Here is a 103,599-nt window from a genome sequence, read left to right on the forward strand (position 1 = left end):
GCAGGTTGAGATGTCTGTGAATGTCCTTAACTGATTCGGGGATACTTCTTATGCAACAATTGTATTGCCTGCTTCTATTCTCCAAATCATCTAATTTAGAGAGTGAGATTTCAAGTTGGTCTTGCAGCGTTTGGATGCATGTTGTGTTCTGGTTAGTGCGTGCGGCCGTATTATCCATTGCCTGTTCTATGACATGCATACAGGCCCCAAGGCTCTGCGGGTCTGCCTTAATAGATGATGTGATCTGTATGGCATTTTAAGCTAGTCCTGCAGCCAGCATTTCTGAAAAGCTATTCAATAGCTGGGCCATGTCAAGGAGATGACCTTGAGGCAGGGAAGATGCATGCTGGGAGCCTGCATGGCTGGGGGGAGTGCACAACAGAGGGGTATGGAGGAGATCTGCCATTGTCCTGCTTAGGAGCAACTCGTCGGAGGCCTGGGAGACACTGTGGTTAAATGTCTTACTCACAGGAGTTGCCATCGTGTTACCGACTGGCTGGTGTGCCGATGGTGGGTCCGTAATCAATTCCTGGTCTCCTGTGCCTTAACACGGAGGAGCCGCGGCCGCCATTTTGAGGAATTCAGGGGTGGATAGGCCGAAATCAAGTTGATGACTGACCTCCTTCTTGGGGTAATCTTCCGACATGCGGGCAGATGCTCTGCCTCTTCCAGAGTTTGGGGAGGTCAGTCTCGGGGGGGCTTGGGGGCTCTAGTGAGGCCGGAGCGGGTTGGAGCTCCGGGCTAGTACGTTTTCCTGGAAGTCCCACGCATGCACACTCTCAGGACTGCATTTCTTTTCCATTTTGGTGGACTGGATCAGAGGTAGCCTGATGTATACGAACAAAAGAATCTGTTTACACATGGCCACCCATAGAGTTCAGCAGGCTTTGCCCATGTCCACTCTGAGCAGGCACAAATGTGACATTCATCCTGAACTGCTCAAAAGGGATTCTGCTCACAGTTTTCCTGCTCAACAAAGCATATTCTGACTTATGTGGAAGAGGCCTTACAAAGAAAGATTGTTGGATTTGCAAGATTGTATGTCATTTGTAAGACATATTCATGTTTTACTTTTTGTGTTTTACTATTCATTTAATTGACTGAAAGCTATCACGCTATGGGTATTTTTGATTTAGTAAAAAACATAGTCTAAATTATTGCATTTCTTTCTACACAAAAATGGAGAGGCCAACCAAATGTGGATAGAAACTTGGGTTATGTAGTGGAGAATCAGGATAATAACTAATGGGATATTATCAGACTGGAGAAATATGTCACCCAAGGGTTACTACTATACTATTAAGGTGGGTGGTTACCCCTACTGATGGGCTCACAGATGCAGAATTTGGTAGGATAGATTTTTAACTTTTATTTATTAAAAGGAAAATAAAGAAGCACAGTCATCTGGAGAAAGATATAGAGAGTTCAAGAGAAAAAAAAACTCAAACAAATAAAGAAATAGAGCAATATCAAATAGGTTCCAAAACAGCACTAGACAGTATTAATAGGGTACAAAGAAAACTTTCGGGGAAGACTCTAATATTTGTAAAATGAAACAGAAATACAAATGGCAGGACCCCAACAATGAAGAAGTTTTAAACCCAGCAAGCACAGACAATGGTAATAAGCCTAGAAGACAAGATGTGGAGTACAACATTGCACAGCCTAGACAAAGCACACAACCTACAAGGCGGTAGATGCAATAAATTGCCTGCCTCTAATCTAAATTCAAACATACAACCCTCATTTATTAATTCAAAACGATATTTTGATCCCCCTAGAAATAGTTTCCCAGTACCATATTCACCTCTAAATAAGATTTTCCCAAGTATATATTCACCTCTAAGTAGGGGTTTCCCTAGTACCATATTTACCTCTAAATAAGAGTTTCCTAGAATTATATTCACCTATATATTGGTACCATCGTAACCTCTAAAAAGCCATTTCCCAGTACTATATTATCTTTTATATAGGCATTTCCCAATATCATATCCACCTCTAAAGAAGACTTTCCCATAATCACCTCTAAATAAACATTTCCCAGTGCCATATTCACCTCCAAATAAATGTTTCCCAGTACTATATTCATCTCTAAGTAGTAGTTTCCCAGTACCATATTCACCTCTAAATAGGAGTTATTCAGTGCCATATTCACTTCTAAGTAGGGGTTTACCAGTACTATATTCACCTCTAAATAATAATTTCCCAGTACCATATTCACTTCTTTATAGGGGTTTCCCAGTACAATATTCACCTCTAAATAAGGGTTTCCCAATGCCAATTAACCTCTAAATAGACATTTTCCAGTACCATATTAACCGTTAAAAAGGAATTTCCCAACACCATATTCACCTTTAACCACTTCAATACCAGGCACTTATACCACTTCCCGCCCAGACCAATTTTCAGCTTTCAGTGGTCTCACACTTTGAATGACAATCACTCAGTCATGCTACATTGTACCCAAACAACATTTTTATCATTTTTTTTTTCACACAAATAGAGCTTTCTTTTGGTGGTATTTAATCACTGCTAGGCTTATTAATAATTTTTGCAATATAAGCGAAAAAAGAGCGACAATTTTGGGGAAAAAAAAACACTTTTTTTTAGTCTTTATTGTAAAATTTTGCAAACAAGTAATTTTTCTTCATAAACTTGGTCCAGCATTTATACTGCTACATATCTTTGGTAAAATAGCCCAAATTAGTGTATATATATTTTAGTCTATATGAAAGTTATAGAGTCTACAAGCTATGGTGCAAATCAATGAAAATTGATCACATCTGATCACACCTGATGTACTGACAGCTAATCTAATTTCTTGAGACACTAACAAGCCAGGAAAGTACAAATACCCCCCAAATGACCTCTTTTAAGAAATTAGACATTCCAAGGTATTTAGTAAGAGGCATGGTGAGTTTTTTGAAGTTGTAAATTTTTACAAATTTTTACCACAATTCTTGGGAAAATTATTATTATTTTTTTTTTTTGTTTTACACAAACTTGTCATATTAACACGTTATTTCTCACATACAGCATATGCAAACTTGCAATTACACCTCAAAATACATTCTGCTACTCCTCCTGAGTATGGTGACTTTTACACAGCCTGGCCACATACAGAAGCCTAACATCCAAGTAGCACCTCCAGGCGTTCTAGAAGCATAAATTACACATATAATTTCACAATGACTTATCACACCTTTGAAGGCCCTGGAGCACCAGGACAATGAAAACGCCAACAAAATGACCCCATTTTGGAAAGCTAACATCGTAGTGTATATTCTATGAGGCATTATGAGTCTTTTGAATGGTTCATTTTTTTCCACAAGTTTTCGGAAAACGTGGAAAGAAAATGAAAACGTATTTTTTTTTACACAAAGTTGTCAATTTATATGATATTTCTAACAAATAGCATGTACATAGCAAAAATGACACCCCAAAATACATTCTGCTACTCCTCCTGAGTATAGCGATACCACATGTGTGAGACTGTTACACAGCCTGGCTATATACAGAGGCCCAACATCCAAATAGCACCTCCATATTGCACATATCATTTTCTGACTACCGATCACAGTTTTAAAGACGCTTCATATTTCTAACACATAGCATGTACATACCAAATAACAAAAGATTGCCTGTGGTTTTAGTAGTGCAGTGGTCCACAGAGGAGAGTTTCAGTCCAGGCAACAGGCAGGGATGTGATCAGTGACAGCAAAAGCAATCGCCCAGGCAGTAGGTAGGAATACTGTCCATAGTTAGTACAGGCAGAGATACCATCAGCACAGCAAAAGCCTTGGTCCAGGTAGCAGGCAGAGATGTCCAGGCAGAAATGCTGTCCATAGACAGTAGAGGCAGCAGGCAGAGATATGGTCAACACAGCCAAAGTATTGGTCCAGGCAGCAGGAAGAAACATGGTCCATAAAGTCCTGAGTCATTACAGGCAGCTATATGGTCAGCACAGCCAAAGTATTGGTCCAGGCAGCAGGAAGGACCATCAAGCTTAGGACAAGGAGGACAGGGGTAGAGGCTTCTCCCACCCAAATTTCTTTGAAGCCTCCAGACTCCAGACCCTGTTCTGGGAACACAGAAAACCAAAAACGTGGTAGATAGAAACATGGTAGCAGGCAAATATTCTGCACAGGTATTTGAAACAGGAAAATTGATGTCTGTTAAAGATAAGAGGGAACTAATATCTGATGGATATGTGATAATTTCTGAAGCAATCTCTGATCCATAGGCCAGATTGGGAGGGACATTGGGGACAATAATAACTGGTATCTCTTGTAACTCCTCTGCTGCATACACAACATTTCTTTTGGCATCTACTTCCGGATTCTGTGGGGGTAATGTTACATAGTTACATAGTTACATAGTAGGTGAGGTTGAAAAAAGACACAAGTCCATCAAGTCCAACCTATAGAGTACTAAATTGGGGTGATTGGCGCTGTTCGACTGGGTCCACTATGATGTGCACAACAATATATAAGTGTGAAATAAAAATAATAAATAATAAATAATAAATTGTATGTGTATAAGAATGATAAAAGTTCCAGACGTGTAGACAAAATATATGTGCATGTATAAAAAACTGACCGCAATCTATAAAGTGCAATGTGTAATATCACATAGAATGCAAACACTGAACAAATTGAGTGATAAAGATAAGTGATAAATTAAATCATCCCAAAAAGTGAGTATACAAATATGAAGAAAATAATATAAAATTATTTGAAAAACACTTATTAGTAAAAGTCCTTTGCTGATAAGTACACACAATAGTGCTAAAACATATTGGTAAAACTCCTTTGTTCATATGTACATACAATATTGCTTAAAACTTAAGAAGAGTGATCAGTTCATAAAAACAAGTGTCCCCAAAAAAGAAGAAATTCCATAAAAAGTTCTTCTTAAAGTGCAGTGATGTGTCTCTTCATTCACATAACAGTATTCCTGGTGTGGAAAGTGCTCCCAGCCTTCCAAAGGACCCCCACTTGTGCCTTCACTCACCGGAAAAATTCCCCCCTGCAGGGGTATCAAGCCTGTAAACTGAATCCAGCAGCAATGGTCCATGGTGACAATCCTCCGTTCTCCTCTCCTTATCTGGTGTCCCGATCACCTCCAATCGCTCCCCGGTTTAAACATCAATAATAAATGTTGCTGCAAAGCCCAATGGAGCATGAACACAGGCAAGTCCAACCTATGTGTGTGATTATGTGTCAGTATTACATTGTATATCCCTGTATGCTGCGGTCATTCGGGTGATTATCTAATAGTTTCTTGAAGCTATCAATGCTCCCCGCTGAGACCACCGCCTGTGGAAGGGAATTCCACATCCTTGCTGCTCTTACAGTAAAGAACCCTCTACGTAGTTTAAGGTTAAACCTCTTTTCTTCTAATTGTAATGAGTGGCCACGAGTCTTATTAAACTTTTTTTTTTATCCCTATTGTGGGGTCACCAGTACAGTATTTGTAAATTGAAATCATATCCCCTCTCAAGCGTCTCTTCTCCAGAGAGAATAAGTTCAGTGCTTGCAACCTTTCCTCATAACTAAGATCCTCCAGACCCTTTATTAGCTTTGTTGCCCTTATTTGTACTCGCTCCATTTCCAGTACGTCCCTCCTGAGGACTGGTGCCCAGAACTGAACAGCATATTCCAGGTGTGGCCGGACCAGAGCCTTGTAGAGCAAGAGAATTATCGTTTTATCTCTGGAGTTGATCCCCCTTTTAATGCATGCCAATATTCTGTTTGCTTTGTTAGCAGCAGCTTGGCATTGCATGCCATTGCTGAGCCTATCATCTACTAGGACCCCCAGGTCCTTTTCCATCCTAGATTCCCCCAGAGGTTCTCCCCCCAGTGTATAGACTGCATTCATATTTTTGCCACCCAAATGCATTATTTTACATTTTTCTACATTGAACCTCATTTGCCATGTAGTCGCCCACCCCATTAATTTGTTCAGGTCTTTTTGCAAGGTTTCTACATCCTGCGGATAAGTTATTGCCCTGCTTAGCTTAGTATCGTCTGCAAATACAGAGATTGTACTGTCTATCCCATCCTCCAGGTCGTTTATGAACAAATTAAATAGGATTGGTCCCAGCACAGAACCCTGGGGAACCCCTCTACCCACCCCTGACCATTCTGAGTACTCCCCATTTATCACCACCCTCTGAACTCGCCCTTGTAGCCAGTTTTCAATCCATGTACTCACCCTATGGTCCATGCCAACTGACCTTATTTTGTACAGTAAACGTTTATGGGGAACTGTGTCAAACGCTTTTGCAAAATCCAGATACACCACGTCTACGGGCCTTCCTTTATCTAGATGGCAACTCACCTCCTCATAGAAGGTTAATAGATTGGTTTGGCAAGAATGATTCTTCATGAATCCATGCTGATTACTGCTAATGATATCGTTCTTATTACTAAAATCTTGTATATAGTCCCTTATCATCCCCTCCAAGAGTTTACATACTATTAATGTTAGGCTAACTGGTCTGTAATTCCCAGGGATGTATTTTGGGTCCTTTTTAAATATTGGTGCTACATTGGCTTTTCTCCAATCAGCTGGTACCATTCCAGTCAGTAGACTATCTGTAAAAATTAGGAACAACGGTCTGGCAATCACTTGACTGAGTTACCTAAGTACCCTTGGATGCAAGCCATCTGGTCCCGGTGATTAATTAATGTTAAGTTTCTCAAGTCTAATTTTAATTCTAGAAAAAATTATTTGCGCTGCGCTTGATATCAAAAAATTAAATAAAGTGGTATCAAAGATCCCTAGTGTATAAATATCAAATACGACTTACAAATTTCTATATGTGGTGTGTATCTTAACCTCTATATTATGCTTACATATCAAACACTAAGAGTGCAATGTGCATGTACACTCACGCCAAAGCAAACATAATCAAGTGATATATCAGATAACATGCAATATCTCACATCTAGTGTAGCATGCACAAAATCAAATCACATGAACATGAAATAACATAAAAGTGCTTGGTGCTTTTTAAACGCAATCAAAATAATTTGAGCTTGGTGATCTCTTTATAATAAAGTGTCCATAAAATGTCCAAATTAAAAGTGCATCTGTGTTCAGCGAAATCCAACACATCAGGTGCAAATAAATCCAAGTGCTGCAATCAACTGTGATGAATCCTGGAAACCCCCCAAAGTGATTGCGCTCACCTCAAAGCGTGTGACACAGTGGCTAACTATGTCAAATCACGCTTGGTAGCCCCTCTATGGGCTCTGCAAGGTCATATAGATCCGATCTCCACTCACTTTAGGTTGACAAGGCTCCATAGACATACATATATAGAATGAAGAGAGACTACATAGTGTAATACTATCAACCACTATTTTATTAAAATATAAAAAAATCGCTTCCCCCAAAAGGGGTACTCACATTCTCCTGGTGCTGCTGTGCACCAGACAATAAAGCGCCGTGTAAAATCGCTAGTTAATGTGCCGCAGGGAATGTTTTTCCTCCTAGCTCAGCTGTATGCTTCTCGTCCGTCCTGGCCCCTCCCCTACGCGTGTTCGACACAGGGGGGTCACGTGTCTTCATCAGGGGGATGTGATTGGACGGATGCTCTATCACCTAAATACTCTCCCGGTGGCCATTTTGCCTGAGATCGCAGACTAGATCCTAATGGGCTACATTACTCTATCTCCTGTATTGCGAATCAATACAAAGACGCTGCATAGTTATAAGCTGTCACTATGTACCCAATTTTAAACCTATACTAATCCAGGACGGAGCATTTAGGAGGAAAAAACAAGATGCCCCGCTGCACCAAACATAGCTATACTTATTACAATGCATATTTATTAACATAAAACCGATCATTAAAATATATGGTATAAGCGATACAAAGGACAATCAAAATGATAAAAGTGAATAAAATAAGATAAAACAATATTAAACAACCTTACATATCACAAATTTTCTTCCTCAGAATATCTCTAATATATTGCGAACGCTACCCCATATACAATATGCTAGGGGTTGCCATATGCCATAACTGTCATGGGACCTGTATATCTGAGTGAAAACATACAAGTGCCAAATTTGAGTGAAAACGCACAAGTGCCAAATTTAAAAAACAGCAGTCACCATACCCCATTAACCCTTACATCATTAAATCTTTTTATTAATCATCTGCAATTTCCAAATGAGGAGGAAGGAGGTGGGAGGTATGGGGGGGGGGGGGTGAGGGATGGTTGGTTCGATTGCATCTCCGAAACAATAACAATATGAAGGGGGGTTAATATCTTGCTTGTGTGTAAAATCTTGTAAAGTAAATAAAATAGATCTATACCTTAAAGTGGCATACATAAATTATTCAACTTACTTCAACCCACATATATCTTGAGAGTAAATAAAAACTTTAAATTCAATTAAAAATTACTTAAAAAACATGTGAGATCAAACTCTTTGTTCAAGCCGCCAGGCGACAAGGAGCCAAGCTGGTAAATCCACCAGGATTCACGTTTGCTAATGTCCCTGGTGTAATTGGAGCCTCTCCAGTTACGTTTAGGTGCTTCAATTCCCCAAAATTTCATATCTTGCGTACTCTGATTATGAACCCTTTTAAAATGTATGGAGAGGTGATGTTTATCGTGTCCCTTTCTTATATTTCTTACATGCTCCTCCATACGATCTTTCAAAGCTCTAGTAGTACGGCCCACATAAATAAGATTACAGGGACATTTGATCGCGTATACCACCCCTATCGTGTCGCAAGATATAAAATCCTCTATGGTATGCAACTTACCCCTATGGGGATTAGAGAACTCCTTCACTCTCTTGTTATTAGAAGGTACCCTGACACAACTATAACATCTTCCACAGCCGAAAAAACCTTTCAGATTCCAAAACATTTTGGGCTTTGGTGGAGGTGGTTCTACTATATTGTGTACTAGCCTATCACGTAACGAGGGCGCCTTCTTGTAAACAATCTTAGGTTTATCGGACAATAGGTCTTTTAGGTGAGTATCTTGTTTAAGTACGCTCCAATATTTCTTTAAAATCCTCTCTACATCCTTACTTTGTAAACTGTAATCTAAAACAATACAAGTACCATCAAATTCTTTATTTCCCACAGCTGCGTTTTTGTCTCTCAGTAAATCATCCCTACTCAGGTTCCTGACCATATTTCTTTCTCTTTTCAGAAATTCTTTTCGGTATCCTTTATCTAAAAACATTCCTTCTAACCTATCTGATTGAGTTTCAAAGTCATCTTCAAGCGTGCAGTTTCTCCTCATCCTCATAAATTGGCCCCTGGGAATGTTATCAAGCCATGGTTTATGGTGACAGCTCGTAGTGGAAATATAGGAGTTACGATCTGTAGCTTTGAAAAAGGACCTCGTAATCATACCTTCTGATGTGTTGAGTATCTCCAAATCCAGGAAGTGTATACGGTCCTTATTTATATCCCAAGTCAAAGAGATATTACGATCATTATCATTCATGGTTTCTAATAGCGTCATTAATGATTCTTTACTCCCCTTCCACATGATTATAAGATCGTCAATAAACCTTTTATATAACACCATATCTGTATACTGTTCAACCATTACTGAATCCTCCTCCCACTTGGCCATATATAGGTTTGCTACGCTCGGGGCGAATTTAGCGCCCATAGCAACGCCCTTTATTTGCAGGAAGAATTTATTATTATACCAAAAGAAATTATGATGTAAACAAAAATCCAGACATTTCAAAATAAATCCACATAGGCCTTTATCAATCCCTTCCTCTTTATCAAGGGCCCATTTCACTGCTTCCAAGGCGCCCTCATGGTCAATGTTGGTATATAACGATGACACGTCTCCCGTAGCCATAATTATATCATTTTCCATGTTCAGTTCCAGTCCTTTCTTGAGACCTCTATGCTCATATGCCTTCTTGATGGGTAATTGTTCCAGCTCAGTAATGACCAATTTCTTAAAGAGATCCACATATCTATTGTTGGCTATGTGTGGGTTGAAAACGGAGTTATTGCGCAGATTCGTAAATTTATTACTTACAGCGGTTCTTTCTACTGGATTTTGTTCAGTTCTTTTATCAATTGAAGGGTGTGCTTAGTGTCTTTAAGATAAGCACGTGTCTTTTTTACCAGAGGTTGTAAATGTAGATCTATATATTCCCCGAGCCTTGAGGTTAAGGACTCGATCCCACTCACAATGGGTCTTCCCGGGGGATTAGAACTATCCTTATGAATTTTCGGTAAGTAGTATATTACAGGAGTCCTGCTAACCGTGGGAATTAGATATTTGGCTTCTTGTTTATTTAAAAAGTTGCTGTCCACACCGTGTTTGATAATGAAATCTAGTTCTTTCCTAAAAACCTTCGAAGGATCAGTGCTCAGCATCTGATACGTACTGTTATCACTCAGTATTCTGTTCATTTCATCTTTATATTGCTGCAGTGAAAGTACTACGATGCCCCCCCCTTTATCCGCTGGTCGTATTATTATGTCAGTTCTCCTCTCTAATGAATCCAGTCCTTGAGACCTCTATGCTCATATGCCTTCTTGATGGGTAATTGTTCCAGCTCAGTAATGACCAATTTCTTAAAGAGATCCACATATCTATTGTTGGCTATGTGTGGGTTGAAAACGGAGTTATTGCGCAGATTCGTAAATTTATTACTTACAGCGGTTCTTTCTACTGGATTTAGGGCGTAATATTTTTTAATATTAAGCTTCCTAATGAGTTTTTGCACCCCTATATAAGTCTCAAACTTGTTTAACCCCTTCTTAGGTGCAAATTTAATACCCCTATCAAGAGTTAAAATTTCTTCTCTTGATAGGTAGGAAGAAATTTTAACTCTTGATAGGGGTATTAAATTTGCACCTAAGAAGGGGTTAAACAAGTTTGAGACTTATATAGGGGTGCAAAAACTCATTAGGAAGCTTAATATTAAAAAATATTACGCCCTAAATCCAGTAGAAAGAACCGCTGTAAGTAATAAATTTACGAATCTGCGCAATAACTCCGTTTTCAACCCACACATAGCCAACAATAGATATGTGGATCTCTTTAAGAAATTGGTCATTACTGAGCTGGAACAATTACCCATCAAGAAGGCATATGAGCATAGAGGTCTCAAGGACTGGATTCATTAGAGAGGAGAACTGACATAATAATACGACCAGCGGATAAAGGGGGGGGGCATCGTAGTACTTTCACTGCAGCAATATAAAGATGAAATGAACAGAATACTGAGTGATAACAGTACGTATCAGATGCTGAGCACTGATCCTTCGAAGGTTTTTAGGAAAGAACTAGATTTCATTATCAAACACGGTGTGGACAGCAACTTTTTAAATAAACAAGAAGCCAAATATCTAATTCCCACGGTTAGCAGGACTCCTGTAATATACTACTTACCGAAAATTCATAAGGATAGTTCTAATCCCCCGGGAAGACCCATTGTGAGTGGGATCGAGTCCTTAACCTCAAGGCTCGGGGAATATATAGATCTACATTTACAACCTCTGGTAAAAAAGACACGTGCTTATCTTAAAGACACTAAGCACACCCTTCAATTGATAAAAGAACTGAACATGGAAAATGATATAATTATGGCTACGGGAGACGTGTCATCGTTATATACCAACATTGACCATGAGGGCGCCTTGGAAGCAGTGAAATGGGCCCTTGATAAAGAGGAAGGGATTGATAAAGGCCTATGTGGATTTATTTTGAAATGTCTGGATTTTTGTTTACATCATAATTTCTTTTGGTATAATAATAAATTCTTCCTGCAAATAAAGGGCGTTGCTATGGGCGCTAAATTCGCCCCGAGCGTAGCAAACCTATATATGGCCAAGTGGGAGGAGGATTCAGTAATGGTTGAACAGTATACAGATATGGTGTTATATAAAAGGTTTATTGACGATCTTATAATCATGTGGAAGGGGAGTAAAGAATCATTAATGACGCTATTAGAAACCATGAATGATAATGATCGTAATATCTCTTTGACTTGGGATATAAATAAGGACCGTATACACTTCCTGGATTTGGAGATACTCAACACATCAGAAGGTATGATTACGAGGTCCTTTTTCAAAGCTACAGATCGTAACTCCTATATTTCCACTACGAGCTGTCACCATAAACCATGGCTTGATAACATTCCCAGGGGCCAATTTATGAGGATGAGGAGAAACTGCACGCTTGAAGATGACTTTGAAACTCAATCAGATAGGTTAGAAGGAATGTTTTTAGATAAAGGATACCGAAAAGAATTTCTGAAAAGAGAAAGAAATATGGTCAGGAACCTGAGTAGGGATGATTTACTGAGAGACAAAAACGCAGCTGTGGGAAATAAAGAATTTGATGGTACTTGTATTGTTTTAGATTACAGTTTACAAAGTAAGGATGTAGAGATGATTTTAAAGAAATATTGGAGCGTACTCAAACAAGATACTCACCTAAAAGACCTATTGTCCGATAAACCTAAGATTGTTTACAAGAAGGCGCCCTCGTTACGTGATAGGCTAGTACACAATATAGTAGAACCACCTCCACCAAAGCCCAAAATGTTTTGGAATCTGAAAGGTTTTTTCGGCTGTGGAAGATGTTATAGTTGTGTCAGGGTACCTTCTAATAACAAGAGAGTGAAGGAGTTCTCTAATCCCCATAGGGGTAAGTTGCATACCATAGAGGATTTTATATCTTGCGACACGATAGGGGTGGTATACGCGATCAAATGTCCCTGTAATCTTATTTATGTGGGCCGTACTACTAGAGCTTTGAAAGATCGTATGGAGGAGCATGTAAGAAATATAAGAAAGGGACACGATAAACATCACCTCTCCATACATTTTAAAAGGGTTCATAATCAGAGTACGCAAGATATGAAATTTTGGGGAATTGAAGCACCTAAACGTAACTGGAGAGGCTCCAATTACACCAGGGACATTAGCAAATGTGAATCCTGGTGGATTTACCAGCTTGGCTCCTTGTCGCCTGGCGGCTTGAACAAAGAGTTTGATCTCACATGTTTTTTAAGTAATTTTTAATTGAATTTAAAGTTTTTATTTACTCTCAAGATATATGTGGGTTGAAGTAAGTTGAATAATTTATGTATGCCACTTTAAGGTATAGATCTATTTTATTTACTTTACAAGATTTTACACACAAGCAAGATATTAACCCCCCTTCATATTGTTATTGTTTCGGAGATGCAATCGAACCAACCATCCCTCACCCCCCCCCCCCCCATACCTCCCACCTCCTTCCTCCTCATTTGGAAATTGCAGATGATTAATAAAAAGATTTAATGATGTAAGGGTTAATGGGGTATGGTGACTGCTGTTTTTTAAATTTGGCACTTGTGCGTTTTCACTCAAATTTGGCACTTGTATGTTTTCACTCAGATATACAGGTCCCATGACAGTTATGGCATATGGCAACCCCTAGCATATTGTATATGGGGTAGCATTCGCAATATATTAGAGATATTCTGAGGAAGAAAATTTGTGATATGTAAGGTTGTTTAATATTGTTTTATCTTATTTTATTCACTTTTATCGTTTTGATTGTCCTTTGTATCGCTTATACCATATATTTTAATGATCGGTTTTATGTTAATAAATATGCATTGTAATAAGTATAGCTATGTTTGGTGCAGCGGGGCATCTTGTTTTTTCCTCCTAAATGCTCCGTCCTGGATTAGTATAGGTTTAAAATTGGGTACATAGTGACAGCTTATAACTATGCAGCGTCTTTGTATTGATTCGCAATACAGGAGATAGAGTAATGTAGCCCATTAGGATCTAGTCTGCGATCTCAGGCAAAATGGCCACCGGGAGAGTATTTAGGTGATAGAGCATCCGTCCAATCACATCCCCCTGATGAAGACACGTGACCCCCCTGTGTCGAACACGCGTAGGGGAGGGGCCAGGACGGACGAGAAGCATACAGCTGAGCTAGGAGGAAAAACATTCCCTGCGGCACATTAACTAGCGATTTTACACTGCGCTTTATTGTCTGGTGCACAGCAGCACCAGGAGAATGTGAGTACCCCTTTTGGGGGAAGCGATTTTTTTATATTTTAATAAAATAGTGGTTGATAGTATTACACTATGTAGTCTCTCTTCATTCTATATATGGATGTCTATGGAGCCTTGTCAACCTAAAGTGAGTGGAGATCGGATCTATATGACCTTGCAGAGCCCATAGAGGGGCTACCAAGCGTGATTTGACATAGTTAGCCACTGTGTCACACGCTTTGAGGTGAGCGCAATCACTTTGGGGGGTTTCCAGGATTCATCACAGTTGATTGCAGCACTTGGATTTATTTGCACCTGATGTGTTGGATTTCGCTGAACACAGATGCACTTTTAATTTGGACATTTTATGGACACTTTATTATAAAGAGATCACCAAGATCAAATTATTTTGATTGCGTTTAAAAAGCACCAAGCACTTTTATGTTATTTCATGTTCATGTGATTTGATTTTGTGCATGCTACACTAGATGTGAGATATTGCATGTTATCTGATATATCACTTGATTATGTTTGCTTTGGCGTGAGTGTACATGCACATTGCACTCTTAGTGTTTGATATGTAAGCATAATATAGAGGTTAAGATACACACCACATATAGAAATTTGTAAGTCGTATTTGATATTTATACACTAGGGATCTTTGATACCACTTTATTTAATTTTTTGATATCAAGCGCAGCGCAAATAATTTTTTCTATACTTGTGCACGGATATGAATACGTGAACTGCGTGTGCGGCTAGATATTCACAGTTATCTACATATATTTTGTTTGTTTAGGAGTTTCACATTTATGCACATTGAGCACTGGATCATTGTGGCTCGCAAGATTTCCCTCTTTTTGTTCTAATTTTAATTCTGTCCTCTGTTAACCATGGAGGTGCTTCCTGTGTTGTGTCATGAGGATAAACACTGCAGTTTTGGTTACTGAAGCCCCCCGATTCACTCGTGAAGACTGAGGAGAAGAATAAATTCAATACCTTCGCCATCTCCCCATCCTTTGTAACCAGATGTGCTTCCTCATTCTTTATGGGGCCAATATGGTCTGTCCTCCCTTTTTTACTGTTTACATACTTAAAGAATTTCTTGGGATTTTTTTTGCTCTCCTCCGATATGTGTCTTTCATGTTCTACCTTAGCCGTCCTAATTGCACCCTTACATTTCTTGTTGCATTCTTTATAAAGTCTGAATGCTGAGGATGATCCCTCAACCTTGTATTTTTTGAAGGCCTTCTCCTTTGCTTTTATATGCATTTTTACATTGGAGTTAAGCCATCCAGGATTTTTGTTCGCTCTTTTAAATTTATCACCCAATGGGATACATTGGCTAATGCCCTTATTTAATATGCTCTTAAAGCAAACCCATCTCTCCTCCGTATTCTTTGTTCCTAATATTTTATCCCAATTTAAGCCTTTTAACAAGGTTTGTAGTTTAGGGAAGTTGGCTCTTTTGAAATTCAGTGTCTTTGTATTCCCTTTATGTTTCCTATTTATGTGATTTATACTGAAACTAATTGACCTGTGATCGCTGTTATCTAAATTGCCCCGTATTTCCACATCCGTGATCAGGTCTGTATTGTTGGTAATCAGTAGATCCAGTAATGTTTTATTTCTAGTTGGTGCGTCTACCATCTGACCCATAAAATTGTCCTGCAAGACATTAAGGAACTGGTGAGCCTTAAATGAATGCACGGTTCCCTCCGCCCAGTCTATGTTTGGATAATTAAAATCCCCCATTATGATAACACTTCCCATCCTTGCTGCTAATCCAATTTGTGATAGGAAATCCGTCTCCACTTCCTCCCTCAGGTTAGGGGGCCTATAGCATACTCCCAGTATTATTTTCCCCTTAGCTTAATCCCTTTGGAGCTCTACCCATAAGGATTCCACCTCCTCTCTAGCTCCCTCAGTGATGTCATCTCTCACATTCACTTGTACATTATTCTTGATATCTAGGCATACCCCTCCCCCTTTTTTACCCTCTCTATCCTTGCGGTATAGGGTATACCCTTGAATGTTTGCCAGCCAATCATGATAGCTGTTGAACCAGGTCTCTGAAATTCCCACAAAATCCAAATCCTCCTCGTACAACAGTATCTCTAGTTCACCCATCTTGTCCGCCATGCTCCTGGCATTGGTGAACATGCCACATAGTTTAGACCGGTCGCATATTGTCCTCGTATTGGGTGTTTCGAGATTGCAACTAGGACTTGCTACTATACTCACCTTGTGTTTTTGTGCATTGGTTAACCTACCACTAATGCCCCCAATACTACCCTCTGTAATATCTTCCACGCTGGCTATCTCTGTCTCTGAACCCTCCCCCCCATCGCCTAGTTTAAAAACCCCTCTAACTTTTTGGCCATCTTCATTCCCAGCAGATCTGCACCCTCCTCATTTAGGTGCAGTCCGTCCCTTCTATAGTACCGGTTACCGACTAAGAAGTCGTCACAGTCCTCCAGGAACCCAAACCCCTCCTTACTACACCAGCTCTTCAGCCACTTGTTTACTTCCCTAATCTCCCTCTGCCTTTCTGGTGTGGCTCGATGTACCGGTAGTATTCCTGAGAATACTACCTTGGAGGTCCTCTTCCTCAATTTAGCTCCTAAGTCCCTAAAATCATTCTTTAGGACACTCCATCTGCCTCTGACTTTGTCATTGGTGCCAATGTGCACCATGACAGCCGGGTCTTCCCCAGCCCCTCCCAGTAATCTGTCCACAAGATCCGTGATGTGCCGAACCCGAGCGCCCGGTAGACAACATACTGTTCGGTGCTTCAGGTCTTGGTTACAGATTGCCCTCTCTGTCCTTCTAAGAATTGAGTCCCCTACCAACAGAATCTGTCTTTCCTTTCCCTTTGCTGCCCCCTCACTCTCAGTGGAGGAGTTCTTCCCCCGGCAGCTAGGAGAGTCCCTCAGATCCAGCAGTGCTGGTCCCAGACTGGTTTCACCAATGTCATTCAATGGAGCGTACTTATGTTATAGGGGAAATGTTGCTCATGAAGTCGACTCACACTATCAGAGCCAATGCTTCCTGGGGTGGGACCTTGCTGGTAAATCAGGGCAGTGAGAATGTCTTTAATATATTTGAGGTAGGTGATGGCTTGGTTTTTGGTTGATTTTTGGTAGCAGACATACAAATTACACATGGCCATATGAAAAAGATGAAATGCAACTTTTTTATACCAGTAACAGGACTTTCGGGTCGACAAATATGGTTGTAGCATCTAGTCATTTAAATCCACTCCCCATAAAGAGATTATAGTTGTGGACACATTCAGGCTTTACAACAGGGCCGCGTCTTCTCTGAATCTCCACCAAGGTTTCATTGTGGATAGTAGAGAAGATGTGTCCCTCCACTTCATGGCCAACACTTACTCATTTCTCATAAATGCAGATTCCCTGTTTTGTAGCCTTTTGTTACGGTGCAGGTGATGAAAAACGGGCAAGCTGGTATAATAATTGTCCACATATAAATGATACCGTTGTTTGAACAGGGGGTATGCCAGCTCCCAGACAATTTTACCACTGGTTCCAATATATGTGGGGCACTCAGGGGGCTGGAGCTAGGAGTCTGTGCCTTCATACACGCGGAAGGTGTACACGTATCTATCACACAATTTATTACATTTTAACCCATTTTGGCCCTTTTGCTGGGAACATATTGTTTGAACTGCAGCTGGCCAGTAAAGCGGATAAGGGATTTGTCCACATAAATATTTTGGTCAGGGACAAACACTTCAGCAAATCGCTTTGAAATAGAATTTATTAGGGGGTGTATTTTGTACAATTTGTTGTGGTTTGGATGATCTCAGGGAGGGCACTGCGAATTGTCGTTAAAATGTAGGAAAAGCATAATCATGTCATAGCGTGTCCTGGACATGACAGCAGAATATATCGGCATGTGGTGGATGGGGTTGGTGGACCAGTAAGCATGCAGTTCATTCTTCTTTGTAAGCCCCATATTGAATGTAAGTCCCAAAAACTATTTTAACTCATCCAGTGTGAGGCGTCGCAAATGGAACATACGGGCATAGGATGAATTGGGGTTGGTGGCAATAAATTGCTCTGCATAGAGATTTATTTGGTCCACCATATACTGCAGCAAATCTTCTGGGAAAAATCAATACAAATAATCTAATTGGGAAACATTTGTAGTGTTGGGCTGCACACCTGGCTGTGCGGTGAAATGGGGGATTATAGTGGACCCTGAGTTGGCAGGCAACCATAAGGGTTTTGCCAGGGCATTGGGAAGGTAGGACTGGGCCTGGATTCTTCGGGTTGGGTGTGCAATTCCAGTATTGGTACTGGGATCCTCTTCATGGGGTCTAGCGCTGCTGGTGGAAGGCAGGTCTTCTGATCTTGGTCCTGATCTCCTTATTCTTTTAGGAGGGATGGTTTCCTTCGCTGACTCAGTCTCCAATCCACTACCATCTACTGGCTCGTATTCCGAACCAGAATTGGATGATGAGATCTCCCCGCTGCTCTCATCATCCGACATAGTAAGGATGTTATATCCCTGCCCTGTGTAAACTCTTTGAGATATTATGGTGGTACTGATGGCGGGCCTGTGTGACGGTACTGATGGCAGTACTGAAAGAGGGCCTGTGTGATGTTACTCCTGGTGATACTGACAAGTCACTGATGGCAAGCCTGTGTGACGGTACTGATGGTGGTACTGATGTCTGGCCTGTGTGACGGTACTGCTGGTGGTACTGACAAGCCATTGATGACGGGCCTGTGTGATGTTACTGATGGCAGTACTGATGGCGGGCCTGTGTGACGGTACTGATGGCGGTACCAATGGTGGTACTAATGGCAGGCCTGTGTGACGGATCCAGATGGACTGTGTGACAGATGGGCTGTGTGACAGATCTAGATTGACTGTGACAGATCCAGATGGACTGTGTGACAGCACTCTGGTAACAGGTTCTCCTTATTGGGGGCGGGGGCTGTGTGGTGTACAGTAAATGCAGACAAACACTAGATTACTCACTGATCCCTGCTCTCTCCTCACATGATCAGTGTGTGAGGAGAGGAAGCAGGGATCTGCTAATAACTGCTCTTTGTTTACACTTGAGACCGGCTGTCATTAGACATAGCCAATCATGTGGTAAACAGCCAATTTCATTGGCTGTTTCCCTTGATTGGGGATGGGCTATGTCTGAGGGACACACGCCATTCCTGATCACAGAGGTGCGTGCCCCCTGTAATGTTGACAAATGTGACCGGCTGTGATTGGACACAGCTGATCACGTGGTAAATAGCCAATTTCATTTACTGTTTACCCTGTTTGGGGATGGCCTGTGTCCAGGGGACACGTGCCATACCCAATCGCTGCGCTGAACGCCCCCGTGGGCGCATGCTAGCTTGTTATCCTTCTGGATGTCATATGACGCCCAGTCAGGATAACTGAATCACTTTCTGGCTATCATTCTACTATATGGCGGGCGGGAAGTGGTTCAAAAAGAATTTCCCAGTACCATTTTCACCAATAAAAAGCAGTTATTCTTTCCCTTTAATTTTGATTCTTCTCATTCTCTATTTTAATAATGGCTCTGGATCGATTCCATAATGGATGATTGAGTATATATGGTTCATTCTGTACGGACTTTGCCGTTATTTCTGACATTACCTGCAAAGTTCTTGCTCTCTGTTCATGTGTCATTCATTTTCTATTTATTTATTATATATTGGGTCTCCATGTAGGAAGCCACCATAAATGGTTCAAGCTTGGGGCTCTGAATAAGCCAAAATAAAGCCCGTCTGTTTTTTAGAACATACACTTAGTAGGCGTGTGACACAAACTGATAAACACTTAAGACATATAGAGATAGAAAAGCCAATGTTATGAGAATAGTAGATCCTGTAAAATTCTACAGATCCACCTTCTTATTCCTTATAACCAAATAGTAGGACTGATACAGTTTTGTCCAAGAAAGCCATTCAATTCATGGATTTTTAGTCAGTCTCTCTCTCTCTCTCTCTCCCAGTTTTAGTTGTCACTTTTCCAACATGATTTACAATAACATTTTATTTTTTATATTATATAATATGGAGTTGTAACAAGCAATTCTAACCACAGCACATATTCCCCCTTGTCTACTTCTAAAATAACTTAAGATGAATGAATATGGCTTCAGAACATTGTTTTTAGTGGAGAAATGGCATTGATAATTACAACAAATGCACACATATTTTTCCATGAACAACAAATTATTCTTGAAAAAAAATATATAATCTTCAAGATTGTGCCCTAAAGTCTTTATGTCATTATCCTGTTGTTTGTGCGTTTTTTTCATAAAATGTCCCTGAAGGTGTCACTCTTTGCATTAAGGATTCTTATTGCTTAAAGGGTAACTCCACTTTTGTGTAATAAAATAGCAAATAAAACATTTCATAAAGCCTATAAAATTGCTACCCAAACCATATTGTATTCTTAATGTTATTAAAATGACTATTCAATGTCAAACTTCAGCGCAGTCATTTTCTGTAAAATCCAACACAATCTGGCAACTTGGAGGCCTTCTATACAGCGTTGGGGCGAAGAACACCTTCAAAAACGTAATTTTCGAAGGCCAGTGGCTGTAGCAGTTGAGAGATTCACAAGTAGTCAGCTGGATTGATGCACAAAAAGAACTGCTTAGCAGATGACATAGGCTCACCCAAGGTATGGGGTCTAAGCACTAGCCGTTCTTCACCAGAGCTCCTGATGGTGGAGGTGTGTTTTGCTGCAAGCTAATGCCAGGTTGTGGCCCTCAGGATTGCCCCAGCAGGAGGAGAGCAAGCAGAAGTGTAGTTGATTAATGCCAAAAGAACAGTAATGAGTAGTAGCTGGACTGGATCAGATGGAAGCAAAGTCAATGAACAAGCCAAGGGTCAATATATAAAGGTGGAGAAGATAAAGACAGCTGAAGGTATGAAAAGGAGCCAGATATCAGCAAGAGAGAGCCCAATAATCTGGCAGGAAGTACAAGGACATGGCTTAAATCAGAAAATTCATGGGAGGAGCAATGACTTCAATGTTCACCAGAAGCAAGATACCAGACAAAGTTTTCCAAATGTCAGATAGGGAGCTGTCCAGCATCTCAGGTGGCACAAACAGAAGAGCTTCAGGCAGACACTGCATGGGTTCCTGGTTCAGATCTGGACCCTGACACATCTTCTACAACATATATGTTATTTTTGGTGAGATGTTTACCCAAGGCAACCTTTAATTAGCTCACACTTTATAGTGTCAGACATTGGGGTCTTATACATTATATAACATTGTATAATGATGTTGTGCAAATACCAGGGGAGAGAAAAAATATTCCATGTGATTCACTCATTTCTCCACCTCGTGGGGCAATTATAACAGACAAGGTAAACAAAATCTGAATTTCAGATGAAGTAAATGATAAGAAGATAGATCAAATTAAGCATAGCTTAAAAAACTCACATGTATTTGATTCTAAAATGGAAGATTATTGTGTTAGTAAGTCTTCAAAATCAAGCCAAAAAAAGAAAAAGAAATCCAATAACCTTATTTTTGTTTCAGCAATAGTGCAACCAGCCTTGTACTATGTACTCTGTTTTAGCTATACTATGTAAATTCTAAATACTTGTTAGTTGTTGTACTGATGAGTCTGTTTGTACACCTATGGTTAAAAGAGTTGTAAAGGCAGAAGGTTTTTCTATGTTTCTAATTCTATGCATTTAGATAAAAAGTCTTCTGTGTGTAGCAGCCTCCCCAGCACCCCTCTAATACTTACCTGAGCCCCATCTCTGTCCAATGATGTCCTCAAGTCCCTTCGCCTGTCCGGGACTCTCTTTCTTGATTGGCTGAGACACATCAGGGGTGCCATTGGCTCCCACGGCTGTCAATCAAAGTCGGCTAGCCAATCAGGAAAGATAGGGGGTGGGGCCGAATGGCAGCTCTGTGTCTGAATGGACACAGCTTGGGTGTCCCCATAACAAGCTGCTTGCCAGGAGAAGCAAAGAGGGACCCAAGAAGAGGAGGATCTGGGCTTCTCTGTGCAAAAACAAAAGCACAGAGGAGGTAAGTATAACATGTTTGTTTTTTGTTTTTTTTTTTAAATGAGACTTTACAATTACTTTAAGCTACAAGGCATTCTGACCACAGGTTCTGGGCATATAGCTAATTACTCTGTAAATATTTTTATCTCTCTTTTGTTTTAACGTAAGTTACAATAAAAGGTCTTTGGGAAAAATATTCTATCCCTTCAAATGTAGGTAGGGGTTGCCTCCATCCCTAATAAATCTGGATAAGAATTGTTTAAAGCCTTTCATGGAACTTTCTCAGCAATCAAACATAGAACAAATAAAAACATGTATTAAAAAAATACAAAAATATTTTCCCTTATTGATAACACATCATATTATTCACCACTATGACTGAGACTCCTAATGCAACAGAGCCAGATATAGACATGAATCCAATCTAGAAAGAAAAATTCATCTTTTGCGGGTCCCTCCAATGAAACATGTTAGGGTGGAGCAAGGCTTTGTATGTGTATTGACTGATGGAATTCAGTGGTGCATCAGGCAGTGTCTCTTCTCACAGTGCAGCCGGCGGTGTGTGATAAACAGGTGGTAGTGGTCTCTACTCACTTCTGTGGTCCACTGTGGATATACTGGATGCTTTGCTGCCCATTTGAAATTTAAGTGTAATGGCTATTTAATAATAAAACATTTTTAACCCTACAGTTTCATGCTATGTATAGCTTTATTCCCTGTATGCTCATTACTGGAGAGATCACATGCACACATCTAAAGACAGCTCACTGATTGAAGAGGTGGATTTATCTTTTGGGATCTCATGAGCCAAATGCCATATCTGTGAAAGCGTGGCAATACCCTTTGGGGAGTGCAGATCCATGTGTGGGGTGGAAGACAGCACGTGGTGTTTTGGTATGGATTTTTAAGGGTGGATATTTCGATCGCTATCACACAGAAATGAAAAAAGAAATTATGCTACAATTATTTCAATTTTCGAACACTTTATTACTTTGTGATCAGTTTTAGCTCATCTTTGGACACTGTTGAGTTTATTGGTGTTTATGTCCACTTTTATAATTATTTATTATTATTTTTGAAGCCACATTATTACACAATTTTGGATCATACACTATTTTTTTCTATGGCACATTAATAAGGGGACAGTTATGCACTTAGTGCCATATTGAACTAGCATTTGTTTTTTTGTGTGTGTTTTAAGGCAAATCTTTAGTCTAAAGGTAAACATGTAGGGTCATAATGAATGACCCTCTAGCATTGCTAAAAATGCAATAGACAAAATCTTAAAACCATATCATACTATGTATTAATTAATAATTGTTCAATTTATTGTAAAACTCTTTTCTCCATTACATATGTTTTAGTGTTACGTTCTGGTCTCCATAAGATTATGTAACATTTGGGGAGAAATATACAACCTAAAACCCCGGCACTGGAGCTCAGTATGGCGAATATCTCTACAGCCACCATGTACTTTCCTCTGGTGCTCAGATAGGCTGGGATCATGGCAATCCACACACTGCAGAACACCAGCATGCTGAAGGTGATATATTTGGCCTCATTAAAACTGTCTGGTAAAGTCCTCACCGTGAAAGCCAGAACAAAACTTACAGCTGCTAGAAACCCCATGTAACCAAGAACAGAATAAAACCCAATAACTGACCCTTCATTACACTGAACGATGATCTTGTCCTGATAAAAAGAGGTGTCCAGTTCTTTGAAGGGAGGAGAGACTGACAGCCAGATGATACAAATTATAACTTGAATAGATGAACATGAGATGACTATGGCTTTAGAAAGTTTGGTTCCTAGCCAGTGTTGCCACAAACTGCCAGGTTTGGTGACTTTAAATGCTACACAAACTATAATGGTTTTTGCAAGAACACAAGAGATGGAAATCGTGAAGAGGATTCCAAATGAAACTTGGCGTAACAAGCAGGTTATATCATTAGGGCATCCAAGGAATAAGTAAACACAGAGGAAACTCAACATGATGGAGATCAGAAGGGTGAAGCTCAGGTTCCTGTTGTTGGCTTTTACAATGGATGTGTCTTGGTGTGAAATAAAGACCAGTAATATCAGTCCAGTCATAGCACAAAGAATGGAGGAGAACAAGGCAAAGACCATTCCAAGAGGGTCATTAGAGTAAGACAGGAAATTCAGCAGTTTCGGGACACAGCGATCCTTCTTCTCATTGGGCCATTCATCATATCTGCATTGTTGGCAATTTTCACTGTCTGGAAGATAAAAAAAGGGCACATAAATAATGTTCCATTTCATTCAATAATGTATAGTTGATGTTATTCATTTGACTAGAAGGTTGGTTTCTATAACAGTTTTGTATGGCTTAGAAATTTTCTAAATAAATAAATATCAATCAAAAAAAAAAAAAAATCAATCTTCAGTCCAAATGTGTTCATGCGTATTAAATGTTTGTAAGAACAAGTGTCTGGGGAAAAGTATTTGTCTTGTTGTAGGCTATTCTCTGGGTACCAGGCTTGTGGAAAGGGACAATCAATAAAAATTGTAAGTACAAAAAATTAGTCCATAAAAAGTCCATAGAAAGTCCATAAAAATCCATATAGAGCCCACAAAGATGGTAGCTTTGTGTAGGAGCAAGAAGACAGCTCTGGAGGAGGACACTGAAAGAGAACACAAGCGCCTACTAAGTATAGGTTTCGAAAAATTTTAATAGGTTAAAAAAGGGTGTTACTCACAAAAGTGATAAAATCACAGGCACATAGGTAGTGACAATGCGCATCTGACCCTGTGTGTCATCTTGAACTTGGGGAACATACATCAGATGGTACAGGTTGACTGAACAAGGGGGTGTCTGCGGTCTGGTGAGCCAGTGGTTTCCGGGGCTTCAGGCCGTCGGCTTGAAGAAGGAGTGCATGATCCGCAAATGCGTTGTCGGCCTCCTCGGGTCAGATTCGGAAGTGACATCACACCAGCCACGCTGTGCGTTCCATGAGATCCGGAACCACCGGAAACCACCGACTCACCAGACCACACACCCCAAGCCTGGTTCGGTCAACCTGTACCATCGAACGTATGTTCCCCCAGTCCAAGATGACGCAGATGTGCAGTATCACTACCTATGTGCCTGTGATTTTATCACTTTTGTGAGTAACAGTCCTTTTCAACCTATTAAAGTTTTCCAAAGATATACTTAGTAGGTGCTTGTGTTCTCTTCCATTGTTCTCCAGGGTCTCTGCCTCCTGCTACTGTCAATCACAGCCAGTGAGCCAATGAGGAGAGAGTGGGCTGAGCCGTGCTCTGTGTCTGAGTGGGCAGAAAGAGCATCGGCTCGAGAGTGAGCCTGCTTGATTGCCCCAATAGCAAGCTGCATGCTATGGAGGGACTTGGCAAGAGGAAAGGGCCAGGAGCGCTAGTGGAGGATCCGATAAGAGGAGGCTACTTAATGCAAAACCTTTTCACACAGCAGGTAAGTATAACATGTTTGTTATTTAAAAAAAAAACATCCTTTAATATTACTTGAAGTCAATTGGAGCCGAAAGTTAAAAAAAGCTCTCGCCATTTTCTGCGCTAATAGGCAAGGGATTGCCAAACAAATGGCATGAGGGGCTGGATACTTCCCTGGGGGACACGTGTCGATGCAATAATATATTTTTTATTCTGTTTGATGCAGAGCATAAATTTTAGTCATTCTTAATGTGAATCATTATAAATGCAAATCTCCAATAAATAACATGTTTGGGCCTACTGTGCAACACTTAAAAGACAAAAGTGTGTTTAAATTGCCAACAAAATGACAACTCTCAGCTGCTTCATTCTGTTTGTAAACAAACAACCGCAGGTTCCGTCCATCTATTCCAGACCCTTATCCCTTCAGGTATGATATGGATTTTAGGGTACAAACAAATGGCAACTGGACCAACCCATAACTGGTTTTAACAGCAAGGAGCACATGGAAGGGTGCCCATGTCAAACAAAACCAATGACAAATTCCCAGCTCACTTACCAGCCAGCCTGCAACAAACCAAAGTGTCCTGTCTAACAGTTCATGTTAAAAACAGGGGTTTATTTTGCACATATTTGTAAGCTGCAGAGGCTGCAACAAGACACCCCAATATTATCTGCAGTCCTAACTCTATAAATGTTTAGAGCCTCCATAGAAGGAACACATAAATAATAATGGATAGATTGAAGGCAGGTAAGCCTGGAGTGAGCCCAGTCCTCCTTAAAGGCACATGGGTGCACTGGACACCCAGCAAACAGCACAATGGCAGCAAAATTGTCCAGTGCACCCACTCACCAAATAACCAATGGTACAAACAAACAGCAACTGCCTCAACCTATAACTGGCCTTAATAGCAAGGAGCACATGAATGGGCGATGCATGTCAAGCAAAAACAAAGAAAAATTCCCAGCTCTGCGTATCATTTTAAGAGAGAACCCCATGCAAAAAAATACAATTTTTTTTATTATTATTATTACTATCAAGCAATAAAAATCTTTAAATCAAACAAGGTTTAAAACCACAAGCTGATTTACTGTGGACAATTTATAGCTGTATTTACATATCTTATTCATGAACAATTGTGTTAATTTTCCATAAAAATGCCAGAAGAATATGAAAATAAAGCACATTATAAATCTCTACATGTTTCGTGAATACCCATTTATTTCCTAAAGATTGGATTCTACTGACATGGCTCCCACAATCTAAAAAAAAAAAACAAAAATTCAAAATGTGAACATACCAATAGTATTGGAACAAGCTATACTTGAAAGACATTGAATGCTATTCCAACCCCTGTAATTTGGTCATGAACGCACTACTTACAATTTAAAGCGTAACTCCACTTTTGTTGAGAAAAAAACATTTCCCTCTGGGTGATCTATGTACATTGCAAGGATTTTAACAAACTTTGTTGCAGATTCTTACCTTTTGTTATTCTGAAGAAATTCCTGTTTGTTCCTCTGTGCCCTTGTTCTAAGTGGGTCTAATGGGAGTGGTTTCATAACTATCAATCAGCTGTGCACCTGCAGAGCACTAATGAGAAAATCTGCTGGCCCTGCATCCCTTTAGAAGTGTTCCTATTGGGAGTATCTCACCAAAAATGACATTTTTTGTTGTAAGGTAATGCCTGAAATCTGACTTGTATCTTAGGCAGACTTCTGGGAAAATTTGTGAGCCAATCACACAACCAGGAAATTATATTTTGGGGATGTTCAGTACACATTCTGTGTACAGAACACTACCAGGTAGCCAAAATTACAGAGCTGAAAATTGAAAAGGAAAGGTATTTTTTAATAACATTCAATTACAATATGATTTGTGTCGCAGTTGTATAAGCTATATTATTATTTCTTTATTTACTTTTTTCCCCCATGGAAGTGGAGTTACTCTTTAAGTAGTACAATTTAACATTAGTTGCCATTTTTCTTTCTTTTGGAAAGTCAGTAGGAATCATGATTGATGTGGATATACATGGCTGGATGACGATGGATGTGGATCATAGGATTTTTTTTTTTAAACTAAAGGACTTGTTAACAGGGCTTTTTTTAATTTACGCTTTATTTTTTTTTGTGAATGAGTAGGGATACTATGTACCTCTGACTCATTCACATGAAAGGACGGCACATGGATGCCCCTTATTGTTAAAGAGGGCTTCCAGATTTCTGTAAACCCCCAGCTCATAGACTCCACAACCGCTGGGCCAGGTTTGTGGGAAAGAGTTCCTTGTCCTTCTCAACATAGGAACAAGGTACTTTGCCAGGAGGTACCCCTCACCTTTTGAGGGCATGTGGCCTGGTATGGTTCAGGAAGGGGGGACAAAACATTCACCCCCACCCTTTCCACTCCCCCCAAAAAAATGAAATGCCAAATGTGGCATGTCAGGGGGTCACCTTCCCTTAAAGCGGTAGTTCCATTTTTGGGTGGAACTCTGCTTTAACTATTCCCAGCTCCTTTCTTAAAGTGTGCAGGGTTTTTTCATCTATAGCAGACCTTTATTCTAGATGAGGGACTGAGATAGATGATAAAGGGGATACCCACATAAAAAATTCAGCATGGGGTTTGCCCATAATTTATAAAGGCCCTTTAGATGAACTTCTGAGCAGCAAGCATATGTTTTGAACTGACGTTTGGACTGATTGTCCCTGCTAATAAAAGCTCATGAACAAATGCATGGGGGCTATTTAAGTTGTGAAATTACCTCTGGGATTGTGACCTCATCACCTATCAAGGTTATCTAACAAAAAAATACTAATAATTCTATCAAGCAAATGTTGATAAAGTTTTATCATTCTGTAAATCAAATTAGTCCTCACTGTACAAACAGCACTTCAAGAGTAGACATAGAGGCATGACCAATTGCATTTTGAATGGTGTTTCTCATTTAATATTGAGTGAATATTTATTATAGACATGTGGAAGAAACAAAATCTGTGATAGTATTCATGTTCATTTACCGCTGACATTGGATACCTCTCCCTCCGAGCACTGGGCACAGTCATAGCAGCAGGAGTGGATCCCCGGTCTTTGGACTTTCCTGGTTCCTGGCAAACAGTTTTCTGAACACTGAGACTTTGGGATCTGCAAACAAGGGAAGAGGCTACAGAGGTTTACATGCTGTGCTTAATTTTCTCTATGCTTTGAATCAAAGAATGTTGGGAATCAACAAAGAGTGGTGTAAGCACAATATTGCACCACTCTTCTAAACATAAAAAATACTTCAAATGTAAACACTTCAAAATCAGTAATCTTAGATTTTGGAGTAAAAACCTCCACAATAAATACCCTTAAGTCCCAACTCTCATTTCCATGGAGTAAGGAAAGAGTACATTACCTGGGCATTACCCTTACAGCCAATACATCCCAATTAATCTCCTCTAATATCCCACCTCCGAATTTCCCAATTTTGAACTCTCATGGGGGGGGGGGGGGGGGTTGTTGGCTAGCAGCCTTTAAGATGAACATACTACCCCAACTTCTATATCTTTTTCGAACTCTCCCGATATTGCTCCCAATTAAACGATTGAGAACCTTGTCGAGTCTCCTCCATAAGTTCATATGGAAGGGGAAGAGGGCGCGCTGCACAGGTCCCATTCTTATCAAACATATATCCATGGGGGCTGCAGGTATTCCAGATTTACTAGATTATTACTGGGCAGTGAACTTGGATCAAACCAAACACTGGATCCTTAAAGGAGAAACTCCCTCAAGGGTGGAAATAGAAGCAAATCTAACTCCATCTAGAGATCTCTGCACGATGCTCCTGAGTGACTTGTGGAATCCCTGGGATCTTACATCGCTCCCTCTTCCCACAGAAGGCGTGGAGGCATCTGTCCAAGCACCATGACTCTTATGATCTTCTACCCAACACTCTTCTCCCTCTGAATATTCTAAAGGCCTTGATCCCTCTGTTAAAAACCAACTATCTTATCAAGCATGTATATATATAGGATATATGATGTATGACAGTAACAAGCTTAAAACCAGAGAGTTTTTGGTAGGAGAATTTTGCCTACCCCAAACATACATGTTTACACTCACCCATATACTAAACTTCTTAACAAAATACCCCCCAGAGAGATTATTCACACACCCAAAAGCATGAAACGTCTATATACGTCCACAGGACACAAAGCTAAGAAAATTTTTCTTTTCTACAGCATTTTGCAAGTTTTACAATCCCATGCAGAAATGGGAAAAGAAGTTGGAATGCACATTTACCCAAGAACAATGGTGAAATGCCCTCCACTGTGTTTTCAAGTCATCCCACTACACTACTCACTGGGAAATGATCCTAAAAATCACTAACAGATGGTATTATACACCCTTTTGGTTGGCAAAATTCTCCTCCTCATACTCTCCTTTATGCTTGCATAATTGTGGCCAAGTAGGGAAACTACTACATGTCTTCTGGGAGTGCCCGACATTAACAGACTTTGGAAACCAAATTTTTAAATGCATTTTCTCATGTACAGGTGTGCTTGTGTCCCCCCCCCCCCCCTCGCCCTGAATTAGTCCTTCTCAATAAAGGTATAGATAACTACCCTAAGAACTACAGACACATTGTCACGCACATACTCCTAGCAGCCCGGTCTCTAATTCTAAGGCGGTGGAAGTCAACATTAGCTCCCAACCTAAGTAAGAAGAAGTAATTGATATTGCCCACATGAACAAAATTTATGAGAAACTCTCATTGTCATCCACAAAAATCCAAGAAGCATGGAACATTTGGCTGAACGACTAAAAATGTTTTATTGATTATGTACTTTACACCTGTAACACATCTGAGCACTGTAATTTCTGTACCCACCTCACTTCTGTTGATCTGTAAATGTTGGCCCTGTGCTAATTTCTTGTTAAAACCAAATAAAAAACGTAATGTTTTTTAAAAAAAATGGAGCAAATTAATTGCTGCTAATTACAAAAGGGGTGCAAGCCTCTTTGCTAATTAGGGGCGATCAGTTCTCTGTTCTGCTGTGCGTGTGACAGGTAGGGATGAGCTTGATGTTCGGGTCAAATATCGGGTGTTCGCCCGTTCGCCAAATATCGAACATTATGGGGGGTTCGCGGGAAATTCAAGCGCCCGCGTAATGCCCCATAATGAACTGCAAGATCACAGTGCATTGCTCTATGATGATTGGCCAAAGCATGCACCTGACCTGCATGCTTTGGCCAATCCCAGCGCCCTCTGCTAAGAGAGCCATAATTGGCCATTGGGGACTAAGTCCACATCCGACACTATATAAGGCTGCCTTGTGTAGTGTTGTTGGCGTGGATGGAGAGATTTAGATTTAGATTTGATTTAGATTAAGCAGGCAGGTTATTCAGTTAGCGGCAGTGTATTTAATATATATATACAGTCAGTCTAGTGTGTATATATATATATATATATATATACTCTGCATCCAGTCAGTGTAGCCTAGAGATCTACATTCTACAGTGCATTCTGTGGTGTGCTATTTCTAACCTACTTCAGGCAGTGTATTTGAGATTTTATATATTATATATATATATATATATATATATATATAGACACAGTCTATATATATATATATATATATATATATATATATATATATATATATATATATAGAGAGAGAGAGAGAGAGAGAGAGAGAGAGAGAGAGAGAGAGAGAGAGAGAGAGAGAGAGAGAGAGAGATTAGAGGATAGAGGCGGGACTTTGCGGCATGTTGGTGAGTGTGTTATACTAAATGGTATGTGTTAAGGTGTAGATATTGAAGATGAGTGCTATACAACGTAATGTCCACAGATAGTATTGTAGGATAATCATGGTATAAAAGTTTAATAGCATAGGTACTTAAGCCAGATAAAATCATAGAAATACACATCTTGGATAGTTGAACATGTTTACAACAGTATATTAACAGGTAGAGTTCCAATACTGGTAGTACAGTTGCAATAAAAAATACATTGTACAATGAATAGGTGCATCAATAGTTATTAACTCAACGCGTTTCTTGGCTTAAAGCCAATCATCAGGAGTCCGATGCAATTAAGCTGTATTGAGACAATGAAGTGTCTATTAATATATAGACAGATATTTATAGAAAAAGATACACTGAAAATGTATGTTGCTAGATACTCACAAATAATGCATAAATGAGGGTCTATATGTAAAATACAGTTTTGGTCTGGGTCCATAAAGTCTCCCCCGGGGTTGAGGCAGAGAGCACACCCCAAGAGACCGTCAGCCACGGTAGCCCAAAGGACATAGGCACCATGCATCAGTGTATCTTTTTCTATAAATATCTGTCTATATATTAATAGACACTTCATTGTCTCAATACAGCTTAATTGCATCAGACTCCTGATGATTGGCTTTAAGCCAAGAAACGCGTTGAGTTAATAACTATTGATGCACCTATTCATTGTACAATGTATTTTTTTTGCAACTGTACTACCAGTATTGGAACTCTACCTGTCAATATACTGTTGTAAACATGTTCAACTATGGTCCAAGATGTGTATTTCTATGATTTTATCTGGCTTAAGTACCTATGCTATTAAACTTTTATACCATGATTATCCTACAATACTATCTGTGGACATTACGTTGTATAGCACTCATCTTCAATATCTACACCTTAACACATACCATTTAGTATAACACACTCACCAACATGCCTCATGCAAAGTCCCGCCTCTATCCTCTAATCTCTTTGTATTCATTGGGATGGAGGCATGCTGGTGCTCTCCCTAATAACAGCGTGGATAGGTCACAACCCCTTTTTGAGATATATATATATATATATATATATATATATATATATATATATATATATATATACACTCTGCAGCATCCAGTGTAGAGTATATCTACAGTGCAACTGTAGTGCAGTTGCTACTACTTTTCTGGTGGTGTACGCAGTAGACAATACAGTGCAGCCACAGTGCAGTTGCTACTACTTTTCTGGTGGTGTACACATTACACAATACAGTGCAACCGTAGTGCAGTTGCTACTACTTTTCTGGTGGTGAACACATTACACAATACAGTGCAGCCACAGTGCAGTTGCTACCACTTTTCTGGTGGTGTACACATTACACAATACAGTGCAACCGTAGTGCAGTTGCTACTACTTTTCTGGTGGTATTCACATTACTTAATACAGTGCAGTGTGGTGCAATTGCTACTACTTTTTTGTTGGTGTACACAGCACACAATACAGTGCCACCTTAGTGCAGTTGCTACTACTTCCCTGGTGGTGTACACAGCACACAATACAGTGCAACCATAGTGCAGTTGGTACTAATTTTCTGGTGACGTACACATTACACAATACAGTGCAGCCGTAATGCAGTTGCTAATAATTTTCCGGTGGTGTACACATTACACAATACAGTGCAGCCGAGGTGCAGTTGCTACTATTTTTCTGGTGGTGTTCACATTACACAATACAGTGCAGTGTGGTGCAGTTGCTACTACTTTTCTGGTGGTGAACACAGCACACAATACAGTGCAACCGTAGTGCAGTTGGTACTACTTCTCTGTTGCTATACACAGCACACAATATGGTGCAACCGTAGTGCAGTTGCTACTACTTTTCTGGTGGTGTACACATTACACAGTACAGTGCAGCTGCAGTGCAGTTGCTACTACTTTTCTGGTGGTGTACACAGTACACAATACAGTGCAGTGTGGTGAAGTTGCTAGTTTTATAGTGGTGTACACAGCACACAATACAGTGCAGTGTGGTGCAGTTGCTACTACTTTTCTGGTGGCGTACACAGCACCCAATACAGTGCAACCATAGTGCAGTTGGTACTATTTTTCTGGTGGTGTACACATTACACAATACAGTGCAACTGTAGTGCAGTTGGTACTACTTTTCTGGTGGTGTACACATTACACAATACAGTACAGCTGTAGTGCAGTTGCTACTGCATTTCTGGTGGTGTACCCATTACACAATACAGTGCAGTGTGGTACAGTTGCTACTACTTTTCTGGTGGTGTACACAGCACACAATACAGTGCAACCGTAGTGCAGTTGCTACTACTTCCCTGGTGGTATACACATTACACAATACAGTACAACCGTAGTGCAGTTGGTACTATTTTTCTGGTGGTGTACATATTACACAATACAGTGCAGCCGTAATGCAGTTGCAAATACTTTTCTGGTGGTGTACACATTACACAATATAGTGCAGCCGAAGTGCAGTTGCCACTACTTTTCTGGTGGTGTTCACATTACACAATACAGTGCAGTGTGGTGAAGTTGCTACTACTTTTCTGGTGGTGTACACATTACACAATACAGTGCAACCGTAGTGCAGTTGCTACTACTTTTCTGGTGGTGTACACATTACACAATACAGTGCAGCTGCAGTGCAGTTGCTACTACTTTTCTGGTGTTATAAAGGAAAAAAGTGCAGAGGAATGCACTAAGCGGATGCCCCTTGGACTTTGAAGGGCAGGAAGGAATAAATAGGGAGTAAATAAGTGTAAAAGGCACAAAAGTGCCAACTTTATTAATATACAAGAATAGAAAAGTGATTTTTAAAAAAAAACACTCAAAATCGTTTACAGTACAAACAGTGCACCAATGGTAAAACATCAAAGATTATACAATATATATCACCCAAAGCTGGTAATCCAGAGTGCTACTCATGATGAGTTGAACTCAATTTTAATTTTGCAGCATATATCCTGACATGTTTTCGAAAAATCACATTGGAGTGTACTTTTCCTTCTTCAGGGAAAATTTATGAATGGGTATATTATTGTTATATCTATAACACAAATATGTATATGTATAATACAAACATAGTATTTATAATATAGGCATCAATAATGTAATTTAGAGCCTGTTGTATCATATTACAAAAATAATGATGTAGAAAGTACTTACATATATGTTATTGACTCCTTGAGCAGTAAAGAAATAAAAATAAAAAAGAGGGTACAAGCTGGCTGCATGAATCCACAAACACGGCATAAGGATTATCCGTGTGTCCATAGGCTAAATATCGAGCTGCATTCACAAGGAACACCTGGTTTCACAGCGGCGAACAGATCTGGCCACTGTAGGGACAATCATAACAAAAGGGGTAGTTAAAGAGTTCCACCCAAAAGTGGAACTTCCGCTCATCGGATTCCTCCCCCCCTCCGGTGTCACAATTGGCACCTTTCAGGGGTTAGGGGGGTGCAGATACCTGTATAATACAGGTATCTGCACCAACTCCCGGTAATAGACTCCCACGGGAGTCATGCCCCCTCCCGCACTCCCCCGCTGTCTCCTGCGCAGTAGGGAACCGGGAAGTGAAGCCGCAACGCTTCACTTCCTGATTCCCTCACTGAGAATGGCGGCGGCAGCACCCGAGGATCGAGGGACGGTTCAGTCTCGGGTGCCGACATCGCTGGACCCCGTGACAGGTGAGTGACCTTATTTTAAAAGTCAGCAGCTGCAGTATTTGCAGCTGCTGACATCTAAAAAAAATGTTTCGCCGGACTCCCGCTTTAAATCAACCTAATCATATTGCAGAGTAATAGAGATAAAGAGGTACTGATGGAATATAGTAAACACATAGACAGAAACCATGTCCATGTAGTAACTAGTATAAGAGTATTATTTACCTTTGAGACATGGAGTACAACTGACATCAAGGCAGCGGCCGATGAACTGACACAAAGTATCCAAGTGTCAGTGTTAATATACCCAATCGGATTGGTGTGAGCCAATCAGGTGGTTCACTCCGCCTGATCAGCTGTATGCATTACAGCTGATCGCGGAGGTCAGAGGGTCCCTCTGACTTGGGGGCGCGCGGCGTTGCCATGCCCCTAGGGGCGTGATGATGTCATGTGTCCCCACGTCACCGTCGGGAAGAACGCTTGCCGCTCGTCAATCAGACGGCGGCGGAGGCGTAGATAGGCTCCTCTTGACACAGTGGAACAAAGGCGTGGACAGGGTGTATGTCCAATGCCTGCCCTGCATCAATGGAGCCCACCCGCCGGGTGTCTGAGTACAACGGCACAGCCAAGGACGGAGCTAGAGAGCCACCTAGTGGAAAAAGAGATGTAGGCAGTCAGCAAGTTTACAATCAAAGAAAAATTGCAAAAACATAAAAAATAATAATAATATTACAGAAAATACAATGATGATGATGACAATGGGCATCTCAAGTGTTAGACAAGGTTACCATGGAGAACAGAGATTGAATTGTTAGCAGACATGATTATATAAAATGGACAAAAAATCTTTGGTAAAAGTACAAATAAATGGGAAATTTGAATACACATATACTTTAACAATGAAGATGTCTATTTAGGCACGTAAATCCCAAAGAGCATTTATAGAGCCTCCTGATTAGCACTATATATCTGGCTGTATTTGTAGAGCAAGAGGAGTATTGCAACAAACAACCCTGCATTTCTAACTGTGTTTTTGAAGAAGAGAAAAAATTGCTCAGACAATTCCTATAGGTAAAGACAGGGAAAATATCTTAAAATATAGTGAAAGTATCAATATATATGAAAAAATGGGGATTTTAGAGATTTCATTTGCAGACCCCAGAAGTAAACCCTGGAAGAAATGAGCGAAAATTGAATGCCTCATTTAGCCCAGGTGACACGGTGACCTGTAGGTTAAATATCCACCGTAGCTCACATTGGCCGTGCACCCCCATGTCAGAGGGACGCTCTGACCTCCGCGATCAGCTGTACTGCATACAGCTGATCAGGTGGAGTGAACCACCTGATTGGCTCACAACAATCTGATTGGGTATATTAACACTGACACTTGGATACTTTGTGTCAGTTCATCGGCCGCTGCCTTGATGTCAGTTGTACACCATGTCTCAAAGGTAAATAATACTCTTATACTAGTTACTACATGGACATGGTTTCTGTCCATGTGTTTACTATATTCCATCAGTACCTCTTTATCTCTATTACTCTGTAATATGATTAGGTTGATTTAACTACCCCTTTTGTTATGATTGTCCCTACAGTGGCCAGATCTGTTTGCCGCTGTGAAACCAGGTGTCCCTTGTGAATGCAGCTCGATATTTAGCCTATGGACACACGGATAATCCTTATGCCGTGTTTGTGGATTAATGCAGCCAGCTTGTACCCTCTTTTTTGTTTTTATTTCTTTACTGTTCAAGGAGTCAATAACATATATGTAAGTACTTTCTACACATTATTTTTGTAATATGATACAACAGGCTCTAAATTACATTATTGATACCTATAATATAAATACTATGTTTGTATTATACATATACATATTTGTGTTATAGATATAACAATAATATACCCATTCATAAATGTTGTGCCCTTTACACTTATTTACTCTCTATTTATTCCTTCCTGCCCTTCAAAGTCCAAGGGGGCATCCGCTTAGTACATTCCTCTGCACTTTTTTCCTTTATAATGCTATGTAGGATGTTGGCAGGCCAGCACATTATCCAATTCTTATAGTCTGTATCTTTTACTTTTCTGGTGGTGTACACATTACACAATACAGTGCAGTGTGGTGCAGTTGCTAATACTTTTCTGGTGGTGTACACAGCACACAATACATTGCAACCGTAGTGCAGTTGCTACTACTTTTCTCCTGGTGTACACAGTACACAATACAGTGCAGTGTTGTGTTGCCAAACAAAGTATACATCATGTCCGGAAGGTCACCAAGGAGAGGCAGACGCTCACAGGCCACTAAAAGAGGGCAAGCAGGCTCTGTGTCTACAGTCAACAGTGCTGGTGCATCCTCTGCAGGTGGGCAGGTGGCCGTGGGGCACGCTTATTCTTTTTTTCTGCTGCTGGGGCAGGGGCAGAAAAATTGGGCCTTTGGTGGTGGTGGGACGCGTAGGGCGTGGCCTAAATCTACGTCTTGAATCATCTCTCAGGGAATATAGGATTTCTTTGACGGTTCAACTGAGATCTTTTTTGCTTTATATGAGCTACTAGTATGTGAGTACCGCTCTGTCATTTTTATAATAAAAACTTTTTAAACGGTTTTACGCTATGGACATCCCTTCTCTTCTATGTCAAACACCAACTCGATCCTGAGAGTGCCAGGAACAGTGGCATAGACTGTGACTGCCTGATATCCCTGCAGGGGTGAATAAAGCTGGTGAGTGTTTGCACATTAAGAGCACGAGATTTAAAACACTGTCACCAATGAAAACAAGCATTAGAGGACTACATTGAATACACTTGTTTATCAAGAAAATCAAGTTATCAGCACTATTTGCCACTCGTGCACTTTACAGGGACTAAATATTATTGCTCCATTAAGCACCAGTCACTTATTCCGTTTGCCCCCCCCCCCCCCCTCCCTCCTCGCCCCCCCCCCTTTTATTTCACTTTTTTTTTCCACGTTGTTTTTAATCAATTTTATTAATGTTTGCCATGTTAACCATGTATCACAGTGGAACACGCTATCTTTACATATAGTAGAAATACTCACACATTTGAAAAGTTTGTCACATTTTTATTTTTATTTTTGCGTTCACTTGTTTGGTTTGTGATTTACCTTTGAGATACAGACCTATATATATATTTATTTTCACTTATCATAGGTGAGTCTATTATGGCACTATAGAGCCATTATATATGCCACAGGATTATATATTTATTTATTTTCACATAGGTTTCTTAATTAGAACAGCGCCACACCCACACCTTTAATTTTTTCACACTCAGCTTTTTCCACTTTGGTGGTGATCGCATCTGTGGAGGCAGCAGTTTTATACCAAGTTTTTACCTATTTCTATTGCGTGGGTTTACCACCGTTTTTTCATTTGGTGGTGGTGATGCCACAACACTGTAACCCATCACAGATACTCTTGTTAGGCACAGAAATGGGCCCTGCTGTGAAATATTAGATAAGAAATTGTAATTACATGCCCCTGTTAAACAGGGACAGAAAAATTGGGCCTTAGGCAGTGGTGGTGGTGCCCTAAACCAAAAATATTGTTGGAAGCTAGCATCATCAAGATTGTGGAGGAATAGGATAGTCAGCATAGGCAGTCTTCAAGGGATCCCAGATCAAAAGCAAATTCAATCAGTTTCATCAGCATCAGGTGCTTGATTGCTGCTGATCCAAGACTGATTCATTTTTATGAATGTGAGCCTATCAACAGAGTCTGTGGACAGGCGCACTCTTTGATCCATTACAAACCCTTCAGCAGCACGTTCAGAAAGCGTGCTGGATGCAGGACAGGCCAGTAGCTCAATTGCATATTGAACAAGTTCTGTCCAGTGGTCCATCCTCAAGACCCAGTAACCCAGTAAATGGTCTGTTGGAAAGGTCTCCCAGTCTGCTCTTGCACCTAGATATTCATGCACCATGTAATACAGACATTGGTGATGGTTGCTTGAACTGATCAGACCTTGGCACTGAAGACTGAAAAATAAAGGCATCGGTCAGCCGGCCACCTTCTCCACCGCTCTTCCTCTGACTGAACGAAGCCTCAGCAACACTTTGTCCAGCACCAGGAAATTGTAACCTCCCAGGGTCTGGAAACGCATTGCACAAACCGTTCTTCAAGGCCTCCTGAAGATGTTTCATCCTCTGCTCCCTCTGTGAAGGCAGGATGAGTTCTGCAACCTTACCCTTGTAATGTGGATCAAGAAGGGTTGCCAGCCAGTAATGATATTTCTCTTTGATACCACAAATCCTAGGGTCCTTATGCTGCCTGGCCTCCCTGGTTCTGCAAAGCCTGTGAAAGATTGCAGAGGCATTGGATTCCGAGTCCTCAGGGTCACTAAGGATCACATGATACGTAACAACCTCCTCCCAGCCACGTACAACTTCTTTGGTTTCTGGGGACTGAAAACCATCCCTTGAAGACTGCTGCTGAGTGTTATCCTCCACGTCCGTGCTGACACAGTCTTCCTCCTCCTCCTCCTCCTCCTCCTCTTCCTGTGTGTTTTATCGGGCCCAAAGGAATAATATCTGGGTAAAGGGGGCCTTGAGAGGTAAGGAAGTCCTTCTCTTCCTCCCGCTGTTCTGCCTCAAGTGCCCTGTCCATTATTCCACAAAGCGTGTGCTCCCACAGGAAGACAAGAGGGACAGTATCACTGATGCATGCATTGTCGCTGCGCATCATCCTCGTGGACTCCTCAAATGGTGACAGGACAGTGCATGCATCCTTGATCAGTAGCCACTGGCATGGCAAAAAGAAGCCAAGCTCCCTTGACCCTGTCCTGGTGCCATACTCACACAGGTACTCATTGATTGCCCTCTGCTGCATGTGCAGCCACTGCAGCTTTTCCAACGTTGGGTTCCACCTGGTGGACATGTCACAAATGAGGCGGTTGGTGGGCAGGTTGCATTCCCTTTGAATGTCAGCCAGCCATGCACTGGCATTGTATGACCAGCAGAAATGACCACAGACCTTTCTGGCCTGCCTCAGGAGATCTTGTAAGCCTGGGTACCTGCTCAAGAAACGCTGCACCACCAAATTCAGGACGTGTGCCAAACATGGAACATGGGTCAAGTGTCCCTCTCAGAGGGCGGAGAGAAGGTTGGTGCCATTGTCACATACAACCATTCCTGGCTGAAGCTGGCATGGTGTCAACCACCACTGTGCCTGCCCCTGCAGAGCTGACAGAATCTTTGCCCCAGTGTGGCTCCTGTCCCCTAAGCAGTAGTTAAACCTTAAACTACGTAGAAGGTTCTTTTCTGTAAGAGCGGCAAGGATGTGGAATTCCCTTCCACAGGTGGTGGTCCCAGTGGGGGGCATCGATAGTTTCAAGAAACTATTATATAAGCACCTGAACGACCGCAACATACAGGGATATACAATGTAATACTGACATATAATCACACACATAAGTTGGACTTGATGGACTTGTGTCTTTTTTAAACCTCACCTACTATATCATTATGTAACTCATGCACCGCTTGCCATCTTTTTACCTGAACGCTTGCGTAGCCCCTTGAATGCTTATGGAGCTGGTTCAGAGGACAAATCTGCACAAGAGGCCATAGAGGAAGAAGTAGAGGAAGGGGTGGAGGAGAGAGCTGTAGCAGAATTACCACTAGCATTTTGGAGGCGTGGTGGCGGAACAAGCTCCAACAATACTGAACGCTGTCCTGCATCCTTCCCAGCTGCCAGCAGAGTTACCCAGTGCTCCGTGAAGGAAAGGTAACCCATGCCTGCTAGACCATATGTAGGGCGGAACATATTATCTTCACAGAAATCTCTGGTTGACCAGACCAGTTGTTGGTGCCTAGGCTTGTGTATACAAACAATGGGATCCAAACCTCATTGTTTTACACATACTCACTTCAAAGGATCCCATGCTGGATGTGAAGGGAGGCCAACCCAAAATTAATACTTAACTTCCCGGGAAAATTCAAGTTAATCTCCTGCTCAGAATAGTCACAAGGATTTGCATTAAAGGGGGCTAACTTATGCAAAGTATAGGGATTGCAGATGTAGCCAGTCCGTAAAAGGAATAGGGAAGCTCACCAATCAGAGCCACGCTATGCCAACCAACGAGGCATCAGCCTGTAATGATATACACAGACTAGATGGGAGGGAAACACATACTTTTATGGGAGAGCAGCCATCAGAATGGAACCTTGGTGCAAAGGGTAATTATGGGAAAGTTCTGCATTTTACTTGTAACTAAATATGTTTGTAGAATAATGTTTTGAGGAATATACTCTGTATTCCTTCATGTAATTCGCTTATTTTAACCTAATATTTTCTTCCTTGGTGTAGACTATAGTTAGATGGTTGTGTATTAGATAGACTTTCAACTACTCACCAATAAATGTTGTTATTGTGTTAAAGCTTTCACTCATGGTCAAAGAACTCTCATTTAACCCAAATCATATCTGAGAGATATTAAATCTCAAATATAGTATACAGGAAACAAACTGCATGGGAGGTCGTCATATGTGTGGTCAAGCATGTGGTGCCCAAGTGGCTGCTGTTCTGGTCACGCTTGATCCGATTCAGACATACAGTAGGTTGCAAACAGCAATGGTGCGATCTGCTGCACACGTGTCCAAAATGCCCACACCAAGGAACTTTTCAAAATCAGTGGGGAGTCAGCAGCGCCCTGCACCTGCGGTGCTCTGCGGTGTGATGCAGCAGGGTGGCTGTCCTTAAGCTGCCCCCTAGAGGACATCCTGCCTCATTGGAGTTGTGCCTCCTCCTCCTCCTCTATTCTATCAGGCACCCAAGTAGAGTTAGTCACCTCATCATCCTCTCCCTCCTCGGCACTGGAGCAAACTTGTCACTATGCTGCAGCTGGGGGAACATGACTGCCGGTTTCTTGTCCTTCTTGGACACCCCTTCTCTCTAGGCTGACGTTACTCCCTTCCTCAACCTGGGAACCAACATCTGAGCCCTCAAATCGCTGCACATCCTCCAGCAGCATGTACCCGACACTGTGGTTGAATAGTTCAGGGGACTCCTCCGTGCATGATTGTGGAGCTACGGAAGGAGTGACTGTGGACAAGGAGCTGATGGAATAGGCCGCTTTGGCAGCTATATAGGAAGGCAAACTACTCTGAGCTTGAGTGACAAAGAATGAGGAGGATGAGGACGGCTTTGTTATCCACTCCGCCAACTCTTCTGCATGTTTTGGCTCAATAACACGGCCAGCAGCTGAGAAATAGGACAACCGTGCCCCACAGCCACCTGCAGAGGATGCACCAAGTCCACGACCAGCACTGTTGACTGTAGACACAGAGTCTACTTGCCCTCTTTTAGTGGCCTGTGAGCGTCTGCCTCTCCTTGGTGGCCTTCCGGACATGATGTATATTTTGTTTTGCAACACCACACTACACTGTATTTTGTACTGTGTACACCACCAGAAAAGTAGTAGCAACTGCACTATGGCTGCACTGTATTATGTACTGTGTACACCCCCAGAAAAGTATTAGCAACTGCACTATGGCTGCACTGTATTGTAATTACAATTTTTGATCTAATATTTCACAGCAGGGCCCGTTTCTGCACCCTACAAGAGTATCTGTGAGGGCTTACAGTGTTGTGGCACCACCACCCAAGGTCAAATTTTTCTTCCCCTGTTTAACACGGACATGTAATTACAATTTTTTAAATAATATTTAACAACAGGGCCTGTTCCTGCGCCCAACAAGAGTAACTGTGAGGGGTTACAGTGTTCTGGCACCACCAACACCTAAGGCCCAATTTTCTGCAGAGTATATAGAGCAGGCTGTATAGTATATATGTTTCTGTTCAGAGCATATAGTGCCTGGGGGCCCCCCACGCCATTTTTAAAAAAATGTTTTGGTGCGGTGTTCCCCTTAATATCCATACCAGACCCAAAGGCTGGGGGGGGAGGGGGGCTTTCTCATGACGTTTTTCCCGACAATACATTACATCCACAAGCAGTTTTAAATTACTTTTTTTCCTTTAAAAATGTCATTGTTCTAAACACGGGAAAACTGAGCCACTTTACAGGCATACTATATACACCCCCCCCCCCATCCGGCATGATATTTAAATGAATATTTCATTTTATTGTTTCATTTTAAGCATTCTTAAAATCACTGCTCCCAATAAAACTGCAGTTTTTAAAACTTTTTTTTGCATTGATACATGGACCCGGGTCCCCAAAAACATGCATATAAGCCTTTAAAATTAGCACTTTTGATTTTTTGCTTTCATGTCCCATAGACTTTAACGGTGTTCGCATGTTCGACCGAAGTTTTTTGCTTGTTTGGATGCTCTGGTGCGAAACAAACCAGGGGGGTGGGGGTGGGATGTTCAGCTCATCCCTAGTGACAGGTAGCTCAGAGAATGGAGAGCTGGAGCTGCATGCTCCAATCCCTCTGTCGTCCCCACCAACCCCTCCCTCAGCTCAGAGTGGGAGGGATGAGGAGAGTTGTTAACCCTGCAAGCTCTGCTCATGTAGTGTAATCACTGCACAAGCATAGATAATGACATAAACTATCAACTCTCAGCTCACATTCCATATACCAGGTTACACTGGTAAACTGGTATATGGAATACACTGGAAAACTGCATATTCCCTTTGCTAATTAGGTGCAGAGTCTTCACTATGAAATAGAAACTGGTGTGTGGGGCACATATAGAACTGAAAAAAGTCTATTTGGTTAGCTAATGTGAAGCACTCCTCTCCAGACAGTTTCCAGCAGCATTGTAATGCTGCTGGAAGGGAAGTTTATTTCATTCCCCAAAATGTTTACAGCGTGGTGCCATGAAATTTTGTTTCTCTAAGGGAACATGAATTTTTAATTTTGTTATTCAGCTGTTCATTTCTATCCAGATGCTTTTTAGTTTGTCTTTACACATATGTCAAATTAGTAAGGGGATAATATAAACCTTCCCCAAATCACTAACTTTTTCTTCCTTCTAGGGCTCCTGTACATGAGCTTTTAAGCATTTCTTAAAGGAAATCTTCGAGAAACATAACCGCTTGCTGACCAGCTGCTGCAGTTGTACTGCGGCAACATGGCTCAGCTGCGCGAATCACTGTTATGTTACATCGCTCCCTCTGGTGGCCACTAGGGGCGTGCATGCACCCGCAGCTTGCCCCCGGAGCCGATGCGAGTGCTCGGTGGTCTCAACGACACAGCGAGAACCAGAATACAGAGATCCCGGTTCTCTGAGGGGAGAAGTAACAGATCATCTGTTCATACAAAGTATGAACAGCGATCTGTCATCTCCCCTAGTCAGTCCCCTCCCCCCTTCAGTTAAAACACACACTAGGGAACACAATTAACCCCTTGATCGCCCCCTAGTGTTAACCCCTACACTGCCAGTGACATTTTTACAGTAATCGATGCATTTTTATAGCATTGATCGCTGTATTAATGCCAATGGTCCCAAAAATGTGTCAAAATTGTCCGTTGTGTCTGCAATAATGTTGCAGTCACAATAAAAATCGCAGCTCGCCGCCATTACTAGTAAAAAAAAAAAACATAACTGAAAATGCTATAAATCTATCCCGTATTTTGTAGACACTATAACTTGTGCGCAAACCAATCAATATACGCTTATTGCGATTTTTTTTACCAAAAATATGTAGAAGAATACATATCGGCCTAAACTGAGGAAAAAAATATTTTTTTTTATATATTTTTGGGGGATATTTATTATAGCAAAAAGTAAAAAATAATGAGTTTTTTTCAAAACTGTCACTTTTTTTTGTTTATAGCGCAAAAAATAAAAACTGCAGAGGTGATCAAATACCACCAAAAGAAAGCTCTATTTGTGGGGAAAAAAGGACGTCAATTTTGTTTGGGTGCAACGTCGCACGACCACGCAATTGTCAGTTAAAGCGACGCAGTGCCGAATTGCCAAAAGTGCTCTGGTCAGGAAGGGGGTAAAATCTTCCGGGGCTGAAGCGATTAAAGGAAGTCAAAGCAATCCAGAAAAACCTGAAAACATCCTTCATTAGACTTGCTTCTTAGTCTGTATCCCCTGTGCATGAGGCATATGGGCTGTTAGCGTGTGCATGTTTGCTGCCCCTATTGCAGTACTCATGTTATCTTATATTGTTGATGGGATGAATTTCTAATCCGCTGATGAAACTCAATATCCACTGTGCACATCTAGGGATGAGCTGAGCAATTTTGTAAAAACTGCTAAAACCATAAAATTGACGATTTCATTATAGCTGAAGCTGAAATTGTCAATTTCGCTTATTGACCGTTTAAGTGAAATTAGATTAAAAAAACAAAAAGGGTTGTTTTTAATAAGCTAATGATTGCTCTCTTTACTTTACTCAAGGAGAGGTCCTGGATAGTCGTAAGTAACTTTTGTATCCCTCAGGAGCAATTTAAAACCTAGAGTACCCTTAAATGCACCAAAAAACACTCTAGATTTTTGTACTGGCTGTAATGTACTTGATTAAAGTGATGCAATTTCACGAAAATCTCTCATTTTCACCAACATTTTTGCGGAAACACCCAGTTTATTCTGATCTCCTCCTCATATAAGATCCTCATCAAGATTTTCTGCAGGTCTCTCACTTTTCTGAGTCTCACTTCTGCATAACATTCATCACTCACCAACCCTAGAAACATTTAAACATACCCTCAAAACACATCTCTTCAGACAGGTCTACAAGCAATTACTTAATTCAGTCTCTAATCCTTCATTGATTGTTTTCAAATACATGACATGGTCATGGATACACATACCTCTGTATCCCCTTTCCATGAACTTATTCTCCATGTTCCTGCGCACCATATATTCTGCCAAGAAGAGCCTGCTTCGCTTCTTCCAACTCGCTGCCAGGAATGTAATCCTGAGACATTGGAAATCATCTTCTTCTACAATTGCAGAGTAGAATATTGAGCTAACCCATCTACATGTGCCTTGAACACCACAACAGGTACCCTACTTATGTGACCATGTGGAACACATGGATCATTTTATCAGGTTCTCCATGATTCAAAACCATTCCCCTAAAAGCGCCTGAGGCACACATGAATACCTAAGGATTTGCCTCTCCAAATGGTCACCCAACAACCTTCCCACCCAACCTGTTTTAATTTGTACCCTCTCCCGACTCTAACCCCTCTATTCCATTCTATTCTGATCTTCTTACAGTTACCCAGCTAGGATTTCTCTTTATTTCTTTTTCTCCCTGTTATCTTTTTTTTTGGTTCCATAAGCCAGGTTAGTGCAACTGAACTAACAATCTTTTTGCAATTGTATTATTGGACTAGAAACTCTCAACATTACAAGTACCACCTCAGGTCTACTGCAATGAACCAGCTGCTGCACCTGATATAGTATCTTAAAAATGACCCTGAGGAGTTACTGGTTTACCCCAACTTGATGGTGTACCCTTATTTAATTTTCTTAGATGATGTTTACGCTGAGGGTTGAACATTGCATGCATTAACAGATGATGTCTATATGTATCTAAATGTTTTCTTTGTAAGATGAGAAAATCTTTACTCTTTAAAAAAGAAAAAAACATTGTATGTACTCATTTTTTATAGACCATTTTATTACTTTTTACTGTGCTGCTCTAAATGAAATGATAATGTTATGTATAAACAATAAAATATTAAAGATAAAAATAAATGAGTGCATTGTCACCAGAACGGAAGTTGAGGGGAAACCCTCCAATATGGAAGCCTTTTCTGGTGTAAAGTGATTGTCCTCATGTAGATAATCATACTCCCTCCCACTTACATCTACAGGAAGTCTCCCCAATGGGACAATGGGAAAGGGAAAAATTAAATATTTTTAGATACACTTTATATTTTATGGAATTTAGAGAACATATCTAACCTTGTTAATTCCAGTTTTCCATACAATGTTCTCTACCCTGATGGAGAAATTCTGCTGAGATCCGTTTGCAATGAAGGTACTGCCAACTCGTCTAACAAGTAGAGAGCCATTTTTTAAAGACTTCCAATTTACAATGTCGAATGGGGTGACAAGTTCCCCATTTTCCTCAAAAAGCAGGTCACCCTTCAAGCTTTTCAGATTTTTGACCCAATAATTAAGCTGGTAAAATGGTAAATGAAAAAAAGACAAATTATACAGTATCTAGGCTGCCCCCACAGAGAGCGATCTGTGACCAGCTATTGTGAAAAAAACAAGAGATTACAGTGAAACACATCCATTATGGAGACCTATCGTATCTAATATCTTAATGTGGATGTCTTAAAATCCAGAGTAGATAAAACCCAATCACTAAAATCTCATAAGAGCTTTAACATGTTCATGTAATTGAAAAAAATATTTTCAATCAATTAAAATCTGCCATTTTCATTAAAACAATCCCCGATGAGCCTGCCATGAAGGTCCTTATTCAGGAACTTCCTGTTATGGGGTGAGAACACTGTCCCTGTCTCCCAGGTGACTACAAGGGGCCATTTCAACACACATTAGGCAGGCGTGGTCCACTGTTGTCACCCCCCGGGAGATGCCATACAACCATCGGTGGACTGCATATACAGTAAACAGGACAAAGAATTAAAAATGTTGATGGCAAGGAAAATAACACATGGCAATTGTTTTTGATACAAAAATATTTTATCCTGTTTGGCCTTACATTAACATTGACTAAAAGAAAGAAACAGAACACATTTAAATACTCTATATATCTGAAAAGTCTAAAGTTGGACTAGGTTCATGATTTACATAAAATATTGTTCAAAATGAATAGTAATTATAACGGTACAATTTTAAATCAGTTGCTTTAAGATATGTAAATCTTCCTGGGTTCTGCTGGTGAATGGTTTTGTGAATATTGCCCATTGACGTTTAGGGACCAACTTTTGTTATACAATTCTGGCCATTTGTGGGATTAATAATCAGGCCTATGTCTGAACAAAGTATATCCTTCTATAGCGTGTACTCACCTCAATTAAAAGCACTAAGCGCCATTTCTGTCTGCTGCCTCGTTCCTCTGCTATCAGCTATCTCACAAGTTCTCCTGACACCAAGAGAAAAATGGTGACAGGGAAGGGACCTAGAGCAAATTGACAGCTGCAGCTCTGTTCCTGTGAGCTGTGTAGAGGGGTGTGTATCTCTTCCCTCCAATCAGCTCTCAGAGCTCTCCTCACTGAACTCTGCAGAGTGTAATTTCAGCTCTCTGCCCCGTTTTCTGAAATATTAGACACGCTTTATAAAATTCAGCACTTCGATCAGTTGTAGAGAAGAGAAGACTGCAGGTACACCTTATTTAGGAGGATTTGTTTTATCTCTATGTATCACCTGAGGCGAGTCACTACCTTGAAATTTTCCTCAAAGTTAAAGTCAACACACCTGATGGAGCGGTCTTGCGTTACTCTGAAACATTTTTGTCCTTTGCTGTGATGTGAACATTAGCTAAAGCATTGGATCCTCTTATGGAGTTCCCTTGTGTGCTGATGACATATCCTTTGCTCTGATTCATTCTGGTCTCCAGTTGGTGGTCATTTCAGCACCCACTTACTGTACAGCCAGTTATGGGAACACAAGCTTTTGGAATATTGTTCAGGACACATTTTGCTCTGAATGAAGTCATTTCTTTCCAATGGAAGGAATGTCATCAAAAACAATGTAAACATGTAAATGTTTAAATGTTCTGGCTCCAACAAGGTATCAGCAATGTCAAAACTCAGGCTGGTCTCAATATTTCATCATATTGACATATGATTCCAAAATGTCAGCTTGTTGGTCCAATCATCTCCCCAGTCACAATAAGCAGATCATGGTGTTATCAGAGGATATTTAGGACTAGATTTATATTGTTTACCCCGCACTTGGACCAACTGTTTTCTCCCACCCATTTGTTTCCCCACTGACTGGCCTGTTTCACACAGGATAGTTGCACAGGGCAGGCCAAGACTGGGGGGGGGGGTCACTCCACTCTACAGCTCTGTAGACAGGGTTCAAACTTTTGTGAATTGGGTGCGGGTTTCCCCGCATCCAAATTGCATGTCAGGAGCCTGTGACCGGCACTCAATGGTGCCAGTTCACACAGCTCCGGGACGGCTGCGGAGTGAATTGCACAGGAGTCGTGTGCGTGTTCTGGTCCATTTCAGGTCTGAATTCAGCCCAAAATGACCTAAAATGGTGAACAGGGACGCACTGTGTTGGCTATGCAGAATAATTCTCTTATTTCTGAGGTATGTGACTGAACAACGCAAGTGAATCCCGTTTATTCTAAGAGAGCTCTACTGTGCTAAAAATTGGCAAATTCTGGGGAGATTTTGGAAAAGTGAAATTGATAAAATGTAGATGTGAATGTAGTCCTCTTTCCAAGTGCCCCCCCCCCACACACACACACACACACACACACACACTCACCATTTCTGAAAAGCAGCATGAAAGTTTAAGAAAAAAAGAATCAGTAGGGTGGGTTGGGGGGCTGCATAGTATACTTACCTTTTCCTTCAATTTAGGCACGCAGACAAGGGACACTTTATCTATCTTCCATCAAGATCTTGGGAATGTAGAGTACTCCAAATCCCACTGAGAAGACTTTCCCAGCACTGTTTGTAGCATCTCCTCAGAAGATGCTGAGTGTTCACCATTTCTTAGGATCCCATTAATGGAGGAATGACATCACCCTTGCACAACTGAGGCTGAAAGAAATGTGAGATTTTTTCCAAGTTTGTGGTTTTGCCTCAGTCTTCTTGTAAGAGGATAAAGGTACTTTATATGTCCAACAAATCATCTTTGTATTAAAGTAATTGCTTACCTGGTGTGGGTAGTTATGTGCCTGAGTCGTCTTATCTTGAGACTTTTTGGCTGGAGAAAGATACATGTTGTGTAGAGCACGAGCCAAAGAATAAACTGCTTTATATACTCGATCAGTTAAACCTGGGCTTTGGAAACTAGTGAAATCACTGATACGCTCAGTCCCGGAGCAGTTGTGAAGTAGAGGACATTTATATATACCCATATAGATTCTATTACGGGGTTCATTTGTTGTACAATGTAAATTTACCAGCCATATATGTGCTAGTAACCTGTCCTCAGGATGAAAACGATCATAGAAATGCTTCATATCAGGAACAGGAAGAGCAAAAAATTCTAAAGCCAGACTACCTTCAAGAACCTTTCTGTAATGCTCCACAAGAAATGTTTTTGAAGCAAATATTGGTCCAAAAATGAAAGTCTTATCATGGAGCACATCGCTTAGCTTTGCTAAATTATCAGCTATGAATGAAGAAAAGGTCCCACAAAGGATTATAACCTGAGCAGATGACCTTCTAATTATCTTGATGCTGTTTTTTAAAATTTCATCTACAGCACTTAGTACAACATACCTTATCTTTATCATGTAGGCAATACAAATGCCCTTTATAGCCAGATATTGGATCAGAAGCTGGGTTTCTTCATAACCGCTGTCATCATCAGAAGATAGAACTCCAACCCATGTCCATCCAAAGATTTGGAGAAGACTTGATAGAGTCAAATAAATGGCCTTGTTACTCTGAACAGTCCGGAAAAATGATGGGTAGTTATCCTTGTTACTTAATACATAGCTGGTTGCACCATAGTTGATCTACAAAAGAGTTACTGGATTTCTTAATACAATTGAAACCATATAAAACAAAAGTTTTAGAAACAGGGAAATGTGACATTGTGCTTAACTTTGCCTCTGAGGATTTTTTTAATCTACCTGATTTTTTTATGATTCCTGTTTGTTTCCTGTACATTTTAAAGTGAAGAAATAATTGATTTGTTCTTTAATGATGGATATTATTTTGTCTCGCCATTTTATTTACATATAACTATAAAATGTAATATAAAGGATCCTCAAGGGGGTGAGTCGATACATCTTATTTTATATTTACATTTGTACTCATACCTTTAAATATGTCTGTCAAAATTTGGGGAATGTTAGCCATTTTTGCTGATCCAACACCAGAAAAAACAACATACCAAGTTGAGGCCACAACCTACAACCAAACACTACAATGAAATGCAGTCAATAAGGCTTCTGAAGAACTATCCCTACCATGGAACTTTTTTTTTGGGGGGGGGGGGGAGGCTTAGCAGCCGCACAGAAAATGTATTCCAAATTGATGACAGAATGAATTCAGCATATTATCAGAAACTATTGGGGAAAGAAATGCATTAATCAGCCTAGAAGCTGTGCATTGGCTGCGCTGGAACTTTCTGACATGACAATGTTTCTGCAGCAGAAAATAGTGAAGGTTCTAGAGTGGCCATCACAATCTCCTAACCTCAACATCATAGAGATACTTTGAGGAGATCTCAGATATTCGGTTCATGCTATAAAACCTAAGAATTTACAGGATATGAAGGCTTTTTGCCAGAAAGAATGGACAGCTTTACCACATTAGCTTGTCTAAAATAGAAAAAAAAAATTTTATGACCAAATGCAATCTGTCAGTTCAATTCCTCAGAAAATGGGGACTATACAAAAAGACTTAAAAGGTGTGCTAAATTTAAAATAAAAATTGATTTTTGCAGTTGCAATATGCTTGCTTATCTTCCTCAAAACTATTGGCCAATTCAAAAGAGCATAAAAGTTGGGCTGAAAATCTGTACATGCTTTCTTTTTGGGAAATAATAACCCAACTTTTTTTGTAAGATGCAATTTGTTGCTCTGTGGCTCCTATAAAGAGCCTAGAGATGAGCCGAACACCCCCCTGTTCGGCTTGTAACAGAACTCCAGAACAGGGGAAAAGTTCTGACTGGAACGGCGAACCATATTAAAGTTTATGGGAATCGCAATAAGCGATTATTGATTGGTTTGCGCAAAAGTTATAGTGTTTACAAAATAGGGGATAGTTTTATGGCATTTTTATTAATAGTTTTTTTTTACTAGTAATGGTGGCGATCAGAGATTTTTATCGTGAGCGCGACATTTTGGCGGACACATCGGACAATTTTGACACGTTTTTGGGACCATTGTCATTTATACAGCAATCAGTGCTATACAAATGCACTGATTCCTGTGTAAATGACACTGGCAGTGAAGGGGTTAACCACTAGGTAGCAGTGTAGGGGTTAAGTGTGTCCTGGGGGCGTGTTTCTAACTGTGGGGGGTGGCTGTGTGTGACACATCACTGATCTCTGCTCCGATCACAGGGAGCAGAGATCAGTGACACTGTCACTAGGCAGAACGGGGAGATGCTTGTTTACACTAGCATCTCCCCATTCTTCCTCCCAGTGAGATGATCACGGGTATCCCCATGGCGATCAAGTTTGCGGGACCCGCAATCTGACTCACGGAGGTCACGGGCAGCGTGCACGCGATGGCACGGCGTCAAATTTAAAGGGACGTACCTGCACGCTCATTTGCCTGTCCGTGCCATTCTGCCGATGTACATCATTATGTGCCGGTCGAGAAGTGGTTAAGGATGCTATGACCAGCTTCCTGGCCCTGATCCTTAAAGTGGAGTTCCACCCAATTTTACAACTCTTCAGCATCCCTCACTAAACTGTGCACTGTAAATGAATTGGATATTTTTTTATTTTTTTTCTCAGTACTTACTGTATATCTGCTGCATTCATTTTTCACTTCCTCCTCCCTGGCCGCGGCCCATCGCATCATTTCCTGTTTGCAATGCCTTCTGGGAAGGGGCGGCAACTTCCTCTGAAACTGCCGTTGCTATGGAAAGCTGACCTGAAACCTATTACACTGCTTGTGCTGCACTGAGCATGTGCGTGATCTGCAAGGATGAGATCCAGGAAGAAATACAGTCTGGCTTCAGATGCCCAGACTTAAGATGGCCACGGCCTGCTGTAAGTTTATAAAATAACAAACAACTGCTATAAACTAACAAAACAGCCCTTAGTTTACAAACTATCTTTACTAGAATACATTAACCTTGTGTATTATAGGGGTATTTTTATTTAAAAAGTATAATTTCGGCCGGAACACCACTTTAACAACCAGCTTTTACTGTGCCCTGATTGGGAAAAGCTTTGTGCAGCTTATTGCATGGCGTTAGGCGGGGCGAACACCCGCTGAACACCCTGCAAATTTGGTTGTTCCCTGAATCGGGCGAACAGCCAATGTTCAGCCCAAACTCATGCTCAGGCCAAATTGTTCGCCCAACTCTAAATGAGATCTGGCCGAATCTTTATTCAGCTTGCTCTCTCCTTCAGGAATTTCAGCCTATCCAATAAAGGCTTAGTAGCATGGTAGAAATGTCAAAAATCTCCTCTGGGATTACCAGCTCCAGCTACTCTTTAAGCCTGTCTGACTCTCAGCCACCGGCTAGTGAGTCCACCGATTCCGGTAAGGGTATTTTTACCTGTCTATATCCATGCCACGATTCTGGTTACTATACTACACTGAAGCCTGCCCCAGCCACGGGAGATCGATAGAATAAATTCCAGTGTAGGCTATATTGGCCATTTTCCTTATATATGTTCTAAAGAACTTTGTATGAACTTTTATTTAGTTTTTCACTTTTGAACACTTATTTATTCTTTGTTATGATTGTAATATCATTCACATGAGTGTATATTATTTGGACACTTTTTTGAGTCGCGTACAGTGACTTACAGTTTATGTATTACTTAGTTGTCCTTATGCACAATTAGATATTCGGTACATTGGATTGTTTCACAGATACACAGGTTCTTTCATATTATATGTGACTCTACACGGAGTTTGTAGAGTCTTTGTTTCATTAAACATTTTATTGTGCAGTTTCTGACCTCCAGATGAACATTTTGGCGGGTCTTGCCCATTAATGAACATTATGTTTCTTTTAGCGCCACACTTTACTATATTCATGGTAGAAATGTGTTAAGTAGTTGTAAACCCTTCCATATACCCAGTGAATTTAATAGCCTCGGTTCGGTTTGCGCCAGAACTCTCAAACATCACAAAATTTCAGACCCGAACAATGAATCCTATTGAATTCTATAGGGCCTGAACAGGAAGAAGCCCTAATTTTTATATGCAAGTTATTGGCCATAAAAAGGGTATGAGGGCTCGGGTTTCTGGAAGACATTTACCAATTCAAAAAAACGTTTCAAAAAAGATCATTTTTAAAGGAGCAGCGATTTTAATGATGCTTAAAGTGAAACAATAAAAATTAAAAATTAATTTAAATATAGTGCCTGGAGGGGTCTCCTTAGTCTGCCTGCAAAGTGGTACATCTGTACTATGTATAGAATCTGCTGCAGCAAAACTGATATTTATAAAAAAACAAAAAGACAAAAAATACATTTAAACTGGTTTTCCCTGCAAGCTTTCTTTATTTAGTAAACAATGACTTGGGGAGATATTCTGTATGATGAGGCCACAAATTAGTGCACTGGGAACAAGATTAGAGATTTTTGGGATAAATTCTGGTGTCTCTTTGGCAGGCTTTGGATGGAAATAACAAAGTTTTGCACCACAGTGAACAAGCCTTATGTGAAGAAGCTACTGTAAGTTATAGTAACACTTAGGCCAAGATTAAGAATTTTTTTTAGATGAAGTCTGGTGTCTCTTGGCAGACTTTGGATAGAAGTAACAGGTGCACATAAATTGGTCTTTGGGTGTTGTTGGTGCCTTCACCCTGTAACCTTCTAGAGGTAGTCTTGATGAATACAAGGATTGGCCTTGCTATAATTTTTTTTTAATTTGATGCCCCTGTCACACAGTGGTGGAAAAGTTGGTCTTTAGGTGCGGTTGGTGCCTTCACCCCCCCCACCCCATAACCTTCTAGAGGTAGTCTTGATGAAAGCAAGAATTGGCCTTGCTGTAAAAACTTGAAATTGTATGCCCCTGTCACACAATTGCTGAAAAATTGGTCTTTGGATGTTGTTGATGCCTTTGCCCCGTAACCTTTTAGATGTACTCTTGATGAGAGCAGGAATTGGCTATGCTGTAAAAAATTGAAATTTGACACCTTTGTCAAACTGTTGTGGAAAAATTGGGCTTTAGGTGTTGGTGGCGCCTTCACACCATAATCCTATAGCGGTAGTCTTGATGAAAGCAAGAATTAACCCTGCTGTAAAAAATGTAAGTTTGCTGCTCCTGTCACACAGGTGTGCATAAATTGGTCTTTGGGTGTTGTTGGTACCTTCACCCCGTAACCTTCTAGAGGTACTCTTGATGAAAGCAAGAATTGGCCTTGCTATAAAAAATAAAATAAATTTGAAGCACCTGTCAAAAAGGTGTGGAAAAATTTTGTTAATTGTGCCCATGAAACCTATACCAAAAAAATCACTTCAAGATAAAATCAACACCCACAAAGCTAGGGAGCCTAGACAGTCTTGCAGAGATCTCTATAATACTTAATTAGCGACATCGGCATTGGGGGCTGCTGCTTTTTACAAATGTCAGCTGATCAATGGAGTCTTTGGACAGACGCGCTCATTTATGTCACAAAACCTCTGCCAGCACTGAATGCCTGTTCAAAAAGCACGCTGGATACAGGGAAGCCCAGCAGCTCAATTGCATTCTGGGCAAGTTCTGGCCAGTGGTCTACTCTCATGACCCAGAAACCCAGTGGATCGCCTACTGGAAAGCTCTCCATATCTGTTTTCGCCCCTAGATAATCTTCCACCATATGATGCAGACGCTGCCCATGGGATAAGGAAGCTGCCCTGGGCACCAAGGACTAAACATTTTTTGAAATGCATCACTGAGGCAGACTATACATATAAGAAAGTGCAGCGCTAGTGTGATGTCAGTAGAATAGACAGCAAACTGATATAACTACATACTCAGTACAGTGACCTCATATGCAAGTGAAACAAGTGCTAATAGCAAATGGAAATCTATGTTCTATGATAGAAAGGGCATAAAATTCCCATACAGTCACATAGACCAAAAGTGAACAAATAATGAAAAAATAATACTGTGAAGCAAAAAAGAGAATATGTGCATTCATGAGTGAACATCAAAGTCCATGAACAACTATATATGACGACATGGTGACTTGAAAAACTTGGTGCAGACACTTTGTCGGTAGATAATCCACCACCAATATATATAAGGCTTACCGGAAAAGTTGAAGCCAAATAGGCATACGCCTAATCAGGGCTGGACTGGGACAAAAATTTGGCCCTGGACTTCCTCATGACTGGCCCACTTTAATTTTGAGTGTCCCCAACAGCGCCCCCCTTACATCAGAGTGTCCCCAACAGCGCCCAACTTACATCAGAGTGTCCCTAACAGAATCCCCCTTACATCAGTGTCCCCCTTACATCAGAGTGTCCCCAACAGCGTCTCCCTTACATCAGAGTGTCCCCAACAGCGTCCCCCTTACATCAGAGTGTCCCCAACAGCGCCCCCTTACATCAGAGTGTCCCCAACAGTGCCCCCCTTACATCAGAATGTCCCCAACAGTGTCCCCCTTACATCAGAGTGTCCCCAACAGCGTCCCCCTTGCATTGGAGTGTCCCCAACAGCGTCCCCCTTACATCAGAGTGTCCCCAACAGCGTCCCCCTTGCATTGGAGTGTCCCCAACAGTGTCCCCCTTACATCAGAGTGTCCCCAACAGCATCCCCCTTACATCAGAGTGTCCCCAACAGCATCCCCCTTACATCAGAGTGACCCCAACAGCATCCCCCTTACATCAGAGTGTCCCCAACAGCGTCCCACTTACATCAGAGTGTCCCCAACAGCGTCCCCCTTACATCAGAGTGTCCCCAACAGCATCCCTCTTACATCACTCTACAGTGTCCCCCTTACATCAGAGTGTCCCCAACAGTGTCCCCCTTACATCAGAGTGTCCCCAACAGCGTCCCCCTTACATCAGTGTCCCCAACAGCATCCCCCTTACATCAGAGTGTCCCCAACAGCGTCCCCCTTACATCAGAGTGTCCCCAACAGCGCCCCCCTTACATCAGAGTGCCCCCAACAGTGCCCCCTTACATTAGAGTGTCCCCAACAGCGTCCCCCTTACATCAGAGTGTCCTCAACAGCGCCCCCCTTACATCAGAGTGCCCCCAACAGTGCCCCCTTACATTAGAGTGTCCCCAACAGTGCCCCCTTACATTAGAGTGTCCCCAACAGAATCCCCCTTACATCAGTGTCCCCAACAGCGTCCCCCTTGCATTGGAGTGTCCCCAACAGTGTCCCCCTTACATCAGAGTGTCTCCAACAGCATCCCCCTTACATCAGAGTGTCCCCAACAGCATCCCCCTTACATCAGTGTCCCCAACAGCATCCCCCTTACATCAGAGTGTCCCCTACAGTGTCCCCCTTACATCAGAGTGTCCCCAACAGTGTCCCCCTTACATCAGAGTGTCCCCAACAGCGTCCCCCTTACATCAGAGTGTCCCCAACAGCATCCCCCTTACATCAGTGTCCCCAACAGCGTTCCCCTTACATCAGAGTGTCCCCAACAGCATCCCCCTTACATCAGAGTGTCCCCAACAGCGCCCCCCCTTACATCAGAGTGCCCTCAACAGTGCCCCCTTACATCAGAGTGTCCCCAACAGAATTCCCCTTACATCAGTGTCCCCAACAGCGTCCCCCTTGCATTGGAGTGTCCCCAACAGTGTCCCCCTTACATCAGAGTGTCTCCAACAGCATCTCCCTTACATCAGAGTGTCCCCAACAGCGTCCCCCTTACATCAGAGTGACCCCAACAGCATCCCCCTTACATCAGAGTGTCCCCAACAGCGTCCCACTTACATCAGAGTGTCCCCAACAGTGTCTCCCTTACATCAGAGTGTCCCCAACAGCGTCCCTCTTACCTCAGAGTGTCCCCAACAGAATCCCCCTTACATCAGAGTGTCCCCAACAGCGTCCCCTTACATCAGAGTGTCCCCAACAGCGTCCCCCTTATATCAGTGTCCCCAACAGCGCCCCCCTTACATCAGAGTGTCCCCTACAGCGTCCCCCTTACATCAGAGTGTCCCCAACAGCGTCCCCCTTACATCAGAGTGTCCCCAACAGCGTCCCCCTTACATCACTGTCCCCAACAGCATCCCCCTTACATCAAAGTGTCCCCAACAGTGTCCCCCTTACATCAGAGTGTCCCCAACAGCGGAGCCCCCTTACATCAGGGTGTCTCCAACAGCGTCCCCCTTACATCAGAGTGTCCCCAACAGCATCCCCCTTACATCAGTGTCCCCAACAGCATCCCCCTTACATCAGTGTCCCCAACAGCATCCCCCTTACATCAGAGTGTCCCCAACAGCGTCCCCCTTATATCAGAGTGTCTCCAACAGCGTCCCCTTTACATCAGAGTGTCCCCAACAGCATCCCCCTTACATCAGAGTGTCCCCAACAGCGTCCCCCTTACATCAGAGTGTCCCCAACAGCGTCCCCCTTACATCAGAGTGTCCCCAACAGCATCCCCCTTACATCAGCGTGTCCCCAACAGCGTCCCCCTTACATCAGAGTGTCCCCAACAGAGCCCCCCTTACATCAGAGTGTCCCAATCAGCAGCTTCCTTCACATCACAGTCCCCATCAGAGAGCCCCCATCAGCAGCCCTTCACATCAGTGTCCTCCCTCTCCTCCCCCTCCCACATGTACTCACCGTTTTGAAGGCAGCTTCTCGTTCCTCTCTCCAGTCATGTGATAACAAGTGATAGGGGAGAGAGGAAGGAAAGTCTGCCGTTGGTCTATCTCCCCCTGCAGGCTGGAGGGAGCATAACGCCTAATGCTCTCTCCAGCAGCATATGACGGAAGCTGCTCCTCCTGACAGGAATGAAATTGCGATCACTCACTGTCAGAGAGGAGCGGCTACAGGACCGCACCTGCATTGCCCACTGAGCCATTGGCCCACTGGGAATCACCCGGTAGTCCCGATGGCCAGTACATGCCTGCGCCTAATGAGCCAGTAAGGCATGTGGTGTAATACACCCAGGGGCAGGGGCGGCGCTAGGTGGGTGCTTGGGTGTGCTCAAGCCTCCCCAAAAATTATTTAAGCACCCCCATAGCACCCCCAAAATCCACATGGTAGTATTTGCAGATGTTATTGTTTTTTGTTTGTTTTTTCCTTGCCTGGGTGTTCTCTATTGCTGCCTGGAAGCTGGGGACTCTTTTTTTGTTGTGGAAGGATACAACAGCTGCGGCCGCAGAAGCCGAAAATCTTTAGCTAGACCCGGTGTTCTGACATATAGTGTCCTCCTATCAGATAGTGTCCGCCCCGTACTGCGCAGGTGCAGCGCCTGCGCAGTACGGAGGAGCAGGAGATGCCGAAAATGTCCGAAGTTGATCAGCTGACCATCAGCTGTACACGGCGCTCGGGCACTTGTTAGCGATGGCTGTGTAAGAGGGATCCTCGCGATGGCTGTGTAAGAGGGACCCACGCTTCGGGCACGGCCTCGCTGCGCTCGGCAACTATTTATTCTAACTCTATGTCCACTTGGATAGTAGGGAATGATCCTGGACATAGGGTAAGAATAAATGCGCAGGCGCCATGTACAGCTGACGATCAGCTGTTGAACTTCGAAGACTTTCGGCGTCTCGTTTGTCCTCCGTACTGCGCCTGCGCAGTACAGGGCGGACACTTTTGGATAGGGGACTGTATTCGATAAGACACCGGCACAGACAAATTTTAGAGGCGGATGGATATCCACCTCTCTGCTGCCTCCTCAGCCAATGGTAAAGACTGTACCTGCCCCCTTCCCCCAGCCCGCCTTTTATGGTTTCTGAGAAGAGGAGATTCGGCAGCTGGAGAGAAAGAGGGGAGAGGACACAGCCTGCTATGGGGGACACATTCTTCAGCCCAGCACTGAGAAACAGTGAGTTGTGTTTGTCTGCACTGCTGCCAGCATGGAGAGAACAAGCTGGTTTCTACAGTGTGGGAAGGTTAGCAGAGGAGAGCAAGATGGTTTATCTACCTATCCTGTATTCTGACACCTGCATTCCTCTCTGCCAGCACAAGTTACATGGATCTTACAGAAACTGACAAGTAGAAAATGCAGGATTTCTGAGTTATCCATCCATCCATTCACTCATTTATCCATTCATCTATCCATCCATTCATCTATCCTTTCATTTACTTATCCATCCATGCATCTGTCCATTCATTCACTCATCCATCCATCTATTCATCCATCCATTCATCTATCCATTCATTCACTCACTCATCCATCCATCTATTTATTCATCCATTCATTCATCCATCAGACCTCATTGCTGGTGTCACAATACAAGAAGAATAGATTGACAAATTAAAGATATTCTGATGGCATTATACTAACCCTATATTTCCCACACTTTAGTAACAGACTGGAGCTCTTGTACATAGCGCACTCCTGATCCCCGCATTGTTTCCGTAGCGCACTCCTGATCCCCGCATTGTGTACATAGCGCACTCCTGATCCCTGCATTATGTACATAGCGCACTCCTGATCCCTGCATTGTGTACATAGCGCACTCCTGATCCCCACATTATGTACATAAGGCACTCCTGATCTCTGCATTGTGTACATAGCGCACTCCTGATCCCCGCATTGTGTACATAGCGCACTCCTGATCCCCGCATTGTGTACATAGCACACTCCTGATCCCCACATTGTGTACATAGCGCACTCCTGATCCCCGCATTGTGTACATAGCGCACTCCTGATCCCCACATTGTGTACATAGCGCACTCTTGATTCCTGCATTGTGTGCGTAGTGCACTCCTGATTCCTGCATTGTGTACATAAGGCACTCCTGATCTCTGCATTGTGTATGTAGTGCACTCCTGATCCCTGCATTGTGTACATAAGGCACTCCTGATCCCTGCATTGTGTACATAAGGCACTCCTGATCCCTGCATTGTGTACATAAGGCACTCCTGATCCCTGCATTGTGTACATAAGGCACTCCTGATCTCTGCATTGTGTACATAAGGCACTCCTGATCTCTGCATTGTGTACATAAGGCACTCCTGATCTCTGCATTGTGTATGTAGTGCACTCCTGATCCCTGCATTGTGTACATAAGGCACTCCTGATCTCTGCATTGTGTATGTAGTGCACTCCTGATCTCTGCATTGTGTATGTAGTGCACTCCTGATCTCTGCATTGTGTATATAAGGCACTCCTGATCCCCGCATTGTGTATGTGAGGCACTCCTGATCCCCGCATTGTGTATGTGAGGCACTCCTGATCCCCGCATTGTGTATGTGAGGCACTCCTGATCCCCGCATTGTGTATGTGAGGCACTCCTGATCCCCGCATTGTGTAAATGAAAATGCAGGATTTCTGAGTTATCCATCCATCCATTCACTCATCTATCCATTCATCTATCCATCCATTCATCTATCCTTTCATTTACTTATCCATCCATGCATCTGTCCATTCATTCACTCATCCATCTATCTATTCATCCATCCATCTATTCATCCATCCATCCATTCATCTATCCATTCATTCACTCACTCATCCATCCATCTATTTATTCATCCATTCATTCATCCATCAGACCTCATTGCTGGTGTCACAATACAAGAAGAATAGATTGACAAATTAAAGATATTCCGATGGCATTATACTAACCCTATATTTCCCACACTTTAGTAACAGACTGGAGCTCTTGTACATAGCGCACTCCTGATCCCCGCATTGTTTCCGTAGCGCACTCCTGATCCCTGCGTTGTGTACATAGCGCACTCCTGATCCCCGCATTGTTTCCGTAGCGCACTCCTGATCCCTGCATTGTGTACATAGCGCACTCCTGATCCCTGCATTGTGTACATAGCGCACTCCTGATCCCCACATTATGTACATAAGGCACTCCTGATCTCTGCATTGTGTACATAGCGCACTCCTGATCCCCGAATTGTGTACATAGCGCACTCCTGATCCCCGCATTGTGTACATAGCGCACTCCTGATCCCCGCATTGTGTACATAGCGCACTCCTGATCTCCGCATTGTGTACATAGCGCACTCCTGATCCCCACATTGTGTACATAGCACACTCCTGATTCCTGCATTGTGTGCGTAGTGCACTCCTCATTCCTGCATTGTGTACATAAGGCACTCCTGATCTCTGCATTGTGTATGTAGTGCACTCCTGATCCCTGCATTGTGTACATAAGGCACTCCTGATCCCTGCATTGTGTACATAAGGCACTCCTGATCCCTGCATTGTGTACATAAGGCACTCCTGATCCCTGCATTGTGTACATAAGGCACTCCTGATCCCTGCATTGTGTACATAAGGCACTCCTGATCCCTGCATTGTGTACATAAGGCACTCCTGATCTCTGCATTGTGTACATAAGGCACTCCTGATCTCTGCATTGTGTATGTAGTGCACTCCTGATCCCTGCATTGTGTACATAAGGCACTCCTGATCTCTGCATTGTGTATGTAGTGCACTCCTGATCTCTGCATTGTGTATGTAGTGCACTCCTGATCTCTGCATTGTGTATGTAGGGCACTCCTGATCTCTGCACTGTGTATGTAGTGCACTCCTGATCCCCGCATTGTGTATATAAGGCACTCCTGATCTCTGCATTGTGTATGTAGTGCACTCCTGATCTCTGCATTGTGTATGTAGTGCACTCCTGATCCCCGCATTGCGTATATAAGGCACTCCTGATCTCTGCATTGTGTATGTAGTGCACTCCTGATCTCTGCATTGTGTATGTAGTGCACTCCTGATCTCTGCATTGTGTATGTAGTGCACTCCTGATCTCTGCATTGTGTATATAAGGCACTCCTGATCCCCGCATTGTGTATGTGAGGCACTCCTGATCCCCGCATTGTGTATGTGAGGCACTCCTGATCCCCGCATTGTGTATGTGAGGCACTCCTGATCCCCGCATTGTGTATGTGAGGCACTCCTGATCCCCGCATTGTGTAAATGAAAATGCAGGATTTCTGAGTTATCCATCCATCCATTCACTCATCTATCCATTCATCTATCCATCCATTCATCTATCCTTTCATTTACTTATCCATCCATGCATCTGTCCATTCATTCACTCATCCATCCATCTATTCATCCATCCATTCATCTATCCATTCATTCACTCACTCATCCATCCATCTATTTATTCATCCATTCATTCATCCATCAGACCTCATTGCTGGTGTCACAATACAAGAAGAATAGATTGACAAATTAAAGATATTCCGATGGCATTATACTAACCCTATATTTCCCACACTTTAGTAACAGACTGGAGCTCTTGTACATAGCGCACTCCTGATCCCCGCATTGTTTCCGTAGCGCACTCCTGATCCCTGCGTTGTGTACATAGCGCACTCCTGATCCCCGCATTGTTTCCGTAGCGCACTCCTGATCCCCGCATTGTGTACATAGCGCACTCCTGATCCCTGCATTGTGTACATAGCGCACTCCTGATCCCCACATTATGTACATAAGGCACTCCTGATCTCTGCATTGTGTACATAGCGCACTCCTGATCCCCGAATTGTGTACATAGCGCACTCCTGATCCCCGCATTGTGTACATAGCGCACTCCTGATCCCCGCATTGTGTACATAGCGCACTCCTGATCTCCGCATTGTGTACATAGCGCACTCCTGATCCCTGCATTGTGTACATAGCGCACTCCTGATTCCTGCATTGTGTGCGTAGTGCACTCCTGATTCCTGCATTGTGTACATAAGGCACTCCTGATCTCTGCATTGTGTATGTAGTGCACTCCTGATCCCTGCATTGTGTACATAAGGCACTCCTGATCCCTGCATTGTGTACATAAGGCACTCCTGATCCCTGCATTGTGTACATAAGGCACTCCTGATCCCTGCATTGTGTACATAAGGCACTCCTGATCCCTGCATTGTGTACATAAGGCACTCCTGATCCCTGCATTGTGTACATAAGGCACTCCTGATCTCTGCATTGTGTACATAAGGCACTCCTGATCTCTGCATTGTGTATGTAGTGCACTCCTGATCCCTGCATTGTGTACATAAGGCACTCCTGATCTCTGCATTGTGTATGTAGTGCACTCCTGATCTCTGCATTGTGTATGTAGTGCACTCCTGATCTCTGCATTGTGTATGTAAGGCACTCCTGATCTCTGCACTGTGTATGTAGTGCACTCCTGATCCCCGCATTGTGTATATAAGGCACTCCTGATCTCTGCATTGTGTATGTAGTGCACTCCTGATCTCTGCATTGTGTATGTAGTGCACTCCTGATCTCTGCATTGTGTATGTAGTGCACTCCTGATCTCTGCATTGTGTATATAAGGCACTCCTAATCCCCGCATTGTGTATGTGAGGCACTCCTGATCCCCGCATTGTGTATGTGAGGCACTCCTGATCCCCGCATTGTGTATGTGAGGCACTCCTGATCCCCGCATTGTGTATGTGAGGCACTCCTGATCCCCGCATTGTGTATGTGAGGCACTCCTGATCCCCGCATTGTGTATGTGAGGCACTCCTGATCCCCGCATCGTGTATGTGAGGCACTCCTGATCCCCGCATTGTGTATGTGAGGCACTCTTGATCCCCGCATTGTGTATGTGAGGCACTCCTGATCCCCGCATTGTGTATGTGAGGCACTCCTGATCCCCGCATTGTGTATGTGAGGCACACCTGATCCCCGCATTGTGTATGTAAGGCACTCCTGATCCCCGCATTGTGTATGTGAGCCACTCCTGATCTTTGCATTGTGTGCATAAGGTACTCCTAATCTCTGCATTGTGTGCATAGCGCACTCCTGAACTCTACATTGCATAGGTGGCACACTGCTGATCTCTGCATTGCATACGCAGTGCACTCCTGATCTCTGCGCTATGTACGCATCTCTTTCCTGAACTCTGCATTGTGTGCGTAGCGCACTCCTGAACCCTGCATTGTGTGTAGCGCACTCCTAAACCCTGCACTTTGTGAGTAGCACAAGCCTGAATCTTGCACTTTGTAAATGTATGTAAATAACGCACCCCCATGCATCCCCATACACCCCCTATGCTTGCTGCACACTCCATGCATTTCCCACACACTCCCTATGCTTGCTGCACAGTCCATGCATTCCCCACACACCTCCTATGCTCGCTGCACATTCCATGCATTTCCCATACACCTCCTATGCTTGCTGCACACTCCATGCATCTCCCATACACCTCCTATGCTCGCTGCACACTCCATACATTTCCCATACACCTCCTATACTCGCAGTACACTCCAAAAATGATTTTCAATGCCAGAGCAAGAAGAAGCCAAAATGACCCCTCAGCTCTTAAACACCCATGTGAGTCTTTTTTTTTCCTGTGCATTGCTTCAGGGAGGGGAGAACCAAATTCTGCAATAGCCTGGACAGTCACAGCTCCTTGGTTTAGTGTAGGCAGTGAAGGAAACAGAGGAAAGCATTCCCTATATACTGTATGTTGTGTATATTTACACACCGGGAGGCTGTTGTTACAAAATGCTTAGGGGCGTTGTCAGAGGGAACACAGACACCTAGTATTCCTTTCTCCCAAAAGAAATCATGTTTACTATAGAGCCCAGGTCGGCAACCCATGGACCACGATCTACCAGTCGATCGCATCCAGGTGACTGGTAGATTGGTCCTGGGCTTACCGACCTTCTGGCACAGATTGTGGATGAAGGCCGCGGCCAGCCACAGAACAAGAAAAGCAGGGCAGGAGGGAGCAGGTGGCCGCGGGGGCATCAAGCCTGCCTCATGAGCCAATGCCTTGTCCATAGTTCCAGCTGCAATGTGGAGTGGATTGATACCAATAGCAGTCCGCCCCTCATTCTTGGTAGATCCACAGCAGCTGGAAGTTCTGCAAGAAGTTAAGGTCAGTAGGCATGATAGGGCACAGTAAAAGCTATGTGGGTACAATAGCAGCTATATAGGCACAATAGTATAAAGATGCTATTGAGCCCATAAAGATACTATTGAGCCCATGCAGATGCACAATATTAGCTATATTGGCACAACATGGCATGTGTACACCTTTGGCTGCTACCTCTGAAGCTAAAGGGAGTAGGGATTGGGGAAGGTAAAAGTGTGACTCAACCACAGGGTTTTACCAACACCAGTCTCACGTACCACCGTCAAATGCAGCTAAGGGCTGTTTTACAAGTGGAACAGGCACCACTGTTCCTCTAAAAAGTGATCTAAGCATGTTTGGCAGGTTGTGTAAAGGCTGATTCAATTGCCTAACCGCTAGTGCAAATGAGCCCCAACATTGCTGGTGTGGTGTCACAGTATATCTCATTATAAGAAAAGTGAACTTTCCCTCTGAACACTCTCCCTCATGTTATCATTAAAAAAATAAAATCTAACCTGATAAATATATATTCCACCAATCAATGTAACTTACATTTGAGGACGAGGTGGTAGGTTTTCTTCAACTGCAGTGGAGATCAGTAAGCTCACAACCTGATTTTGCTCTCTGGCAGGGGTGCCTGGATCATAAGGCTGTCTGAACAGTATTAGAAATTGTTTGGCAGCTCTTGTATTTGTATGTGTACAATTGCTCGCCTGACTGCTGTGAGTTATTGTGGGAACAATCCCTGATGCAGGTAATGCTGGAGGAAGATTAACTATCTGAGGTCCGGTTGGTGGTATGCTGATTGCCCGTGGAACATGACCATGCATTGTTGGGCCTGCTATCTAAGGCCTTAACCTATAGTAAGCAGGCTGAACTCTCACCCAGTGGGTTATGGTGGTAGCTGCTATTAGGTTGCAAAGGATTCACTCTGCTTGCAGACAATTCTACTGAACTTTGTTGATGTGAAATTCTAATAGGGGTCACTTGTGTTCCACGTTGCACTTTAGATGTATGCACAGATTACATTTTTATTGTTTTTATCACATATTTAATTTATATATTATTGATATTTTTTATGCTTTTACTGCTTTCTTTGAATTATTGTGGCGTACATTGTGGTGATAATTACCTTTAGCACATTTTTTTTTTTTTTTTTTTGGAGTATGGGACAATGTGCCTGACTGCATGGCCTGTTTTCAATGTGTGACTGAGTTTTTAGATTCTCTGGCTTCTTTGTGGCTGTTGACTTTTTATACTTAACTACCCCACTGAGTTGAGGTTATTGCTGGCCCTGACATATGCTGGGGGCTATAATTGTTGGCCTCAATGGAACTTATTTTACTTCACAATCTCTTCAGTGTACCTCCAGGCTCTTTTTAGCCTATACAAAGAGGGAAAGGTGGCACACTACAAGCTATAGATCGGGAAAAATCACTCACATTTGGCCACACACATTTTAGCCACACCCACCCTTTGGCCACGCCCACACATGCAAATTTTGCGGCGCGTGCCACATCAGCACCCTCACTTTTTCTTCCAGCACCTGCACAGCACCCCCAAAAAATTTGGGCTGGAGCCGCCCCTGCCCAGGGGAATCTTTCATGGGCACATACAGCATCCAATGGGAGATAAGACTTGTGAGGTCTTTTGCAGCACTAATTTCGAATGGATGTCCACCGGAGGGATGATGGCCAAAGGATGGATCAGAAAATTTCTCCCAAATGATGTGTATTATAGGAAGAAGAAGGAATAGGCCACATAGTGTGATTCCATTTCACTAAAAGACATTTATTATATATATAAAAAGGGAACACTCACATTTGTGAAGATAAAAAGCGCTTTGCAATAAAAAGTAAGGAAAGTGACACAGTGGCATCAGCAGAGGCCGTCCCGACGCGGTTCGTCTAATAAGACATCATCTGGGGTGCCTGTCCACTGTGGCCACTATATATATACAGTATTTGTGTACCACTTAATGAGCAACAGCTCTTTGGCAATCTCATGCGAATTTACTCACTTCCGGTCATAGCCAAAATGGCACTGAGGCGTGCAATGCATGCCTGTCTCTGAAATGTATTAGTAGCAATGATATGGAGTCGTGCCTCATTTTAAAAAATAACACAAAGGCGTGCAATCTGCGTATCACCACACATTGCATTACCAATGCGGTATGCGGCAGAAGCGGTTACAACTCATGTATCGTTGGCCTCTACTTCCTGTCACCACAAAAATGGCACTGAACTATGTAGACTGTAAAATTTGAAAAATGTGGTTCAAGCCTTGCTTTCAAAGCCATAAATTTGAAAGGCATTGAGCGAAGCATTACCACCCAAATTAAAAATGAAGATGTCTAATCAAAACCAGAGACAAAAGGGAATATTCTTATCTTAGTTGGACAAGAATATTATTGTGGTCATATCAAAATTTCACCTCTAAAGTGATAATTGAACCGAGGGTAGATATTAAATACTCCGAACTCCAAATATTGGGCTGCAAAATTACCGCCCAATACTCAATCACATAAAGGAGGAAAATGTAAGCCTAATGTTATAAAATTATATAACTGTTAGTGGATGAAAGCGTTATACGGAAATATTTCAATTTTGATATGTCAATAGAGCTGCCTCCCAAAAAGAGGCCCACAACAGACAAATATGGTATGACAAATGGATACAAAAATATATATGAATGGTATATGAAATTGAAATTGAAATTATATATATATTATTAATAAATAGGAGGAACATCCAGACTTATAGGCACAAAAATTGAATTAAGATCTATGATACACACAAGTCCGGATGTTATATCAAAAATGAAAGAATCCCCCAATCTTCAAAAACCTTTTTGGGAAGATAATTAGTGTCCCAAAGGGCAAAAAAATGTGAATTGTACATCCAGAACTTCATAAAAACTTACCCAACAATCAGATTTTTTTTTACCCAACAAATTGATTTTACACTGCAGCAGTCTCATCTATACTTGGACACACCCTAAAATGGACATGTTCGAATATAGAGCACGGTTAATACCGAAGGTGTTTTCACTGTCATTTGTAGTGATAGTGAAATAGGCGTCTTTTTTAAGACTTAAAAATTCCATGACATCAGAATTACACCTGCAACAGGATGTAGTCTTTTTAGAACAATACATATCGGAGCATATGGTACCCAGAAGTTTAAGGTGGGATATTCACCCTCAAAAGGGAGATCCCGATTTGGAGTCTTGGTTCAAATACTTTAATGAAGCAGGCACTAAATTTCTCAATTTTCTCATCTCCAAAAAGAGAAACAGACTTCTGGTTTTGGATAGAGAGATCAAAGAAATAAAAGACAAACTTTTGACATTTAAAAATTCAACTGAATACAACTCTCTTTCCTCTAATCTCCAATCCCAACTTAAAAAACAGGATAGAGACTAGGGATGAGCTTGATGTTCGAGTTGAACCTGAACGAACATTATGGGGCGTTCGCGGGTGCTCGAATTCGAATTTGAATTCGAGCGCCCGCGGAACGTCCCATAATGCACTGTGAGATCACAGTGCATTGCTGTATGATGATTGGCCAAAGTATGCACCTGGCCCGCATGCTTTGGCCAATCCCTGCATCCTCTGCTAAGAGAGCCATAATTGGCCAAAGGCAGGGTGCCTTTGGCCAATCATGGCTCAGGGGGACTATATCCACGCCCCACACTATATAAGGCAGCCTACACAGCGGCCCTGTGTAGTGTTGTTGGCGTGGACGGAGAGATGATTGATTTAGATTAAGCAGGCAGGTTATTCAGTTAGTGGCAGTGTATTTGAGATATATATATATATATATATATATATATATATATATATATATATATATATATATATATATATATACAGTCAGTCTAGTATAAATATATACTCTGCAGCATCCAGTCAGTGTAGCCTAGATCTGCATTCTACAGTGCATTCCACGGTGTACTATTTTTAATCTACTTCAGGCGGTGTATTTGATATATATATACAGACAGTCTAGTATATATATATATATATATATATATATATATATATATATATATATATATATATATATACTCTGCAGCATCCAGTGTAGCCTATATGTACAGTGCATTTCATGGTGTACTGTTTCTACTACTTTTCTTGTGTTGCCCAGATGTCCGGATGTCCGGATGGCCAACAAGGAGAGGCAGACACTGACAGGCCACTAAAAGAGGGCAAGCAGGCTCTGTGTCTACAGTCAACAGTGCTTGTTGTGGACATGGTGCATCCTCTGCAGGTGGCCGAGGGGCACGCATGTCCTTTTTTTCTGCTGCTGGGACAGGGGCAGAAAAATTGGGCCTTTGGTGGTGGTGGTGCCACAACACTCTAACCCCTCACAGATACTCTTGTTGGGTGCAGGAACGGGCCCTGCTGTGAAATATTATTTCAAAAATTGTAATTACATGCCCCTGTTAAACAGGGGCTGAAAAATTGGGCCTTGGGTGGTGGTGGTGCCCTATATAAAAAATATTGTTTGAAGCTAGCATCATAAGGAATAAGATAGTCAGCATGAGCAGTCTTCAAGGGATCCCAGATCTATAGCAAATTCAATCAGTTACGTCAGCATCAGGTGCTTGATAGCTGCTGATCCAAGACTGATTAATTTTAATAATTTTAATAAATGTGATCCTATCAACGGAGTCTATGGACAGGCACACTCTTTGATCCATTACAAACCCTCCAGCAGCACTGAATGTGCATTCAGAAAGCATGCTGGATGCAGAACATGCCAGTAGCTCAATTGCATATTGAGCAAGTTCTGGCCAGTGGTCCAACCTCAAGACCCAGTAACCCAGTGGATGCTCTGTTGAAAAGGTCTCCAAGTCTGCTCTTACCCCTAGATATTCCTGCACCATATAATGCAGATGCTGGCGATGGTTGCTGGAATCTATCAGACCTTGGCGCTGAGGACTGAAAAATTGTTTAAAGTCATCGGTCAGCCGGCCACCTTCTCCACCGCTCTTCCTCTGACCGAACAAAGCCTCAGAAACATGTTACCCAGCACCAGGAAACTGCAACCTCCCAGGGTTTGGAAATGCATTACACAAACTTTTCTTCAAGGCCTCCTGAAGATGTTTCATCCTCTGCTCCCTCTCCGAAGGCAGGATGAGTTCTGCAACCTTACCCTTGTAATGTGGATCAAGAAGGGTTGCCAGCCAGTAATGATCCCTCTCTTTGATACCACGAATCCTAGGGTCCTTTCGCAGGCTTTGCATAATCAGGGAGGCCATGCAGCGTAAGTTTGCAGAGGCATTCGATTCTGAGTTCTCTGGGTCACTAAGGATCACATGATCCGCAACAACTTCCTCCCAGCCACGTACAACTCCTTGGGTTTCTGGGGACTGAAAACCATCCCTTGAAGGCTGCTGCTGAGTGTTATACGTCCATGCTGACACAATCCTGCTCCTCCTCTTCTTCCTGTGTGTTTGGCGGGCCCAAAGGAATACTATCTGGATAAAGGGGGCCTTGAGAGGAAAGGACGTCCTCCTCTTCCTCCCGCTGTTCTGCCTCAAGTGCCCTGTCCATTATTCCACGAAGCGTGTGCTCCAACAGGAAGACAAGAGGGACAGTATCACTGATGCATGCATTGTCGCTGCTCACTATCCTCGTGGCCTCCTCAGATGGTGACAGGACAGTGCATGCATCCTTGATCAGTAGCCACTGGCATGGCAAAAAGAAGCCAAGCTCCCTTGACTGTCCTGGTGCCATACTCACACAGGTACTCATTGATGGCCCTCTACTGTGTGCAGCCACTGCAGAATTGCCAACGTTGAGTTCCACCTGGTGGACATGTCACAAATTAGGTGGTTGGTGGGCAGGTTGCATTCCCTTTGAATGTCAGCCAGCCGAGCACTGGCATTGTATGACTGGCGGATATGACCACAGACTTTTCTGGCCTGCCTCAGCAGATCTTGTAAGCCTGGGTACCTGCTCAAGAACTGCTGCACCACCAAATTCAGGACTTGCGCCAAACATGGAACATGGGTCAAGTGTCCCTATCGGAGGGAGGAGAAAATGTTGGCGCCATTGTCGCAAACAACCATTCCTGGCTGAAGCTGGCTTGGCATCAACCACCTCTGAGTCTGCCCCTGCAGAGCTGACAGAATCTCTGCCCCAGTGTGGCTCCTGTCCCCTAAGCAGACCAAATCAAGCACCGCATGGCATATTTTTGCCTGAGTGCTTGCGTAGTCCCTTGAACGCTTACGAAGCACCGCTGGTTTAGAGGACAAATCTGCAGAAGAGGCCATAGAGGAAGAAGAGGAGGAGGGGGTGGAGGAGAGAGCTGTGGCAGAATTGCCACTAGCATTTTGGAGGCGTGGTGACGGAACAAGCTCCAACAATACTGAACCCTGTCCTGCTTCCCTCCGAGCTGCCAGCAGAGTTACCCAGTGCGCCGTGCAGGAAAGGTAATGTCTCTGTCCATGCCTGCTCGACCATGAGTCACAGTAATATGCACCTTACTGCTGACTGCCCTGTCCAATGAGGCCAAAACATTGCCTTCCACATGCCTGTAGAGAGCCGGAATGGCCTTCGTGAAAATAAATGGTGTTTTGGAACCTGCCACTGAGTTACAGCACATTCCACAAATTCACGAAAGGGGGCAGAGTCTACCAGCTGAAAAGGCAGCAGTTTCAGTGCTAGCAATTTGGCCATGCCAGCATTCAGACACCGAGCATGTGGATGGCTGGGACCGAATTTCTTTTTAAGGTTTAGCAACTGTGGTAGGGAAATTTGCCTGCTAAAATCAGATGGTGGTGTACTGCTAGGAGATTGGCTGCAAGTACTTGGGACACCTATTGCTATACCTTCATTACAAACAATGGAATCCAAACCTCATTGTTTTACACATACTCACTTCAAAGGATCCCATGCTGGGATATGCAATGAAGGGAGGCCAACCCGTAATTTATACTTAACTTCCCGGGAAACATCAAGTTAATCTCCTTCTCAGAGTAGTCACAAGGATTTGCATTAAAGGGGGCTGACTTATGCAAAGTATAGGGATTGGAAATGTAGCTAGACCTTAACCAGGAATAGGGAAGCTCACCAATCAGAGCCACACTATGCCAACAAATGAGGCATCAGTCTGTAATGATATACACAGACTAGATGGAAGGGAAACACACACTTTTATGGGAGAGCAGCCATCAGAATGGAACCTTGGTGCAAAGGGTAATTATGGGAAAGGTCTGCAATTTACTTGTAACTGAATATGTTTGTAGATTAATGTATTAAGGAATATACTCTGTATTCCTTCATGTAGTTCTCTTATTTTAACCTAATATTTTCTTCCTTGGTGTAGACTATAGATAGATTTTTGTGTATTAGATAGCTTTCAACTACTCACCAATAAATGTTGTTATTGTGTTAAAGCTTTCACTCATGGTCAAAGAACTCTCATTTAAGCCAAATCATATCTGAGAGATACTAAATCTCAAATATAGTATACGGGAAACAGACTGCATGGGAGGTCGTCAAATGTCTGGTCAAGGATGTGGTGCCCAGGAGGCTGCTGTTCTGGCAATGCTTGATCCACTTCAGACATAGGTTGCAAACTGCAACGGTGCGATCTGCTGCACATGTGTCAAAAAAGGTCCATACCAAGGAACTTTTCAAAATCAGCCGGGAGTTAGCAGCGCCCTGCACCTGCGGAGCTGGGTGGTGTGATGCAGTAGGGTGGCTGCCCTTAAGCTGCCCCCTAGAGGACATCCTGCCTCATTGAAGTTGTGCCTCCTCCTCCTTCTCTCTTCTCTCAGACACCCAAGTAGAGTCAGTCAGTCATCATCCCCTCCCTCCTCGTCACTGGAGCAAACTTGGCACTATGCTGCAGCTGGGGGAACATGACTGCCAGTTTCTTGTCCTTCTTGAGCACCCCCCCTCTCTCTAGGCTCACGTTACTCCCTTCCTCAACCTGGGAACAAACATTGGAGCCTTCAAATCACTGCGCATACTCCAGCAGCATGTACCCGACACTGTGGTCGAATAGTTTGGGGGACTCCTCCATGTATGATGGTGGGGCTACGGAAGGAGTGACTGTGAACAAGGAGCCAGTGGAATAGGCCGCTCTGGCAGCTGCATAGGAAGGCAAACTACTCTGAGCCTGGGTGACGGAGGATGAGAAGGGTGAGGACGGCTTTGTTATCACCTCCACCAACTCTTCTGCATGTTCTGGCTCAATAACATGACCAGCAGCAGAGAAATAGGACAAACGTGCCCCACCTGCAGAGGATGCACCATGTCCACGACCAGCACTGTTGACTGTAGACACAGAGCCTGCTTGCCCTCTTTTAGTGGCCTGTGAGCATCCGCCTCTCCTTGGTGGCCTTCCGGACATGATGTATATTTTGTTTTGCAACACCGCACTACACTGTATTGTGTACTGTGTACACCACCACAAAAGTAATAGCAACTGCACTATGGCTGCACTGTATTGTAATTACAATTTCTGATCTAATATTTCACAGCAGGGCCCGTACCTGCGCCCAATAAGAGTATCTATGAGGGGTTACAGTGTTGTGGCACCACCACCACCCGAGGCCCAATTTTCTGCAGTGTATATAAGGCAGGCCGTATAGTATATATACTTCTGTTAAGAGTATATAGTGCCTGGGGGCCCCCCACGCCATTTTTTTTTAAATTTGTGTGCGGGGTTCCCCTTATTATCCATACCAGACCCAAAGAGCCTGGTAATGGGCTGGGGGGGACCTATGCTGTTTTTCTCCATGATTTTCATCTATATTTCCGGGACCCGACAATACATTACGCAGTGATAAATGACTTTTTTTCCTTTAGAAATGTGAATGAATGAATGGCAAAACCAACCCAACGTTGCTAATTCAAGATCTTCACAGACTCCCAGAGGAAGAGGACGTTTTTTTTAAAAATAACCCCCCAACATAGGGGTAGAAATTCAAGTTCTCATACTCCATCTCATAAAAGTAGGGGTAACAATTCTAATAGAAGGGGTGGGAGGGGCCAATTTAGAGGTAACCAACGAGACTCTAAAGCATACCATCAGAGAGAGCAGGGTAGCTATTCACAATATAGCTCCCTGTCTCAATATAATGACCACTCAGCCCCTTATAACCCACATTTTCGCCAATATAATCATCCCCCAGTAACCACATACAATTGATTTTCTCCTCTACATGATAGATATAATGATGATTATTAGGGATGAGCCGAACACCCCCCTGTTCGGTTCGCACCAGAACATGCGAACAGGAAAAAAATTTGTTCGAACACGCGAACGCCGTTAAAGTCTATGGGACACGAACATGAATAATCAAAAGTGCTAATTTTAAAGGCTAATATGCAAGTTATTGTCAATAAAAGTGTTTGGGGACCTGGGTCCTGCCCCAGGGGACATGGATCAATGCAAAAAAAAGTTTTAAAAACGGCCGTTTTTTCAGGAGCAGTGATTTTAATAATGCTTAAAGTCAAACAATAAAAGTGTAATATCCCTTTAAATTTCATACCTGGGGGGTGTCTATAGTATGCCTGTAAAGGGGCGCATGTTTCCCGTGTTTAGAACAGTCTGACAGCAAAGTGACATTTTGAAGGAAAAAACACATTTAAAACTACCGCGGCTATTGCATTGCCGACAATACACATAGAAGTTCATTGATAAAAACGGCATGGGAATTCCCCACAGGGCAACCCCGAACCAAAATTAAAAAAAAAAAATGATGTGGGAGTCCCCCTAAATTCCATACAAGGCCCTTCAGGTCTGGTATGGATATTAAGGGGAACCCCAGCCAAAATTTAAAAAAAAAAATTGACGTGGGGTTCCCCCTAAATTCCATACCAGACCCTTCAGGTCTGGTATGGATTTTAAGGGGAACCCCGCGCCAAAAAAAAAAAAAAAACGGCGTGGGGTCCCCCTAAAAATCCATACCAGACCCTTATCCGAGCACGCAACCTGGCAGGCCGCAGGAAAAGAGGGGGGGACGAGAGTGCGGCCCCCCCCTCCTGAACCGTACCAGGCCACATGCCCTCAACATTGGGAGGGTGCTTTGGGGTAGCCCCCCAAAACACCTTGTCCCCATGTTGATGAAGACAAGGGCCTCATCCCCACAACCCTGGCCGGTGGTTGTGGGGGTCTGCGGGCGGGGGGCTTATCGGAATCTGGAAGCCCCCTTTAACAAGGGGACCCCCAGATCCCGGCCCCCCCTGTGTGAAATGGTAAGGGGGTACTTACCCCTACCATTTCACTAAAAAACTGTCAAAAATGTTAAAAATGACAAGAGACAGTTTTTGACAATTCCTTTATTTAAATGCTTCTTCTTTCTTCCTTCATCTTCTTCTTCTTCTGGTTCTTCTGGCTCTTCTGGTTCTTCCTCCGGCGTTCTCGTCCAGCATCTTCTCTGCGGCGTCTTCTATCTTCTTCTCCTCGGGCCGCTCCGCACCCATGGCATGAGGGGGGAGGCTCCCGCTCTTCTCTTCATCTTCTTCTCTTCTTCATCTTCTTCTTCATCTTCTTCTTCTTCTTCTCTTCTTCCTTCTTCTCTTCTTCATGTCTTCTCCGGGCCGCTCCGCAGCCATGCTGTGGCATGGAGGGAGGCTCCCGCTGTGTGACGGCGTCTCTTCGTCTGACGGTTCTTAAATAACGGGGGGCGGGGCCACCCGGTGACCCCGCCCCCCTCTGACGCACGGTGACATGACGGGACTTCCCTGTGGCATTCCCCGTGACGTCACAGGGAAGTCCCTCAAGTCACCGTGCGTCAGAGGGGGGCGGGGTCACCGGATGGCCCCGCCCCCCGTTATTTAAGAACCGTCAGACGAAGAGACGCCGTCACACAGCGGGAGCCTCCCTCCATGCCACAGCATGGCTGCGGAGCGGCCCGGAGAAGACATGAAGAACAGAAGAAGGAAGAAGAGAAGAAGAAGAAGAAGATGAAGAAGAAGATGAAGAAGAGAAGAAGATGAAGAGAAGAGCGGGAGCCTCCCCCCTCATGCCATGGGTGCAGAGCGGCCCGAGGAGAAGAAGATAGAAGACGCCGCGGAGAAGATGCTGGACGAGAACGCCGGAGGAAGAACCAGAAGAGCCAGAAGAACCAGAAGAAGATGAAGGAAGAAAGAAGAAGCATTTAAATAAAGGAATTGTCAAAAACTGTCTCTTGTCATTTTTAACATTTTTGACAGTTTTTTAGTGAAATGGTAGGGGTAAGTACCCCCTTACCATTTCACACAGGGGGGGGGCCGGGATCTGGGGGTCCCCTTGTTAAAGGGGGCTTCCAGATTCCGATAAGCCCCCCGCCCGCAGACCCCCACAACCACCGGCCAGGGTTGTGGGGATGAGGCCCTTGTCTTCATCAACATGGGGACAAGGTGTTTTGGGGGGCTACCCCAAAGCACCCTCCCAATGTTGAGGGCATGTGGCCTGGTACGGTTCAGGAGGGGGGGGGGCCGCACTCTCGTCCCCCCCTCTTTTCCTGCGGCCTGCCAGGTTGCGTGCTCGGATAAGGGTCTGGTATGGATTTTTGGGGGGACCCCACGCCGTTTTTTTTTTTTTTTTGGCGCGGGGTTCCCCTTAAAATCCATACCAGACCTGAAGGGTCTGGTATGGAATTTAGGGGGAACCCCACGTCAATTTTTTTTTTTTAAATTTTGGCTGGGGTTCCCCTTAATATCCATACCAGACCTGAAGGGCCTTGTATGGAATTTAGGGGGACCCCCACATCATTTTTTTTTTTTTTTATTTTGGTTCGGGGTTGCCCTGTGGGGAATTCCCATGCCGTTTTTATCAATGAACTTCTATGTGTATTGTCGGCAATGCAATAGCCGCGGGTAGTTTTAAATGAGTTTTTTCCTTCCAAATGTCATTTTGCTGTCAGACTGTTCTAAACACAGGAAACATGCGCCCCTTTACAGGCATACTATAGACACCCCCCAGGTACGAAATTTAAAGGGATATTACACTTTTATTGTTTGACTTTAAGCATTAATAAAATCACTGTTCCTGAAAAAACGTCCGTTTTTAAAACTTTTTTTTGCATTGATCCATGTCCCCTGGGGCAGGACCCGGGTCCCCAAACACTTTTTATGACAATAACTTGCATATAAGCCTTTAAAATTAGCACTTTTGATTTCTCCCATAGACTTTTAAAGGGTGTTCTGCGGCATTCGAATTTGCCGCGAACACCCCAAATTGTTCGCTGTTCGGCGAACTTGCGAACAGCCAATGTTCGAGTAGAACATGAGTTCGACTCGAACTCGAAGCTCATCCCTAATGATTATCAATCATATATGGAAGAGGAATACGAACAACCTCCATCCAGGCATAAACAATATGACCATAATACCTATGCAAATCAGATTTTTCACCAGGACATTCAGGGGAGAAATAGGGCTCCAGAACCAAGAGAGGTTGCAGAGAGGGGAGGCAAATTCAGAGAAAAAAAGAATAACATAATAGGCCAAGGATTGTTTAACCTTAGTGTTAAATCATTAACTAAAGAAGAACTTTTTATCTTGGATAAGGGTCTCAAGTTTGCCCCTCCAAAAAAACTGGACAAGTTTAACACATTCATAGATGTTCAGAAATGTAACATTCAACACTATCTTGTATCCAAACCCTGTGAAAGATCCTCGTGAGCTGCAGCTTCAGGCACAGTTCATTTCTAGGTTGTCTAACCCCTCTTCATTCAATCCACCTGTTACTGTTGCTCCAGCAGTTAGTATCTTTAAAGATTTGGCCCTAGGAGATTTAGCACAATTACCACTCAAAAAGAATTATAGCCACCCTTCATTTAAGGTGGGTCTCAGGTCATTATGTTACAAGAAAGACCTAGTTATACGCCCTGCCGATAAAGGCGGTGGAATTGTAGTGCTGGATAAAACAGATTCCAAAAAAGAAATGTGTAGGATTTTAAGAGATGGAGATACTTATAAGGAATTACCCAACAATCCCTTTTTAGGAACAAATTAGAAAAACTAATCACCAAAGGTTTTTAATGAAATATTTTAAACAAGAAGGAGGGAGCATTTTTGATACCCACCGCACCCAGAATTCCAACTATGTATTTTTTGCCTAAAATACACAAAGACCCCATTCACCCTCCAGGGCGCCCTATTATAAGCGACATTGATTCAGTGACTTCACGAATAGGGCGCTATATTGATTTCTATCACCAACCACTTGTTAGATGGACTCCTTTATACCTTAAGGACACTAGAGACACCATTGAATTATTGGAAAGTATAGAGATATGTGGTGATTACATATTGGCCACAGCAGATGTGGCCTCTCTGTACACTTGCATCCCCCATGATTTGGGTGTTGAGGCTGTCAATCACTTTCTAAACAAGGATGACTCCATCAAGGAGTTGCAAGGCAATTATGCCATTGAGTTTTTGGAGTTTGCCACAAAGCATAATTATTTTTGGTTTGACCAAAGATTTTTCATCCAACAAAAAGGCATGGCTATGGGCGCAAAATTCGTCCCTAGCCTCGCCAATTTATTTATGGCCAAGTGGGAGGAGGATATTGTCTATTCTGAAGACAGACCAGCCCTGGTCTTGTGGGCCAGGTATATAGACGACATCCTCCTCCTATGGGATGGCAGTCTGGAGTCCTTGGAAATATTCTTTTCAGTTTTAAATACCAATGGCCGAGCAATTTCCCTAACTTATGAATTTAGTTACACCAAAATTCATTTCCTGGATTTGGAGATTGAGATCAGTTCACGTCAATTCAAATTCCAGACTTATTTCAAACCAACTAACTGTAATGGTTTCATTCCCACAGAGAGTTGTCACCACCAATCCTGGCTCCGTTCAGTTCCATGCAGCCAATTTCTGACTGCGTAGGAACTGCACCGATATTGAGATTTTTAAGAAACAGGCCTCGACTCTTTCTAAGAAATTTTTGGATAAGGGGTATGATCCAATGGAAGTGGGTTTGCAACTCGGAGATATTTTAAGGGTGGATAGGAGTTCTTTGTTGGCAGATAGATCCCAATGAGTGTCCGATGATTCATACAAGTGGTCAATATTAACCTCCTATCCAACTCAACATAGAGATATTAAAGCCTTTTTAAATAAACATTGGGACATTCTCAGGACTGACAAGGTCCTGGGCCCTATGCTGCCCCACCAAGCTAAGGTTACTTTTAAGGGAGTCCCTTCCTTGCAAAGCAAAATCACCCCTAATACCCACCTGTTCGCCCCTCCTTTTTTCATAACCTGGTATTACCCTTGTAAAAAATTTGTTGTGTGTTTATATAACATATGTGGTAGTTCCAAATCTTTGGAATTTAAATCTAAGACTACCAATTGTGTATATCCAATTAAGGGATTTTATACATGTACCACTAGACACCTTGTCTATATGATAACGTGCCCTTCTGGCAAATAATATATAGGTTACACCATCCGTATCTTTACAACTAGAGTAGGCAAACACATTGCTAAAATAAAGAATGGCAACTCCAAACACAGTGTACCAAAACATTATAGGGAACATCATAATTGTGATCCCAAAGGAATTTCTTGTCATCGACAAGTATATTCCCCCTTGGAGAGGCGGTGCAATGACAAGGGGTGCCTCACATCTTGAAACGTATTGGTACTACGAGTTACAAACCCATCATCCACTTGGAATGAATGTGGATTGGGATATAAATTCCTTCTTGAATAAAGCATAGATTTTTGGGTAAGTTTTTATGAAATTCTGGATGTTCAATTCAAATTTTTTGCCCTTTGGAACGCTAATTATCCTCCCAAAAAGGTTTTTGAAGATTGGGGGATTCTTTCTTTTTTTGATATAACATCCGGACTTGTATGTATCTTAGATCTTAATTAGATTTTTGTGCCTGTAAGTCCAGATGTTGGTCCTATTTATTGATAAAATATATATATAATTTAAATTTTATATACCATTCATATATATTTTTGTATCCATTTGTCATACCATATCTGTCTGTTGTGGGCCTCTTTTTGGGAGCCAGCTCTTTTGACATATCGAAATTGAAATATTTCCATATAACACTTTCATCCACTAATGGTTATATAATTTTATAACATTAGGTTTACATTTTCCTCCTTTATGTGATCCAGTATTGGGCGGTAATTTTGAGGCCCAATATTTGGGGTTCGGAGTATTTAATATCTACCCTCGGTTTAATTTTCACTTTAGAGGTGAAATTTTGATATGACCACAATAATATTCTTGTCCAACTAAGATAAAAATATTCCCTTTTGTCTCTGATTTTTATTGGACATCTTATTTTTTAATTTGGGTGGTATGCTTCACTCAATGTCTTTCAAATTTACAGCTTTGAAAGCGAGGCTTGAACTGCATTTTTCCATTATGGTTTACAGAGCCATTTTAGTGGTGAGTAGAGGCCGACGTCTTTGCTTCTCTCGCCATTTTGATGGCGCACAGAATTTAATGTCTGTCCATCCAGAGGATTATGACTGTTGGGCAGCGAAGTGATATATGAGTTGTAACCGCTTCTGCCGTATACCGCATCGTAGCAAGGCCTCAGACACAGTACCTCTAGTGGTAATGCAATGCATGGCAATACGCAGATTGCACACCGCTGTGTTATTTTTTAAAATGACGCGTGACTCCATATCATTGATACTAATACATTTCAGAGAGAGGTTTGCACCGCATGCCTCAGAGCCATTTTGGCTAAGACTGGAAGTGAGTAAATTCACATTAGATTGCCTGAAAGCTGTTGCTCATTAAGGGGTACACAAATACTGTATATATATATATATATATATATATATATATATATATATATATATATATACGCAGTGGCCGCAGTTGACAGGCACCCCAGATGATGTCTTATTAGACGAAATGCATCGGGACGGGCTCTGCTAATTCCACTGCATCACTTTCCTTACTTTTTATTGCAAAGCGCTTTTTATCTTCACCAAATGTGAGTGTTCCCTTTTTATATACAATAAATGTCTTTTATTGAAATGGAATTACACTATGTGGCCTATTCCTTCTTCTTCCTATAATACACATCATTTGGGGTAAATTTTCTGATCCATCCTTTGGCCATCATCCCTCCGGTGGGCATCCATTCGGAAGTAGTGCTGCGAAGGACCTCACGAATCTTATCTCCCATTGGATGCTGTATGTGCCAATGAAAGATTTCCCTGCGTGTATTACACCACAAGCCTTACTGACTCATTAAGCGTATGCCTAGTTGGGTCCAACTTTTCCGGTAAACCTTATATATATCGGTGGTGGATTATCTACTAACAAAGTTTCTGCACAAAGTTTTTCAAGTCACCATGTCCTCATATATAGTTGTTCATGGACTTTGATGTTCACTCATGAATGCACATATTCTCTTTTTGCTTCACAGTATTTTTTCATTATTGTTTGTTCACTTTTGGTCTATGTGACTGTATGGGGATTGTATGACCTTTCCATCATAGAACATAGATTTACATTTGCTATTAGCACTTCTTTTACTTGCATATGAGGTCACTTGCCTGTTATACCATACAGCTGGTGGTGTGCTGCTGGTAGATGACCTGCAAGGACCTGTGACACCCTTTACTATACCATCATCCCTGTTAGTGGAGGCTGCTGAGAGGTCATGGAATATAGTGGGGTTAGACATAAGAGGTAAGGAGTAAGGAGGAGAAGATTGTGTCCCTTGTGTGTGGCTTTTAGGTGCTCTTGCCAATGGGCTGAGTGGAGGGAGGTAGACATGTGCAGAATAGAAACATTTGTTTTGTTTCGTTTCAGATAGATTCGTTATGTTACTAATTTAGTTTTGTTATGGAATTTGTTTAGTTTGGTTTCAGAAATCGTTTCGTTTTTGGTAAATTTTGTTTTCGTTAAAATTAATTTAATTTATTAATTTTCTAACAAATTCCAACTTTTCAGAAAGATTAGAATTCGGATCAGTCAAAAAAATGATCGACTGATTTGAGTTCTGTGTGAAGAAATAACTGGTTGTTAAGCAGCAGGCCGGGAAGCCGGCCACCCACATCCTTAGCAACCAGGAGTCATCATCTGTCGGCGGGCTTCCCCACTGAAAGATGAATGTAAGCATAAAGAAAAAATAAATAGAAAAATGTTAAAAAAAGGGCGTAAGGCCCCCCCCCTTCGGGTCTGGTATGGATTTTAAGGGGAACCCCGTGCCAAAAACATAAAAAAAAGAAACAGTATGGGGTCCCCCCAAAATCCATACCAGATAATTATCTGAGCATGCTTGGGGGGATGGTTGCTTTGGGGCAGGGGGGGGTTCTGCACCCCCCTAAAGCAACTTGTCCCCATGTTGATGGGGACAAGGGCCTCTTCCTGACAACCTTGGGCTGTGGTTGTCAGGGTCTGCAGGTTGGGGGCTTATTGGAATCTGGAAGCACCCTTTAACAAGGGGCCCCCCTAGGTCCCGCCCCCCCTATGTGAATGGGTTTTGGGTACATCAAACCCATACCCATTCACCCAAAAAAATTAAAAAGTGAAAAAAAAACTGTTATATATGTATATAATATTTAACTATTTATATTTGTATTTATCGGCGTATAACACGCACTTTTCCCCCCTGAAAATAGGGGGCAAATCAGGGGTGCGTGTTATATGCCGACAGCATACTTCGGAGAGAAAGGAGGGGAATGAGCGCCGCCGGAATATACTTGTTGCCATCTCCTCTCCACTCGGCTCTCACTCAGCTCTCACTCGGCTCTCAAGTCACACACACAGTCCTGCCTCCGCCACCGGCATTGGACCAGTGTTCTGTCTATCACAGGAGCTGGTCCAATGCCGATGGTGGAGGCGGGACTGTGTGTGTACCAGAAAAATTATAAAATACCGCGCTTCCCTACACCCCCCAAGCTGCAGTCCTAATCCTCAGGTAAAAGAATCAAGTAAGTATAGCAATAACAAGAACTGCGCTAAAAAAGTAAATAAATTAAATTGAATTAAAATAAATTAAAATAAATGGATGCACAAAATAACTCAGAAAATGTATTGCATTCCCCTATTAATCACATCTGTGAACCCAAGTAACAACACAATACCAATCAGATATCTTGATATATCAGAAATTATCGTGAAGCACTTAATTCAAAATAGACAAGTGACAGAAATCCAAAAAGTCTGTGACAATAGAAATGGCTCAGGAAATCAGCAGTCCTTAGTGCAAAACAAATCCACCGATAGTGATTGAAGACTTTTAGTGAAAAAGCATCTCGTGAACAAAATCCACCACCTATAACAATATGTGCTTACCAGAGGTAAGCTATAATGGAGCTTATGTTCGAAATCCACTCCGTGGGGACACCAACATCGATCTCGGCATGGAGGAGGAACACCCGAAACTCACCAATAGAAGGGTCGATTATTCAGCAATGGACACCTGCATTAAAGTTAGGGAAGAGGCTAAGCGGAGAGACTCCATTGATCCTGAATGTAAGAAGATGCTTAATGTCCAAGTGTGTCTGTATTGGTCTGTTGGGAATCCCTAGAGAAGCCAGCAATTGTCCACCATGAGTAGGAGCACTGTGACTCAGAGGAGCAGAGGGGTTATTTAACCCCTCTGCTCCTCTGAGTCACAGTGCTCCTACTCATGGTGGACAATTGCTGGCTTCTCTAGGGATTCCCAACAGACCAATACAGACACACTTGGACATTAAGCATCTTCTTACATTCAGGATCAATGGAGTCTCTCCGCTTAGCCTCTTCCCTAACTTTAATGCAGGTGTCCATTGCTGAATAATCGACCCTTCTATTGGTGAGTTTCGGGTGTTCCTCCTCCATGCCGAGATCGATGTTGGTGTCCCCACGGAGTGGATTTCGAACATAAGCTCCATTATAGCTTACCTCTGGTAAGCACATATTGTTATAGGTGGTGGATTTTGTTCACGAGATGCTTTTTCACTAAAAGTCTTCAATCACTATCGGTGGATTTGTTTTGCACTAAGGACTGCTGATTTCCTGAGCCATTTCTATTGTCACAGACTTTTTGGATTTCTGTCACTTGTCTATTTTGAATTAAGTGCTTCACGATAATTTCTGATATATCAAGATATCTGATTGGTATTGTGTTGTTACTTGGGTTCACAGATGTGATTAATAGGGGAATGCAATACATTTTCTGAGTTATTTTGTGCATCCATTTATTTTAATTTATTTTAATTCAATTTAATTTATTTACTTTTTTAGCGCAGTTCTTGTTATTGCTATACTTACTTGGGACTGTGTGTGTGACTGCCGACTGAGAGCCGAGTAAACAGGAGATGGCAGCTCTGTGATTTCCTGCATTGAGAGATGGTGAGGCTTAATCAGGTAGCTGCCTTGATGGGGGAGATGGGCGCAGATCAGGCTGCAGATGGGCACATTTCAGGCTGCAGATGGGCGCAGATCAGGCTGCAGATGGGCGCAGATTTCAGCTGCATATGGGCACAGATCAGTCTGCACTGAAGCTGCAGATGGGTACTAATCAGGCTGCATTGATGCTCACAGACCATTATTTTGCTTCAAAGTGGTTTATTTTAAAAAAGACATTTTTTTCCTGAAACTTCCCTCTTAACCATTTAACAACCGGCCCATAGCCAAATGATGGCTACAGGGCGGTTGTTTAACTCTGGGAGGGCGTCCAGGGACATCCTCCCAGAATTCGGCTCTCGCGCGCCCCCTAGGGCGCGCCCTCAAGAGCATCCGTGACCAGAGGACCCGGCGCATCACGGATCCCGGTTAATGGACGCTGATCGCGGCCGTTTACCATGTGATCGCGCCGTCATTTGACGTCATTTGATCACATGTAAACAAACCGGCGTCATCTGATGACACCGGTTCCTCTCCTCCCCTCCTGTGTACCGATCGGTACACTGTGAGCGGAGAGGGGGATGGATGGATGGCTGCAGCGTTGTGGGCTGCATCTGCAGTGCCCACAGCGCTGCACAGAGACATCCAGCCATCCATCCATCCATGCTCAGCCATCCCTCACTGCTCTGCAATGCCCCACAATACTCTGCCATACCCCTGCAATGCCCCGAAATACCCCGCAATACTCTGCCATACCCTGCAATGCCCCGAAATACCCAGCAATACTCTGCCATACCCTGCAATGCCCCGAAATACCCCGCAATACTCTGCCATACCCTGCAATGCCCGAAATACTCTGCCATACCCTGCAATACCCCGAAATACCCCGCAATACTCTGCCATACCCTGCAATACCCCGAAATACTCTGCCATACCCTGCAATACCCCGAAATACCCCGCAATACTCTGCCATACCCTGAAATACCCCGCAATACTCTGCCATACCCTGCAATACCCCGAAATACCCCGCAATACTCTGCCATACCCCGCAATGCCCCGAAATACCCTGCAATACTCTGCCATACCCTGCAATACCCCGAAATACCCCACAATACTCTGCCATACCCTGCAATGCCCCAAAATACCCCGCAATACTCTGCCATACCCTGCAATACCCCGCAATACTCTGCAATACCCCACAATACTCTGCCATACCCTGCAATACCCTGCAATACCCCACAATACTCTGCAATACCCCAAAATACCCCGCAATACTCTGCCATACCCTGCAATACCCCGCAATACTCTGCCATACCCTGCAATACCCCGCAATACTCTGCAATACCCCGAAATACCCCGCAATACTCTGCCATACCCTTCAATACCCCAAAATATCCCGCAATACTCTGCAATACCCCGCAATACCCAGCCATACTCTGCAATACTCAGTGATACCCAGCCATACTCTGCAATACTCTGCCATACCCAGCCATGCTCTGCAATACCCCGCAAAAATCTGCAATACTCTGCCATAACCCGCAATACTCTGCCATACCCAGCCATACTCTGCAATACCCCGCAATACCCAGCCATACTCTGCAATACTCGGTGATACCCAGCCATACTCTGCCATACCCAGTCATACTCGGCGATACTCTGCAATACCCAGCCATGCTCAGCCATACTCGGCCATGCTCAGCCATACTCGGCCATGCTCAGCCATGCTCAGCCATACCCAGCCTCTGTATGTGGCCAGGCTGTGGAAGTCTCACACATGTATCGCCGTACTCAGGAGGAGTAGGAGAATCTATTTTGGGGTGTCATTTTTGGTATGTACATGCAATGTGTTAGAAATATTGTATAAATGGACAACTTTGTGTTAAAAAAAAAAAATGTGTTTGAACCACTTCCCGCCTTCCGTCATACGACGTCCTTGACTTAGTGTGGGGATATCTGAATGATGGGTGCAGCTACAGGCATCATTCAGATATCAGCTTTTTCAGCTGGTGATTCCCTACACCATAAGAATGATCATAGTGGCTGTTACACTGCTTGATCATTCTTACGGGAGGCGAGAGGGGACGTCCCCCCCTCCCACCGCCCTCTGGTGCTTCTACCGACTCACCGCTACGATCAAAGCCAGGATTTTTTTTTTTTTTTATTTCAGGCTTCCTAGCCTAGAGGTGAGATGTGGGGTCTTATTGACCCCATATCTCACTGTAAAGAGGACCTGTCATGCCATATTCCTATTACAAGGGATGTTTACATTCCTTGTAATAGGAATAAAAGTGATCAAAAAAATTTTTTTGGGGAAAAAAGTGTCAAACTAAAAATAAAAAAGTAAAATGAACAATAAAAAAAAAAAAAAAAAAAATTTTAAAGCGCCCCTGTCCGTGTGCTCGCATGCAGAAGCGAACGCATACGTAAGTCCCGCTCACATATGAAAACGGTGTTCAAACCACACATGTGAGGTATCGCTGTGATCAGTAGAACGAGAGCAATAATTTTGGCTCTAGACCTCCTCTGTAACTCAAAATTTGTAACCAGTAAAAAATTTTAAAGCGTCGCCTATGGGGATTTTTAAGTAGCAAAGTTTGGCGCCATTCCACAAGCATGTGCAATTTTGAAAGGCGACATGTTAGGTATCTATTTACTTGGTGTAACTTCATCTTTCATATTATGCAAAAACATTGGGCTAACCTTACTGTTTTGTTTTTTTTTTTAAGCAAAATTTTTTTTTCCAAAAAAAACGCGTTCGAAAAATTGCTGCGCAAATATCGTGCAAGATAAAAAGTTGCAATGACTGCTATTGTATTCTCTAGGGTCTTTGCTAAAAAAACATATATAATGTTTTGGGGTTCTATGTAATTTTCTAGCAAATAAATGATGATTTTTACATGTAGGAGAGAATTGTCAGAATTGGCCTGGGTGCTCCAGAACGCCTGAAGGTGCTCCCCTGCATGTTGGGCCTCTGTATGTGGCCACGCTGTGTAAAAGTCTCACACATGTGGTATCGCCGTACTCGGGAGTAATAGTAGAATGTGTTTTGGGGTGTAATTTGTGGTATGCATATGCTGTGTGTGAGAAATAACCTGCTAATATGACAATTTTGTGAAAAACAAAAAAAAAAAACTTGATTTTGCAAAGAATTGTGGGAAAAAATGACAACTTCAAAAAACTCACCATGCATCTTTCTAAATACCTTGGAATGTCTTCTTTCCAAAAAGGGGTCATTTGGGGGGTATTTGTACTTTACTGGCATGTTAGACCCCATTCACACAGGGGCAACACGACTTCCAGCACGACTTTGGGAGGCAACTTGGACACGACTTGAGTATGAATCACAGCACGACTTGGGGCAACTTACAACACAACTTGAAGTCGCCTCCAGGACAGGGAACTTTACAAGTGGCCAATCAGAGCTTATCAGCTGTGTGTGAGAAGGAGGGGGCTGGCTGTTTAGTGGAGGAAATTACTTTCTGTTTCCTTTCTGCTTCCTATAAAGTTGCCTCAGTATGAACAGTGATCAGACTTGGAGGCAACTTCCATTGAAATCAATAGGTACAAGTTGCCTTCAAGTTGGATTGAAGTAGTACAGGAACCTTTTCTGAAGTCAGAGCGACTGCAGTAGTGTGCATTAAGACAGATCCATTCACTTACATTGATTTATTCATGTAGCGCGACTTGAGGCGACTTGAGGCGAGGGCGACTTGAAGTCGGATCCAAAGTTGCCCCTGTGTGAATGGGCTCTTAGGGTCGCGAGAAATATGATAGGCCATCAGTACTTCAGGTGTGATCAATTTTCAGATATTGGCACCATAGCTTGTGGACGCTATAACTTTCACAAAGACCAAATAATATACACTAATTTGGGTTATTTTTACCAAAGATATGTAGCGGTATAAATTTTGGCCAAAATATATGAAGAAAAATTACTAATTTTCAAAATTTTATAACAGAAACGAAGAAAAATGTATTTTTTTACAGATTTTTCTGTCTTTTTTCTTTTATAGCGCAAAAAATAAAGAACCCAGTGGTGATTAAATACCACCAAAAGAAAGCTCTATTTGTGTGAAAAAAAGGACAAAAATTTCATATAGATACAGTGTTGCATGACTGAGTAATTGTCATTCAAAATGTGAGAGCACCAAAAGCTGAAAATTGGTCTGGTTATTAAGGGGGTTTAAGTGCCCAGTGGTCAAGTGGTTAAATTGGGGTGTGTGTTATACGCAGATAAATACATAAATATTTTTTACTTTATGCTATAATAAATATATATTTATGTATACTCTGCTACATATTTTTGGTAAAAATATAGCAATAATCGTATATTGATTGGTTTGTGCAAAAGTTATAGCGTCGACAAAATAGGGGATAGGCTTATGGCCTTTTTGGTATTTTATTTTTTTGACTAGTAATGGCAGCGACCTTCGATTTTTAGCAGGACTGCGACATTGCGGCGGACATATCGGACACTTTTGACACTTTTTTGGGACCATTGGCATTTATACAGTGATCAGTGCTATAAAAATGCACTGATTACTGTGTAAATTTCACTGGCAGGGAAGGGGTTAACACTAGGGGGTGATCAAGGGGTTAACTGTGTTCCCTCATGTGTGTTTCTAACTGTGGGGGGATGGGACTGACTGGACAAGGAGACAGATCGCTGTTCCTAATTTCTAGGAACAGCAGACATGTCTCTCCTCCCCTGTAAGAATGGGGATTTGTGTGCTTACATATACAGATCCCCATTCTAGCTCTCCTGCCCACGATCGCAGGTGGCCGGCGGAAGTCGCGGCTGCTGGCCACGTGCATCGGGTTCCCCACTGTGCAGCGGGCACTCGCGAGCACCTGCTATGGCTGTTTAGAAGAGCCGACTTACTAGTACAGCGATTCGTGGGAACGAGCCGACCTGCCGTCACATAATGGCGGCGGCTGGTCGGCAAGTGGTTAAACACTGTGCTACACTGACACACTACACTGACACACAATACCAACACAAAACTAACACTCTACACTCAAAATCACAACAATTAAACACACTAACTGCTAGTTGCAAACTGAGCTGTGCTCTATCCCCGCTCCGACACAATAATACAAGAGCTGGCTATGGGAAGTTACCTTTTATAGTGTGGGATGGGACTATGAGCACTGAGCCGTGATTGAAGAAGGTAACCATCACTTTCTCCATTCAGAGCGCTGACAGTCCTAATTGGCATCATCCAATTACTGCCCTGGAATGCACTGTGAAGTGCGTATTGCATTGTGGGAGAACATCCCGCCGAGCTACCCACAAATTCTGATGTTCGCTGAAGCGGCAAACAGGCGAAGTTCAGGCCAAACTTCTGCTCAGCTTGAACTGTTCACCCAACACTATCTGAATCTCTTCTCTACATCTGCTTAAAGTCCAGAATTTATAAAGCTTGCCTGATAAATATATATAATTTTGCTTCTTTTCACATTAAAACAAAAATACCCTAATTGTTTTTGACTCCAGACTTCCTGCTCAATACCTTAGAAAAGGTGGACTTTCTAAAAAGTCCTGGAAGCTGTGGTACAAATGTTTTAATTATTTCCATCTTCCATTTCTGAAATACGATAAAAAATTTTTAATTTTCAGATGTGATATGCTCACTCTGCCTCATCTTAGGGATGTAAGGTTTGTGGTTTTTATGTGTTTTGGCACACTCTGGGTTGACATTTTGTTAAACTTTGTGCAAAATACAGTGTAGTACTGAAAAGATGATCACATTCTATGCTAAGTGACTTGTTTTTACACGGTTTGACATTATATAAATAATTTTTAAAAACAATATATTTTTTTTTGAATTGTTTGATAGCCTATTAACCTAGAAAATGGCCATCACTGATTCCTAGGATTTGGTTCTCATTGATTTTAATGCAGACTTGTACAGTGCCTTAAAAAAAGTATTTATACCCCTTGAAATGTTCCACACTTTTTCATGTTACAACCAAAAACGTAAATGTACTTTTTTGGAATTGTATGTGTTACACCAACACAAAGTGGCACATCATTTGGAAGTGGAAGGAAAATGATAAATGGTTTTCAACATTTTTTACAAATAAATATGTGAAAAGTGTGGCGTACATTTGTATTCAGCCCCCTTTACAATGATACCCCTAACTAAAATCTAGTGGAACCAATTGCCTTCAGAAGTCACCTAATTAGTAAATAGAGTCCACCTGTGTGTAAGTTGTTCTCAGTATAAATACTGTTCTGTGAAGCCCTCAGAGGTTTGTTAGAGAACCTTAATAAAAAAAACAGCAACATGAAGGCCAAGGAACACACCAGACAGGTCAGGGATAAAGTTGTGAAGAAGTTTAAAGCAGGGTTAGGTTATAATTAAATATCCCAAGCTTTGAACAATTTACAGAGCACTGCTCAATCCATCATCCCAAAATGGAAAGAGTATGGCACAACTGCAAACCTACCAAGACATGGCCGTCCACCTAAATTGACAGTCCGGGCAAGGAGAGCATTAATCAGAGAAGCAGCCAAGAGACCCATGGTAACTCTGGAGGTGCTGCAGAGATCCACAGCTCAGGTGGGAGAATCTGTCCACAGGACAACCTTTAGTCGTGCTCTCCACAAATCTGGCCTTTATAGGAGAGTAGCAAGAAGAAAGCCATTGTTGAAAGAAAGTTATAAGAAGTCCTGTTTGCATTATGTGAGAAGCCATGTGGGGGACACAGCAAACATGTGGAAGAAGGTACTCTGGTCAGATGAGACCAAAATTTTACTTTTTGGCATAAAAGCAAAACTCTATATTTGGTGGAAATCTAACACTCCACATCACCTTGAACACACCATCCCCATTATGAAACATGGTGGTTGCAGCATCATGTTGTGGGGATGCTTTTCTTTAGCAGGGACAGGGAAGGTGGTCAGAGTTGATGGGAAGATAGATGGAGCTAAATACAGGGCAATCTTATGCCCCGTACACATGGTCGGATTTTCCAAAGAAAAATGTTTGATGGGAGCTTTTTGTCGGAAATTCCGGCCTTGTGTCGGCTCCATTGGACAGTTTCCATCGGAATTTCCATTGCACAAAATTTAAGATCTGGTTTGCAAATTTTCCGACAACAAAAGCCGTTGTTGGAAATTCTGATCGTGTGTACACAATTCCTTTTCCCATATTTATTTGTAAAAAAATGTTGAAAACCATTTATCATTTTCCTTTCACTTCACAACTATGTGCCACTTTGTGTTGGTCTATCACATAAAATCCCAATAAAATAAATTTACGTTTTTGGTTGTAACATGACAAAATGTGGAAAATTTCAAAGGGTATGAATATTTTTCAAGGCACTGTAAAGGTACTGGCAAGTCCACAATGAACAGCAATGTGTAAAACAAGAGTTACAGAGGTAAAATGTCTATACCTGAGTGTAGCGATACAGGGCCAGTATCTGGGCTATGTTAACTGTGGTTACAGAGTTTTGGTCTCCAATAAAACCAGCTAAATTGGCACGTTTCCTACAGGAATAATTTGGCACCGTCTGTCCGGGTCCAGATAAAGTCTGTAAGACACTTTTCACAGCTTTCCTATTGTCAGAACATGAATCGTACATATGATATCCCAGACTAATATTAGGTAAAATTGTTGGGTCTTTATTAATTTTATCAATGGCAAACTGGATAGTCAGAAAATATCGGTAATACGGAGGCATTGGCCTAGGGGAAACAAACATAATTTTGATTAGTTATATGTTTGTTGCACAATATGACAAATAATACTGTTTTATGAAATGTAATTTAAATCTCACGGAGAGTCAATGGAGCAACTAATAAATGAAAATGTTCTTACATTCTAATGCCCCGTACACACGGTCGGATTTTCCGACGGAAAATGTGTGATAGGACCTTGTTGTCGGAAATTCCGACCGTATGTAGGCTCCATCACACATTTTCCATCGGATTTTCCGACACACAAAGTTTGAGAGCAGGCTATAAAATTTTCCGACAACAAAATCCGTTGTCGGAAATTCCGATCGTGTGTACACAAATCCGGCGGACAAAGTGCCACGCATGCTCAGAATAAATAAAGAGATGAAAGCTATTGGCCACTGCCCCGTTTATAGTCCCGACGTACGTGTTTTACGTCACCGCGTTTAGAACGATCGGATTTTCCGACAACTTTGTGTGACCATGTGTATGCAAGACAAGTTTGAGCCAACATCGGTCGGAAAAAATCCTAGGATTTTGTTCTCGGAATGTCCGAACAAAGTCCGACCGTGTGTACAGGACATAAGTCTGAGCACTAGGGATGGGCCGAACACCCTCCGTTCGGTTCGCACCAGAACATTCGAACAGGCAAAAAATTTGTTCGAACACTCGAACACCGTTAAAGTCTATGGGACACGAACATGAAAAATCAAAAGTGCTAATTTTAAAGGCTTATATGCGTGGTATTATCTTAAAAAAAAGTGTTTGGGGACCTGGGTACTGCCACAGGGGACATGTATCAATGCAAAAATTTTTTTTAAAAACTGACGTTTTTTCGGGAGCAGTGATTTTAATAATGCTTAAAGTGAAAGATTAAAAGTGTAATATGCCTTTAAATTTTTTACCTGGGGGTGTCTATAGTATGCCTGTAAAGTGATGCATGTTTCCCGTGTTTAGAACAGTCTGACAGCAAAATGACATTTCTAAGGGAAAAAATGTCATTTAAAACTACTCGCTATAATGAATTGTCGGTCCGGCAATACACATAAAAGTTCATTGATAAAAATGGTATGGGGTTCCCCCACAGGGGAGCCCCGATCCAAAATGTAAAAAAAAAATGCGTGGGGGTCCCCACAAATTCCATACCAGGCCCTTCAGGTCTGGTATGGATATTAAGGGGAACCCCGCGCCAAAATAAAAAAAAATGGCGTGGGGTCCCCCTCAAAATCCATACCAGACCCTTATCCGAGCACGCAATTTGGCAGGCCGCAGGAAAAGAGGGGGGGACGAGAGAGCGCCCCCCCCTCCTGAACCGTACCAGGCCACATGCCCTCAACATTGGGAGGGTGCTTTGGGGTAGCCCCCCAAAGCACCTTGTCCCCATGTTGATGGGGAGAAGGGCCTCATCCCCACAACCCTTGCCCAGTGGTTGTGGGAGTCTGTGGGCGAGGGGCTTATCGGAATCTGGAAGCCCCCTTTAACAAGGGGACCCCCAGATCCCGGCCCCCCCTGTTTGAAATGGTAACGGGTACATCGTACCAGTACTATGTCACAAATAAAGTGTGAAAATGGTAAAAAAAAACACACACCGTGGGAGAAGTCCTTTATTAAAAAATAAAAAAATAAAACTGTCCCACGTAGTCCATTCACCTCCGCCAATGGACCTAAAGCACGGGGACATCCCTATGGCTTCCCCCGTAGCGTCAGAGGGGGGCAGGGCACCGTGTGGTCCTGCCCACAGTTTTAAAAGAGCTGTCACCTGCGAGGACTCGTCATATGGCGTGTGTCTCCCATGGAGGCAGATCTTCTTTATTTTTTTAAACACTTTTTATGACAATAACTTGCATATTAACCTTTAAAATTAACACTTTTGATTTCTCCCATAGACTTTTAAAGGGTGTTTCGCGGCTTTCGAATTTGCCGCGAACACCCCAAATTGTTCGCTATTTGGCAAACGGGCGAACAGCCAATGTTCGAGTCGAACTCATGTTCGACCCGAACATAAAGCCCATCCCTACTGAGCACATACAAAGTAAGCCATATCAACCGGAACACTGGAATAGGAGCAATTTCCCTAGCACTGATTTGACATGATTTGATTTATTGTATCTCTGCGTTTTTAGTGCTTTTATTGTAGGAGTTGCAGATGACTGCATTCCCCACTCCTACACAGCCAGGCTGATAGGATTTTCTAGCTTTCATCCAGAGACAAAGAACATTCTTTGAGCTTGCTTTTTATGTTTTAGTAAGGGATAATAAGTTGGATGGGTAATATGAATTATGGGATGCCAACAAACTCAGGGACAACTTCCTATCTATGTACAACTTCTGATTTGTTTCTTCACTCCACAGCACTGACAATCTTTACATGGAAAGATGCAACAGCCCCTTACAGACTAGGAACTCTCAGTCCCTTTTGAATTAGCACAAAGTGTTGTGAACAGCATCCTAGAGTATCTCCAACTACCTTGTAGACACGGATCCCAGCTCTACCCACAGCAGGAAATTACAGCTCCCATGGCTGCATTTTCACCAGTCTACCCAACTGAATTTTCACCAGAAATCTCCGAGGGCATGTTTAGGGATGATTTAAGCACACCGCTATCTTCCAGAGAGATCTGCTACGTGTGGCAGTCACTCCCCTTGTAAGTCCTTGACGGTGCTGTAGTACTCACACTGTCCTCCTTGCTCCCGCTGCCTCTCAGGAAAGACTCCTTCCAAACTGCTTCTGTTGTAGGACCCTTCCAGGCCAGCACCTGAGCCACATCCCAAGGCTGAACACTCCCCTCTCAGACAAGGGGATTCACCTCAAGGGCAACCGACAGTCCCTTCAGCACTCCATTTCTATATTCCCCCCGACTCCCCTGCCAGCATTACTCATCCATACTTAAGGACTGGCCAGACCACCCTGCCAGGCCCACCCCCTGGGTATTGGCCAAGCTCCCCTGAGTATGCAGGATAACCCTCCTAGCCGCTGCCCTCTAGTTTCTAGAATATTCTCCAGAACTTTGCAGGGGGAGGCACCAGAGACTTGCCTGAATAAGTCACCCAGCCCTGACTGGAAGTAAACCCATGACCCAATTTAAGACTCACAGGGTAAGCATGAGTCAACCATACAAGTCAACCATACATTTTCTTACACTATCACTAGTAGCACACCAGACGTGTTACATTAATTTACACATTGTGGGACAGTTTTGACCCATAGATTTTGCAAGCAAGCAACTGATTTGTTCAAATTCCAACCTGAATCAACATTCTTTACAATCTCATCAGAGAATTAAAAAAAAAAAAAAGAAAACAAAAAGGACAGATGTATAAAAAATATCCAATAGATTGATAGAAAAAAACAGGGGACATCTCTTTGTGGGTAGGACACTGCCCTTCTGGTACATGAAGGGTGTGAATAAGGTTCAGGAGGGTAGAATTTTCAGAATGAAGCTAATATAAATAACTTGGGTACAGGGATATATTATTTAGTCTGTGTGAAAGTTAAAGAGTCGACAAGCTATGGTATATACAGTATATGTGAAACTTATCAACCCTGATGTTATGGCTGCCTATATAATTTATTGAGGCCCTAAAATGCCAGGACAGTACTAACAACCCCAAAGTAACCAATGTTTAGAAAGTAGTAGTCAAAGTAATTTATTAGAAGGATTATTTAGTAGAAGCATTGTGAGTTTTTTGAAGTTGTAATTTTTTGCCACAATTTTTTGGAAAACAAAGAATGTAAATAAATTTGATTTTACAAATTTACAATGTTTACAATGTTGTAATTTTAACAAGTTATTTCTTACAAAAATCATAGGCATATTTACAATTAAACTTCAAAACACATTACATAGTTACATATAGTAGGCAAGGTTGAAAAAAGACACAAGTCCATCAATTCCAACCTATATGTGTGATTTTATGTCAGTATTACATTGTATATCCCTGTATGTTATGGTCTTGGTCACATTTTAACTGCTTAGATGCATAGAGGGGCCCAAAATCCAAGAAGCACCTTAAGGGCTTTCAAGGAGTATAACACATATGTGAGACTCTTTTGCACTAAGTTTTACACAAAGTTGTAAATGAAGATACTTCTACCACACAGCATAGACATACTTAGTATCACACCCCAAAACACATTCTGATACTACTCTTGAGTATGGGGATTCAATATATTTGAAACTTTTTAGGAGCCTAGCTGTAAAGAGAGGCCCAAAATCAGAGGAGCACTTTCAGGCTTGCAAGAGGTATAAGTTATGCATCTAAATTCCTGACAACCTATCGCATTTTGAAGGCCCTGGAGCATTAGGAAAGTCAAAATACCCACAAGATTACAATATATATTAGAAACAACACCCAAACTTATTTTTTATATATAAGAACTATAGTGAATATTTTAAAGATTTAATTTTTCTGCCACAAGCTTTTGTAAAATGCAGGGGAAAAAAATGAAAATTTATTTTTTACTCAAAGTTATAAAATAATAAGAAATGTATACTAAACAGCATAGGAATAGTTGAGGAATTACACCTCAAAACACATTCTGCTACTCTTTATCAGTATGGGAATACCACATGCGTGAGACTTCTCAGCCTAGCCACATAGAGGGGCCTAAAATTCAAGGAACACCTTTAGGCTTTCAAGGGGCATAATTAAGTATTTCCTGACTTTTTTGGAAGCCCTGGACCAGGACAGTGAAAAAACTAAATTTCCACATATTGGAGAGTAAACAATCCCAAAGTATTTTTAAGAGGAATGAGGAGTCTTTTGAAGATTTCACGTTTTTGAAAAATGTGGAAAGAAAATGAAAATTGATTTTTTTACAAAAAGTTGGCAATTTAATAAGATTTTTTTCACTCACAGCATGGGCATAGATTTTTACCCCAAAATGCATTTTGCAACTCCTTTCAAGTATGAGGATACCACATTTGTGAGACTTTTTTAATGTTTGGTCTTATTATGTAACAGGCCTTATATCTCGTGTATCACAAAAATCAACCAATTTTATCAAAAGCAGTGTGCTCTAATGGTCACCTCTGTACCAGTGGTCAGGCAATATAGCTTAGTGTATCGTCACCTATAACAGTCGCCATTCTTATAAACCAAGCAAGCCTAGCCTACTGGTACATGGCTGCCCCAGGAATGCCATGTTTACTGGCCAGGAGGTACAAAAGGCTAAAAAGAAGAACAAAAGCGTTTCCAGGAGCAGGAGTACATACGGTACCCCACCTGCATCCAGGAAGAAGCTCCTATCTGGTCATTTATGTGCAATGGCTGAATGAGCAGCAGTTAAATAACATGCCTAGGGGGTGTCCTAATCCGGCTTGTGATGGTGCATCTCTGTAATGTACAGAAAGTGCTTCAGCAGCACTGCCATTTACAAAGGAAAAATGTTGGACCTCATGGAAAAACAATGCATGGATTCCCCCCTGTGAATCCATACCAGACCCTTAATCTGAGCATGCAGCCTGGCTTGCCAGACAATGGGGATGAGGAGCCCTCCTCAACCATACCAGGCCACATGACCTCAACATGGGGGGGGTGCCTTGTCAGGAGTGAAAAGGGTCTCATCCCCTTGTGAATAGGGGGCTTATTGGAATCTGAAAGCCCCTTTTAATAATTGGAGTTTGAGGTACCACCCCCCCCAACACACACACACAGGAATAAGTATAGGGTTCATAGTATTTAATTTAAATCCTCAAAGATGTGCCTCCTTTTAAATCCATTATCAATCATGATATCCACCACCCACCAACTTGCTGAAAGAAAAAAACAACAACTCGACACACACAACTTATCATGACAGTACACATAGCCAGATGACAGCTCCCCATCAGTCGTCATCAGCTATATAAGGGAAGGTTTAGGAATAGCGGTGACATCAGACACACACACACACACTTAAGCAGATACAGTGACATATACAATTGGTAATTGTGGACAGCTCTCACATACACAATTAAGACACAATAGCAATCAAACAAGACAAATGCAAGCTTAAACTCTATGAGGTGTGTTCCAAAACCTTCCAAAACAGATGCATAATAATTTAGTAATAAAATCACTAAACCTCCCCTCTGGAATCTTGTTTTGTTCTCTATCATATTGTGAATACTCTTACAGATCAGAATACAGGTGATATAAAGAATTCTGCCGGTGTGATTGTGTGACTTCTCTGGAGCTGCACCCTGTGCACGTCCCTCTGTCTGATGTATAATATATGAAAATGATTAGAATCCCAATGCTGCTTACCTTAGGCATAACATCATACTGTTAATATAATCTCTCCTTGGTCCCATTGCTGACATAAAATTGTTCACAGTGAAAACCCCTCCAATGATAATGTCTCCATCTTGCACATATTCATAATCATCGAGGGCTCCAACGAGCTCCAGATGACAGGCCGGGAAAGGTCTCTGGATCTCCGAGCTACAAAGTACTACACACAGAAGGAACACACGGAGCAGTACTGTAGAGGAATAACAGGAGGACACAGCTTCAGATATGACACCCCTAGATAATGACATCAGATAATAATACCCCAACGTAAGACAGGAGATGATGAGTGGTCTGCATAGCTCAGGATCAGGCAACATGACACAGCACAGGGAGGGTGACTTGTTGGTGATAGTGATGGGATACAGTAATTCAGATCCTCTTTATATACACTATAGAGTGATTCAAGACAATTAATTCTTCATCTTAGTGTTTGTGCTGCAGACAGGTTTATCCTTTTACTGAAATAATGTTACTAAAAGAGTTCAGAGTAATAATATAACACTGTGATTCTCCAAATAAATTGACCCTTCATAGCCATCGTGTCAAGATAGAAATGTGAAAGCTACTTTTACAGATTTGTTTCTAAAAGTAAAGGTGTCTTCCCAATCCTGGTTTTATTACCTAATGAATAACTAACATGTGGGTGAGGGGGAGTACCAGAGTCTATAGGAGAACTGATTCCACTTCTCCCACCATAGCATGGTAACAGAGGTCCTTTTTATCTCCAACCATAACAAAGAGTGCTGGTTGTAGCTGGGTATTTTTCAAGTGGTGTATGTCCCTTGTTTCAAATAGCATTAATATGAGAAATGTGTGATGTGTTAATTGAAGTTAGCAGTAGTTGAGGAGAAAGTATGAAGCCCTTGAAGCTCCCAGTCTTATGAGTGGTCCAGAATCAAACATATCTAATTATGTGAGTGAGTGATGTTGTCTTCTCCACTCCATGTTTGGACTCCTGGGTTTGACACTGACAGTTCTCGTGATGCCCACACAGGACTCACATATTTTTGTTGTAGTCAACAGGATAGTGCCTTGTGGAACTGACTTTTGAGTTTTTCAAGTGTACAAGACTAAATAGACATACTGTATAAAGAACTGGTAGGTAGAGTCACAACTTCTCTCATTTCTTTGAGTGAACTGAAAAAACACAAGGAAACTGCTAAGCCTTTAGACACGTTTAGAGTACAGTTGTGTTGCCAAATATTGATTTAGCTATTCTCGTATTGATTTTTCTGCTATTGATATAGAGCTGCTTATATAGATATATTTGTTTACCTTTATTACCTGAGGGCAGTTCTACTTTGCTTAGTGTACTGCACTTTAATTGCCATTTATGCAAGTTCTTAATTATAGTCAAATAGTGTCTACCACTAAGCAAGTTTGTGTTCCTTCATTGCCTAGATCCTACAGTAAGGTGAAAGCTACTATATGCTGGTGTTGCTACGTACATTGAGGCGCAGAACAGGGAACCCAAAATTACCAAGCAGCTCCTTCGGGGGTAATGCTACATACATTACCCCAGTTTTGAGGGACAGGGGACCTAAACACTGCTGTGCTCAGGCAGCGTTAAGAGCCCTGTCTCATTTAAGCAGGTGACCAAACAGCTTATTTGCAGCATGACCTTATTTTAGAGGTGACATGACACCTTAATACTACTGTGGGTAGGCAGCGTTAAGAGCCCTGCCACACTCACCTCTTGCGTAACTTAAGACTTCTGGAGCTCCCCCCGTCATCCAATGAGGAGTGACATTGCGACCGCGCATGTCACCCCTCCCATCCACCGCACAAGGATCTCAAGCTGGGAAGGCCTGCTGTGTAGCTGATGGGTGTGAGTGGGACCTCATGTCTAAGTTTTGCCTAAGGCCTCAAGAAGCATAGAGCTGCCTCTGTTGTTAAAAGCCTAACACACTTGTGAATTCTACAGTGATGCATAAGCACATGACTTGGCAACACAGTCCAGTGGAAGCAGTACCCACCAAATTGGAATTTCCCTAGGTCCTGGTGGAGAAAAAAATGTTACAGAAGTATGCCTGGCATCTCAATGCCAGCTTAGCAAAGCTGCTGCCACTTCAACTGCTCCTACACAAGCAGATGTAAACTGCCCCCTTCTGTCATTGCATAGCACATGCTGAACCAAGATGGTGCGCACCCGTTCAATTCACTTTTCACAGATGGTTATCTTTGCCCTTTATCTTCACATGGAGGAAAATGTCTATATTGCCGGACCACACAGTTGGCAGCAGGATATACAGGACCACAGGAACTTGGTCCAGTAAGCATGGGCAGCAACTCAATATATCATTCATTGCATCAGTTTATCGTATGGTGCCTGGAAATAAAATAGATACAAATGCATACCATTTAACTTTGTGGTACTGCCTTGTTGTTTAATGGGAGCTGGTAGCAAGATCTTCCCCCTCCTCCTCAATGGTCTCATCCTCCTATAAAACTTCAGCATTAGGACCAGCAGGCTCCCCAAGTGCTCAAAAGTCTACCCAACTCCCCATAAAAACCCTTCCATGCAATGTTGTGGCTTTTATGTCTGAGTAAAAGTAGCCACAAAAGACTAGAGCTACTGGCATATCTCCAGGCCCAGGCGGAGAATGGGCTTACCCAACACCAGCTAAAGATTGGCAAGGCTGTATAATGATGATTAAACAAACCTGCTGTCCACCCTTTACCTGGGGAACCTGTGTTACATTTGAGATATATCTATCTATCTATCTCTACATATATATATCTAGATATATATATCTAGATATATCTAGATATAGATATATATATCTAGAGATAGATAGATAGATAGATAGATAGATAGATAGATAGATAGATAGATAGATAGATAGATAGATAGATAGATAGATAGGTAGATAAATATATATATATATATATATATATATATATATATATATATATATATATATATATATATATATATATATATATACACAGTATATACATTATATTAATAAAAGTATTGGAATGCCTGCCTTTACATGCACATAAATTTTAATGGCATCCCAGTCTATGTCAGTAAGGTTCAATATTGAGTTGGCCCACCCTTTGCAGCTATAACGGCTTCAACTCTTCTGGGAAGGCTGTCCACAAGGATTTAGTAGTGTGTCTATGGGAATGTTTGAACATTCTTCCAGAAGGGCATTTGTGAGGTCAGGCACTGATGTTGAACGGGAATGCCTGGCTCGCAGTCTCTGCTCTGCTTTGTTTTTCAGGGGTTGGGATTGGCCCCTTAGTTCCAGTCAAGGGAACTCTTAAAGAATCAGCATCCCAAGACATTTTGGACAATTTAATGCTCCCAACTTTGTGGGAACAGTTTGGGGATGGCCCCTTCCTGTTCCAACATGACTGTGCACCAGTGTAGAAAGCAAGGTCCATAAAAACAAGCATTAGCGAGTTTATAGTATGTGTGTGTGTGTGTCTGTATATAGATATATACTGTATACAGTATTTGTGTTTTTTAATTTCCTCAGACTTACATGGAAGACCCTGTTTGTTTGGTTGTTTTTATTAGAAGCAGGAAATCGGCTTACTTTTGAATGTTTGAGTGGATATCTCAAACAAATGCTTTGGGGACATTTACTCAACCTGTCTTCTAAAACAATGAGATACTATTGTATTTTGAGCTAAAGTCAGTTGGTAATTAAATACTGTATTTATCGGCGTATAACACGCACCAGCGTATAACACGCACCCCAATTTAGGAGGGAATTTTAAGGAAAAAAAAACTTTTAGCAGGGAAGTTGAAGGAAAAAAAACTTACATTTAAATGCCCATTATTGCAGCCTTCTCAGTGCAGCCTTGCCCCAGTGCAGCCATGTCAGTGCAGCCTTGTCAGTGCAGCCATGTCAGTGCAGCCATGTCAGTGCAGCCTTGTCAGTGTAGCCTTGTCAGTGCAGCCTTCCCCAGTGCAGCCATGTCAGTGCAGCCTTGTCAGTGCAACCTTCCCCAATGCAGCCATGTCAGTGCAGCCTTGTCAGTGCAGCCTTCCCCAGTGCAGCCTTCCCCAGTGCAGCCTTCGTCAGTGCAGCCTTCCCCAGTGCAGCCTGGTCAGTGCAGCCTTCCCCAGTGCAGCCTGGTCAGTGCAGCCTTCCCTAGTACAGCCTGGTCAGTGCAGCCTTCCCCAGTGCAGCCTGGTCAGTGCAGCCTTCCCCAGTGCAGCCTTGCATCCAGTGATCCCGGACCCCTGCCATCCTGTCTTTCAAAATCGCAGACCGCGATTTGAAAATGGCGCCGCCGGCGCCGAAATACACAGAGCCGGTCCTCGCTCTTCTCGGCGGCTCTCGTTTACTTTCAGCTCCACTCGTAGTCCCGAGCGGAGCTATCCGAACCTAGCCGAGTACACTCAGCTAGGTTCGGGCGGCGCTCGAGTGAAGACGAAAGTGGCCGAGAAGAGCCGAGGACCGGCACTGTGTATTTCGGCGCCGGCGGCTCCATTTTCAAATCGCGGTCGGCGATTTTGAAAATCTGGCAGCTCCGGATCGCAGGGGATTGGCGTATAACACGCACCCGCGATTTTCCCCTGATTTTAAGGGGAAAAAAGTGCGTGTTATACGCCGATAAATACGTTACTTCTATTGTTTTTTTTCCAGGTATTCTGATTATACAATGATTTCAGGTAAATAATGGTCAAAAATAGCTTGATCTTTTGACATATGACCTTTGGCATGTATGATAGGTAACGTTGCTTATGCAGAAGCCACTGAACTTCTGGCCCCCCTATTCCTGCACAGCCAGGCAACACACATTTCCAAGTCCATGGACTTATTTTTGTTGTTTT

General features: G+C 42.4%; 1 protein-coding gene across 1 annotated transcript; it reads right to left on the bottom strand.

Moving 5' to 3' along the window:
- Window positions 1-23,185: 23,185 nt before the first annotated feature.
- Window positions 23,186-100,537, bottom strand: LOC141141099 (vomeronasal type-2 receptor 26-like). Its single transcript, XM_073628809.1, has 10 exons — window positions 100,498-100,537; window positions 98,778-98,964; window positions 92,246-92,537; window positions 49,680-50,489; window positions 46,775-46,993; window positions 46,304-46,436; window positions 45,670-45,801; window positions 44,047-44,129; window positions 28,498-28,621; window positions 23,186-24,293 (listed from the first exon to the last, which is right to left on the bottom strand). The coding sequence occupies exons 1-10, from the start codon at window positions 100,535-100,537 to the stop codon at window positions 23,383-23,385; spliced, it is 2,931 nt and encodes a 976-aa protein (XP_073484910.1). The 3' UTR covers window positions 23,186-23,382.
- Between the last annotated feature and the right edge of the window lie 3,062 nt (window positions 100,538-103,599).

This window comes from Aquarana catesbeiana, linkage group LG04 (assembly GCF_042186555.1).
Source record: "Aquarana catesbeiana isolate 2022-GZ linkage group LG04, ASM4218655v1, whole genome shotgun sequence".
NCBI lineage: Eukaryota > Metazoa > Chordata > Amphibia > Anura > Ranidae > Aquarana > Aquarana catesbeiana.

Bases quoted from the DNA above. Each gene is read 5' to 3' on its own strand.
- LOC141141099 (XM_073628809.1), bottom strand. From the start codon at position 100,537: ATGACGGGGGGAGCTCCAGAAGTCTTAAGTTACGCAAGAG. The intron at 46,437-46,774 runs GTTAGATATGTT...TCTTTTTTAAAG, and splicing joins GGAAAACTGGAATTAACAAG to AGTAAAGATTTTCTCATCTT. The intron at 44,130-45,669 runs GTATGTGTATCC...TTCTCCCCTCAG, and splicing joins CATGGAAAGGGGATACAGAG to AGAACCGGGATCTCTGTATT.